The sequence below is a fragment of the Tachypleus tridentatus genome, chromosome 7 (genome assembly GCF_004210375.1).
Source record: "Tachypleus tridentatus isolate NWPU-2018 chromosome 7, ASM421037v1, whole genome shotgun sequence".
NCBI lineage: Eukaryota > Metazoa > Arthropoda > Merostomata > Xiphosura > Limulidae > Tachypleus > Tachypleus tridentatus.
In genome coordinates, this window is record NC_134831.1 from 111,408,832 (window position 1) to 111,533,581 (window position 124,750).

General features: G+C 32.0%; 2 protein-coding genes across 5 annotated transcripts; one reads left to right on the top strand and one right to left on the bottom strand.

Annotated features, from left to right (window-relative positions):
• Positions 1-12,421: 12,421 nt before the first annotated feature.
• Positions 12,422-93,515, bottom strand: LOC143256406 (uncharacterized). Of its 3 annotated transcripts, none has more exons than XM_076513610.1 (7): positions 92,249-93,515; positions 41,847-41,967; positions 39,575-39,726; positions 38,101-38,166; positions 24,228-24,347; positions 18,368-18,500; positions 12,422-17,623 (listed from the first exon to the last, which is right to left on the bottom strand). In XM_076513610.1, the coding sequence occupies exons 1-7, from the start codon at positions 92,402-92,404 to the stop codon at positions 14,934-14,936; spliced, it is 3,438 nt and encodes a 1,145-aa protein (XP_076369725.1). In that variant the 5' UTR covers positions 92,405-93,515; the 3' UTR covers positions 12,422-14,933. The 3 variants fall into 3 exon arrangements, with proteins under 3 accessions (XP_076369725.1, XP_076369726.1, XP_076369727.1); XM_076513611.1 differs by lacking the exon at positions 92,249-93,515 and adding an exon at positions 42,700-42,846 and having other exon boundaries at positions 14,786-17,623; XM_076513612.1 differs by lacking the exon at positions 41,847-41,967 and having other exon boundaries at positions 14,786-17,623; positions 92,249-92,378.
• Positions 93,516-96,787: 3,272 nt separating this feature from the next.
• LOC143256399 (RING1 and YY1-binding protein-like) lies at positions 96,788-117,168 on the top strand. 2 transcript variants are annotated; one of them, XM_076513597.1, is made up of 4 exons: positions 96,788-97,025; positions 109,710-109,832; positions 112,158-112,305; positions 112,720-117,168. In XM_076513597.1, the coding sequence occupies exons 1-4, from the start codon at positions 97,000-97,002 to the stop codon at positions 112,738-112,740; spliced, it is 318 nt and encodes a 105-aa protein (XP_076369712.1). In that variant the 5' UTR covers positions 96,788-96,999; the 3' UTR covers positions 112,741-117,168. The 2 variants fall into 2 exon arrangements, with proteins under 2 accessions (XP_076369712.1, XP_076369711.1); XM_076513596.1 differs by having other exon boundaries at positions 96,792-97,025; positions 109,707-109,832.
• The last annotated feature ends 7,582 nt before the right edge of the window (positions 117,169-124,750 follow it).

Consider the following 124,750-nt stretch of genomic DNA (forward strand, 5'->3'; position numbering starts at 1 on the left):
GGATCATTATTACACAGCAATGCTAGTGAAGTTAACACAAAATTTAAACCAAAAGCGATAATGAACTTTACAAGCATAAATTATAATACACTAGAATAAAAGCCATGAAAAACCACAAGAAACCATTGTTGAATAATTAATGAAAATTATAGAATTTAACAAAACAAACTTGCCCAAACCTACAAAATGTACCTACTCGTCACTTAATTCATCAGTTTCGAAGCAATTCTTTAACACCCACACTTTTAGTAAAAACTACGTAGAAAAATGAAATGTTATCCTGAAAAGAAGTGCACATGTGCTCCGAAAGGGACTTAAGTATTACTATTGAACTTTTGCACAGCATTCTTCGTAGTACAAACATTCCGACACAAATTTTCAACTATTTCAAGTGTACAAAGGATAAAAGATATTTGGTGATGATATACATTTATTGTTCTCTGTTTTAAGGCCAAGTAGGTCATATGTGTGCTCAAATACTAAAAGATTGTTTATTAAGTAATTTATTCAACACTTAAAACTTTTTAAACACTTATAACGTTAGTAACACGAGGCCTATTTGTAGTCTAATTTAAGCGTTAGGCCTAATAGATAAATGTAACGTAGGCCTTAGCGGAAAGACTACTTGGTAAATTTTATTTTGCTTTTGGCTACAACTCAATGTCACAAGATTTTTTGATGAAACTATATTGCTGTTAAATATATATGTAAAATCGGCTCGTTTGGGTCGTGAACCTGACGATGACCGAAGAAGGTCGAAACGTTGTTCACTCCTCTGCGTAAAATATTTTCTCAACCCAAACGAGCCGATTTTACATACATATTTCTCTACAAGTGGGTTTTCTCGACATCACTGATTATATTGCTGTTATATCACTGATGGTATTAAAAAATAAAGATACACAATGGAAAAGACCACAAGACGTGAAAAAATAATTAATATACAATTTTTGTCATAGACGTGTGTTTTTATTTATTTTGAACACTTTTTTCGTTATCTCAAAAACAAAGAATAAAAACAAACAAATCAACAGAATATTGACTATTCAACATAAACACCAATAATCAGGTGTCAGTTTTGTTGCTAAGCGACAGTGTGTAGTGTTGAGCATTATCAAACAAGGTGCGTTATAGTGAGTTTTTCCTGATATTTCAGAAATAGATAAACAGGATTACAGAGTTCAATGAAATAAAAACTTGTATTTATTAAAAAATTATTAAACTGTTCAATACACACGAAATGGATTTTATTTTCATTATTAATATTTGTAATTATATTGTATTCTTGTTATATCGTTATTGTAAAATATAATTCTTAATTCATATAAAATTTGAAAAAACAACAAGAGCAAAATTAGTATAAATATTTTTTTTTACCAGTTCATAGTCGAACGTCGTGAAAATGCATATGTTGGAAATGTTATTTTACTGTGGTATAGTTTCACACGCAGAAACATTTTCATCCAAATTTAGCCTTTCCTTCATCAACAGTTAGTAGGCACTTTGGAGATAAGTTAGGTTATCATACGTTTTTCTATTGTGCATGGTAATTTCAGATTACCCTGACCTTCTCTAGAGCAGCATGCACAAACAGAAAGATCCGTCAGATATTGTATTACATACAGCAGCATGCACAAACAGAAAGATCCGTCAGATATTGTATTACATACAGATCAAGATCATGTGAATAAATCTGTGTACTAAAGAAAAAAATAGACACAGGTTTGCAAACAACCATAAATTTCATTGTATTAAACACAATTAAGGTTAAGTATAAACGTTTAGACAAGTGGTTGTGTTTTGGCTGGGGAGAGGTCTGTTGGTACTCTTTAAATTTTATTTGTTTTTTTTTAAATTTTGCGCAAAACTACACGAGGGCTGTCTCCGTTAACTGTCCCTAATTTAGCAGTATAAGACTAGAGGTAAGGCAGCTACTCACCACCACCCACCCCAAACTCTTGGCCTACTCTTTTACCAACTAACAGTGTGATCGACCATTGCATTATAACGCCACCACGGCTGAAAGAGCAAGCATGGTTGGTGTGACGTGTGACGGGGATTCGAACCTGCGACCAGTGCTTTAACCATCTGGCCATACCCTTTAAACAGCGTACTAATTCTTAGTCATGCTAAATTGAAATTATATGTTTAAGAATCTCACAATCTAACAAAGAATCCATCTGCTTCCTGAACAATATCGTGTCAAGATCTTAAACGATATCGTAAAACAATTTAAACAGATATCAGTTGTGTATCTTTTTAAATGCTTACAAAACATTACATTGTATACAACTTTCTATCTTTTCAGGCACGCATACTATCCACCTTAATGAGGACCATTCTCTTGTCAACAAGAGGTGGGAAATACATTGAGACAATTTTATGTACGGTTCACCACTAGAAAGACCCCTGATACAATACAATCAAAGCACAGTTCATAGTACAGTGATCTCTTTAAAAGAAAAACAGTACACGTGAGGCCATCTTGTCAACCACGTGTATAACCAAAATGAAATGAATTTAAAATATTGTAATCAGACCTGCAATGCTGAAAGTTAGCAAGTATCTAGGTGACAAGAAAATCCTGCTTATCACGTTGTCTGACACAAACAACGACAGATGTTCTATTTAGACGTCTTTATGAAAACAAATAATAATCCATTTTAATTTCAGTGAAGCATTTTCTGAGGTATAAAACATTAAATTACAATCCTTTGGGGTATTGAGTATTATTAAAAAGTGTTTCAACATTTCCACGCCTGGAGAGATATTTTGATTAGCTAATTTATAGAAACTGAGACCCATGGACAATATCTGACAGAACATCTAATTTACATTCACAGCTCCTGACAAACACTAGAAAATATCTTATATTTCGTGATAAGCTGAATGAATCAATAAAATCAAGCTTCTGCGATTAAAAATGAAAGTGCATCCCTTTAAAATATCTAGTGCAAAGTTTATCAAACTTCGCTCAACAAACCTTATATTCACTTCTTTGACCTGACAGTATAATTAACAATTCCTAACAATAAGGCCTACGTGGAAGACATCGGTACCAAAGTGTAATAGGTAACTTTACTTGGTCTTCATAAAACGTTCTCTTTAAGTAAAAATGTTATAAATAAATTCAGTAAAATAATCATTTTTCACTTTTCTATCATCCACCAAAATACAAAACTAGTTTTCGGTTTAACAGATGTAAAGTTCGGAATCATGTTGAAACTGTAAAAATAAATTATATCTCCTTGAGAAAATGCATATTTAAAAAAATAAAAAAAATTCTGAAAAAAAAATGTAAAGTTCTGAAACGAAAGAAAACCAGTGACTGTATAAGACACATTCGTCGTCTGCACGAGCCTGATCGTAAGGACGATTGGTTCGCAATAATTTTGGTTGCGAATTCGAATCCTATCACCAAACTTATTCTCTCTGAAAGCTATTGGGTCGTTATCTTAAAACGGAAAACCTTATTATTCATTGACAAGACATACCCCAAGAGTTGGTAATGGGTGTTAATGACTAGTAAATCACTTGTAAATCGGAACAGCCAGACGAGTAACCCTCAAGTAGTTTCGCACGAAATTCAAGAAACAAAGAAATATCCATATCTCCCCAGAATAACTTTTGAAACAGATGAAAATGGAGAGAGTATGATACGGGGTTTCAATACAACGTCGATGTTGGAATGAATCAAAAGAGGTGGGTTCTGCGCACATTCAAAAGTTTTACGTTATTGTTAAATTACTTAAGTGGAGTAGTTTTAAAAAATTAGTTAACTTTCCGAATGCATTTTGTATTTTTGGGCAGCAAGCAAAGTAGCCATTGTTAACATCAAAACATAACAATAGGAAATATCATATGACGTTTGTTTACAGTTAAGCGCAAAACTACACAATGTACTCTGTCCACCACAGATATCGAAACATGATTTATAGCGTTGTAAGTCCGCAGACATACCACTGTAAGTGGTTAATATTTTATACGCGTTTTCTTAATGGCTGCAGAAGGCATTTATTTGAAAATTCGATAATTAAAACCCGATAAATGATCTTACTACTTAAATTCAATACAGTGATTTTATGAAGTGATTTGCACATTAGCTGAATGTTCGATAAATGTTTCAGAAGTAAAGATAAAAATATATTTTATATCGAACAAATATTTTAATATTTTCATCAGTAGAATAGACTACCCAGTAAATAAATATATACCAAACATTACACTGTGAAATAGATACGTCAAGTTGGATTAATATCCTAAAGTTATCACATTTACAACGTTACCAAGGAGACCAGGCGCTTCACAGTAAACGCAAAATTAAATTCACGGAATGAAGTTACAGTAATCTTTAATCAAGATTGGATGATATCCCTAGGAACCACGTTCCATAATACTAAATATTGATCTAATACTCGTGTGGATGATATCCCTAGGAACCACGTTCCATAATACTAAATATTGATCTAATACTCGTGTGGATGATATCCCTAGGAACCACGTTCCATAATACTAAATATTGATCTAATACTCGTGTGGATGATATCCCTAGGAACCACGTTCCATAATACTAAATATTGATCTAATACTCGTGTGGATGATATCCCTAGGAACCACGTTCCATAATACTAAATATTGATCTAATACTCGTGTGGATGATATCCCTAGGAACCACGTTCCATAATACTAAATATCGATCTAATACTCGTGTGGATGATATCCCTAGGAACCACGTTCCATAATACTAAATATTGATCTAATACTTGTGTGGATGATATCCCTAGGAACCACGTTCGATAATACTAAATATTGATCTAATACTCGTGTGGATGATATCCCTAGGAACCACGTTCCATAATACTAAATATTGATATAATACTCGTGTGGATGATATCCCTAGGAACCACGTTCCATAATACTAAATATTGATCTAATACTCGTGTGGATGATATCCCTAGGAACCACGTTCCATAATACTAAATATTGATCTAATACTCGTGTGGATGATATCCCTAGGAACCACGTTCCATAATACTAAATATTGATCTAATACTCGTGTGGATGATATCCCTAGGAACCACGTTCCATAATACTAAATATTGATCTAATACTTGTGTGGATGATATCCCTAGGAACCACGTTCCATAATACTAAATATTAATCTAATACTTGTGTGGATGATATCCCTAGGAACCCCGTTCCATAATACTAAATATTGATCTAATACTCGTGTGGATGATATCTCTAGGAATTACGTTCCATACTACTAAATATTGACTGAATACTTGTGTGGATGATATCTCTAGAAACCACGTTCCATAATACTAAATATTGATCTAATACTCGTGTGGGTGATATCCCTAGGAACCACGTTCCATAATACTAAATATTGATCTAATACTTGTGTGGATGATATCCCTAGGAACCACGTTCGATAATACTAAATATTGATCTAATACTTGTGTGGATGATATCCCTAGGAACCACGTTCCATAATACTAAATATTGATATAATACTCGTGTGGATGATATCCCTATGAACCACGTTCCATAATACCAAATATTGATCTAATACTCGTGTGGATGATATCCTTAGAAACCACGTTCCATAATACTAAATATTGATCTAATATTTGTGTGGATGATATCTCTAGGAACCACGTTCCATAATACTAAATATTGATCTAATACTCGTGTGGATTATATCCCTAGGAACCACGTTCCATAATACTAAATACAGCCTGGTTTTCAGAAATTGATGGTTGAAATGTAACTCATACACTGCTGGCCAAAATCTTAAAGCCAATGAACGTAATAAATATGCATTTTGCGTTGTTAGACTCAACCACTTACTTGAGTAGAGCCTCGAAAGATAAAAATAAAAAAAAGGGAAAATAAAAATAAAAACTTCTTTAGCATTTAATAGTGAAAACGTGAACACTATGAAATTAACCTAAATACTAGCTGGTCAAAAGTTTAAGACCATACTGAAACGAAGAGTTAATCAGTAAACACATAACAAAATTTAGTCATTTGTGTTCAAGCGTTAGCGTTATCAACATCTCCCACTGACATCTCCTGTGTTACATTTGGTAAAAACATGGCAAAGGCTAAAAAGTTGACAAAGTGTTAACGTGGCAGAATTGTCGAGCTGCAAAAGCAAGGTCTCTCTCAATTTGTTTATAATTTCGCGCAAAGCTACTCGAGGGCTATCTGTGCTAGCCGTCCCTAATTTAGCAGTGTAAGACTAGAAGGAAGGCAGTTAGTCACCACCATCAACTGCCAACTCTTAGGTTGCTCTTTTACCAACAAATAGTGGGATTAACCGCACATCATAACGCCCCTACAGCTGTAAGGGCGAGCATGTTTTATGCGATGGGGATGCGAACCCGCGACCCTCAGTTTACGAGTAGCACGCCTTAACCCACCTGGCCATACCGGGCTGTCTCTCTCAACGTCCCATCGTTGGTGAGATTGGGCGTAGTAAAACTGCTGTTGCAAATTTCTTAAAAGACCCTGAGGGATACGGAACGAAAATTTCAAGTGGTTGGCCCAAGTAAATTTCGCCGGCGTTGAGCAGGAGGATTCGACGCTTGTCCGGCAAGACACCAGCCGATCGTCGAACCATATTAAGGCCATTCCGGATGCAGAATGCAGTTCAAGAACAATAAGACGGCATCTACGAGAGAAAGGCTTTAAAATCCGTAAACGTCTTCAAAGGCCACGCCTCCTTCCACACCACGAAACAGCTCGGTTAAACTTTGCTGAGAGGCACCAAACATGGGACGTATAAAAGTGGACGAAGGTTTTGTTCTCCGATTAGAAAAAATTTAACCTGGATGGTACAGATGGCTTCCAACGTTACTGGCACGGTAAGGATATTCCACCGGATACATTTTCTACACGACACAGTGGAGGAGGTTCGATCATGATCTGGGGTGCTTTTTCCTTCCATGGAACAATGAAGCTTTAGGTTATACAGGAGCGTCAAACAGCAGCTTGCGACATTGGCATGTTGGAGAGAGCATCCTTTGTAACTAACATCCTCGCTTGTGGAAATGACTGGATCTTTCAGCAGAACAACGCTACAATCCACAATGCCCGCAGGACAAAGGACCTTATCATGGCGAATAACACGATTCTTTTGGACCATCCAGCGTGTTTGCCCGAACTGAGCCCCATTGAAAATGTTTGGGGGTGGATGGCAAGGGAAGTTTATAGCAATGGACGTCAATTCTAAAAACGTACATGATCTTGGTGAAGCCATCTTCACAACTTGGAATAACATTCCAGCCAGCCTTCTGCAAACGCTTATATCGACCATGCCAAAGCGAATGTTTGCAGTTATTCGCAATGACGGCCGTGCAACTCACTACTGAGATCTCTTGTTGGGCATTTCCTACCCTGATTAGGACTTCGTTTTGGTACGATCTTAAACTTTTGACCAACTAGTATTTAGGCTAATTTCGCAGTGTTCACATTTTCTCTATTAAATGCTAAAAAGTTTTTTATTTTTATTTTATCTTTTCTTATTTTCATCTTTCGAAGCTCTACTCAAATAAGTGGTTGAGTCTAACAACGTAAAATGCATATTTTTTCTTTATGTTCATTGGCCTTAAGATTTTGGCCAACAGTGCATATATAACTGGCTGATGTTTTAAAATAATTGTACACTAATTTATGTGTGTAGGTAATTAACATAACCTTATTACTTTAAAGTATTTTTAAGTATTATTACTTAAGAACTTCATAAACGACTGAATAAAAAAAGAAATTAGCGGATAAATCATGTCAGAAATAAAAAACTGTTCACAGGATAAAAGTTTTGTTAATTTTATGTTATAGGTTCAGCAGTGTTATTATTTTAAAATTTCATTGTTGAGTCGTGTATCTTTCACACGACTGAGTTCTTCATTCATTTTTATAGTATAAACATGAACAGTGTTAAAGTCTGCAAGTCTGTGTTGTATGTTGCTTTAATTTTTGGTTTTTAGTTAAACTTTCAGTAAATCTTTTAAAAGTTTGAGGAAGTTAATAATAAGTGTCATGACTAAATCTTATGAATGTAATATAATCTTTCTTTAACACTAATTAACACAAACTCCAGCCAGATATAACTTAGCGAATTAATTACAGGTATACTTTCACAACGTCCCACAATGTGTTTTGTTTCAACAGTAAATAAAACTCAACTCTAAAATAACAAATACTTTTATTTCTTACTTTTGAAGTTCATATGTCATAGTGTCTTGTAGCCTACAGAGTGCATAATTCTTCTCGTGAATCACGGGATGCGCACGTTTTACTGACGTCACTACGTTACAAATTGCAACGTTAAGCGTCTCTTATGTTACGTTTTTTTATTGTTTTTTTTTTGTCTACTGATTGACAACACCGAACTGTACATGGTGTAAGTGGTTAAAACTGGAAAATTACTGTTTTGTGTTTAGCCCTAATACAAGCTCCTAACATAGCCCTAGAACCTAAATATTTTCAAGACTTGTTTTGTGAACGTGTAAGAGATTTTGTCGCATTTAATTAAAATTTCATCACACTTATCTACGTTTGAATCTCAGTTTTTCACACAGCGATTTTTCTAAATATGCATCTTCCTTTCAGATAAACATTAACTTTGCCATCAGAGAGAATATATACTTAGGCCTACTGACCATACATGAAGCAGTGTTCCGTGAACTGTGTAACAGTTGAAAACTAATTTTTTACCAAGAAATACTTACACTTAAAGGTAAAGAGATTTATCAAACTTATTGCCTACATGGCATCAATTTAAATATAGCGAAAAATTGACCAATGGACACGATTACAAAACTTTTATACAACTTAAAGATAATTAAATAGCAAATCAAAGCTAAAACTGTACTAGTTCAGAAAGTAGTTGAATATATGTTACTGTATAGCAGCAAAGTCGTATCGATATTTGATGGCGCTCTGTGCGACATATAAACTCAACGTACCCAATCAAAGCGCATTAAATCTTATCCTAAATATTTACGAAATGTTATTTAAATAATTATATTAAAAAACAAATTCGTGCATACCTTCAGTTTATCGTTGACCATAGTTTGAGTTGTGAATATAACTAACCGTTAAATTCTTTGTGCACAAGCTGGCGTTACCCATGCGTGACGTCTGATCACTCGATTGTTTGCAAACACCACATTCAACACGTAGTACGAACCTTCGCCTAAACGCAACTCTGCCTAGCAGGTATTAATTCCCCATACTAATCAGTCCGTACCCCTCGGTTTGAAGCCCTGAACCAATGCATCTCTCTCTCTACCCGCTTCTTCTTGGTGGGTATGTTTATTTTCTAAATACCCAGGAAGGTCAGGTGCACAAGACCTCTTCCTCCTAACCAAGGTACACGTTTGACTTGTTTTGAATTTCGTGCAAATGTTACGCAACAAAGAAATTTAACCTTAAAAAAGAACAAAAATAACTTTGTAAATAATTAGATTCTACTTAAAGAAATGTTACACTTTTGAATAACAATATAAGTCTTAAGAATACGTTTGATTAAACATCTTATAACAAACCGTCGTTTAACAATAAATTAACTTGCCTTAAAACCACCAATGTTTACTAGAAATATTTATGTGAAGTGTTATTATTTTTGAATTTCGAGCAAAGCTACACGATGGCTGTCTGCGCTAGCCGTCCCTAATTTAGTTGTGTAAGACTAGAGGTAAGGCAGCAGTCATCACTCATTGCCAACTCTTTTACCAACGAACAGTGGAATTGACCCCATAACATTATACCAAACCCCTCGGCTGAAAGAGCGAGCATGTTTGGAGTGACGGGGAATCGAACCTGCGGGCATATTTGAAGTGAGAAAGATTTATCGCTACAACAATGACTCAAACCGAAAGCTGACTTGGCAAGGGTAAAGCTCCATCTACATTCCGTTTATTTTGAACGCACTAGATATTCTTGTAATAAAAGACCACACTATCAAAAGCACTGCATACACTATTAATATGCGGCATACTTTACTATGGACCTAAACTGTATATAGCAACACCCTGTATCACTGTTTTTGTTCAGAAGTATCATGTATTTCATACGGCTACAAGTTACAACACAAAATACCAAACATATGTTACATGCACTGTTAAACTCTCATATTTTAATCGATTATTACACAAATACCATAAATGTTACCTAACTACTTATATCTCTTACACACGCCAGAATGTTAACGACTTGTACTGCAACTATTCAGGTTCGAAATTACAAGGAATACGCGTCTTGCATGACATTACCTTTTGTTACTTAATTATTCGGTAACAAAAAAATGTTAATACTAAGAATGAAAGTATAAGTTATGGTTAGGGTTAATGTTAAAACCAAATAAGGATTCTCAAAGTAAAAAAGAATTTAATATCACAACGATCATTATATAGTTTTTACATCAAACACAAAAGGCCTAACGTTATGAGCAACACCAGTAACTGGGTGAGTTCTCGAAACCGTAAACAGTTGGTTCCGGAAGGCTTAACGTTACTAACGATGTCAAGTAACTATACAAGTTCTCGGAACATTGTGAGCAATCGTTTTTGGAAAGCCTAACATTACCAACATAGACAACTGCATAAGTTCTTGAAAACATCCGACTGAGAGAATTCCTTATTTTGTACTTTGTGACTGAGAAAAAATTCTTTATTACGTATTGTGTACCTGACATATTAAGTACTGTGAGATTGACAAAATTCATTATTGTGTACCAAGTGACTGAGAGAATTCCTTAATTTATTCTTTGTGACTTAAACACATTACATACCTCCCTAAATATAATTTTGGATTTAGACTTCAGTCTTTAATACACCAACCATCTGTAAAACATATTAGGTGGGTCTAATTTTATAGTTTACTATTTTTGTATTGAAGTGTTACTCAGAACGAAATTTCGGACTAAGAAAACCTTCATGTTTCTTATCACAGATCTATTTCATCATTACTTAAACTATAGTTTATAACGTCTCTGCTAGAAATATACTGATACCAAATAAAACACATTACAAACTAATATGCAGTTCTTTACTAATTATCAGTCATTCATTTATTTACCGATTAACAAGGTTTAACAATTACCAGTCATGTATTTCTTTACCAATTAACAAGGTTTAACAATTACCAGTCATGTATTTCTTTACCAATTAACAAGGTTTAACAATTACCAGTCATGCATTTCTTTACCAATTAACAAGGTTTAACAATTACCAGTCATGTATTTCTTTACCAATTAACAAGGTTTAACAATTACCAGTCATGTATTTCTTTACCAATTAACAAGGTTTAACAATTACCAGTCATGCATATCTTTACCAATTAACAAGGTTTAACAATTACCAGTCATGCATTTCTTTACCAATTAACAAGGTTTAACAATTACCAGTCATGCATTTCTTTACCAATTAACAAGGTTTAACAATTACCAGTCATGTATTTCTTTACCAATTAACAAGGTTTAACAATTACCAGTCACGCATTTCTTTACCAATTAACAAGGTTTAACAATTACCAGTCATGCATTTCTTTACCAATTAACAAGGTTTAACAATTACCAGTCATGCATTTCTTTACCAATTAACAAGGTTTAACAATTACCAGTCATGCATTTCTTTACCAATTAACAAGGTTTAACAATTACCAGTCATGTATTTCTTTACCAATTAACAAGGTTTAACAATTACCAGTCATGTATTTCTTTATCAATTAACAAGGTTTAACAATTACCAGTCATGTATTTCTTTACCAATTAACAAGGTTTAACAATTACCAGTCATGTATTTCTTTACCGATTAACAAGGTTTAACAATTACCAGTCATGTATTTCTTTACCGATTAACAAGGTTTAACAATTAACAGTCATGTATTTCTTTACCGATTAACGAGGTTTAACAATTACCAGTCATGTATTTCTTTACCGATTAACGAGGTTTAACAATTATCAGTCATGTATTTCTTTACCGATTAACGAGGTTTAACAATTATCAGTCATGTATTTCTTTACCGATTAACGAGGTTTAACAATTATCAGTCATGTATTTCTTTACCGATTAACCAGGTTTAACAATTACCAGTCATGTATTTCTTTACCAATTAACAAGGTTTAACAATTACCAGTCATGCATTTCTTTACCAATTAACAAGGTTTAACAATTACCAGTCATGTATTTCTTTACCGATTAACAAGGTTTAACAATTATCAGTCATGTATTTCTTTACCGATTAACAAGATGGTTTTTTAACACTTATTAATATGCATGTCTTAACTGATTAGCAAATGTTCCATTATTAATATATTGTACATTTTTGTTTATATTTTACGAACCTGATATATTATCAAAGCACAAGAGAATATGTATGTTATACATTTATAAAATCAATAATACTGATGTTTCTCAAGCACATTACATTTTATTTGTTTATCTGAAAAACAACAACAGCATTTTAATAAACATTAATCCAGAAAATTAAAAAATAAACAATATACTGAAACAAGAAAACAAAACTATTAATACAGCAAACATCAAGGCTGCAGAGCTGGGTTGTGGCAAATTTTAAATAATTCTGTTAATTACTTAGGTAAAATGAGTATTGGAAAATCAAAGCTTATATTCAATACCCACCAAATGCAACATATAAACCACTCTTCTGTTCACTCTTATTAACATGCACCTGAAGTTCTTCAGAAAACTGTTTCCAATATTAACATGTTATCCAACTGTTGAGCAATATATATTCACATGCACAGCAGAAAAATTGTAAGGACAGTTATGGTTCACAATGTTAACATTGACAACTACAATAAATTGTCTCTTTTTTTTTTAAATAGCATAATAACTATTTCTTCTTTTTATCCACACTCTGTAAGCCTCACTGATATATTGAATCAAGAATACCTTTTATCATTAGTCAGAGACTCACACATTGAAAATGCACACTGCAGAAGCTCATGAGGTCTGTCTAAATCACTCATCAAAGAAGAAACAGTTTGTTCCTGTGTATTGTTCATGCTGGCAACCAGTTCATCAAACAATACTGTTCTAGAACCACTTCTGTCATCAGGTAGTCTTATGTTAGGCCTAACGCAAAGAAATGCTTTAGCTTCAGGTAGTAATTGTGGGAGAGCTTGATGCCGAAAATATGCTTGTTTAGAGAAGCAACCATTATGACTTGAAAATAGCTCACTAGTGTTAACCAAAGACCTGGAACATGGCATGTCAAATTCCTCTGTTAAGGACTTGTCATGGTAAGGCTGAGATTCTTTAGTTACACTGTCATTGTTTGGATAGAACTGTTTTCCTGAATTACCTTGAGATATAACAGGCTCAAATGTATTTGTTTCTGAAGAAGACGACCAAAGTCCATTTCTTTCTGACCTGTCAATCCCATCCATTATATCACTCCTATCACAGCTTTTATCTAGACTTATCCTATCTTTCTTGTGGACACCATTTTCCCTAAATTTCTTATGATATATCCTTTCACTAACTGATCCCTTTCTTGTATAATTCAAAATACCTTCATGTTTAAGCACATGGCTTTCTTCAGTAAGAACTCCATCTAAACTATCTGGAGTTAGTGTACCATCTGAATTAGCTTCATTTTCTGAAATATTTGAAGTTTTTCTTTTGCTATCTACTCTCATGTTGGTTAGTTTGTCTGCTAGGTGTTTGGGGGATACACCACAGTCAGTCCAAAGATTTGATTGCATGAGGTTAGTTTCCATGCAGTAGTCCGTGCAACATGCATTGGGTTTTGGTGTAGGATTAATAATAAGCTCCTTACCTCTTTGGAAGATATTAGGGCTGGAAGAACCTGTTTCCTGGTTACTATCCCCTTTCATGCTAACAAAAGGAGAGGTTTTGACTCTACCGTCAGAGGGTGTTGCCCTGGTCCAACCATCTGAGGATTTTGCCTTTCTGCTGTCTTCCACTTCCACTGTAATATGCTTTATGCTTTTTGAAGCATTTTGAGTGGTTTCAGGTGCATCAGAAAATGTATCACTACGCATTTGTTGTGTTGAATACTGTTCTTCAGCATCCTGCTGTTGCCATATGCTCCCCAATGGCTCTGTATGTTTTCCTTGGTATGAAGAAACCAATGTGTGATCTTTTGGATTGCTTCGATTAAAAGAAAATCTCATACGAAAGACTGGGCGTCCTTGACCCCTTGCTGCTGGAATTGCTGTTTCTATTTGTTCTGCATCCTGCTTATTGAATTTAGTCTCATGAGGATCACTGCTCAAACACTTAGTATAACGTATCTTTGCTGAAGACCTCTGTTGAGAATTTCCCATTGGAGGTCTCCTACTATCAGTTACATATTCTGACTTGAATGTTCCCAGATCCATTTTATTTTGACTCTTCTGTTCGTTGTTGATCTTCATCTCAGAAACGGTTTTGAACAATGACCTTGAAGCTCTTCCACTTGTGTTACATGACACCAAATCTAAATCTTGTATACTCTCAGATCTCTTATCATGTCCTAGACTCACTCCATCACATAACTCATCAGGGTCAACAACTTTGTCACTTTTAGAGCGATTGTATCTAATGAAACCTCTGGGACGTATAGTTCCATAAATAGATGTATTATCTGAAGCTGAGCTGAGTGATCGCGTGTATGTTTTATCATTATTGGATGCCTTACACACAGGACTTCTTACATTATCAGACATGTTCAACCACTGTTCAACTCTTTTTCTTTCACTTTCAGGCATCCCTTCTTCTTGAGGAGAATCACTTCCAATCTTCTGTGTAATATTTTGGCCAGTAGTAGATGATGTAGGCTTAAATGAAGTCTTTGATTTTGGCAAGTTCTTTGTAAAAGATTTTATGTACTGTTGATATGTTCGGGGCCTAACAGTTCCGTATAAAGATACTCTATTTAATCCAAAGTCATCCTCAGGTATTCTGGAGGACTTCCGAGACTTCAGATTCACATTCATTACTACTTTCCACACCACTGTCTCTATGGTAAATGCTTTCAGTAGCAGAAAAGTAACCATTCTTTAAGTTCCAGGTCTCATACCCAGGTCTTGAAGATGTAGATTCACTACCATTTACAGGTGGCTCATGTTTTGTTGGTTCAAAATCAAATTTCAAAACAGTTTCTCTTGAAGACTGGGGTCTCTCTTGACTGAGAGACCTTATCATAGATGAAAAATGTCTTTGTGGTTGACTGAAATTATCCCTGTCCCACAAACCTTGAGAGGTATGACCCAAACTATGAGTTACAGAAGTAAAATAAGAAGGACTTCTGTCAGATCTGACAGAGTTACCCATATACTGATTAACAGAGTGGAGAAGTTGCCAAAGTCTCCGAGATCCACACATAAAAGGGTTAGAATCATCAAAATGGACATCAAAGTCATCTTCCAAATCTGAAAATTCCCAGTCTGTGGAATTTTCACTTCTTAATTCATTATTAATGAATTCATTGAGTCTCTTTTCTCTCTTTTCGTTCATTTGTTGAAATGAGCCTCTTCTAGTTTCTCTGTTTGAGAATGAATCTTTGGTTGTTTTACCTAAAGTGTTTTTCATCTTCATAAACTTTGAAATGGCATTTTCTCCAGTCCAACTGTCAAATACATCATTTGATTCTGAAGAACTTTCACTATTTGATTTTCGAGCATCGGTATCTTCTCTAAGCTGTAAATGCTCTATTCTGTCAAAATCATTTTCATCTGAACTTGGTTTCTTGGTGATCCTTGTTTTTTCCTCCACTTTGGTCCAAGACCCATCTTCTCCAGCAGTTGTATATACTTTGCCTGTCTCTGTTATGCAAGTACCATCTTTATTAAATGTAAACTTTCTGTAACTGCGTTTTATGGGTGCCAGACCTCCAGAATTCCTCCTTACAGACGATTGTTCTGGACAATTGGTTAAAGTGGATTGGTCATCTTCACAAACCGCTTCTGGAGAAAGTTTTCTTATAGTTGCTTCAACTGCTTTTCTCCAGTTACTGATTTCCTTCTCAGTACTTGGAGATAGTTGACCATGATTAGGATGGTTCTTTGTAACCTTTATCAAATGATGTTCGTTTGCAGGATCTAAAGGCTGTGATTCCTCCGAAACAAAGTTATTTCCTTCATTAGAAGTTAATGCTATTGACCAAGGGCTCTGAGAAGAACATTTTATTTGGGATTTCTTATTAGATCCTTCTTTTATATTTAGTTTCATGTCAGCATTACTTTGAGGTGACTTTTCAGAGTTTTCTCTTGAGTAAGGTTTAGGTGTTTTGAAAAAAGAGTTACTTTTTCTAACTTCTGAGCTTTCAACACTTCCTGGTGTTGAGGGTGTAGATGGTTCACTCACAACTTCCAAAGATCCCTGCTGAGAAAGCTTTTTTTCAGTAAGTTTGGCTTTTGCTATATTTTTTTTCAGGATTCCACGAGCAGCTATCTTTTTTGTTTCATTCATTTTTTCTGCAGTCAATTCTGAATTACTCATATCATTCTTATCTTCTGTTACTTCATCAATTGTCTGAACATTATAAACTTTAGTTTCTTCCTGCTTATTCTTCATGGCTACTATGGGCTCAGGGTTTACAGTTAATTCAAACTGTAACTTGCCAGTATTTGTAACTCCTGAAGACTTTCCACCAGCTAAACTGATTTCTTTTCCTGTTTGGTTTTCCAATGTCTTTGCCTTTAGGACTTTCTGAGTTGGAGAAAATGCAGATGGTGTGGCTTCTGGCTTTACAAAAGTTTTAGGAACAGTAATTTTACCTGGTTTTCTTTGCAGTTTAGTTCCTTCAAAATCTTTAGATTGGTAGAAAGATTTTAAAAGTGTTTCTTTGTTCTTTTCTGTGGCTAATTCATTTTCAGAAACGTCATGTAAGTCTTGCTTTTTATTATATATTTCACTGTCATTGTCTGCAGGTTCTAACGTACTTTCCTTTTTTGATACTTCAGGTTTTTTGCCATTTCCCTTGGACTTCTGATCACATTGACTATTTAAATTTTTTTCATACGATCTTTGTTCAGTGCATGGACTTCTTTGTTCACAAGTAACCAAAGTATTTCTCTCTTTACTTGTTTTCTGCATGACATCATCATTCCCAGTCGATTTTTTTTCCACTGAAAACGTACTTTGTTCTTTGGTTTCAGGTGACCCTACTTCGTGAACAGTTTGGCCAACAGAGTCAGATTTGCGTGGTTTTTTAGCCTGGTGGGCAAGACTTGAAATCCTCACAAGACTGCTATCAAAAGATCTTTCAGCAGGACGTTTGGTACTTTCAGAGTCCAACGTCGAAGATGGGAGAAGTTCACCATTAGCAACAGCATTGTCTGTCGTTTCTTCATCAACGTCTTTTCCAACTTGATGTTCAGATAGTGATGGCTCCTTCTTTGTTCCGGTGGATGTTGGTAACGGCTGCTCTTCCATCTCGGCACACACTGGTGGAGGAGACACAGGTACTAAAGCAAGTAAAATATCAATGTGCACTGGTGTAAGATTAGCCATATCTTCTGATACTTGAAGCAATGAAAGATCGTAGCCGAAGTTAACCCAGGCATCAGTGCAAATATCGAATATGGTTGCTCGTTTTGCTGGGTCAACAGTGAGCAGACGATGAATAAGTGGTGAGGCCTCTGTAAACAAAGATAACAACTGTTTAGTAAACTAACCACTTGTTGTTTTCTTTTTTTTACATCAAACAGCAGTAAAACTACCTGATACAATGCAATAAAATCACCTATTTATGGAATACTTAAGAAACTGTAATAACAAACATATTTTATCATAAACCACTTCAATGAAATAGTTTCTATATCAATTATACTTACTACTTTATTTATTGAGATTAGCATTTTCTTTGAAAAGCAATAACAAATACTTCTTCCCATTCTTACCACATCTTTTACTAACATATCTCAAGTATGTTTTTCTGAAAGATCTCTCAACCCACTGATGGTACCACAACAATTCTGGTGAGTTCTGACTTTCCTGCTATTTTGTTCTGTGATTAGCACTTGCTATTAAATGTCTTATAGAATATTAAGTTGCTTGGATAGCTTGCCTGTGGTCAGTTTGTTTCTTTGATGGAATGAAATAATCACAAACTTAAATATTAGTTGAATTATTAATGGATTCACCTGACTGATTCCACATACTTTACAACCAGTTGGGTTTATAGTTGTCATTTTTTGCACAATAAGTTTCACTATTAGTGGAATTCACTTTCTGGCTCCTACTTGTTTCATAGTCAATTGAATTGTAAAAGGATTTTAGTAGCTAGATTACAATGGTATTAAAGACTAAGCTATGTTGAAAGAGTAGACATGACATGATAACGTGGTAAACATCAGTCACGTATTACCTTTACCATAACATACCTGACTTTCTCTTGGGTTCAAAATAATCACCTTCTGAAATGTGTCTGACTAGGCGTTTAAAGTTGCTGCCATCAAACGGCATAGCTCCGTACACAAGTGTGTACAGAAGAACTCCCATACTCCAACAGTCGACCTTGAGGAAAGAAGCAAAAACCAATAACACAAATTGTATGTACATTTGTGTTCTCTGCTGATGAAAACATCACATAAATTACAAAATTAAAGTGATTAAAAAACTTAATAGTTCGTGTTAAAAACACACATAATTCCTAAATAGTTCGTGTTAAAAACACACATAATTCCTAAGTAGTTCGTGTTAAAAACACACATAATTCCTAAATAGTTCTTGTTAAAAACACACATAATTCCTAAGTAGTTCTTGTTAAAAACACACATAATTCCTAAGTAGTTCTTGTTAAAAACACACACAATTCCTAAGTAGTTCTTGTTAAAAACACACACAATTCCTAAGTAGTTCATGTTAAAACACACACAATTCCTAAGTAGTTCATGTTAAAAACACACACAATTCCTAAGTAGTTCATGTTAAAAACACACACAATTCCTAAGTAGTTCATGTTAAAAACACACATAATTCCTAAGTAGTTCATGTTAAAAACACACATAATTCCTAAAGAGTTTGTGTTAAAAACACACATAATTCCTAAATACTACAAAAATGATTTTCGTTTCAAGATATTAGTTGAATCCATTATTTCAAAACATACATACATGAACTTGTATCTTTAAAATAACTCAGTACATATTTCTATATCTAGTGAAATCCCATGTTAACTTCTAGCTTTATATCAACTCAGTATATATACTCTTCAAAACAAGAAAGGCAAAAGGGATATTTTTTTTATTTTAAAGAGAAATATATGTAATAACGTTACAAGCTCAGAGTATGTGATGTTACACGTGTTGAGGCACTGATTGTCAGACCAAAATGACAATAAAAGTTGTGCACTTTGAAAACGGAGGTAAACATCGGATTTTTCGCCAAAACGCATGCGTATCCAATAAATTTGTTTGAGAGATCTGCATGTTCTGCAAGTGCAACATGTGCAAAATCCCTATAAAAGTGACGGGTTCTCCATTTCCATAGCTCAGTGTTAAGCCACCGACACGCAATACAGTTACGCCAAGACTGACTGAAGCACAACGCAACAATGCCATTGGTCGATTGGAAGATGGCGAATCTCGATCAGATGTTGCCAGAGCTCTGAATGTCCACTCAAGCACCATCACAAGGCTATGGAATCGTCACCAACAACATGGATCAACTTGTGACCGTCCACGATCTGGCAGACCTCGTGTGACCACGCCCACACAGGATCACTACATCCGGTTACGTCACCCTCGGGATAGGACCACCACTGCGACGTCTACTGTCTCAACAGACCTTTTGCACATTCGAGGGAATCTTACGGCTCAACGATACGTTGACGAGATTCTAAGACCCTATGTGCAACCCATCATGATGAACGTCAACGATGTTTTTCAACATGACAACGCCCGTCCTCACACATCCCAACTCACCACTGTCTTCTTGAGACACCACAACATCAATTCTTCCCTGGCCCTCCAGATCACCAGATTTAAGCCCCATCAAACATCTTTGGGACGAGTTGGACCGACGTCTGCGACGGCGACAACCTCAACCACAGACTCTACCTCAGCTTGCAACAGCTTTGCAGGTTGAGTGGACAGCCATTCCACAGGATGTGATTTGTCATCTCATCGCTTCCATGGGCAGGAGATGCCAAACAGTTATTGATGCTCACAGGGGGCATACTTGTTATTGACGTTGAGTGACGTTAAACTTCAACTAGTGAGCGTGGACTTCGCCTTTGCAGACTTTGGATGTTCAGCAGTGAATGTGCAAAGTTTCACACAGAACTACCCGAAATAAACTTGTTAACAATTTGTCTCATGTTTTGCCTTTTGCGTTTCTTTTTTTGAAGAGTATATTTCATTATCTATTGATATCTCATATTAACTTCTACCTATCTATTATATCAAAGTGAAAATCTTACGTATTGTCCTACAGTATTTGTACTTGTAAAAAGTTTGGTTTTATATTGTGAGGCGAATGTTATTTCTTTAAGTTAAACCACATGCATTCTGTCTCTCTACACTGCCTCAAGTACATTTCTCTACTTTTCTCTATCATATCTAATGTCAGTAAACTTTCACTGCTTTATCTGTATTTTATTATCTAACCAAGTACAAACTATATTGGTAAACAGATGCATTCCTGATTTTAAAAACCTGACACCAAGCTAATTCTCATTTTCAGTTGGCAGTAAGGAAGACTAAGGCTCCTGTTTCTACCTGGCCATATTCCTTATTTTAACATATTTTAGCAGCATTTTTGTATGTTTATTCTGCTAATCTCTTTCGTTTTACAGAATTTCAGTAAAGTTTATGTCTCTGTGTTTATCTTAGCCAATTTTCTAACTTTACAATATGCTGCTCAGTGCTCCAGATAAGGGGCTTGTTGCCATAATTCTACACTCAAAACCAGCTATTCAAAGCCTGGAAAGATTCTGAAAAGTTGTTTTACCGTTGAGGAAAGATGAATACGGCTGTTGCGACTTTAATGATGGCATAGTAATTAATTGGTGCACTCTGGTAGGTTTATGTAGTTCATACAGTACAGCCACAAATTATATATGTAAAAAACGGTTGGTGTGGGTAGAGAAAGCACTGTGTAGCAGAATGAACCTTTTTCGGTCATCGTCAGGTTTACAAAGAGGTAACTGACCGATAGCTGACCACATGTTAGAAGGTGGTTGTGTAATTGAGTGTAGGAATGTAGATGGCGTGCTTAAATGTTGGATTATGTTTATTAATATAGGTATAAAGATGTTCCTTTGTATTGGTTTATTTTGGGCTTGAGTTGTTGTATATGTAAGTCTTGTTTAATTTTACATTTGTTTATGTTTGTTTATTTATTTAGTATTTGGGTGTTTTCTATTTATGTTGTGTTTATTTGATTTGCAGTGTTCGAAAACGTGTAAAGGTGACTTTTTATGTTCTTTGAATCTGGTTTACATTTTTCTACTTGTTTCTCCAATATAGAAGTTGTGGCAGTTATCACATTGTATTTTATAAATAATGTTGGTGTGGTGTTTGTCAGTGTAGTTTTTACATAGTATAGACCTGTTTTGTGCCTGATTTTTTGAATAAATTTGGTATTAACTGGAATGAAGGTCAAAATGTTGTTCGCTCCACTACAAAATGCTTTCTCTACCCATACCAGGTGTGTTTAAGTATATAATTTTCTTTACAAGTGGGTATTCTCACCAACATGGAGTACAGCCACAAAAATAAACATAAGAAGTTTCTATCAGTACATTTGTAGATGATTCAGTTGTATGTAAAATAAAATAAACATTATGTAATGTCATTACCTGTGTGTATTATGACTACATCTGGTAATTTAATGTCGTTACCTGTATCTATTATGACTACATCTGGTGGTTTAATGTCATTACCTGTATCTATTAGGACTACATCTGGTGGTTTAATGTCATTACCTGTATCTATTACGACTACATCTGGTGGTTTAATGTCGTTACCTGTGTCTATTACGACCACATCTGGTGGTTTAATGTCGTTACCTGGGTCTATTACGACCACATCTGGTGGTTTAATGTCGTTACCTGTGTCTATTACGACCACATCTGGTGGTTTAATGTCGATACCTGTGTCTATTACGACCACATCTGGTGGTTTAATGTCGTTACCTGTGTCTATTACGACCACATCTGGTGGTTTAATGTCGATACCTGTGTCTATTACGACCACATCTGGTGGTTTAATGTCGTTACCTGTGTCTATTACGACCACATCTGGTGGTTTAATGTCGATACCTGTGTCTATTACGACTACATCTGGTGGTTTAATGTCGTTACCTGTGTCTATTACGACTACATCTGGTGGTTTAATGTCGTTACCTGTGTTTATTGTGACAACACCTGGTGGTTTATCATCACCATCCGTGTTTATTGTGACTAACCCAGCAGTTTATCATCACCATCCGTGTTTATTGTGACTAATCCGGTGGTTTATCATCACCATCCGTGTTTATTGTGACTACACCTGGTGGCTTATCATCACCATCCGTGTTTATTGTGACTAGACCTGTTGGTTTATCATCATCATCATCTGTATTTATTATGACAATATATGGTGATTTAATGTCATCATCTGTGTTTATTATGACAATATATGGTGATTTAATGTCATCATCTGTGTTTATTATGACAATATATGGTGATTTAATGTCATCACCTGTGTTCATTATGACAATATATGGTGATTTAATGTCATCATCTGTGTTTATTATGACTACATCTTGTAATTTTATGTCATTATCTGTTTATTATGCCTACATCTGGTGATTTAATTTGTTAAATTAATCCTGTGCCAAATTTATCTTTCCAAATGGTAAAATAAATCATAGTTAGTCAAATTACTTTTTACCACAAAATAGTACTGCTGCATTTTGTAAAAAAATCAAAATTACATCTAATGACAGAGTTCTGGGAGTGATCACTCCTTAAAGACATAAAATACCTGCAACAGGCCATTTCTAACTTCAATTTTTGTGTGTACGGAATTTCTTTCTAAATTGTTTTAATGAATAAATTTGTACATGACCTCAGGCATGTTTCTGTTTCTATTGTTTCTACATCACTAGACACTTCATTACAATCCCATTTATACACACATAAATATTATGTGATTGCTTGAGTCAGGTAAATGCAGAGATATAATCATGTCACTGACAATATTTAAAAACCAGCATTTCACTGATAACTGAAAGTACATAAAATAAGTACTATGTAGCAGGATAATAACATACAATTTCCTTAACTAATTATTCAAAGATGTCTGTTAAGAGACATTACAAAGAAGGGGATATATATGCCAATAAAAGTATGTGACAGGTTACAGAAGAATAAAATTACTGAACAAGTTTATAAGACAGACCATGTCCTAAATCACCAATTCCTGTAACAGCAATCAAAATATGAAAGTCTTCAATCATACAATGAAAAAGATATAAAAAGAAATGTCTTTTGATGTCTGATATCCAGAAACAAACAGAAAAGTATGACTTTTAGTGTCACTTTGAGAGTGTTGCTAAAACAGTTACAATTTGCTGGAAGTGGTGTGATGGTGTGGAAAATATTCTCAAGGTAATAATTAACATCCAAAACATACTTGACGCTTTTGCCAATGAAATCCATCTTAGAATGCTGTGCTTCCATCAAATAATGCAAGTCTACCACATTAGTATTGGTTTAAAAACCATGGCTATATTGTTTACAATCAGAATATTCACTGAGCATCTTTGGAATCAAGTGAAATATCATATTTATCATTCTAATCCTGTGATCAATTATGGACCTTACTCTAGATAACAACAGCTTGTTGAATTTGTGCAACATAAGTCATGACTGTCTTTACAAGAAAGGGCTTAACATTTTGAGGGGGTTCTGATAAAGTTTCTGATCAATGTACTTTATAATGAATTAACTGAGTTTTTATATCCATGTTATTTAAAATTACTTTCTATCCTTATTTTACCTAAAGTATATACATTTCTATCTCTGTTATCCTAAGTCACTATGGACATATACATTATCTGAATTACACATCCATTTGGTTGTATTTCAAGTCATGATTTACACAACCTCATGTATATCTCAATTTGTTGTTATCTCTAGCATGTTTCTTCCTTTCTGAATACTCAGAAACATTTACAATTCTTATGTTAAATCAACTGTTACCTTCACAACATTTACTGCACATTTCTCCAAGTAACTTTCTAGCATCAATTTACCTCAGGTCCATAGTATGGTATGCCTTTCACGATTTCTGGAGAAGCATATAAGGGACTGCCACAAAACGTGTTGAGAAGATGTTGGTCATTATACACATTGGATAAGCCAAAATCTGCAATCTAGAAAGTAAATAAAGTCTATAATCAATTTAATAGTATTATTATAAGAAATAATATTTTACCCCTAAAATAGAAATACCACATTTAAAATACACAGGTTACTTCTTCATTTCTACTGACCAACTCCAGCTCACTTTATCTTATTATTTTAAAGCTTCTATAGAAATAGATTGTAACAAAGCTGACAAACACCAGTGAAATACTAAAGTTGTGGAAGAGTTGTATTTACAAAAGCTACTTTGAAGTAATCCCTCTCACTCAAACTGACTGTACAATTAATCAAGGATATCATTTTATAGTTTTCATTATAGTACCACTCCTGACCTACATGGTCTGTATCAAGTTTTCTAAACCACACACTGTTGATGATAGATTATCCAAGTGATACTGTTTGTGTCAAATGATGTAGTTCATATAAGTTTTCTATACAATCGTAGCAGTGTTTGCAAGTTGTCAAGTTTTACTTATCACACTTACTTCAAGTAGTTAAAATTCATACTAATATAGTTCCTGCTCTTGACCTAAGGTCTCATCTGAAAGATATGCTTCAACACTTAACTCTTAAGGCTAACAAATAAACCATTAATCATCCAAGAACCTTTCACTTCCACACGTGAAGTGAAAGAATTTTGGTAATTCCAAGTTAATTACTGTAAGTCAGTCAGTTTGTAACAGCTTAAATATAAAGGTATTAGCATTTTAATGATATATGTGTCGACATAATATTATTTAAACAATATAACTATAGATATCACACATATCATTTAAACAATATAACTATAGATATCACACATATCATTTAAACAATATAACTATAGATATCACACATATCATTTAAACAATATAACTATAGATATCACACATATTATTTAAACAATATAACTATAGATATCACACATATCATTTAAACAATATAACTATAGATATCACACATATCATTTAAACAATATAACTATAGATATCCCACATCATTTAAACAATATAACTATAGATATCACACATATCATTTAAACAATATAACTATAGATATCACACATTATTTAAACAATATAACTATAGATATCACACATATCATTTAAACAATATAACTATAGATATCACACATCATTTAAACAATATAACTATAGATATCACACATATCATTTAAACAATATAACTATAGATATCACACATATTATTTAAACAATATAACTATAGATATCACACATATCATTTAAACAATATAACTACAGATATCACACATATAATTTAAACAATATAACTATAGATATCACACATTATTTAAACAATATAACTATAGATATCACACATATTATTTAAACAATATAACTATAGATATCACACATCATTTAAACAATATAACTATAGATATCACACATATCATTTAAACAATATAACTATAGATATCACACATATTATTTAAACAATATAACTATAGATATCACACATCATTTAAACAATATAACTATAGATATCACACATATCATTTAAACAATATAACTATAGATATCACACATATTATTTAAACAATATAACTATAGATATCACACATCATTTAAACAATATAACTATAGATATCACACATATCATTTAAACAATATAACTATAGATATCACACATATCATTTAAACAATATAACTATAGATATCACACATATCATTTAAACAATATAACTACAGATATCACACATATCATTTAAACAATATAACTATAGATATCACACATTATTTAAACAATATAACTATAGATATCACACATATCATTTAAACAATATAACTATAGATATCACACATATCATTTAAACAATATAACTACAGATATCACACATATCATTTAAACAATATAACTATAGATATCACACATTATTTAAACAATATAACTATAGATATCACACATATCATTTAAACAATATAACTATAGATATCACACATATCATTTAAACAATATAACTACAGATATCACACATATCATTTAAACAATATAACTATAGATATCACACATTATTTAAACAATATAACTATAGATATCACACATATCATTTAAACAATATAACTATAGATATCACACACATCATTTAAACAATATAACTATAGATATCACACATATCATTTAAACAATATAACTACAGATATCACACATATCATTTAAACAATATAACTATAGATATCACACATATCATTTAAACAATATAACTACAGATATCACACATATTATTTAAACAATATAACTATAGATATCACACATATCATTTAAACAATATAACTATAGATATCACACATATTATTTAAACAATATAACTATAGATATCACACATATCATTTAAAGAACATGTGGTGTTTATGAAGGATAAAGCAACAATTAAACAACAAGCAGTGTTTATGTAGGTTAAAACACCAATTAGACAACAAGCAGTGTTTATGTAGGTTAAAACACCAATTAGACAACAAGCAGTGTTTATGTAGGTTAAAACACCAATTAGACAACAAGCAGTGTTTATGTAGGTTAAAACACCAATTAGACAACAAGCAGTGTTTATGGAGGTTAAAACACCAATTAGACAACAAGCAGTGTTTATGGAGGTTAAAGTACCAATTAGACAACAAGCAGTGTTTATGGAGGTTAAAGTACCAATTAGACAACAAGCAGTGTTTATGGAGGTTAAAACACCAATTAGACAACAAGCAGTGTTTTGGTAGGTTAAAGCACCAATTAGACAACAAGCAGTGTTTATGGAGGTTAAAGCACCAATTAGACAACAAGCAGTGTTTATGGAGGTTAAAGCACCAATTAGACAACAAGCAGTGTTTATGGAGGTTAAAGCACCAATTAGACAACAAGCAGTGTTTATGGAGGTTAAAGCACCAATTAGACAACAAGCAGTGTTAATGTAGGTTAAAGCACCAATTAAAAAACAAGCAGTGTTAATGTAGGTTAAAGCACCAATTAAACAACAAGCAGTGTTAATGTAGGTTAAAGCACCAATTAGACAAGAAGCAGTGTTTTGGTAGGTTAAAGCACCAATTAGACAACAATCAGTGTTTATGGAGGTTAAAACACCAATTAGACAACAAGCAGTGTTAATGTAGGTTAAAGCACCAATGAGACAACAAGCAGTGTTTTTGTATGGTTAATATTTAATTAAGTGAAAAGTACTTCTTTAAAAAAATACTTTGATGTTAGCAGGCTGTGATACATATTATATAATCAACAAGACTTAACATACAGAAGGAATATGAACATAAAATGTTGAGTGAATCATTAGTACTATACCTTCACAAGACTTAACATACTACAGATATACAAACATAAAATGTTGAGTTAATCATTAGTACTGTACCTTCACAAGACTTAACATACTACAGATATACATACATAAAATGTTGAGTTAATCATTAGTACTGTACCTTCACAAGACTTAACATACTACAGATATACATACATAAAATGTTGAGTTAATCATTAGTACTGTACCTTCACAAGACTTAACATACTACAGATATACAAACATAAAATGTTGAGTTAATTATTAGTATTATACCTTCACAAGACTTAACATACTACAGATAAACAAACATAAAATGTTGAGTTAATCATTAGTACTATATCCTCACAAGACTTAAAACATACTACAGATATACAAACATAAAATGTTGAGTTAATCATTAGTACTATACCCTCATAAGACTTAAAACATACTACAGATATACAAACATAAAATGTTGAGTTAATCATTAGTACTATACCTTCATAAGACTTAACATACTACAGATATACAAACATAAAATGTTGAGTTAATTATTAGTACTATACCTTCACAAGACTTACCATAATACAGATATACAAACATAAAATGTTGAGTTAATTATTAGTATTATACCTTCACAAGACTTAACATACTACAGATATACAAACATAAAATGTTGAGTTAATCATTAGTACTATACCTTTACAAGACTTAACATAAAATGTTGAGTTAATCATTGGTACTATACCCTCACAAGACTTAACATACTACAGATATACAAACATAAAATGTTGAGTTAATCATTAGTAATATACCTTCACAAGACTTACCATACTACAGATATACAAACATAAAATGTTGAGTTAATTATTAGTATTATACCTTCACAAGACTTAACATACTACAGATAAACAAACATAAAATGTTGAGTTAATCATTAGTACTATATCCTCACAAGACTTAAAACATACTACAGATATACAGACATAAAATGTTGAGTTAATCATTAGTACTATACCCTCATAAGACTTAAAACATACTACAGATATACAAACATAAAATGTTGAGTTAATCATTAGTACTATACCTTCATAAGACTTAACATACTACAGATATACAAACATAAAATGTTGAGTTAATCATTAGTACTATACCTTCACAAGACTTAACATACTACAAATACACAAACATAAAATGTTGAGTTAATTATTAGTATTATACCTTCACAAGACTTAACATACTACAGATATACAAACATAAAATGTTGACTTAATCATTAGTACTATACCCTCACAAGACTTAACATACTACAGATATACAAACATAAAATGTTGAGTTAATCATTAGTAATATACCTTCACAAGACTTACCATACTACAGATATACAAACATAAAATGTTGAGTTAATTATTAGTATTATACCTTCACAAGACTTAACATACTACAGATAAACAAACATAAAATGTTGAGTTAATCATTAGTACTATATCCTCACAAGACTTAAAACATACTACAGATATACAGACATAAAATGTTGAGTTAATCATTAGTACTATACCCTCATAAGACTTAAAACATACTACAGATATACAAACATAAAATGTTGAGTTAATCATTAGTACTATACCTTCATAAGACTTAACATACTACAGATATACAAACATAAAATGTTGAGTTAATCATTAGTACTATACCTTCACAAGACTTAACATACTACAAATACACAAACATAAAATGTTGAGTTAATTATTAGTATTATACCTTCACAAGACTTAACATACTACAGATATACAAACATAAAATGTTGACTTAATCATTAGTACTATACCCTCACAAGACTTAACATACTACAGATATACAAACATAAAATGTTGAGTTAATTATTAGTATTATACCTTCACAAGACTTAACATACTACAGATATACAAACATAAAATGTTGAGTTAATCATTAGTACTATACCTTCACAAGACTTACCATAATACAGATATACAAACATAAAATGTTGAGTTAATTATTAGTATTATACCTTCACAAGACTTAACATACTACAGATATACAAACATAAAATGTTGAGTTAATCATTAGTACTATACCTTTACAAGACTTAACATAAAATGTTGAGTTAATCATTAATACTATACCCTCACAAGACTTAACATACTACAGATATACAAACATAAAATGTTGAGTTAATTATTAGTATTATACCTTCACAAGACTTAACATACTACAGATAAACAAACATAAAATGTTGAGTTAATCATTAGTACTATATCCTCACAAGACTTAAAACATACTACAGATATACAAACATAAAATGTTGAGTTAATCATTAGTACTATACCCTCATAAGACTTAAAACATACTACAGATATACAAACATAAAATGTTGAGTTAATCATTAGTACTATACCTTCATAAGACTTAACATACTACAGATATACAAATATAAAATGTTGAGTTAATCATTAGTACTATACCTTTACAAGACTTAACATAAAATGTTGAGTTAATCATTAATACTATACCCTCACAAGACTTAACATACTACAGATATACAAACATAAAATGTTGAGTTAATCATTAGTACTATACCTTCACAAGACTTACCATAATACAGATATACAAACATAAAATGTTGAGTTAATTATTAGTATTATACCTTCACAAGACTTAACATACTACAGATATACAAACATAAAATGTTGAGTTAATTATTAGTATTATACCTTCACAAGACTTAACATACTACAGATAAACAAACATAAAATGTTGAGTTAATCATTAGTACTATATCCTCACAAGACTTAAAACATACTACAGATATACAAACATAAAATGTTGAGTTAATCATTAGTACTATACCCTCATAAGACTTAAAACATACTACAGATATACAAACATAAAATGTTGAGTTAATCATTAGTACTATACCTTCATAAGACTTAACATACTACAGATATACAAACATAAAATGTTGAGTTAATTATTAGTACTATACCTTCACAAGACTTACCATAATACAGATATACAAACATAAAATGTTGAGTTAATTATTAGTATTATACCTTCACAAGACTTAACATACTACAGATATACAAACATAAAATGTTGAGTTAATCATTAGTACTATACCTTTACAAGACTTAACATAAAATGTTGAGTTAATCATTGGTACTATACCCTCACAAGACTTAACATACTACAGATATACAAACATAAAATGTTGAGTTAATCATTAGTAATATACCTTCACAAGACTTACCATAATACAGATATACAAACATAAAATGTTGAGTTAATTATTAGTATTATACCTTCACAAGACTTAACATACTACAGATATACAAACATAAAATGTTGAGTTAATTATTAGTATTATACCTTCACAAGACTTAACATACTACAGATAAACAAACATAAAATGTTGAGTTAATCATTAGTACTATATCCTCACAAGACTTAAAACATACTACAGATATACAGACATAAAATGTTGAGTTAATCATTAGTACTATACCCTCATAAGACTTAAAACATACTACAGATATACAAACATAAAATGTTGAGTTAATCATTAGTACTATACCTTCATAAGACTTAACATACTACAGATATACAAACATAAAATGTTGAGTTAATCATTAGTACTATACCTTCACAAGACTTAACATACTACAAATACACAAACATAAAATGTTGAGTTAATTATTAGTATTATACCTTCACAAGACTTAACATACTACAGATATACAAACATAAAATGTTGAGTTAATCATTAGTACTATACCCTCACAAGACTTAACATACTACAGATATACAAACATAAAATGTTGAGTTAATTATTAGTATTATACCTTCACAAGACTTAACATACTACAGATATACAAACATAAAATGTTGAGTTAATCATTAGTACTATACCTTCACAAGACTTACCATAATACAGATATACAAACATAAAATGTTGAGTTAATTATTAGTATTATACCTTCACAAGACTTAACATACTACAGATATACAAACATAAAATGTTGAGTTAATCATTAGTACTATACCTTTACAAGACTTAACATAAAATGTTGAGTTAATCATTAATACTATACCCTCACAAGACTTAACATACTACAGATATACAAACATAAAATGTTGAGTTAATTATTAGTATTATACCTTCACAAGACTTAACATACTACAGATAAACAAACATAAAATGTTGAGTTAATCATTAGTACTATATCCTCACAAGACTTAAAACATACTACAGATATACAAACATAAAATGTTGAGTTAATCATTAGTACTATACCCTCATAAGACTTAAAACATACTACAGATATACAAACATAAAATGTTGAGTTAATCATTAGTACTATACCTTCATAAGACTTAACATACTACAGATATACAAACATAAAATGTTGAGTTAATTATTAGTACTATACCTTCACAAGACTTACCATAATACAGATATACAAACATAAAATGTTGAGTTAATTATTAGTATTATACCTTCACAAGACTTAACATACTACAGATATACAAACATAAAATGTTGAGTTAATCATTAGTACTATACCTTCACAAGACTTACCATAATACAGATATACAAACATAAAATGTTGAGTTAATTATTAGTATTATACCTTCACAAGACTTAACATACTACAGATATACAAACATAAAATGTTGAGTTAATTATTAGTATTATACCTTCACAAGACTTAACATACTACAGATAAACAAACATAAAATGTTGAGTTAATCATTAGTACTATATCCTCACAAGACTTAAAACATACTACAGATATACAAACATAAAATGTTGAGTTAATCATTAGTACTATACCCTCATAAGACTTAAAACATACTACAGATATACAAACATAAAATGTTGAGTTAATCATTAGTACTATACCTTCATAAGACTTAACATACTACAGATATACAAACATAAAATGTTGAGTTAATCATTAGTACTATACCTTCACAAGACTTAACATACTACAAATACACAAACATAAAATGTTGAGTTAATTATTAGTATTATACCTTCACAAGACTTAACATACTACAGATATACAAACATAAAATGTTGAGTTAATCATTAGTACTATACCCTCACAAGACTTAACATACTACAGATATACAAACATAAAATGTTGAGTTAATCATTAGTACTATACCTTCACAAGACTTACCATAATACAGATATACAAACATAAAATGTTGAGTTAATTATTAGTATTATACCTTCACAAGACTTAACATACTACAGATATACAAACATAAAATGTTGAGTTAATTATTAGTATTATACCTTCACAAGACTTAACATACTACAGATATACAAACATAAAATGTTGAGTTAATCATTAGTACTATACCTTCACAAGACTTACCATAATACAGATATACAAACATAAAATGTTGAGTTAATTATTAGTATTATACCTTCACAAGACTTAACATACTACAGATATACAAACATAAAATGTTGAGTTAATCATTAGTACTATACCCTCACAAGACTTAACATACTACAGATATACAAACATAAAATGTTGAGTTAATCATTAGTACTATACCTTCACAAGACTTACCATAATACAGATATACAAACATAAAATGTTGAGTTAATTATTAGTATTATACCTTCACAAGACTTAACATACTACAGATATACAAACATAAAATGTTGAGTTAATCATTAGTACTATACCTTCACAAGACTTACCATAATACAGATATACAAACATAAAATGTTGAGTTAATTATTAGTATTATACCTTCACAAGACTTAACATACTACAGATATACAAACATAAAATGTTGAGTTAATTATTAGTATTATACCTTCACAAGACTTAACATACTACAGATATACAAACATAAAATGTTGAGTTAATCATTAGTACTATACCTTTACAAGACTTAACATAAAATGTTGAGTTAATCATTAATACTATACCCTCACAAGACTTAACATACTACAGATATACAAACATAAAATGTTGAGTTAATTATTAGTATTATACCTTCACAAGACTTAACATACTACAGATAAACAAACATAAAATGTTGAGTTAATCATTAGTACTATATCCTCACAAGACTTAAAACATACTACAGATATACAAACATAAAATGTTGAGTTAATCATTAGTACTATACCCTCATAAGACTTAAAACATACTACAGATATACAAACATAAAATGTTGAGTTAATCATTAGTACTATACCTTCATAAGACTTAACATACTACAGATATACAAACATAAAATGTTGAGTTAATTATTAGTACTATACCTTCACAAGACTTACCATAATACAGATATACAAACATAAAATGTTGAGTTAATCATTAGTACTATACCTTCATAAGACTTAACATACTACAGATATACAAACATAAAATGTTGAGTTAATCATTAGTACTATACCTTCACAAGACTTACCATAATACAGATATACAAACATAAAATGTTGAGTTAATTATTAGTATTATACCTTCACAAGACTTAACATACTACAGATATACAAACATAAAATGTTGAGTTAATTATTAGTATTATACCTTCACAAGACTTAACATACTACAGATAAACAAACATAAAATGTTGAGTTAATCATTAGTACTATATCCTCACAAGACTTAAAACATACTACAGATATACAAACATAAAATGTTGAGTTAATCATTAGTACTATACCTTCATAAGACTTAACATACTACAGATATACAAACATAAAATGTTGAGTTAATTATTAGTACTATACCTTCACAAGACTTACCATAATACAGATATACAAACATAAAATGTTGAGTTAATTATTAGTATTATACCTTCACAAGACTTAACATACTACAGATATACAAACATAAAATGTTGAGTTAATCATTAGTACTATACCTTTACAAGACTTAACATAAAATGTTGAGTTAATCATTGGTACTATACCCTCACAAGACTTAACATACTACAGATATACAAACATAAAATGTTGAGTTAATCATTAGTAATATACCTTCACAAGACTTACCATAATACAGATATACAAACATAAAATGTTGAGTTAATTATTAGTATTATACCTTCACAAGACTTAACATACTACAGATATACAAACATAAAATGTTGAGTTAATTATTAGTATTATACCTTCACAAGACTTAACATACTACAGATAAACAAACATAAAATGTTGAGTTAATCATTAGTACTATATCCTCACAAGACTTAAAACATACTACAGATATACAGACATAAAATGTTGAGTTAATCATTAGTACTATACCCTCATAAGACTTAAAACATACTACAGATATACAAACATAAAATGTTGAGTTAATCATTAGTACTATACCTTCATAAGACTTAACATACTACAGATATACAAACATAAAATGTTGAGTTAATCATTAGTACTATACCTTCACAAGACTTAACATACTACAAATACACAAACATAAAATGTTGAGTTAATTATTAGTATTATACCTTCACAAGACTTAACATACTACAGATATACAAACATAAAATGTTGAGTTAATCATTAGTACTATACCCTCACAAGACTTAACATACTACAGATATACAAACATAAAATGTTGAGTTAATTATTAGTATTATACCTTCACAAGACTTAACATACTACAGATATACAAACATAAAATGTTGAGTTAATCATTAGTACTATACCTTCACAAGACTTACCATAATACAGATATACAAACATAAAATGTTGAGTTAATTATTAGTATTATACCTTCACAAGACTTAACATACTACAGATATACAAACATAAAATGTTGAGTTAATCATTAGTACTATACTTTTACAAGACTTAACATAAAATGTTGAGTTAATCATTAATACTATACCCTCACAAGACTTAACATACTACAGATATACAAACATAAAATGTTGAGTTAATTATTAGTATTATACCTTCACAAGACTTAACATACTACAGATAAACAAACATAAAATGTTGAGTTAATCATTAGTACTATATCCTCACAAGACTTAAAACATACTACAGATATACAAACATAAAATGTTGAGTTAATCATTAGTACTATACCCTCATAAGACTTAAAACATACTACAGATATACAAACATAAAATGTTGAGTTAATCATTAGTACTATACCTTCATAAGACTTAACATACTACAGATATACAAACATAAAATGTTGAGTTAATTATTAGTACTATACCTTCACAAGACTTACCATAATACAGATATACAAACATAAAATGTTGAGTTAATTATTAGTATTATACCTTCACAAGACTTAACATACTACAGATATACAAACATAAAATGTTGAGTTAATTATTAGTATTATACCTTCACAAGACTTAACATACTACAGATATACAAACATAAAATGTTGAGTTAATCATTAGTACTATACCTTCACAAGACTTACCATAATACAGATATACAAACATAAAATGTTGAGTTAATTATTAGTATTATACCTTCACAAGACTTAACATACTACAGATATACAAACATAAAATGTTGAGTTAATTATTAGTATTATACCTTCACAAGACTTAACATACTACAGATAAACAAACATAAAATGTTGAGTTAATCATTAGTACTATATCCTCACAAGACTTAAAACATACTACAGATATACAAACATAAAATGTTGAGTTAATCATTAGTACTATACCCTCATAAGACTTAAAACATACTACAGATATACAAACATAAAATGTTGAGTTAATCATTAGTACTATACCTTCATAAGACTTAACATACTACAGATATACAAACATAAAATGTTGAGTTAATCATTAGTACTATACCTTCACAAGACTTAACATACTACAAATACACAAACATAAAATGTTGAGTTAATTATTAGTATTATACCTTCACAAGACTTAACATACTACAGATATACAAACATAAAATGTTGAGTTAATCATTAGTACTATACCCTCACAAGACTTAACATACTACAGATATACAAACATAAAATGTTGAGTTAATCATTAGTACTATACCTTCACAAGACTTACCATAATACAGATATACAAACATAAAATGTTGAGTTAATTATTAGTATTATACCTTCACAAGACTTAACATACTACAGATATACAAACATAAAATGTTGAGTTAATTATTAGTATTATACCTTCACAAGACTTAACATACTACAGATATACAAACATAAAATGTTGAGTTAATCATTAGTACTATACCTTCACAAGACTTACCATAATACAGATATACAAACATAAAATGTTGAGTTAATTATTAGTATTATACCTTCACAAGACTTAACATACTACAGATATACAAACATAAAATGTTGAGTTAATCATTAGTACTATACCCTCACAAGACTTAACATACTACAGATATACAAACATAAAATGTTGAGTTAATCATTAGTACTATACCTTCACAAGACTTACCATAATACAGATATACAAACATAAAATGTTGAGTTAATTATTAGTATTATACCTTCACAAGACTTAACATACTACAGATATACAAACATAAAATGTTGAGTTAATCATTAGTACTATACCTTCACAAGACTTACCATAATACAGATATACAAACATAAAATGTTGAGTTAATTATTAGTATTATACCTTCACAAGACTTAACATACTACAGATATACAAACATAAAATGTTGAGTTAATTATTAGTATTATACCTTCACAAGACTTAACATACTACAGATATACAAACATAAAATGTTGAGTTAATCATTAGTACTATAACTTCACAAGACTTAACATACTACAGATATACAAACATAAAATGTTGAGTTAATTATTAGTATTATACCTTCACAAGACTTAACATACTACAGATATACAAACATAAAATGTTGAGTTAATCATTAGTACTATATCCTCACAAGACTTAACATACTACAGATATACAAACATAAAATGTTGAGTTAATCATTAGTACTATACCTTCACAAGACTTACCATAATACAGATATACAAACATAAAATGTTGAGTTAATCATTAGTACTATACCTTCACAAGACTTACCATAATACAGATATACAAACATAAAATGTTGAGTTAATCATTAGTACTATAACTTCACAAGACTTAACATACTACAGATATACAAACATAAAATGTTGAGTTAATCATTAGTACTATACCTTCACAAGACTTAACATACTACAGATATACATACATAAAATGTTGAGTTAATCATTAGTACTGTACCTTCACAAGACTTAACATACTACAGATATACATACATAAAATGTTGAGTTAATCATTAGTACTGTACCTTCACAAGACTTAACATACTACAGATATACATACATAAAATGTTGAGTTAATCATTAGTACTGTACCTTCACAAGACTTAACATACTACAGATATACATACATAAAATGTTGAGTTAATCATTAGTACTGTACCTTCACAAGACTTAACATACTACAGATATACAAACATAAAATGTATTTTAATCATTAGTACTATACCTTAGTATTTTCTTTTTCATCTAGTAAAATGTTTTCCAGCTTTAAATCTCTGTGACAGATCTTACTCTGAAATCAAGGGAAAAAAGAATTGTTAGAAAAATTATTATTGCATCAACAGTGTTTATGACCAATAAGAGACTGTGTGGTTCTTCTAATGAAATAATTATTAGTACATTGAAATATCTAACTAAAATGGTTCCATCAAATACATGAACTCCATCTTTATGCATCAGGCTACTGGCTAATACTTTTTAAAAGTACAGAGGGTTGTTTACTTCATATTAAAAACAACTTCGAATATCCAAATTCACAAGTCCTGTGACAACCACAGCCAACATAAAATTAAGTTTGAATAGTAGATACAATATCTACATTTTAACATTGTTCAACTTTTCACAAGTAGTGTGATTTAACTGAATACTGGTTTCTTCTGAAGAGGTATGCAACTTCCTTTTGTGTACAAAGTATTCATATATAGAATTTGTAAAAATGCTTTCAGGTATGCGGATTCAGATATATCAAGATGTGGATATCCCTTGTATTTAAATGTATAGAAAGCTAAAGGATTATGGATCATTTTGGGGTTTGGGACTACTTAGAGACTTGCAACAAGTTGCACCCTAGCAACAGTAAGAAAAGTGTGGTATCTTGTAACTGGTAAGTATTTAGAAACACAAAGGTCAGTGATAAAAGTCATTCATAAACAACAGTAAACACCATAATCAAGAATGATCTCTGTCTGGAAAAGTAGCACAAACCATATGTATACATAACTTACATAAAATATTTGCTTAAGCATTGCATACCTCAAGTCGATGAAAAATGAAATGAATATTCATTCTCTTCCATATAAAACATACAAGTCAAGTCAGTTCTATGGATTTCTATTAGTTAGACAGTTGAAACAGACATTATTCATGATGATTATAAAAGCATTTGAAGTAAAAATGTGGTGTTCTAAAGACGACTGGTATGGGTATAAAAACTTTAATTTAAAATAAAGTACAGAACAATGCTTCGACTTTCTTAGGTTATCTTCAGGTTCAGAATGAGAGTTTAAAACTGACCGTTGCTGGACACAAGTCTTAGGGACAAGAGTGTAAATGGGTATGAGATTGTAGGGGGCGTTGCAGGTTATTAATTAGTGTAGGTGTAAAGATGTTCCTTTATAGTGGTTTAATTTTAGTTTTAATTGTTGTATAAGCAGGGCTTTTTTGATTTTGCATTATTTAGATTTATTTGCCTACTTACTATATGGGTGTTTTCTGTCGTTATGTTGTGTGGATTTAATTTATAGTATTCAAAAACATGCAAAGGTGTTTCTCTGTGTTATGAGAATCTGGTTTCTATATTTCTGATTGTTTCTCCATAGGATTAAATACATCCTAGAATTTAAAAAATTTGATAAACCAATCTACTGTAGAACCTAAAGGATGAAATTACATGAATAGATTTAGTCAAATTTTAAACTTACCTTATGACAATAATATACAGCTGTAGCAACTTGACGAAACAAACGCCGAGCGTCATTGTCAGAGAGAACTTTCTTCTCACTGAGATAATCATACAGTTCTCCACCACTAGCATACTGCATCACCAATACTATTTTCTCTTTATTTTCAAACACTGGAGTGAAGAATAATAAAGCAAAAGGTAGTGAAGAAACTTATTTTATCAACAGTGAATATAAACAAGTATGTGGAAATTAAACTACCTGATATGACATGAAAAAAAACCTTGGAAAGTTAATAAATGTATAGTAAACATGTGTGATAGTTTTGTTTCAAATTATTTTAATGTTTTCACAGATAAGCCTGAGATTGTGGAGATGTAATTTAATTACAATATTTGGATATAATCACAACTACTACAATAGCAGTGATATTAATGTTCATGTTTGTTTCTGGTTAATTCTACCAATAAAACACATCAGTTAGCTATCTTAGATGGAATAACATCCTCATCTCAGTATATCAAATTTATCAGCTACAAAAAACAGACTTCAGACTTTTCAGTTTTATTTTTTTTGTTTGACATATGCTGGTTATATAAGTGTAAAGGAAGTGGACATGATAATTATCACACAAGTAAACCATGAAGGGTATTAACAGAACAATGTATCACCATGGACTGTCTCTCATCTCTTAATTGACTCAACAAACTTCCCTTGTTAAGTGTAAAGGAAGTGGACATGATAATTATCACACAAGTAAACCATGAAGGGTATTAACAGAACAATGTATCAGCATGGACTGTCTCTCATCTCTTAATTGACTCAACAAACTTCCCTTGTTTTTATTTATGTGATTATATAAATAACACTGAAGTTTTGAGCAACTTGCAGACAAAATGGATGACCTCCCTGGTTAACCTTAGTACTAAAAGTTACATTTAACAAACCATTTATGTGAATTGATGAAGACAAGTGTTATTTAATTCAAAACTGACTGCAACCAAGTTATTATTTTGTTTTACGCAAGTTCATAATACTTTAACCCCTGAAAGACCCCACAGCTGTAAAGCTACACACACACACACACACTATTATCATAACTTTAAAGCGTAAGTCTTCATACAACTTTTAGTAAATTGTCTATTTTACAAACCTGAATAAAACCTAATCAATCCATTTTTACATCTACTGTTTTACTGCACAGCTCTTTACAATAACAAAACAGTGACATCAAAAACCAATATTTCTTCTCATTAAACAATATTTAATGTAATTTTAATTACACAGAAGAAGGAAGCCAATTCCTAATTGACTGTTGCATGGCCAAACTTTCTCACCAGTACTTACTGGCTAAGAAAGGTAATTTAAGTTGTACTCTAATTATAAGTTGGTGTGGAATATAAAACAGACTTATGATTGCTGATGTATTATAAACAGGTTTGTGTAAAGATGAGATATAGCTTCATAACTCTGTAAGAAAGTTGATTAATTTTAATGTTTTTTATAACTGCTTGTGAAGATATTAAATTCATTATCCCAAAATAAAGCTGTCTCGCACTTGTTTAAATGTTCAGTACCAAGCTCTGTGACACAATACTGTATTTTGTTATATGTGAGACACACTTCTCTATTTTCTTTAAGTGGTTAAATGTTTCTACTAACTAGTATTGTAGTTAAATATTTCATGCTATAAATTAATGCAACTCTGTGTCTAATAATTTTCATTCAACATTCCTTGTATTGGGAAAATTCCATTTAAAGCTTGGAAATGTTGAGAATTTGGAATAAGAAATGTATAATATTATTTTCTTACAGATTTCTGTCTAGTTTCTACTAATCCAATGCTACAACACCACCCTTTCAATCCCATACTGAAGTACTCTCAACATCAAGCTCTTTCAATTCTATACTAACCTGTTTCCCAACGCCGTAACCTCTCATTTCTGTACTAGCCTGTTTCCCAACGTCGTACCCTCTCATTTCTGTACTAGCCTGTTTCCCAACACCGTACCCTCTCATTTCTGTACTAGCCTGTTTCCCAACACCGTACCCTCTCATTTCTGTACTAGCCTGTTTTCCAACGCCGTACCCTCTCGTTGCTGTACTAACCTGTTTCCCAACACCGTACCCTCTCGTTGCTGTACTAACCTGTTTCCCAACACCGTACCCTCTCGTTGCTGTACTAACCTGTTTCCCAACACCGTACCCTCTTGTTGCTGTACTAACCTGTTTCCCAACACCATACCCTCTCCATAACATATTAGACTACTCTTAATGCAACACCTAATCATACCTTCATATATATGAATTATATGAGGATGCTGTACTGATGACATTATTTGGATTTCTCGTCGGATCCGAACTAAGTCCTGCTCATTTTCTATTTTGGACTTCTTTATGGTTTTAATGGCCACCTATAGAATGACAAAACAATTAAAATTGACCAGAATCTTATGATGTATACTTTTTACATTAAATCACACAAGTTAATGTTTTAAACTATTACTCCAGTTCACAACAAAGATTTATATAATGTGGCACCAAACCTTAAAATATGAAAATTCCTTCCACCTCACCATGGATCTCATGAGGTCCAGAGGGGCATTTCTTAAGATAAAATGCCTTCCTTCTTCCAATTTATATCAGAAGCTTTAAATGTGCACTTTCTTTTTAAGTTGATTAATATTTCTTGATATCAGTTAGGACTTCTATTTTAACATCATGTGGACAGTAGCAGCTTCAAGTAGCTAGTTCTCACAAACGTCAACTTTAGTTACGGCAAGAGAGAAAAACACATACACTCAACATTCAGAAAATGCAGATAGTGTTATAGATTAATTTTTGTTTTGTGTAAAAAAAGAAAGAAAACAGATCACCAAAACCAAAGTTTTGAATAACAGCAGAAGTCACTTTAACTAACCCGATCATTCCATTAATGATGTTACTATCATTGGCATTGAAACAGAACTAGAGCAGATAGAGAAACAAAAGAAGCTTATTGGATTGCTAATCTAAACAGTGTTCAACCTTTTGGAATTAATCTAATCCCTGGCATCAGTGGTCTCTGTTCAATGGTTTCATTTCTGTCAGAAAAATAATTTTTTATACTTTGCTTATTTTTTCATGTAATATGAAAACTACATTACCTAAACCTTATTATTTGTTCAGTACACCATATATTTTTCAATCAGTCTCCAGGTGTCACCCTTATTTTACTTGATATTGCTTTATATATACACATATTTAGCCATTTCTAAAGTAAAATATGCCTCACACATTTTCACATACATTCTTGCCATCAGTTACACTGTACTGGAAATGAGATATTTACAACAGTACATAGAGAAATATACATTTCCTGGAAAACCTGATAACATTCATGATATGACTAAACCACCTTTATATATATATCACTCATTTGATTATTACATTATTTTCAATGTGCCCCAGCAGAAAGGTCCACCTTTCAACAAAGCTCAGGTTTTTATTTATTTCTAACAAAAATATTCAGTATTATAAGATGAACATAAAATGAAAGCCAACATAAATTATACCAATATAATACAGTAAGAGTTCTCCTGAGAAACAAATGTAGGAAACAGGAAAGGTTTACTATTACTAGACATACTGTCACACAGTTTGATCAATATAGTTGAATCATAACTTAGAAAAAACTTGTACACCCAACACCTACTCTATACTAAGAAATAAAAAAATAGTAAGAAAGTTCTTAACAAAGATTAGGTTGGCATGTGACTCTTTAAAGAATGTGTCATGTTTTGTTTTTCTATAAGGAAATGGGGTGGAATTTTTCTTGACTAGTAAACGTTGAGTTGAAAATTCTGTGTTAGAGCCCTATTCAGGGCTGAAATCATAGGATTTTGATCTGGCAGATTACTGAAGGTTCTTTGTTTTCATTTCCTGATAAACCAAACTTACCTTACAATGTGGGCACTGATATGTGGTTACACGTATTTATAAGGTCGCTAGATAACATGTACTGAAAACTCAGATTTTCAATGAAGATATGTCATCACAATCTGCACTGGGAGTTAATAGCTGAGAATTTAGCCTTATAGGTCAGGTGTTTGGTGAATAAACATCATATGAATCTGCTACAAGTTATTGACTCTATCCTGGAAACACGACATTGTGACAATCAGAAGTAATATATCTATTTGGTAACTGTGATGATACTCCATCATTCTCATAATGCCAGTATTAACAATGTATAAAATGTTAAAACACCCACCATGACAATGCTTTCCACTTAGTAATGTTATACTGATGTGAATGAAATCAGAATTCCAAATAGATAACTTTTATTTATTGTTACAAAGGTAACAAATGTGTAATACTGAAATAAAAATATTGTAGCAAATAAATTCATAGCATTTTCAAAAATAAAAAATAACACATAATAAGCTACAATGTATGTATGTAATACATAAAACATTATATACTGTATTACATATTTAAAACATAATCAGTAAAACACAATAAGCTACACTGTACATACAAAACATATAACATATAAGCTATACTGTATACAGAAAATGTAATATGTAACACAGTTAAACTATAATTTGTATACAAAACATACAGGATGTAAGACAATAAGTACAATGGTGTGAAAATATACGTTATACATAACATTGTAAGCTACAATGTAGATGTGAAATGTAACACATAACACATTAAAAGACACATTGTAGATGTGAAACATAATACATAAACCACACTAAGCTACATGCTATATAAAACTAGTAATAAATTACACAATATTTCATAATATACTGGCTCTAATAGTACAAACACTCAAAGATCAGAATTATTACAGTTTTTCAGTGTATAAGGTACATACAACTTAGTGATTGTACCCACAACTTGATGAGTGTACCAGGTACTTGCAAGGTACAGAATTATTACAGTTTTTCAGTGTATCAGGTACATACAACTTAGTGATTGTACCCACAACTTGATGAGTGTACCAGGTACTCGCAACTTGACAAGTGTACCAGCTACCTATCACTTAGCATAGGTTAACTCTGGGATAATGTCCACAACATCTATTCAAAAATGAGTTACTAATTTCTGTTATTTCTGTATATTTGATTCCAGTCAAATGGTTTCTAAACATTTAACAAATGCTTTTCAATCCAATAAAAAAAGAGATTTTTCACTATGAATTCATTTGTCCAACATCTACTAAGTCAACAACCTAAATTCATCATTCTTCTTAAATCTGACCAATAAATAAACCAATAGAGTTCAAATACAGTTACACATAATCTTACAAAATGGGCAACATGCACGAGAATGGTGTGTGAAAAGGTTACTATATACAATGTCTGAAAGTGTTACATTTCATTCCGAAAAGTTTGCTCCTAAGGTAGTTTAAGGTTTATATAAGATTTTTTTTAATATGTTAAATCTAAGTATTCTATATTTTTAGTTACAAATATTTATCATGAAATCTGGTACCAGGTGAACAAAGCTATTTTACCACCATAAAGTATGCTTACTAGTTCACTAGCATAACTAACATGAGAAGTCAACAATACAGGATGACTTACTGTCATTTAAACTGGCTAACTGATGTTACATGTGACTTACTGTCATTTAAACTGGCTTAGCTGATGTTACATGTGACTTACTGTCAGTTAAATTGGCTTAGCTGATCTTACTAGTAGTTCACTCAGTCTGTCATTTCTTAAAATCTTCAATTTGTTTATTTGTAAGTATGTACAAAACTACATAATCTGCCCACCATGAGCAATGAAACAAAGTTTCTAGCATTGTAAGTCAACAGACACACTGCTGTGCCATTGGGGGGCTATTTGTAATGAGATATGTGTTGTTTTTTCTACAAAACTTATCAAAGTAATCTATTAAGATATTAGGAGTAACATGTTTCCTACAAAAACTCATCAACAAAAAGTACAGAACAATTCTTAAACATAAATAATAATAAGTTTCCCCATCATAAGCAAGGTTTTCCAGGTTTAAGGGAAGTCGCTTAAATTACTGACTGGAAAGAACATCTTCAAAAAGTTAAAGAACAATTCTTCATATGGCAAACCTGACTCTTGACCCATGCCATATAACCAAAGTCTTTCATTGTTTCCCACCACATAACAGACATGCACCCGAGAGTTCATAGCTCATCACCACCAGTTGAATGACCTAACTTCTCACAAAACATGTAGTAAAAAACTACAGATGGTCATGAATGACAATTATAGGTGACTTCACATACTAGAGCCACAGTAAGAACAGAACACAACTTTACAATGTCAGAAGTGATGTGTATTTCATAGCATTTTCCAATGTATGTTTAGACATAACTTCCTTTATGAAAAAAAATGTCACTTGCTTTAGCCTAACTTGTGCTTATAAAGCCATAATTATCATCATAACACACATTCAGAAGTACAACGATGAACAAAAACCTTTCACTCTACTTCTGCATTGTATATCTTCTCTTATTAAATTTTTAAGTTAACTTTACTCAAAAACTTGTGTTAATTACATAGTGAAAAAAGCAAAATTAGCTCTAGTTTTATTATGTCTAAATTTCTATTATATATCAAATACACACTAACAATGTCACAGTGATCTAAGAGTACATTAATTTTCCCATTATACAAACACACACACACATATAGATTTACAAACACACAATGCATATTTGCATAACTTTAATGTATTTGTCCAGTAAAAGTAATTACATATTTTACACTTAAAATACATATACATGCTTAACAAACACTGTCTACTTTGCTCATACCTACTATATCTGTCAGGGAACAAAAATGTACATCATCACACATTTATCATTTCATATCTGTTCATTATATTTTGCCACATTTCTTGATAAATAACACCAAACTTTACAGTGATACAGGCTGATATAAGAGAGGTTGTGAAGGGGTTGGGGGTTAGACCTCACATCTTCTGTATAAATAAATGTCAGTCTGTGTGTGTTGGTATATATCTTTTTCTTATACATTACCATATATTTCTAAATCAACCAGCACCAAACTTGACACAGTGATACAGGATAGCATGAGGAAGGTCATGAAGGGGTGGGGTCCCCCCATCTTCTGTACAAATAAATGTTAGTGTGTATTTGTATTGGTATATCTCTTACTTATACACTTCCGTATTTCTAAATCAACCAGCACTAAACTTGATACAGTGATACAGGATAAAATGAGAAGGGTCATGGGGGGGATTAGATCCCCATTTAATTTTATATAGGATAGAATTTTTCATTTCAGTATTGTACCTCTATGCCTTTTTATTGCACTTTTAACATTTATTTTGTTGAGATAAAAATAAGAGGTACAATTTCCTATCCTTTGTTTCAAACAAGTTTTTATTTCACATACATAGATCTCGATGGATTCAAACAATGCAGAAATGTATCACTAGCTCTACAGTTCACTTTATCCACAATACATGAACCAAAATTTCACTAAACTGATGCTATGAATTAAATGAACAGCACTTTTACAGTAGCATTACGAGAAGACGTTCCTACATCTTTATACAAGTTGAGGTACACTACCTCTATTGACTTATACTATACCTTCACTCTCTAACTTTGCTGCAGTCAAGACCTGAAATTCTGGTAGAAATTTAACATGTTTGTTCACAAACCACTTTAACCTTAAAGGTGTGAAAACTTAAAACCAAAAAAATAAACTATGTAACAAATGAAGAAAACTGTGGTGTAATCACAGCAGTAAATCCTGTAATGTAGTGTAACCAAGTGACGTAGGCTACAGTGTGGTGTAACCAAGTGACGTAGGCTACAGTGTGGTGTAACCAAGTGACGTAGGCTACAGTGTGGTGTAACCAAGTGACGTAGGCTACAGTGTGGTGTAACCAAGTGACGTAGGCTACAGTGTGGCGTAACCAAGTGACGTAGGCTACAGTGTGGCGTAACCAAGTGGACGTAGGCTACAGTGTGGCGTAACCAAGTGACATAGGCTACAGTGTGGCGTAACCAAGTGACATAGGCTACAGTGTGGCGTAACCAAGGGACGTAGGCTACAGTGTGGCGTAACCAAGGGACGTAGGCTACAGTGTGGCGTAACCAAGGGACGTAGGCTACAGTGTGGTGTAACCAAGGGACGTAGGCTACAGTGTGGTGTAACCAAGTGATGTAGGCTACAGTGTGGTGTAACCAAGTGATGTAGGCTACAGTGTGGTGTAACCAAGTGATGTAGGCTACAGTGTGGTGTAACATCTGTTTTGAGCTATTTTCATTAAAACTGAGTCACCTCTTTTATACCAGTGATGGAAGACACATGGTTTAACAATACACAGTTGTTAAACTATCTGACACTACATCTAGCAGGTTGTTGGTGGAGGATGTATGGTTTAACAATGAACAGTTATTAAACTATCTGACACATCTCCAGTACTACATCTAGCAGGTTGTTGGTGGAGGACATACAGTTTAATAATAAACAGTTGTTAAACTATCTGATACTACATCTAGCAGGTTGTTGGTGGAGGACACACGGTTCTTAGCAGACAAATGTAAAGGTGTAATTAGTAATTAATGAGCAGATCATTACACCTAGAATGTAACAACGATTTACTGCTAAACTGTATAATTACTAATTATACTGTTACATTTGTCTGCTAAGAACTGTGTGTGTGTTCTTTACTTGTTTGAATTATTCTATGTGGTGAAATGCTTCTTTTATTCTTATTGTGTATGTATGGTTCATATTCCATTATTTTACTTATGTAACCTTTCCTGAACGATTAATCACATAGATAGTTCAGTTGATAATTCAAACAAGTAAAAAACAAGGTTTCAGCCATTGCTAGCACAGACACACACACAGACTTTTGTCATATATTGTTAAATGTGGATGGGACTTGTAGAGGATTCCCAGGCATAAGAATAAACAATGTGATTACCAGTACTGTTGCCAAATGAACTTTCTAGAATCTTGCCTAAAAGTTAATAACTTGACATGCAAAGAGACAGTAAAAAATACTATTTGTTTGCTACAGTCAGTATACTGTAAGCCTTGGAAGCTATAATTGTGATAAACATTTATTAGTTGGAAAACTATGGAATTAGACCAGGAATGTTTATAGATTTAGAACAGTATGAACTATTCCACTTCAGTGAATTAATTTCAGGTGTTAATATATCGATGAAAACATTAAATATCTTTGTTGGTAAAAAGTCAGCTTGTAAGCAGTGTGAGGCCAGCCAAGAAATGACAGCACTGGTTTAAGAAAGGTATAACAATATCAACTCAGAATTAATTTACTCCTTGTGGACCTCAATTGTCAATAAAATATTAAGTTCTAGACCAGATAAAAGACTCAGTATAGTTTGTAAGTTAATAAATCTGTTGTATATAAAACAATATTTGTAACAGCTGTTATTATAAATTGTATTGTTGTTTGCACATTAAAACATACTTGTGCTAAGAAAGAAATTGTGTGTACCAATCTTGTTGGCAAATATCATAAATATGACACATTGAAATTTAAATAACTTCCAAGTTGACATTTCCAGCAAAATGAAATTGTAATACGTAACGTAACATAACAAATCAGAGATTAATTATAATAGGTAACAATTAGCAGCTCCATGTATCATACACTTCTACCAGTTTTACCAGTAAAAGGAATGGTGTATATGCTACCTGACAAATATTTTAAAGTACTTGAAAACCAAATACATGATTTTCCTGAACAGACAGATCCTTGCTCTTCCTAATTAACTAAATGGTTTTAAAAATATAGTCTTTCCCAAAATTTAAGAAAAGTCTCATGTGACTCTTTCTACCATCAAGAAGTATGACAGAACAAAACACCTTTAGTAGCACCCTCACCTTACTTTCTGTCATAAAAATTGTGCCTTAAGCGTTGAAATGATGACAGAATTTTTATGCTTACCCAAAAGTTATCTGTCAATTTTCAGTTGCAGTAATTGTTTTATTGCTGGTTATTACATTACTATACAAGATACAAATTAAAAATGTTTACATAACATGGAAAGTAAAATATCTCTTAAAAGAATCCGATATATTTAACGTTTAAATACCCTCAGTATTGAACAATCACACCTCTCCAACTATACAGCTTTCCTTGTAAAATGAGGACATGGCAGTCATTACATTTATGATAGAACTTCTTCATCAATGTTTGTTGTATATTTTTAAAGAGCAGACATAATGTGTGAGAAAATAATTTGAGTAATTCAAGGGTTAGAGTGATGAACAGTATTGAAAAGTCCTTCTCTACACCATTCGTTGCTACGAAACCTTTGAATACATAATGAGACATATGTCACGTTAGAAATCTTACTTTTCTGAAACTAGTAAGTAATACAGCTTTTATTTTTATAAAAGTTTTATTTTTAGTTTCTCCTTCAAAAGACCTTGCTTTTCCAGTATTTATTAAATTCAGTTCATTTACGCCAGGTGCCGTCTCACTAACATACAGGACGACGATTTAGCCTGGTGAACGGCATTTTAAAAGAACCTGTATGGAACAACAATAAAACTACAACCAAGGCCAAGATACTGAAAGAAATAGATACGCAATGTATATTAGTCTACGAAAATCCCAACGTCGTGTCCTAAAGGCAAATAGACACATCTATAACATGCAGCAAGTGTATATTCTTCTAAGAAAATCCTCATGTCGTGTCTTATGCATAAAGATTATTTATTGACTAGAGTTTACTACAAAGAATACAGAGTATTGCCAGGAAGTATCGTTAAATTGTCAGTAACAAAAGATTGAACAATACCCAACTACGTCATTACAGGTTTTACAGATTTCATGATAACTAGAAACCCAGTTCAAGTAAAAATGTTATTCTCAAGAATAACACTTTAATTTTCTTAAATATGGGGAATCCCGTGTCACCAGTTCTAGCCAACATTTTCATGACACAGACTGAATCTCAAGCGGTCAATTCAGCCTTACACCCACCACTATACTGGTACAGGTATGTTGATGGTACAATTGCTGGAGTTATATCTACAGAACACACACTTAGTTTATCAACCACGCTAACTCTATACAACCCAACATTAAGTTCACATGTGAACACGAGAAAACTAAACAAATAGTTTTCCTCAACCTCATAATCACAAGAACCGATACACAATTGAAAACAGAAATCCACAGAAAAATCGCTCATACTGGACTATACATTTCCAGGGATTCAGCACGTGAGACAAAACAAAAACCCAAAATATTATGAAACCAAATAAACACAACTATAAAACTATGTTCACCTGATAAAATAAACAAAATAAAAAAATACTTCATCAACATTAACAAATTTCCTTCAAAAACCGTTGAAAAAATTATACGCAAACACCTACAACAATAAATCCCAATATACAACAAACTTCCAAAACCTAACACTGATGCATATAATATATTCCCAATATCAGCAAAAAATAACCAATATTTGGAAAATCTTATACCAAAACACAACATTCCAGTACACACCAAATTGATTCAAAAACCAGGTACAAAACTAAAGTCCATACTATGTTAAAACCACACTGACAAACACAACACCAACATTATTTATAAAATACAACAACTGTCACTTCTTCTATATTGGAGAAACAAGCAGAAAAACGGAAACCAGATTCAAAGAACACAAAAAAACATCTTCAAACATTTTTGAACACTGCAAATCAAATAAACACAATATAACCATAGAAAATATCCAGATACTAAGTAAGGAAACAAATATAAACAAACTCAAAATCAAAGAAGCACTACTTATACAACTTAAACCAATATATAAAGGTACACCTTTATACATACTCTGACAACCTATCATCTAACTGCTACGCCCCCTACAATCCCGTACCCGTTTACACTCTCTTCCCTAAGACGCGCACGATAACAGTCAGTTGCAAGTTCTCTGTTTACTAGTTGATCTGAGAAAGTCGAAATGTTGTTCAGTACTTTATTTTGATTAAGTTCTAATACCCTTACCAGCTGTCTTTGTAATACAGGTTTTAGAGCTGTTAATATCACACACCAGATTTTATATTCATGTCTGGAATCAAATTTTTGGTGTAATTGTACTCGAAACGTGTTTTACTTTCACCAAAACGTAACTAAATTGAAAGAACAACACCGATATACTAAAAACTATAGGTACAGTCAGGAAGATAACACGGGGCTATTTCAGAACGTGTGGACATGTTTATATCTGTTGGCGTTTTATATTTAAATTATTCGGTTTAAAAAAATATACAAAATCCAACACACTTAATGTTAAAAGAAACGTTTTATTTCTTGAATTACAAGTTCTACAGTTTTATATCTGAATAAGAGATTAACCATCACAATGTGATAGGCCTAAATTTACAAAGAACACTTATTAGATTTTAAAAATCCTCAAAGTGTAGGAGACTTATAATTTAGGCACATTCACGTGTATATAATTACTTGACTAATTTATGCCGAAGAACGAAAATAATTCTTCAAACATTTCTGTACTTTAAAAAAAACAACTGAAACTCAATTGAATATAAACTATATTTATTAGGCAAACTGGATTACCTAGACTAGGTCACCCGAAATGTTATTAGTTTGAAATATCTATTATTACAATTTCGTTTGATAAATAATTATATAAATGCACACCAGACGACAATGCCGAGAAGGGAGGTTCAGACAGGTGTGCTTTAGTCGACTGCAGGGCGAACATTGTCTTATTAAAAACCCACTCGTTGCTTCGAAACACCCCTATAAAAGGTGTTTATAGTGAACTGCCTTTTGTTTTTTTAAGTTTATGAATTCAGTGGGTGATTTCTATAAATATATACGTAATATTCACATCTTCTGCGACATTATTATTACCGTAAAAATAAATATTTCTAACGTATTTGAATTTGAATGTTTTCATACTGTGAAATATTAAAAACTCGTTTATTTAAACTATTATTTTCGATACACACCACGTCATACCGAGCTGTTTAGATACAGCAAAACAGAAGATAGTGAACCCAATTTAAGTTGTATGCGCACTTACTTCAGCTCTTATACAATGTTAAGAACTATATCCGTTTTTTGGTGCATCTAATGTGACAGTTACGGTAATCTAGGGAAATATTTCTTGCTGGCGTGTACTATAACAAGTTAATTATATTAAAACATCTTAGGACTTCGAGTTGACGTGTTTACTGATAGACTGCCGTCTAGTTTCGGAACTCTCAGTTAGCGATGCTTATTTGGAATGTTTATTTTTTTCCAATTATGTACGCAAGCGTGACCTCCATTACTAACAGATGCTTACTAACGACGTAACCTACTTCCATCATGACGACCAAAAAAACAAGAGGATGAAACCCAAAAAGCATATTAAAACTCATACTGAAGGTTCAGTTACGAGTCTGAAAGGAACATTGTTCATTGGCTTTTTACATGTTTCAGGTGGTACTGATATTATTATGAAACTATAATTGACCTGACAAGCATTAAGCCATCAGTGCATAGTGAAATAACATACATACCGTGAAGCATAGAATATTAGGCTTAGCCAGTTTTTTTTTTTTTTATCTAATCAGTGTATAAGTTAACAGGCAAAAAACTGGTTCCGATGCGTATATAATTTAAACTGCACGTCTAATTAAAAGCGACCTATAGTACACGACATATTGTCACTTACAAACATTCCACGAAATTAACAGTCTGTTAAAAGTACGACATAATTTTAACACGCTTTCTGATGTTAAATAATTACAATTTATTTCTTGAGTGTGATTCACCATAACAGTGGTTGTTCGTGAAAACTGATAATAAATAACATCTGCTTATGCTTGTCGTATTCACAAAACTCGTGTTCTGAGCGAAAGATCACTGTAGCATTGAATATGGTAGACGTATGTGGTTGTTGTAATGCATATCGTCTTTGCTTTCTCTCACAGGTACTTCTAATTTAAAATGGACAAACAACAGCATCTTGTTACTTATAGTGAAGTAAGGGGTAACATAACCTTGACTATTAATATACAGTTCACACTTTCCAAACGAACAGAAAGATATTTAACCGATGGCGCTTTAACTATTAAAATATTATCTTGGTTTAACCAGGCTTACTTTTAGAGCAGTCACACATCTATAATTCTTACATTGTTTATTTTTATAGATTTATTTGTGTTCTCCTTATTCAACTTGAACAAACATGTAAAATAAAACAATTTCATAAAACCGTTCGTGTAAGGTATCATACACGTAAGGTATCTATCATACACGTAAGGTATCTATCATACAAGTAAGGTATCATAACGTAAGGTATCTATCATACATATAAGGTATCATACATTCTTTAAGTGTAAAATACCAATGTTGTATTGCTTATTCTGAATCCATTTTCCTTTCAGTCTGCAGTGTAAACAAATCTTAGCTATACTGAAAACCATTACGAGTTATTAAAACGAAACGTTTTCACTTTAAATACATTGTTTCAAAATTTGATATTTTCGAAATGGTTTTTAACTCGTAACTTCATGTCTGTTGAGCTACATACTTCACAGAAATATTAACTGTTGGTGTATCTGTTGAGTGTGCAGGGTGGCCCGTAAGTCCCAACCCATCCATGTTATTATGTTATATTCAATTGCGCATGTATTATAAAGTTGTTTCTTTTTTTTTCAGAGAAATATGGCCAATGTAAGCCCATTTACACTTGAAGAGCGTATTGTGACAAGTACGTGGGTACATGAGCACAAGAATACTGGTGACACCACACAGATACACTGGATACATAAGATATATGGATGGGTAGGGACTTACGGGCCACCCTGTATAATTGATAAGAGGTTTGTTTGTTTTTTAATAAACGGCCATTAACGGGCCACTGTAGCATATGTCCTACTTAGAACATATTTATTGTAAAGTGCTGTCATTTAACCTTGGATTAACCTTCACATTTCCTTAGTTCAGACTAATTCTGCACATCCCATCAAAGTCTGGAACCATTTTCAGTAGCATTCAGTCATGTCTCTAGAAGTTATGAGAAATATATGACACTTATTTTGTATTTATATATTATATAATATGCAAATTAGCCACAATGGTAATGTTATACACTGTACAAGAATATGTTTTGTATCTATTTAAATATATTTTTATACAAAAAAACACAGTATGAAGATTTTTTTCTGATAAAAAGGTCAAATATAGATAACAATACGTAAACGGTATATGGTGCCTTATCTCTGAATGATACATTAGCTCAGTCGGTAACATATCACCTGATTATGTGACGTGTAACGACTTACATGTTAGAAAAACACCTTCAAGAAGTCTTGATAGAAATGAATTAAAAAACCCTATAATCGAAGTGCTTTCGAAAGTTGAGCTTTAAAAAGCACTTGAGTTACAGTGTTTTTATTTCATTGTTTTATTTACTTACATGCAGTATTGAACACAAACGTTAACAACCAGACCACAGAATGAACAAAGTGGTATTAACATGTTGATCGCATATGTTGTTTCTTGTTCCATTAGAGTCAGCATACCTTTTACTTCAATTATTTTTAACTAACAGTATATTCCGGGAGTATATTCGATGTCACAGTGTATAGTTTTCATCTTCAAATATTGTGCATCGTTGACTGTGACCCAAGTTTTAGTAAATTCCGAGGCTGATGTGCCCGGTAAGTCTCAGTCGCTCGTGTTGATAAAATTACTTCTGTTTCTCAGTGGACACTAGTGGTTTCACATCACTATTACTACGTTAACACTTCTCTTTCTCTGCAATTGGATGGAACACTTGTCGATGTGAATCAAGTAAAACTAAAGCCTTCCAAAAGTTGATATCACTTATAGATTTCTGTTCCATCCCATTTCTTTTGTCTGTGTATTCTAATAAATAAGGGAACTATCATAAAACCTTTATGGCAATCAACTCGTGTGTGGAAACACTAGTCAGTATGTAACACGTGACATAATGTAAATCCCATGTCACGTGAGTGATACGTGACCATGTAGACCTAATTCACTGATTAGTGATATTCAATGAATATATAAATGTACGTATACAGTATGAGTACAGATACGTGTGGTTCGTCTGTTTGTTGTTAAGCGCAAAGTGTTATCTCTGCTGTGCGCACAACAGATATTGAAACCTGGTTTTTAGCGTTGTAACCCTTATGATTTACCGCTAAGCCACCAGGGGAGTTACTTGGTTTGAAGGCTTATGACATAACATCAGATGTAATTGACTTCTGTCTCGTTTATGTTATATTTAGTCACATGGGGATTGTGTCAGTTTGGGTAGTGAAGATAATGAAAAATCATTTAACAAAGCCGTAACTCCTGTAAATAAATGAGATTACACATACGGCTGATGTTATGTTAAAGATGAAGTCAATATTAACGCACATTTTTCTATCTAACAGAAGTAGAAAAGTTTCAAACTAGAACTTTCCCTAAATGTTTATAACAGCTTACCAAACACTGTTGAAATTAAACAAATCAACACTAAAGGGGTTTTCAATTTCAATACCTGGCTCAAACATTTCCTTTCCTTCTAACACCCTAGTATTTCACGCCATGGAGTACTGCTTCACGCTATTGTTTTAGTTACAATTAATTTAAGCCTTAACGTATACGCTGGGACAGTGAACAAAAAAGGAAACTAGTCGACCATTGACTCCACTAGACGTTATATACTTTGTATAATATTCGAGTTAAAATCGGTTTGTTTTTATTAGTTTTCAACAGATCACATGCTGAGGGCATTTACAGCTGCATCTTTCTACGGTGACGAAGAAGTAAACACATTCACTTTCATCGTCTTCAAACTCGATGCTATAATACATACATTCCAATACGATTCCCAAACAACGTGAAATTTGTACACAGCTTTGAACATTTTGCCCCCCACACCATGCCTTGCTGACTCCAAATCCTTCCCCCAGTGACTACAAGCAATTACGCCTATAATCAGTCACCAATTTCGGTGTTTGTCACTCGTCAGAAAACATTTATCGATGTACATTCTGGATCATTCCGATTTTTAGGTTGAGCCAACAACGAATAAAAAGTTCACTGATAAAAATAGACTCACGCCCTAACCCCTACTCTGTGCTACATCATAAACATTTTGTGTTACATTTTGAAGCCATTTGGCAGTTTCACAGAAGTCTCGAGTATCTTACTTATTGTCAGTTAATATACACCACACATAACTGATTCCTACAATCTTTAAGTTGTTTGTTATTTGTCAGTTAATATACTCCACACATAACTGATTCCTACAATCTTTAAGTTGTTTGTTATTTGTCAGTTAATATACTCCACACATAACTGATTCCTACAATCTTTAAGTTGTTTGTTATTTGTCAGTTAATATACTCCACACATAACTGATTCCTACAATCTTTAAGTTGTGAGTTTATTTGTCAGTTAATATACTCCACACATAATTGATTCCTACAATCTTTAAGTTGTTTGTTATTTGTCAGTTAATATACTCCACACATAACTAATTCCTACAATCTTTAAGTTGTTTGTTATTTGTCAGTTAATATACTCCACACATAACTAATTCCTACAATCTTTAAGTTGTTTGTTATTTGTCAGTTAATATACTCCACACATAACTGATTCCTACAATCTTTAAGTTGTGAGTTTGTTATTTGTCAGTTAATATACTCCACACATAATTGATTCCTACAATCTTTAAGTTGTTTGTTATTTGTCAGTTAATATACTCCACACATAACTAATTCCTACAATCTTTAAGTTTGTTATTTGTCAGTTAATATACTCCACACATAACTGATTCCTACAATCTTTAAGTTGTTTGTTATTTGTCAGTTAATATACTCCACACATAACTGATTCCTACAATCTTTAAGTTGTTTGTTATTTGTCAGTTAATATACTCCACACATAACTGATTCCTACAATCTTTAAGTTGTTTGTTATTTGTCAGTTAATATACTCCACACATAATTGATTCCTACAATCTTTAAGTTGTTTGTTATTTGTCAGTTAATATACTCCACACATAACTAATTCCTACAATCTTTAAGTTGTTTGTTATTTGTCAGTTAATATACTCCACACATAACTAATTCCTACAATCTTTAAGTTGTTTGTTATTTGTCAGTTAATATACTCCACACATAACTGATTCCTACAATCTTTAAGTTGTGAGTTTGTTATTTGTCAGTTAATATACTCCACACATAACTAATTCCTACAATCTTTAAGTTGTTTGTTATTTGTCAGTTAATATACACCACACATAACTGATTCCTACAATCTTTAAGTTGTTTGTTATTTGTCAGTTAATATACTCCACACATAACTGATTCCTACAAGCTTTAAGTTGTGAGTTTATTTGTCAGTTAATATACTCCACACATAACTGATTCCTACAATCTTTAAGTTGTGAGTTTGTTATTTGTCAGTTAATATACTCCACACACAACTGATTCCAACAAAACATTCTCCACCAGTACAAACAAGTAATCTATCAAATTATTAATAATCCAACTTATTGATAAACTGCAACAAAACAATCACAAACCTTCGTGTAATGTTCTGATAATGTTTAACTGAAGGTTTAAATTAAAATCAATGTCATATAAGTAAAACAAAAAAATGAACATATCTCTTTACCATACTTCATTAGATTACCTACTTTACCATACTTCATTAGATTACCTACTTTACCATACTTCATTAGATTACCTACTTTACCATACTTCATTAGATTACCTACTTTACCATACTTCATTACATAACCTACTTTACCATACTTCATTACATAACCTACTTTACCATACTTCATTAGATTACCTACTTTACCATACTTCATTACATTACCTACTTTACCATACTTTGTTACATTACCTACTTTACCATACTTCATTACATTACCTACTTTACCATACTTCATTACATTACCTACTTTACCATACTTCATTACATTACCTACTTTACCATACTTCATTAGATTACCTACTTTACCATACTTCATTAGATTACCTACTTTACCATACTTCATTAGATTACCTACTTTACCATACTTCATTAGATTACCTACTTTACCATACTTCATTAAATTACCTACTTTACCATACTTCATTAAATTACCTACTTTAGCAGCGACATGCAAAATCATAACTTAATTACTTTTAGGTGTCATTAGTGCAAGACAATCTGAACTTGACCATTTTTATGGGTTTGGTTGCAGGAAGTACAAACAGAGTTCAAGTTGTTTTTAGCACAAAACTATACACTGGGTAATCTGCACTGTGTCCACCAAAGGAACTGAACCCTAAGTTTCACTTTATAAGATCCACAGCGAGTTATCCGATTCACAGCATCCTGATAGACAAACAGCAGTTTTTATTTCCCTTCCTTCCCAATAAAATAATTTAAGTTGCTTCAGTTCTTACATAATAACTTCATTAGGTTGTTTGAGAAAAACTTAAAAAATCTATGACTTTACTGCCTGGAGTGTTTACACTTAGAGAAATTAGTACTAGTTCAAAATAGATGGTGACTAAAGTACCTGATGAGTCAATAAACAAACCATGGACAAAAAAACCATTCAGAGCATTTGGGGCATAAAACTGCTTGGTTTAACATTTCAAGTCACTGTAAACTATACATTCCAACTAGCTTTCCAGTCTCACTGACAATCATACATGTTGAACGATTCTCAACAAATTTGTTCATTGACAGGACACTTTGAACTGTTAGAATTTACTCCTTGTTCATACAGTGTGATGAACTAGTAAAGTGACTACAAGTTATTCAAAACATTCAGTCAATACCAGACAAAGTTTGTTAACAAGGTCCTACAGTCCACACTTCCATCCCAGTGAAACTGTAACTTATAATTACAATATTACATAAGATCTTACAGTCCACACTTCCATCCTAGTGAAACTGTAACTTATAATCAGTGTTACATAAGATCTTACAGTCCACACTTCCATCCTAGTAAAACTGTAACTTATAATCAGTGTTACATAAGATCTTACAGTCCACACTTCCATCCTAGTAAAACTGTAACTTATAATCAGTGTTACATAAGATCTTACAGTACACACTTCCATCCTAGTGAAACTGTAACTTTTAATTATCATGTACCACAAGATATTTTTCACACTTACAGTCTCAAATAACAGTGATTTCAAGTATTGATACCAATTAGGCATGAAACACTGACTAAAAGAATAAACTTTAAAGAAAAAAAACAAGTTATTTTGATATATTTGCTGCAGCTTTAGATGGACCATAATATCAGTTGTTCTGTTTCTTCAGTATCACTTCTATTGTGTTGTAATTTCAACAATACCACATTTAAGATAAGGCTAAAGTGATGAGAGTATGGTGCATATTATTATGAATAATTAAGCTTCATAAAATCTTATGATTTAGTTTTTGGTTCAATGTTTCACTTTTACACATTCACCTCTATGGAAAGTTATGAAATACTCTTTTATCAATGATTAACAGTTTTTTTTTTTATAATTAATGATTTATTTTTCTTGTTAATGTTAATTCAATTGCCAACTGGCTGCTTGTTTATTTACACAATTTATTAACTTGTCTTTAAAACAAATGTCGAACCTTAGTCAGACGTTTGTCGACCTGGCCATCTACCTCACATTCTGCATGGAATCTATTAGTGTTAAAGCAACTAGTTTCAAGCTCAATTAACATCAGGCATTATTAAGGTACTGATGCTGGAAGACATTAACTTTAAGCAGGCCCGGCATAGCCAGGTGGTTAACGCACTCAACTTGTAATCCAAGGTTCATGGTTTCAAATCCCCATTACACCAAACATGCTCACCCTTTTAGCAATTGGGGTGTTATGATCATATCAATCCCACTATTTGTTGGTGAAAGAGCAGCCTAAGAGTTGCCAGTGAGTGGTGACAACTAGCTGCCTTCCATCTAGTCTTACATTGCTAAATTAGGTATGGCTAGTGCAGATAGCCCTTGAGTAGCTTTGTGCAAAATTCAACACAAAACTTTAAGCATGGGGTACTTCCCTAGAAATCTGTTTCATTTTAAAAAACCATGATGAGCATAGTGGATGACTATTGTTCTATATGCCTGAAGGTTTGTATGTGAAAACGTTTTATACACTTTACAGGGTGATACACATTCATTACTCATTAAGAGGGCTGTGTAATTAAACATTATTAAAACTTGTTATTGTGTGACTTCAAGTTCTGGGTTGGAGTCTCTATAACACCATATTCCACCAACACTGCCACAACCTTTATATGTAAACAGTAAGTTTGAATTAACTCCAAAAATCTATACTATCAACTTTATACCTTCAAGTTAGTATGTCATGTATCACACAAAACATTTAAAGGCCAGTTGGAAAACAACATTTACAGAGCATTAACTATTTCAGAATTGTAAATCACATAGATAACTAACTTATATTGTATATTTTAGTGTTCCATTACACATATTGTTGTATCCTACATTACACTGTTCTATTACACGTTATATTGTTTTATTCTACATTTCAGTGTTATTATATATTGTTGTACTGTACATTACTCTGTTCTACTACATATATTCTTGTACTGATGCTTCAGTGTTCTATTATACATTGTTGTATCCTACATTACACTGTTCTGTTACATATTGTATTGTTGTAACCTGCATTACACTGTTCTGTTACATATTGTATTGTTGTTACCTGCATTACACTGTTCTGTTACATATTGTATTGTTTTATCCTACATTACTCTGTTCTGTTACATATTGTGTTGTTGTAACCTGCATTACACTGTTCTTTCACATATTGTATTGTTGTAACCTACATTACACTGTTCTGTTACATATTGTGTTGTTGTAACCTGCATTACACTGTTCTGTTACATATTGTGTTGTTGTAACCTGCATTACACTGTTCTGTTACATATTGTATTGGTGTATCCTAGATTACACTGTTCTGTTACATATTGTATTGGTGTATCCTGCTTTACACTGTTCTGTTACATATTGTATTGGTGTATCCTGAATTACACTGTTCTGTTACATATTGTATTGGTGTATCCTAGATTACACTGTTCTGTTACATATTGTATTGGTGTATCCTAGATTACACTGTTCTGTTACATATTATTTTGGTGTATCCTGAATTACACTGTTCTGTTACACATTGTATTGGTGTATCCTAGATTATACTGTTCTGTTACATATTGTGTTGTTGTATCCTAGATTACACTGTTCTGTTACATATTATATTGTTGTATCCTAGATTACACTGTTCTGTTACATATTATATTGGTGTATCCTAGATTACACTGTTCTGTTACATATTATATTGTTGTATCCTAGATTACACTGTTCTGTTACATATTATATGGGTGTATCCTAGATTACACTGTTCTGTTACATATTATATATATTGTATCCTAGATTACACTGTTCTGTTACATATTATATATATTGTATCCTAGATTACACTGTTCTGTTACATATTATAATGTTGTATCCTAGATTACACTGTTCTGTTACATATTACAGTTGTATCCTAGATTACACTGTTCTGTTACATATATTGTTGTATCCTAGATTACACTGTTCTGTTACATATTGTGTTGTTGTATCCTAGATTACACTGTTCTGTTACATATTGTGTTGTTGTATCCTAGATTACACTGTTCTGTTACATATTATATTGTTGTATCCTAGATTACACTGTTGTGTTACATATTACATTGTTGTATCCTAGATTACACTGTTCTGTTACATATTACATTGTTGTATCCTAGATTACACTGTTCTGTTACATATTACATTGTTGTATCCTAGATTAGACTGTTCTGTTACATATATTGTTGTATCCTAGATTACACTGTTCTGTTACATAGCGTATTGTTGTATCCTAGATTACACTGTTCTGTTACATATTATATTGGTGTATCCTGAATTACACTGTTCTGTTACATATTGTATTGGTGTATCCTAGATTACACTGTTCTGTTACATATTGTATTGGTGTATCCTAGATTACACTGTTCTGTTACATATTGTATTGGTGTATCCTAGATTACACTGTTCTGTTACATATTGTATTGGTGTATCCTAGATTACACTGTTCTGTTACATATTATATTGTTGTATCCTAGATTACACTGTTCTGTTACATATTGTATTGGTGTATCCTAGTTTACACCGTTCTGTTACATATTATATTGTTGTATCCTAGATTACACTGTTCTGTTACATATTATATTGTATCCTGCATTACACTGTTCTGTTACATATTGTATTGGTGTTACCTGCATTACACTGTTCTGTTACATATTGTATTGGTGTATCCTAGATTACACTGTTCTGTTACATATTATATTGTTGTATCCTAGATTACACTGCTCTGTTACATATTATATTGTTGTATCCTAGATTACACTGTTCTGTTACATATTGTATTGGTGTATCCTAGATTACACTGTTCTGTTACATATTGTGTTGTTGTAACCTGCATTACACTGTTCTGTTACATATTATATTGGTGTATCCTAGATTACACTGTTCTGTTACATATTGTATTGGTGTATCCTATATTACACTGTTCTGTTACATATTGTATTGTTGTTACCTCCATTACACTGTTCTGTTACATATTGTATTGTTGTATCCTACATTACTCTGTTCTGTTATATATTGTATTGTTGTAACCTGCATTACACTGTTCTGTTACATATTGTATTGTTGTTACCTGCATTACACTGTTCTGTTACATATTGTATTGTTGTTACCTGCATTACACTGTTCTGTTACATATTGTATTGTTGTATCCTACATTACACTGTTCTTTCACATATTGTATTGTTGTAACCTGTATTACACTGTTCTGTTACATATTGTGTTGTTGTAACCTGCATTACACTGTTCTGTTACATATTGTGTTGTTGTAACCTGCATTACACTGTTCTGTTACATATTGTGTTGTTGTAACCTGCATTACACTGTTCTGTTACATATTGTATTGTTGTAACCTGCATTACACTGTTCTGTTACATATTGTGTTGTTGTATCCTAGATTACACTGTTCTGTTACATATTATATTGTTGTATCCTAGATTACACTCTTTTGTTACATATTATATTGTTGTATCCTAGATTACACTGTTCTGTTACATATTATAGTTGTATCCTAGATTACACTGTTCTGTTACATATTATAGTTGTATCCTAGATTACACTGTTCTGTTACATATTATATTGTTGTATCCTAGATTACACTGTTCTGTTACATATTACATTGTTGTATCCTAGATTACACTGTTCTGTTACATATTACATTGTTCTATCCTAGATTAGACTGTTCTGTTACATATATTGTTGTATCCTAGATTACACTGTTCTGTTACATATTGTGTTGTTGTATCCTAGTTTACACTGTTCTGTTACATAGTGTATTGTTGTATCCTAGATTACACTGTTCTGTTACATATTATATTGGTGTATCCTGAATTACACTGTTCTGTTACATATTGTATTGGTGTATCCTAGATTACACTGTTCTGTTACATATTGTATTGGTGTATCCTAGATTACACTGTTCTGTTACATATTGTATTGGTGTATCCTAGATTACACTGTTCTGTTACATATTGTATTGGTGTATCCTAGATTACACTGTTCTGTTACATATTGTATTGGTGTATCCTAGATTACACTGTTCTGTTACATATTATATTGTTGTATCCTAGATTACACTGTTCTGTTACATATTGTATTGGTGTATCCTAGTTTACACCGTTCTGTTACATATTATATTGTTGTATCCTAGATTACACTGTTCTGTTACATATTATATTGTATCCTGCATTACACTGTTCTGTTACATATTGTATTGGTGTATCCTGAATTACACTGTTCTGTTACATATTGTATTGGTGTATCCTAGATTACACTGTTCTGTTACATATTATATTGTTGTATCCTAGATTACACTGTTCTGTTACATATTATATTGTTGTATCCTAGATTACACTGTTCTGTTACATATTGTATTGGTGTATCCTAGATTACACTGTTCTGTTACATATTGTATTGGTGTATCCTAGATTACACTGTTCTGTTACATATTGTATTGGTGTATCCTATATTACACTGTTCTGTTACATATTGTATTGGTGTATCCTATATTACACTGTTCTCTTACATATTGTATTGGTGTATCCTATATTACACTGTTCTCTTACATATTGTATTGTTGTTACCTCCATTACACTGTTCTGTTACATATTGTATTGTTGTATCCTACATTACTCTGTTCTGTTACATATTGTATTGTTGTAACCTGCATTACTCTGTTCTGTTACATATTGTATTGTTGTAACCTGCATTACACTGTTCTGTTACATATTGTATTGTTGTTACCTGCATTACACTGTTCTGTTACATATTATATTGTTGTATCCTAGATTACACTGTTCTGTTACATATTGTATTGGTGTATCCTAGTTTACACCGTTCTGTTACATATTATATTGTTGTATCCTAGATTACACTGTTCTGTTACATATTATATTGTATCCTGCATTACACTGTTCTGTTACATATTGTATTGGTGTATCCTGAATTACACTGTTCTGTTACATACTGTATTGGTGTATCCTAGATTACACTGTTCTGTTACATATTATATTGTTGTATCCTAGATTACACTGCTCTGTTACATATTATATTGTTGTATCCTAGATTACACTGTTCTGTTACATATTGTATTGGTGTATCCTAGATTACACTGTTCTGTTACATATTGTATTGGTGTATCCTAGATTACACTGTTCTGTTACATATTATATTGGTGTATCCTAGATTACACTGTTCTGTTACATATTGTATTGGTGTATCCTATATTACACTGTTCTCTTACATATTGTATTGTTGTTACCTCCATTACACTGTTCTGTTACATATTGTATTGTTGTATCCTACATTACTCTGTTCTGTTACATATTGTATTGTTGTAACCTGCATTACTCTGTTCTGTTACATATTGTATTGTTGTAACCTGCATTACACTGTTCTGTTACATATTGTATTGTTGTTACCTGCATTACACTGTTCTGTTACATATTGTATTGTTGTATCCTACATTACACTGTTCTTTCACATATTGTATTGTTGTAACCTGTATTACACTGTTCTGTTACATATTGTGTTGTTGTAACCTGCATTACACTGTTCTGTTACATATTGTGTTGTTGTAACCTGCATTACACTGTTCTGTTACATATTGTGTTGTTGTAACCTGCATTACACTGTTCTGTTACATATTGTATTGTTGTATCCTAGATTACACTGTTCTGTTACATATTGTGTTGTTGTATCCTAGATTACACTCTTTTGTTACATATTATATTGTTGTATCCTAGATTACACTGTTCTGTTACATATTATAGTTGTATCCTAGATTACACTGTTCTGTTACATATTATAGTTGTATCCTAGATTACACTGTTCTGTTACATATATTGTTGTATCCTAGATTACACTGTTCTGTTACATATATTGTTGTATCCTAGATTACACTGTTCTGTTACATATTGTGTTGTTGTATCCTAGATTACACTGTTCTGTTACATATTGTGTTGTTGTATCCTAGATTACACTGTTCTGTTACATATTGTGTTGTTGTATCCTAGATTACACTGTTCTGTTACATATTATATTGTTGTATCCTAGATTACACTGTTCTGTTACATATATTGTTGTATCCTAGATTACACTGTTCTGTTACATATTGTGTTGTTGTATCCTAGATTACACTGTTCTGTTAATATATTATAGTTGTATCCTAGATTACACTGTTCTGTTACATATTATATTGTTGTATCCTAGATTACACTGTTCTGTTACATATTACATTGTTGTATCCTAGATTACACTGTTCTGTTACATATTACATTGTTGTATCCTAGATTACACTGTTCTGTTACACATTATATTGTTGTATCCTAGATTACACTGTTCTGTTACACATTATATTGTTGTATCCTAGATTACACTGTTCTGTTACACATTATATTGTTGTATCCTAGATTACACTGTTCTGTTACACATTATATTGTTGTATCCTAGATTACACTGTTCTGTTACATATATTGTTGTATCCTAGATTACACTGTTCTGTTACATATTGTGTTGTTGTATCCTAGGTTACACTGTTCTGTTACATATTGTGTTGTTGTATCCTAGATTACACTGTTCTGTTACATATTGTGTTGTTGTATCCTAGATTACACTGTTCTGTTACATATTATATTGTTGTATCCTATATTACACTGTTCTGTTACATATTATATTGTTGTATCCTAGATTACACTGTTCTGTTACATATATTGTTGTATCCTAGATTACACTGTTCTGTTACATATTGTGTTGTTGTATCCTAGATTACACTGTTCTGTTACATATTATATTGTTGTATCCTAGATTACACTGTTCTGTTACATATTATATTGTATCCTGCATTACACTGTTCTGTTACATATTGTATTGTTGTTACCTGCATTACACTGTTCTGTTACATACTGTATTGTTGTATCCTACATTACTCTGTTCTGTTACATATTGTATTGTTGTAACCTGCATTACACTGTTCTGTTACATATTGTATTGTTGTATCCTACATTACTCTGTTCTGTTACATATTGTGTTGTTGTAACCTGCATTACACTGTTCTTTCACATATTGTATTGTTGTAACCTGTATTACACTGTTCTGTTACATATTGTGTTGTTGTAACCTGCATTACACTGTTCTGTTACATATTGTGTAGTTGTAACCTGCATTACACTGTTCTGTTACATATTGTATTGTTGTAACCTGCATTACACTGTTCTGTTACATATTGTATTGGTGTATCCTAGATTACACTGTTCTGTTACATATTGTGTTGTTGTAACCTGCATTACACTGTTCTGTTACATATTGTGTAGTTGTAACCTGCATTACACTGTTCTGTTACATATTGTATTGTTGTAACCTGCATTACACTGTTCTGTTACATATTGTATTGGTGTATCCTAGATTACACTGTTCTGTTACATATTGTGTTGTTGTATCCTAGATTACACTGTTCTGTTACATATTATATAGTTGTATCCTAGATTACACTGTTTTGTTACATATTATATTGTGTATCCTAGATTACACTGTTCTGTTACATATTATAGTTGTATCCTAGATTACACTGTTCTTTTACATATTGTGTTGTTGTATCCTAGATTACACTGTTCTGTTACATATTCTATTGTTGTATCCTAGATTACACTGTTCTGTTACATATATTGTTGTATCCTAGATTACACTGTTCTGTTACATATTGTGTTGTTGTATCCTAGATTACACTGTTCTGTTACATATTGTGTTGTTGTATCCTAGATTACACTGTTCTGTTACATATTATATTGTTGTATCCTAGATTACACTGTTCTGTTAATATATTATAGTTGTATCCTAGATTACACTGTTCTGTTACATATTGTGTTGTTGTATCCTAGATTACACTGTTCTGTTACATATTACATTGTTGTATCCTAGATTACACTGTTCTGTTACATATTATATTGTTGTATCCTAGATTACACTGTTCTGTTACATATTATATTGTTGTATCCTAGATTACACTGTTCTGTTACATATTATATTGTTGTATCCTAGATTACACTGTTCTGTTACATATTACATTGTTGTATCCTAGATTACACTGTTCTGTTACATATTATATTGTTGTATCCTAGATTACACTGTTCTGTTACACATTACATTGTTGTATCCTAGATTACACTGTTCTGTTACACATTATATTGTTGTATCCTAGATTACACTGTTCTGTTACACATTATATTGTTGTATCCTAGATTACACTGTTCTGTTACATATATTGTTGTATCCTAGATTACACTGTTCTGTTACATATTGTGTTGTTGTATCCTAGGTTACACTGTTCTGTTACATATTGTATTGGTGTATCCTAGATTACACTGTTCTGTTACATATTATATTGGTGTATCCTAGATTACACTGTTCTGTTATATATTATATTGGTGTATCCTAGATTACACTGTTCTGTTACATATTATATTGGTATATCCTAGATTACACTGTTCTGTTACATATTATATTGATGTATCCTAGATTACACTGTTCTGTTACATATTATATTGGTGTATCCTAGATTACGCTGTTCTGTTACATATTATATTGGTGTATCCTAGATTACGCTGTTCTGTTACATATTATATTGGTGTATCCTAGATTACACTGCTCTGTTACATATTGTATTGTTGTATCCTAGATTACACTGTTCTGTTACATATTGTATTGGTGTATCCTAGATTACACTGTTCTGTTACATATTGTATTGGTGTATCCTAGATTACACTGTTCTGTTACATATTATATTGTTGTATCCTAGATTACACTGTTCTGTTACATATTGTATTGGTGTATCCTAGATTACACTGTTCTGTTACATATTGTATTGGTGTATCCTAGATTACACTGTTCTGTTACATATTGTATTGGTGTATCCTAGATTACACTGTTCTGTTACATATTGTATTGGTGTATCCTAGTTTACACCGTTCTGTTACATATTATATTGTTGTATCCTAGATTACACTGTTCTGTTACATATTATATTGTATCCTGCATTACACTGTTCTGTTACATATTGTATTGGTGTATCCTGAATTACACTGTTCTGTTACATATTGTATTGGTGTATCCTAGATTACACTGTTCTGTTACATATTATATTGTTGTATCCTAGATTACACTGCTCTGTTACATATTATATTGTTGTATCCTAGATTACACTGTTCTGTTACATATTGTATTGGTGTATCCTAGATTACACTGTTCTGTTACATATTGTATTGGTGTATCCTAGATTACACTGTTCTGTTACATATTATATTGGTGTATCCTAGATTACACTGTTCTGTTACATATTGTATTGGTGTATCCTGAATTACACTGTTCTGTTACATATTGTATTGTTGTTACCTCCATTACACTGTTCTGTTACATATTGTATTGTTGTATCCTACATTACACTGTTCTGTTACATATTGTATTGTTGTAACCTGCATTACACTGTTCTGTTACATATTGTATTGTTGTAACCTGCATTACACTGTTCTGTTACATATTGTATTGTTGTTACCTGCATTACACTGTTCTGTTACATATTGTATTGTTGTATCCTACATTACACTGTTCTTTCACATATTGTATTGTTGTAACCTGTATTACACTGTTCTGTTACATATTGTGTTGTTGTAACCTGCATTACACTGTTCTGTTACATATTGTGTTGTTGTAACCTGCATTACACTGTTCTGTTACATATTGTGTTGTTGTAACCTGCATTACACTGTTCTGTTACATATTGTATTGTTGTATCCTAGATTACACTGTTCTGTTACATATTGTGTTGTTGTATCCTAGATTACACTCTTTTGTTACATATTATATTGTTGTATCCTAGATTACACTGTTCTGTTACATATTATAGTTGTATCCTAGATTACACTGTTCTGTTACATATTATAGTTGTATCCTAGATTACACTGTTCTGTTACATATATTGTTGTATCCTAGATTACACTGTTCTGTTACATATATTGTTGTATCCTAGATTACACTGTTCTGTTACATATTGTGTTGTTGTATCCTAGATTACACTGTTCTGTTACATATTGTGTTGTTGTATCCTAGATTACACTGTTCTGTTACATATTGTGTTGTTGTATCCTAGATTACACTGTTCTGTTACATATTATATTGTTGTATCCTAGATTACACTGTTCTGTTACATATATTGTTGTATCCTAGATTACACTGTTCTGTTACATATTGTGTTGTTGTATCCTAGATTACACTGTTCTGTTAATATATTATAGTTGTATCCTAGATTACACTGTTCTGTTAATATATTATAGTTGTATCCTAGATTACACTGTTCTGTTACATATTATATTGTTGTATCCTAGATTACACTGTTCTGTTACATATTACATTGTTGTATCCTAGATTACACTGTTCTGTTACATATTACATTGTTGTATCCTAGATTACACTGTTCTGTTACACATTATATTGTTGTATCCTAGATTACACTGTTCTGTTACACATTATATTGTTGTATCCTAGATTACACTGTTCTGTTACATATTATATTGTTGTATCCTAGATTACACTGTTCTGTTACATATTATATTGTTGTATCCTAGATTACACTGTTCTGTTACATATATTGTTGTATCCTAGATTACACTGTTCTGTTACATATTGTGTTGTTGTATCCTAGATTACACTGTTCTGTTACATATTGTGTTGTTGTATCCTAGATTACACTGTTCTGTTACATATTGTGTTGTTGTATCCTAGATTACACTGTTCTGTTACATATTATATTGTTGTATCCTAGATTACACTGTTCTGTTACATATTATATTGTTGTATCCTAGATTACACTGTTCTGTTACATATATTGTTGTATCCTAGATTACACTGTTCTGTTACATATTGTGTTGTTGTATCCTAGATTACACTGTTCTGTTACATATTATATTGTTGTATCCTAGATTACACTGTTCTGTTACATATTATATTGTATCCTGCATTACACTGTTCTGTTACATATTGTATTGTTGTTACCTGCATTACACTGTTCTGTTACATACTGTATTGTTGTATCCTACATTACACTGTTCTGTTACATATTGTATTGTTGTAACCTGCATTACACTGTTCTGTTACATATTGTATTGTTGTATCCTACATTACACTGTTCTGTTACATATTGTGTTGTTGTAACCTGCATTACACTGTTCTTTCACATATTGTATTGTTGTAACCTGTATTACACTGTTCTGTTACATATTGTGTTGTTGTAACCTGCATTACACTGTTCTGTTACATATTGTGTTGTTGTAACCTGCATTACACTGTTCTGTTACATATTGTATTGTTGTAACCTGCATTACACTGTTCTGTTACATATTGTATTGGTGTATCCTAGATTACACTGTTCTGTTACATATTGTGTTGTTGTAACCTGCATTACACTGTTCTGTTACATATTGTGTAGTTGTAACCTGCATTACACTGTTCTGTTACATATTGTATTGTTGTAACCTAGATTACACTGTTCTGTTACATATTGTATTGGTGTATCCTAGATTACACTGTTCTGTTACATATTGTGTTGTTGTATCCTAGATTACACTGTTCTGTTACATATTATATAGTTGTATCCTAGATTACACTGTTCTGTTACATATTATATTGTGTATCCTAGATTACACTGTTCTGTTACATATTATAGTTGTATCCTAGATTACACTGTTCTTTTACATATTGTGTTGTTGTATCCTAGATTACACTGTTCTGTTACATATTCTATTGTTGTATCCTAGATTACACTGTTCTGTTACATATATTGTTGTATCCTAGATTACACTGTTCTGTTACATATTGTGTTGTTGTATCCTAGATTACACTGTTCTGTTACATATTGTGTTGTTGTATCCTAGATTACACTGTTCTGTTACATATTATATTGTTGTATCCTAGATTACACTGTTCTGTTAATATATTATAGTTGTATCCTAGATTACACTGTTCTGTTACATATTGTGTTGTTGTATCCTAGATTACACTGTTCTGTTACATATTACATTGTTGTATCCTAGATTACACTGTTCTGTTACATATTATATTGTTGTATCCTAGATTACACTGTTCTGTTACATATTACATTGTTGTATCCTAGATTACACTGTTCTGTTACATATTATATTGTTGTATCCTAGATTACACTGTTCTGTTACACATTACATTGTTGTATCCTAGATTACACTGTTCTGTTACATATTATATTGTTGTATCCTAGATTACACTGTTCTGTTACACATTACATTGTTGTATCCTAGATTACACTGTTCTGTTACACATTATATTGTTGTATCCTAGATTACACTGTTCTGTTACACATTATATTGTTGTATCCTAGATTACACTGTTCTGTTACATATATTGTTGTATCCTAGATTACACTGTTCTGTTACATATTGTGTTGTTGTATCCTAGGTTACACTGTTCTGTTACATATTGTGTTGTTGTATCCTAGATTACACTGTTCTGTTACATATTGTGTTGTTGTATCCTAGATTACACTGTTCTGTTACATATTATATTGTTGTATCCTATATTACACTGTTCTGTTACATATTATATTGTTGTATCCTAGATTACTGTTCTGTTACATATTATAGTTGTATCCTAGATTACACTGTTCTGTTACATATATTGTTGTATCCTAGATTACACTGTTCTGTTACATATTGTGTTGTTGTATCCTAGATTACACTGTTCTGTTACATATTATATTGTTGTATCCTAGATTACACTGTTCTGTTACATATTATATTGTATCCTGCATTACACTGTTCTGTTACATATTGTATTGATGTATCCTGAATTACACTGTTCTGTTACATATTGTATTGTTGTTACCTGCATTACACTGTTCTGTTACATACTGTATTGTTGTATCCTACATTACACTGTTCTGTTACATATTGTATTGTTGTATCCTGATTACACTGTTCTGTTACATATTGTATTGTTGTATCCTAGATTACACTGTTCTGTTACATATTGTGTTGTTGTAACCTGCATTACACTGTTCTGTTCACATATTGTATTGTTGTAACCTGTATTACACTGTTCTGTTACATATTGTGTTGTTGTAACCTGCATTACACTGTTCTTTCACATATTGTATTGTTGTAACCTGTATTACACTGTTCTGTTACATATTGTATTGTTGTAACCTGCATTACACTGTTCTGTTACATATTGTATTGGTGTATCCTAGATTACACTGTTCTGTTACATATTGTATTGGTGTATCCTAGATTACACTGTTCTGTTACATATTATATTGGTGTATCCTAGATTACACTGTTCTGTTACATATTATATTGGTGTATCCTAGATTACACTGTTCTGTTACATATTATATTGGTGTATCCTAGATTACACTGTTCTGTTACATATTATATTGATGTATCCTAGATTACCCTGTTCTGTTACATATTATATTGGTGTATCCTAGATTACACTGTTCTGTTACATATTATATTGGTGTATCCTAGATTACACTGTTCTGTTACATATTATATTGGTGTATCCTAGATTACACTGCTCTGTTACATATTGTATTGTTGTATCCTAGATTACACTGTTCTGTTACATATTGTATTGGTGTATCCTAGATTACACTGTTCTGTTACATATTGTATTGGTGTATCCTAGATTACACTGTTCTGTTACATATTATATTGTTGTATCCTAGATTACACTGTTCTGTTACATATTGTATTGGTGTATCCTAGATTACACTGTTCTGTTACATATTGTATTGGTGTATCCTAGATTACACTGTTCTGTTACATATTGTATTGGTGTATCCTAGATTACACTGTTCTGTTACATATTGTATTGGTGTATCCTAGATTACACTGTTCTGTTACATATTATATTGGTGTATCCTAGATTACACTGTTCTGTTACATATTATATTGGTGTATCCTAGATTACACTGTTCTGTTACATATTATATTGGTGTATCCTAGATTACACTGTTCTGTTACATATTGTATTGGTGTATCCTAGATTACACTGTTCTGTTACATATTGTATTGGTGTATCCTAGATTACACTGTTCTGTTACATATTGTATTGGTGTATCCTAGATTACACTGTTCTGTTTATATTGGTGTATCCTAGATTACACTGTTCTGTTACATATTATATTGGTGTATCCTAGATTACACTGTTCTGTTACATATTATATTGGTGTATCCTAGATTACACTGTTCTGTTACATATTATATTGGTGTATCCTAGATTACACTGTTCTGTTACATATTATATTGGTGTATCCTAGATTACATTACACTAGATTACACTGTTCTGTTACATATTATATTGGTGTATCCTAGATTACACTGTTCTGTTACATATTATATTGGTGTATCCTAGATTACACTGTTCTGTTACATATTATATTGGTGTATCCTAGATTACACTGTTCTGTTACATATTATATTGGTGTATCCTAGATTACACTGTTCTGTTACATATTATATTGGTGTATCCTAGATTACACTGTTCTGTTACATATCCTAGATTACACTGTTCTATATTGGTGTATCCTAGATTACACTGTTCTGTTACATATTAGATTATTGGTGTATCCTAGATTACACTGTTCTGTTACATATTATATTGGTGTATCCTAGATTACACTGTTCTGTTACATATTATATTGGTGTATCCTAGATTACACTGTTCTGTTACATATTGTATTGGTGTATCCTAGATTACACTGTTCTGTTACATATTGTATTGGTGTATCCTAGATTACACTGTTCTGTTACATATTATATTAGGTGTATCCTAGATTACATTGGTGTTCTGTTACATACATATATTGGTGTATCCTAGATTACACTGTTCTGTTACATATTATATTTGTGTATCCTAGATTACACTGTTCTGTTACATATTGTATTGGTGTATCTTAGATTACACTGTTCTGTTACATATTATATTGGTGTATCCTAGATTACAGTGTTCTGTTACATATTATATTGGTGTATCCTAGATTACAGTGTTCTGTTACATATTATATTGGTGTATCCTAGATTACACTGTCGGTGTCAAGTTATGCAGCACATTTTGTTTTTATTTCTGGTGTAAACTACATTATCAATCAGCAGACTCTTCCACACTCCAGATTTTCTGAAGTGTTATGACAACAAGGACTCAATTTGGAATTACTGTATTAAAGATTCCAGCTTCTAAGATACGATGTTCCATTGTTTATAAATTGTTTTAAAATATATCATGTTAATTACAATTAACTTACCATTTATGGGACTTCAAAATTTTCTGGTTAGTAAACAGTGTCTGCGTGTGTGCCTTTTTTTATAGCAAAGCCACATTGGGCTATCTGCTGAATCCACCGAGGGTAATCGAACATCTGATTTTATAAACAGTAAGCTGAGCTACACAAGCGAGCTACTAAGTCTGTTTAGAAACGTACACGTGACGGTTCTGTACTTTAATCATAACATCTATATTATAAGCTGACCGACACCATCGCTGCTTTTGTTTAAACACTTCTTTTAAAGCCTGTTTTAATGTAATGTTCGTGTAACTACAGACCCCTTGAGCAGTGCAGCTATTAAATGTGTGGTTTGTTTAACAGATATTTAGAGAGCTGAAAACGTAGCCTCAATATTATTACGGATTATACGGACAACAAAATGTACAGCGTGCACAGACACTTTATGGATGGATATAGATCTTGATACATATTTATATAAGGTTACTGTTGATCACCTATATATCGTTATTATTTAGTTCAACTGATAACCAGGTTTGTAAGTCGCGTTATTGTAGCCCAAGGTCACTTAGTCCCCATCAGGCCACTGTAAATTTGTATGTTATAAAGTTATACGGAAACTGGACAAACAGGGTTTACTTGGATGGGGGGAGAGAGAAACTAGTTCGGCATACTGAAAAACTTAAACTCATTACAGATGATCGTGTCGTATAATATTCTAATTCGGCTTATTCGAAAGGTGGCGTCATTGTTGACGTTGGGTATTCTGTTATGACATGTCAGACGCTAACAGCGCATGATACGTTAACGTCACAGGTTTTGTTATGACTTAGCGGGTTAAGCATGTATTCGAATTGCAAACAATTTATATATATATTGTACATAAATTACTTCTTAATGTTAGCAGTGAAATCATCTACCGTCTTGATGTTCTGCGTGCTACCAATGGAGCTCGCGTGGAGTTTACTGAATTACTGACTGGACTGCGGAAGTTTACTGAATCACTTACTGACTGAACTGTGGAAGTTTACTGAATCACTTACTGACTGAACCGTGGAAGTTTACTGAATTACTTACTGACTGAACTGTGGAAGTTTACTGAATTACTTACTGACTGAACTGTGGAATTTTACTGAATTAGTGACTGAACTGTGGAGGTTTACTGAATAACTTACTGACTGGACTGTGGAAGTTTACTGAATTACTTACTGACTGAACCGTGGAAGTTTACTGAATTACTTACTGACTGAACTGTGGAAGTTTACTGAATTACTTACTGACTGAACTGTGGAATTTTACTGAATTAGTGACTGAACTGTGGAGGTTTACTGAATTACTTACTGACTGGACTGTGGAAGTTTACTGAATTACTTACTGACTGAACTGTGGAATTTTACTGAATTACTGACTGGACTGTGGAGGTTTACTGAATTACTTACTGACTGGACTGTGGAAGTTTACTGAATTACTGACTGGACTGTGAAGTTTACTGAATTACTTACTGAACTGTGAAGTTTACTGAATTAAAACAAAAGTTTCTTGAGTTGTGTTATTAACTGTCACAAACCGTTTTAAGGCAGCTCATATAATAGAGAACTTATAAAGGCTCATAATGGGGTGAACAATTTATTGATACCCTGTGTGTGTGTGTGTGTGTGTGTGTGTGTGTATATACAGGGTGTTCGGAAAGTCACTGTGCAGGTTTGTATGTTAATAAATATATAAGTGCACAGTGACTTTCCGAACACCCTGTATATATACACACACATAACCATATTAGTACTTTAATTAGTACTTATCGCTTTAATTAGGTTGGTTGAAGACCAGTGTGAACTGTAAGGGACTTCCAATGACATTAAAAATATTTACTAGTTTTGATAGATATACACACGAGTTATCCCATCAAACACGAAAAAAACTCCATAATATTTTGACTAGAAATAAAGGTTTAAATCATAAATCCAATGAATGTGTTTATAATTTTAGTCCCAAACATGTTTCTCTCTCTCTCTCTATACACACACACCTCTGTTTCTTACGTCATACTATAACAATACAGTACACACACACACCTCTGTTTGTTACGTCATACTATAACAATAAATACAGTACACACACACACTCTGTTTGTTACGTCATACTATAACAATAAATACAGTACACACACACACTTGTTTGTTACGTCACACTATAACAATAAATACAGTACACACACACATCTGTTTGTTACGTCATACTATAACAATAAATACAGTACACACACACACTCACCTCTGTTACGTCACACTATAACAATAAATACAGTACAATACAGTACACACACCTCTGTTTGTTACGTCATACTATAACAATAAATACAGTACATACACACATACACCTCTGTTTGTTACGTCATACTATAACAATAAATACAGTACACACACACACTCCTGTTTGTTACGTCATACTATAACAAGAAATACAGTACACACACACCTCTGTTTGTTTCGTCACACTATAACAATAAATACAGTACACACACACCTCTGTTTGTTTCGTCACACTATAACAATAAATACAGTACACACACAACTCTGTTTGTTTCGTCACACTATAACAATAAATACAGTACACACACACACCTCTGTTTGTTACGTCATACTATAACAATACAGTACGCACACACACACACCTGTTTGTTACGTCACACTATAACAATAAATACAGTACGCACACACACACACCTGTTTGTTACGTCACACTATAACAATAAATACAGTACGCACGCACACACCTCTGTTTGTTACGTCACACTATAACAATAAATACAGTACACACACACCTCTGTTTGTTACGTCATACTATAACAATAAATACAGTACACACACACACCTCTGTTTGTTACGTCATACTGTAACAATAAATACAGTACACACACACAAACCTGTTTGTTACGTCATACTATAACAATAAATACAGTACACACACACACCTCTGTTTGTTACGTCATATTATAACAATAAATACAGTACACACGCACCTGTTTGTGACGTCGTATTATAACAATAAATACAGTACACACACACACACGCCTCTGTTTGTTACGTCACACTATAACAATAAATACAGTACACACACACACCTGTTTGTTACGTCACACTATAACAATAAATACAGTACACACACACCTCTGTTTGTTTCGTCACACTATAACAATAAATACAGTACACACACACCTCTGTTTGTTTCGTCACACTATAACAATAAATACAGTACACACACACCTCTGTTTGTTACGTCATACTATAACAATACAGTGCGCACACACACACCTGTTTGTTACGTCACACTATAACAATAAATACAGTACGCACGCACACACCTGTTTGTTACGTCACACTATAACAATAAATACAGTACACACACACCTCTGTTTGTTACGTCATACTATAACAATAAATACAGTACACACACACCTCTGTTTGTTTCGTCACACTATAACAATAAATACAGTACAATACAGTACACACACCTCTGTTTGTTACGTCATACTATAATAATAAATACAGTACACACACACACACCTCTGTTTGTTACGTCATATTATAACAATAAATACAGTACACACACACCTGTTTGTTACGTCGTATTATAACAATAAATACAGTACACACACACACACGCCTCTGTTTGTTACGTCACACTATAACAATAAATACAGTACACACACACACCTCTGTTTGTTACGTCACACTATAACAATAAATACAGTACACACACACACCTCTGTTTGTTACGTCATACTATAACAATAAATACAGTACACACACACCTGTTTGTTACGTCACACTATAACAATAAATACAGTACACACACACACCTGTTTGTTACGTCATACTATAACAATACAGTACACACACACACACTCCTGTTTGTTACGTCATACTATAACAATAAATACAGTACACACACCTCTGTTTGTTACGTCATACTTTAACCATCCCATACATTCGATAAAGTAGTAATAAATTTAGAAGACCAGCTTGGAAAAAGGAATGTTAGACACACAATATGACAAACAAATCAAACCAGGGCACAAGATACGAGGTGTCCTCGACCACCCATCCACATCTGCTTATGTTTGTATGCTGGTGCGTCAAGGACTGCTGCTGCAAATTAATTACTTTAACGGGTGTCCTGACTCGCACCTATTTCTAGTTTTTATTTTGTTTTAGGTAATGAGAGACAGTCCATCTTTAAAGATCTACATGTCCTGACTCGCACATTAGTATGTGATATATATTGTTTGTACGTATAACCTATGATTTTATGATATACTGTTTGTGCTCGTGTTTGAAGTAATTTACGAAACACTTCTACACAAACATGACTGACAAACTAAAACTGAAACCTAATCCCCTTGGTTTTCAAAATGTGAAATCAGACCCGTTGATTCCTTCTTTTCTTTTTATTGAGGCCACTGAACCTAGCTCTTTATACAGAAATATTTCCTGTCAATAAATCATCTAATGTTTCAACAGGTGACTGTTTTCCACGCTTCTAGTTTGTATCAATGGTTTCATGGCAAACTTGGACAGAATAACTATCACAACAAACCACATTCATCCAGTAGGGGCAACATGATGACACAACACACACATCATAACACACACATCAAGTGTGTAATCCCTCTTCCACACTTCGGATAATCGTCGAACATTGATGGCTTCCGGGAGTTTCAAACAAACTGTTATTGTATAACAGCTAGACTCGAAGTTGAAACATAGGTACTGATAGAGATATAAAAGTAATACTAAAAATGGAGCGAGGGCCTTCCTATTAAACTATTTTGAGCTGTAACACCCGATTTGTTCGTCCGACCTTCTCGCTAAGTTGAGGCATTAAAATGATAAAACTATCAACTCGAACAATTCTTACAATTCAGCAAGACGTCTTCTAATGGTTTCAGACAGTTCCTCACAACTTGCGACACAGACAGACAGACAGATTTTGGAGGTTCACTGATTATTCTAGTTTCGGGAAATCACAACACACCTTCCTTCAATTCCCTACAACAATTATATTCAATAAGCACATAATCTGCTGCATATGAATGCCAGTTTTAAACAGGTTTTCGTGGCAATAACAGAAACCATTAGCAGTAAGTATCTCAGTGACGTGGAACGTTACAACTTAAGATCTATGTCATGGCTATACATTAAAAAAGTGCAATTCCTATATACTGTACAGCTTGAAATATGATTAGTTTGGTTTTTGAATTTCGCGCAAAGTTACACGAGGGCTATCTACGCTAGTCGTCCCTAATTTAGCAATGTAAGACTACAGGAAAGGCAGTTAGTCATCACCACCTACCGCTAACTCTTGAGCTACTCTTTTACCAATAGATAGTGTGATTGACCTAACAGTATAACGTCCCCAAGGCTGAAAGGGCGAGCATGTTTAGTGAGACGGAGATTCGAACCCGCAACCCCCAGATTACGAGTCGAGCACCCTAACTACCTGGCCGTTTTTAAAATTATTTCGTCTCATCCTTCACCTCCACGTGCGATATTTAATAAGGCTTAGTAAATTGCGCCAAGAAGCATACGGTAAATATAAAAAAAAAACATAGGTAGTATATGGAAGGAGAAATTCCATCAAGCCTGGAATTCTTTACCATACTAATGGAATGATTGCATAATACATTTAACATATTCCAGAAGAGTCCATATAAGGATTAAAACTCCATACCGTACTACCAGTATTACAAGTAACATCAACAATGTCCGAGAAAAAGCCTCATCAGAAGTGGAACTCCCGACTGTACTACCAGTGTTAAAAGTAACATTAATAATGTCCAACAAAAGTGCACATCAGGAGTGGAACTCCCGACTGTACTACCAGTGTTAAGAGAAACATTAATATTGTCCAATAAAAGTCCTCATCAGGAGTGGAACTCCCGACTGTACTACCAGTGTTAAAAGTAACATTAATATTGTCCAACAAAAGTGCACATCAGAAGTGGAACTCCCAACTGTACTACCAGTGTTAAAAGTAACATTAATATTGTCCAAGAAAAGTCCACATCAGGAGTAGAACTTCTTATTGCAGTATAACCTGTTGAAAATATATCGATTCCTTTAACGTTAAAAAAACTGGAATATAAGACCAAAATAACATCAAACATGTATAAACAAAGTTTTCATACAGAGATTCATCCGAAAGGACTATTTATGCCACTCTATTGTAGCTGAAAACATAATTTATGTAGATATTAGCGAGAAATAATGACCTAATTCAAGGCAAACACCACATGCTTAGACGCCTTCTCTCTTATGACTTGATACTTCTAATACTAGAAGAAATACAACGACAAGCCTTGAGGCCTTCTCTTATGACTTGATGCTTCTAATACTAGAAGAAATACAACGACAAGCCTTGAGGCCTTCTCTTATGACTTGATGCTTCTGATACTGGAAGAAATACAACGACAAGCTTTGAGGCCTTCTCTCTTATGACTTGATACTTCTAATACTGGAAGACATAGAATCACAAGCCTTGAGGCCTTCTCTCTCATGATTTGGTACTTCTAATACTAGAAGACAGAATCACAAGCCTGAAGGCCTTCTCTATTATGATTTTATACTTCTAATACTAGAAGACATAGAATCACAAGCCTGAAGGCCTTGTCTCTCGTGATTTGATACTTCTAATACTAGAAGACATAGAATCACAAGCCTTGAGGCCTTCTTTCTCATGATTTGATACTTCTAATACTAGAAGACATAGAATCACAAGCCTGAAGGCCTTCTCTCTCATGATGTGATACTTCTAATACTAGAAGACATAGAATCACAAGCCTTGAGGCCTTGTCTCTCATGATTTGGTATTTCTAACACCAGAAGACATAGAATCACATGCCTGTAGGCCTTCTCTCTCATGATTTGGTACTTCTAATACTAGAAGACATAGAATCACAAGCCGGAAGGCCTTGTCTCTTATGATTTGGTACTTCTAATACTAGAAGAAATACAACCACAAGCCTTGAGACCTTCTCTCTCATGATTTGGTACTCTAATACTAGAAGACAGAACTATAAAGACGACTTGTCATGGAAACCATAAAAATGGAGAATGCTCATTTTAAGCATATATACATATATTAGTAGCTTTTTAATTTAAGGGTAATTTGTTTTGATTTAAAATTCCTGTATTTTTAAAATGTTTATATAAAGTTTTTTTATGAAACGAAGAAAACCCAATAACTAGTTTCGTAGATGCAAAACGGTGATTGAGTTTATACGAACTAAATGTTTCACTTCAGACAAGTCAGTAAACTACACTTGTTGAACCCTGGCTTTCTGAACCTGTATTGTAAACACATTTTCTATATGTGATGACATATTGGGTATGTTTTCTATACATCTCTTTTATTTCCTTTCCTTATTACGTTCTGGAATGTAAATTATCCCAATTAACTTTCGAAACCTTTGGATATAAACCAACTCTGTTGTGCATTAGAAGTGATAAAACTGTTCGAGCAATAGTGCTGGAGAGCAGACAAATATTAGGTTTGAATCTCAAACACAATATGATGTTATTTCTTCCACAAGCTATGTTCCCGTTTAATACGGTGATTAACACTTTAGATATAACACCCTGGTTGGAAAAGTCGCAATGTATTTTTTGTATATGATACTACAACATTCGTCTTAATTTGTTTAGGATGGGTAGCAACTAGGCTATCTGCGTCTATTTGTTTAGGTCACTCGATAATGTGATAACTTTCATAGTGGTCGTACTTTGTTTATAACCCTTGGGCCCGACAATTCTTTTCAATTGGCTTTCTCGTGCATATGACGACAACGAATATTACGCTTGAATAACATCGGGGACGCGGCTTTCTGTAATCCGAGACCTGGGACGATTTAGGTTGAACTTCAACTATTATCGACGAATTACATAACGGATAGCTAGCGTTACAACGAATTCTCGTGAATCATGTTTTTACATGGACATTCTAAATAACATAAATATCTTTATCTCTACATGAAAACCCCAAGTTTTGAACAGGTACGAGCTGTTGCAGATTTACGTTTCGTGTCATGGACTCATGGTTTAATTCTTGGATTTTTATTTCGAGGTAAAATTGTTTGTATTTTCTAAGCCGTTTTCCCATTTAATCAGGCCTAGGTTACCAAGCGTCATACTAACATTACGAACACTAATAGTGTATTTATTTGGAAGTTATGTTACTATTACTGTTTAATTTTCTGAACCACGTAGTCCAATTTATTTGATTTGTTAATTAACCGTCTGGCGCTCCGATCAAACGAAACCGCACGCTTCCTTTCAGTCAACAGTGTCACGGTTTTCCCAACAGAATCAAGACTGACTCTTACCGTGGCAGACATTGTCGAAAGTACCGACCCAGCTTGAAAACGGGCGGTTTCCTTTATAAAAAAAATACATATTTGTCCTGAAATGTTTTTTTCTCTCTCTCATAATTGTAGTGCTCTAGAAATTCTTTATTTACAATACAATATATAAACCGTAGAAAATAAAAACGCTCACGCGCAATAATTTTGTAAGTAAAAAACATACATAACATTTAGTTCAGAACACCTCTTACAGCTACGACCTCCGTATCATATTGCATCTGCACGAACACAACACGCATAACTTATCTATACCAAAATACTAAAGGTGTCACGACACCACTGTATCGATACATGGTCCAATACGTTTTATGTATCTTCAAGAAACGTGGCAAGCTTTCAGTAAACATTTTGTACAGAAAAAACAAAATCAGTCCTTCTAATATGTACAGTGTACAGTTTTAAATAAGACAACGTAATAAACTAAAGACAAGACTGTCAAACTCTGTAACAAAACGTTGGTAAAACGTATGGACTAGAACATATGCACCCCTACAAGTATATATATGACATAAAAATATGATTTTTGTTTTCTGATGGCACATATTCCTCTTAGCGAACACCCATAACATTATTTGTACCAGAATCGAGTAATACACAGTGTCTCAGAAGTGCGGACCCATAGGGGAAAATTTAGAGTTTATTTACAACTCAAACTATTTACCACTGACAGCCATACATATATCGATTCTTCGTATATCATTCCATCAATATATCTTTCCTAAACTATGCACAACTGACATTAAAAATGTTTGTTGTCCATTTTCCCTATGGGTCCACACTTCTGGGACACCCTGTACAATAAAAAAGTCCACTATTAATCCGTGCTAAATAATATACTTCGAGTCCATATTTACACATATAAAGACTGTATTTATACATAGTACTATAAAGACTGCATTTAAACATAGTACCATAAAAACTGTATTTATACATAGTACCATAAAGACTGCATTTAAACATAGTAGCAGACTAAGCCTTATTAACATTATTTCATACAGCCATCTTATTTTGATTTTTTTCCGCAGTTTCTTCTTTCAAACTACAGTTCTATTGTAACATTTCTTTGTATATTATTATAAAAGTTCGACCTTAAAAACCACCGTTTCATGTTATCATTGACGTATGTATTTGAAAGATTTACAGTCAAGTCAGTTGTAATGAGTAAAACTGTCCAAGGCTGCTGGCTAGTCGTTTACATACCATAATAGTTTACGTAAGTCGGTGATTACTCGTATTCGATTGGTTACTTTCAGTAAACGCTTGAACTCTAAGATCAATAAGGCACGTGGGACAGACTTCACGCGCAGCAAGTTGTCAAATGGCTTTTATATAAACAACTTTTTGTGTGTAAAACCACAACAATTTAGTAACAAAAAAATTAACACACTGGGCAAAAAGTGTGAAAAGAATAATCTAACTGTATCATGAAGAATGTTAAGCCTTACTGACAAATTACACTAATTTAGTGTACAGTAGATATAAGTTGCCGGTACAGCAATGATTGCCTCTCCATGTGTTTCGGTGGAAAGTCTACAGGCATACGATGCTAAACTTCGAGTTTCGATACCTGTAATTGGTAGAGCATGGACAGCTCATTGTGTATTACTGTGATTAACACTAAACAAACCAAACCAGTTTTGTGTGGGCATTCATTAGGTTTGTTTGAGCCTAAACACGAGGTGGCGCTAGTGAAATTACAGCAAGAAAGACGGTGAAATAATTACAACGTTTAACATATGTAAAGAAGTAGCAAAGGTAAAACATACCATCTGATGACCTCACCAATCATATTCTGACCTTCACTGTCGCCTTCGGTGTCTACTGGCTCTCGGGTCAAATTTTAATGGCCACGATTCCATCAGGGGTGATAAATGTTCTTGTGTTTGGCAAACACTTACTGGAACCAAGACCCCAGGGTTTACACACATCTAACATGATCTGGATTATCATACTATGAGAATCACACGTGTTTTGAGAGAAATGATCTCAAAGGTTTATGTTACAACAGCAGTTACAAAAATGATAAAGAATGGCTGGTTAACTAAAGACGGTAATCCGCGAGAAAAAAACCCAGCTTCAAACACACTATCACGTGATCAGAAATTAGGGTACAATTTCACACAAATATTTACAATTAAGGAAGTAATACTAATGAACCTTATCTACATGTTTTCTGGTGACTGATTCACCATGATGGCACTCTTACAGCTGAGCCACATCCAGCCCAATTATACAAGACAAGAGTTAGCTATAATATCAACAAAGATAGTGCATGTACCTTTCCAAAATAAAGTTTCAAGGACTATATGTATACAACAACTGGAACAGACCAAGCCAAAGTAAAGGGCATTTGTGTTAAACCAAGACTAAATCAAAACCCATCAGGGACAATGTACCATAAAAACTTACGTAATAATATATCACTACAAACTCGTGACAATGTACCGTGTAACAGATTTACTGTTGTACATTTATCTTAGTACATACGCTTGTTTCTGTATAGTTTTCTTTTTTCGATGTGACGTATGTTCTCTATTGTGTATTGAGCAAGTCCCACCTTTTTTCCAAATGTTCAGAACGTTCTTGAAAGTGAGAATCAACAATAATTGTTTAAGAAACCACTCTAGAATATTGTTGAAAATCGCGTGATTCCTATGAAAAGCGACTAGCAGAGAGACAGAAGATTAATATTATATTGGACAGCTACAGTCAGTAGGCTACAGGCCTAGGAAACTATAATTGTGATTAACGTCTATTAATCTGAAGACTAAGGAACTGGAACAGAAACACTTACAGATTTCGAACATTACCAACCGTTTAACTTCAGTGAATTACTTCTGGCGTTATTGTTTCTACAACAACATTAAATATCTCTCCTGGTACGGAGCGAACTTTTAACCGGTGTGAAGCTAGCCAGGAAAGGCGTCGTTAGCTTAAGGAGATGTAACAGTATCAATTTATAATTAAGTTGTCTTCGTGAACTTACATCATCGACAAAATATTCAGTTTAACACAAGTTATAACACTTAATACTGTCCGTAAATTTGTAAAACTATTGTATATAAACCATCATTTGTAATAACTATTAGTAATAACCGTTATTATAAATTATATTACTTTTATGTTCATACATTCAAATACTTTTGTGTTAAAAAAGGAAACTGTGTATATACATGTTGTTGGCAAATAACATAAATTTAATATTTAATTAACTACTAAACTCAAATTTACGGTTACATGGAATAGTAATACGTAACGTACATAACGTAATAAATCGAGAATTCGTCCGAAATGATAGTTCGTAACAACCACTACAAACGCACGTGACTATGTACCAATAAAAACTTCTGTGACAATGTACCATCAGTCCCCCTCTGGTACAGCGGTAAGTCTACGGATTTACAACGCTATAATCAGGGGTTCGATTCCCCTCGGTGGACTCAACAGATAGCACGATGTGGCTTTGCTCTAAGAAAACACACACACATGTACCACCAGAAACTTAAGTGACAATGTACCAATAAAATTTGTGTGAGAATGTACCATAAAATATTAGGTCACAAAGGTACCTCTACATACTTAAATTACAATGTACTATAAAAACGCATGTCACAAAGGTACCACTACAACCTTCAGTAAAATATATTTTCACTCCTCTGCCACGTACAAATAACCGTATAGATTCTAGTTATTAATTTTTAAGATTCTGCTGTGTGTGCACGCACACACACACATATGTAAAAGGTACAGTTTGTTAGAGTAGTTAATGATATAACTGAACGACTGGCACGAAGCTTTAAGGGCTGTATTTAATATTTAATAAAACTCCAAGTTATTTGTTATACAGTATATAGACAAGGAACAACGCGGGTTGTTTTAACGGGTTTAAATATGAAGTCCGTGTTATTTGTTATACGAGGGCTGTTCAAAAAATACGCGGACTGACGTCATAAAACAAAATGTACTTTATTTAGAAGTTACAGGTCTGGGATTCCTTCAAAGTACTCTCCTCCCCAACGCACACACTTATCCCAACGGTGTTTCCACTTGTTGAAACAGTCCTGGTACGCTTCTTTTGTAATGTCCTCCAGCTCCTTCGTCGCATTTGCCTTAATCTCGGGAATCGTCTCAAATCTTCTTCCTTTCAAGGGTCTTTTGAGTTTGGGGAACAAGAAAAATCGCAAGGAGCAAGGTCAGGTGAGTAGGGGTGGGGGGGTGGGAAAGAACAGTGATCGAGTGTTTGGCCAATAACTCACGAGTTCTGAGGCACAAATTTCGCAGCAACGCGGTGCATCTTCAATTTTTCGGTCAAAATCTCGTAACAAGATCCAACTGATATCCTACACTCTTCAGCAAGCTCCCTGACAGTCAGACGTCGATTTGCCCGCACCAGGGTGTTGATTTTGTCGACGTGTGGGTCGTCAGTTGACGTGGAAGGACGTCCAGGACGCTCATCATCTTCAATGGACTGTCGACCATCCTCAAAACGTTCATGCCACTTGAAACATGCCGTACGCTTCATAGCAACATCACCGTAAGCCGTGTTAAGCATAGCAAAAGTTTCAGTCGCATATTTTCCAAGTTTAACAGATAATTTCACAGCAAGTCGTTGCTCCTTCAGGTCATTCATTCTGAAATCCGCCAAACGAAAAAATCGCACTTCTTTTAAAACCACGTAGCTAATACACAAATGAAGATATCTGCAATCGGGAAATGGCGTCGTAATCAGCTGATCTGTGCAAACCTAGCGACACCAAGCGGATTCCACTGGAACCAACTGGAGCCGCGCAATTCAAACAGTCCGCGTATTTTTTGAACAGACCTCGTATACTATACACACACACACACATAAGTATCTTCTGATCTGTTGTTAATCCCATAGTTACACTACGACTGATCTGTACTTTGTCTAATGCAGGTATCGCAAGTCAATTTATAGCACTATAAGCCCTCGGGCTTACCGCAAACTCACTCGGAACATAGGAGGAACATGGAAGGAAGAACATAGAATTTAAAGCAAGCGGCATGTTTTAGTGAGGGTTTCGTAACTGTTATAACCCTCTATACCCTTGTTGGTTTTGGTAATAGATAAATATTTGCTAATCTCGATAATACTTGGACAATAGTTATGACGTATGATTTCACTGTTAATAACGAACCAGTTATCTCTATTATTTCAGTTAGTGTTGTAATCAGTATCAACACATACGTTCCGGTAAAGCAGTGGGTAATGACGTCACTTTAGTTGATACCAGTCCATTATCTCAAGGTATTCAATAATAGTAATCTTCCAAACATATACACGAGTCGGGTACAGAACCATTACGGCAGAAACAACATAACAACCAATGAACAGAAAAATACATGCCCGATCACAAACAGTTTTGTAGTGTTAATTTTATCCGACATGGATAGTTTCCATGGATAGTTACAACTGAATGGCCTACCCATTGTCTTAGTTCACTTAACACATGAGAATGGTCATCAAACACACAAAATTCTACAAAAAAAAATGTAATGGTGAAAATAAATGGACAAGACTGTTCAAGTTAACCAATTAGTGAGACCATGTTGGACTTCACTGGGAGTGTTGTTGGGAACAATGTAACAAAGTCCCAAGTTACATTCCCATTAATAGTAAAGATGAACAGAAGTTTTAAATCAATCAGTACATTTGATTAAGTGAGCCATAAATAAAAACTGGCACATGGAGTATTGTATCTATTTGTATACAGTACTGTGGAAAAGTGTTAGGGCATAGTAAAAAATTAAATTTCAGGATATTTTCAAAGGACAATGGAAGATAAATCACAGGTGAAACATCAAAACTTTACTAATCTTCATAGTTAATAAAACAGAAACTCGGTGGAAGTGTTTGGGTTCAGCAAACAGTTAATATTTCGTGTCTTTTACTTTAATAACTTTAGACAGTCTTTCAGGCATTGTTGAAACTTATTTAATCAAGTGTCCTTTAGAATTTTACTCCAAATGTCTAACACACTCCCATAAAGTTTCTTCAGAAGTAACTTTTGATTTCTCATTTGATCCATTAAATCCCAGATCTGTTCAAATGGGTTGATATCAGAGTTCTGTGGGACCATTGTATAATTTGAATGATTCTAGCAGCATCTTTCTTAGCTAAGTAACTTCATAGATTAGATGAGTGTTTAGAGTCATTATGTTATTTGTAGGAAAAGCATCTACCAATGATACACAAGTTGCTGGGTATACTATGACATCTGTATCTGATGGTAGTTGAACTGGTCCATTATTCCATCTATTTTGCAAATATCTCCTGTTGCCTCAGAATAAAAAGATCCCCAAACCATCACACTGTCTCCCCCATGATTCATGGTAGGTGCTATGCACTGAGGTAAGTATCTTTCACCTTTCTTTTGTAGAATCTACAACCTACCCTTTAAACCAAACATTTCAAACTTGAACTCACCAACAGTCCAGTTTTGTACTTTTTACTAAATTTGTCTTTTGACAATATTTGTAGACAGAAGTAAAGGTATTTTTAACTATTACACATGAAATATTCCGTTCTTGTTGAGTCTTCTTAATATTGGACACTTTTCTGTCATTTGGTAGATGCTAGTTTATCTCCTGCTTCAGATCCGTGACAGTATTTCTTCTGTCCTGAAGGTTGTATAAACATAGATATTTAACATCAGTATAACTGAGTTTAGGTGTTCTACCTCTTCCTTTATTATTTTCAGATTTACCTGTCACATTCTCACGATCTGGGTTGTACTTGACAGTTTGGGGAACATTTCAAGTTTACAGTAATTTGTCCAACCAGCATCACATAAAGCCTTTAATGTGAACTCTCTGCTCTACCAACAATTCTTTACACTTTCTCAGCTGTGTCATGATAACAAAACTTAATATATAATGTTACACATTGTATTTATTAAGGTTTAGTTGTGAGGTACTATTAAACTGATTTCTTCTATTATATACAACTACCACATGCTAACTTCTTTCCATACAGCTAAGACACTGCATAATGGTTGTTTCAAACCCTAGATTTAATCAGTATGTTTATTCAAACAGAACCCTTACAACATACCCTAGGTACAAGTATATGGTAATTCTAAACAATAAGTATTTTAACTCTGGCTTATTCAGTTATCAACAAGAACCAGTAAAGAATTATCATAGTGTTAACATTCTGTAATGTTATAGAAGGTTTAACTACATAAAATGGAAAGAATGACATAATACTATCTTGTTCTAATGGTTTTACACAGTACTGTGTGCGACAGGAAAAAACAAACATACAAGAAGTTGCTACAGGAGGGCTGTCACGTATGTTTATATAGAATTACAAACATTTGTTCAAAAATAAAACAGTACAGTTCTTGTTTTCCACATATTAACTTGTAAAGATATATTTCACAACCTATAACTTGTAATATTTACAACATTGTATGACTAAAAGACAATATTTGACATACATATATTGTCATTCCTAAGTTAAAGGATACAAAGGTGTTGGAAGGCAAGTGAAACATACATGGTAAGTACTGATTACCTTACAACTGTTTTCACTTTATCCTGGACAGGATGGTAACACCTACATAACTTTAATGCTGACACCATTAACCATTAGATATTCACCAAATTATCATCTTAACCATCTCTCTCCAGTGTATATTCAAGTTTTAATTCAGTGACTTTTGGGAACATAAACAGTAAAAATCATATCACAGCTGACAAAATATGACATTGAATTTGATCAAGAGACACAGTTTTCTCCTGCATTTGTAACAATCAAGTTATTCAAACAGAATAAATAAACTGAATCATCTGGTTTAAAACAAATTAATGTCTTGTTTTTCTATTTAAACAGCTGAAGTGGGATAAAAAATAACTTACTTTTCACTTTCCTAAATACGTATTACACATGCACACACAGACAAAAAACAGATTTCACAATGTATTGTTTTAATAACCAAAATATGTTGCAACAATAATTTAAAATAAGAACTTATACAATTATTTAAAAAATGGATTATCACTCATTTTTATTTAAACACAATTATTCTTAAATGTTACATTTCAAACCCACCAAGACTGCATATGCATTTTTAATCAAATTTACCACATAACAATAATCCATTTTAGAGTTTCAAGTTACTATCAATTCTTGTAATTCATCTTTCTTCTTGAAAGAAATTTCTTACCTATTCTACATATGTAACATGCTTGATCTCACTAAAGTTTGAAACTTATTTCTAAACAGGTTGACATCTTACAATACTATTTTCATCACATTTCAAGCCTACCTCTTGTGAAGTCTCTCTGTTCACAGCTAACTGAACTTTCCCATAAGTTCCCTGTCCCAGCCTTTTAATAACTTGAAATCGCTGCTTTAGTCGAAGCTTTTTCTCTTCTTTTGTAGGAGCTTTGTCCATTTGTGAAATAACTTTTTGCACAACCATTTTAATGCTATTATGTTTCTTGAAGATTTTGTATTAAATTAAGACTAGAATACAGAACACAGGATAAACTTGCTATCAGTGACAATGTACCACTACAAACTTTAACAAATTTTCTATTCTATAACAGTACAAGTCACGTAAAAATAAGCCTCTGTTGTCCTGTTTTATTAACTCTTAAGTTTCCCAAGTTCTATGACTCACTATAGTAAGGCTAAGCACCATTACGAATCAGCCTTTATTTTGTACTCCAATTTTGACTGGAATGGAATACAGCTTGTAGGCCTAAATTATGTACGTTAATTTGCAGAGTCATATTACACTACTAGTATTCCTGGAAAAGGGAAGAATATTCTCTTGATTGTTAAAACTAAAATATTCAATGAAATAAATGCTTAGGACTGGAAGAGCTTGGAAGTAGGACTAACGTTGTTATACTGCGATGGTCGTACTAACTTGTAACTACGGCGTTACATTTTAATTCCTGTTCCAGAGAATTGATAACTGTTGCTGTCTAGGTTATTGTTGTTTTTTAACACATTTGTGTTACACTCTCACACTGTTTCGACACTATGGGTTTAACTTGAGAATTCAGCAAAACGAGACCTAACACTATGCATGTTCAAGCTTGTCTATTTATATAACAAAACAGATCTGCAATATATTGATAGGCAAATATAAAAGAAATTCTAACAATATAACTCTGTTCATAGACAGCATCTAACATACTTCATTTCACGAAGTCAGTCGCAAGTAGACTGTAACTTGTAGTACGTAATACGCCTAATCCTCTATCTATTTAGCCTTTCCTTTGTTTAACTATAGGGCCATTGGAAAAACAGCAATGCACCAAAGTCTAAACAGTTGAATACAACTTAGAATTAAACTTCGAAAGGGGTTGATGCAGCACTGGCTGAAGTATTCAGATTTTAGAACTCATGTATCTCTTGTTCCTTTCTTGAATATCTCCTCAGGAACTCTTTGCATGGTGTTCATCATTCAGGTCAACGAAAACTACAAATAAGTCGTCTGGAATAAACTATATATAGAAAGAGAAACTGATCAAGTCACTATACCATCTACCATTCCTTACTGTCACTCATCATGTGTTTCCGTCCGTTTTCCCAGCCTAATGAAATCATTCAAGCAAACAAGAAAAGGTGAACTTTTTTAAAACGGAAAATAATATATATTATATTATAATAATTATATAATCCTTATTATCCTCTGCAATGTATACAAATGGATTTAAAAATATTTATGCAATAACTTTCTCTGTTCATGTTATTTCAATCCATTTATAATTCTTCAAGCCCGTTATTATGTCTATGAAATCCACTTTATATTTGATGATTTTAGTATGTGTTTATGAGAAACGAGAGTGTCGTCGTATCATCGAGTTGTATGAATCAAGCAAGATATTTCTGGGTTGTTAAAAATAACAAAAAAACAGTAACTTTAGTAGAGCAATAACCGCCAGTTAGGTAACTTGTGAATTATTTTTCTGCAAATCACGTTTTTAAAAAAGCAGTACCAAATTAATTCTCAAAACAGTTCTTTCATAACTGCGCAAACAACGTTAAGTTTGACTCCTTAAATAAAATGTCCACCCATCACTAGTCACATGGAATTCTGTTGCATTATTTACATTTCAATTTAATTGTAAGCATTTGTTGTTTTCCTATTTTTAAACTGTAAATTAAGGATCAAATCATCCAAATAAATAATATTTATTCTCTATCATTGTTACACTTCAATAGTTCTCATGTTATTTCTTGCAACAAACTCTAACTAAAAAAATAAAATAAATCACAGCCTATTTATTATGTTCATGGTATCTTAACTTTGCGATTAAAAAAGCCAACTGTAAATGGAGGATAACCTATGCATATTTTCACGTTTCTTATTGTGTTATTTGTAGTAGTGTTTACGGCCCAGCATGGGTAAGTAGTGAAGGCACTCAACTCGTAATCTGAGTGTCGCGGGTTCGAATCCCTGCCATACCAAAGATGCTCCCCCTTTCAACCTATGGGGGGCGTTGTAATGGTACGATCAATCTCACTATTCGATGGTAAATGAGTATCTCAAGAGTTGGCCGTGAGTGGTGATAACTAGCTACCTTTCATCTAGTTTTACAATGCTAAATTAGGGATGGGTAGCGCAGATAGCTCTCGTGTAGCTTTGCGCGAAATTCCCAGCAAACCAAAAACTGGTGTTTATTTTAATTTGAGTAATAGCAATGAATGCGTGGTGTCATCTGGTGGAAAATACTATTATTACAAGTTACAGTTACAGAAGTGATTTAGTGTATTTATGTTGTTTGTGATGTGGATTCAATGGCGTACAATCCAAACAAAACTTTAATATTTTTATTTTGTCATTTATTGCAAACTGTATGGCTTCGTTGTTGTTGTTCTAGATTATATAACTGCTTTCAATGTTATAATTTTAGTTTTGAGCCTGAGGTAGCTTTCAAGTTTGGTAATACGTTCATGCTACATCATTCAAAGTTTAAAGAATTTATCGTTTTCAGAGGGTAAAATGAACCAGTATACTTGTACTTAAATATGATTTTACATTTACAACACGGTATAATGCTATAAAATAATGATATTATAAATTTATGTTCTATGCTGACTTTTTGGTGTTGTTAAATCCAAAGCTATGTAAAGAGCTATCTGTAATTTGCCCACCGTGGTTAAGAAAACTGATTCACAAAATCAAATGTCTGTCGTTTCGGTTTTTGTAATTCCATTCGTAGTTTCTATCTTTCTGGATAATATTTTACTTTTTAAATTTTAGGCTTTACAGAGCAACAAGTAAAAACAGTCTATACTGTTATCACCTCTTTAACAAATTTGCTAATTTTTTAAAGTTCTATTGATTAATAACACATATACTTAGTGTATCTTTATTACGCATAATTTTCTAAGTAGTCACTATTCTAACTGTAATAGCTTATAACCGAAAAAGTAGTTTTAAAGTACAAAACATATCTTCTCACACTGATGACAATCATGTATTTCATGTTGGAATTGGCTCAGTTATTCTAGTAAAATCTTGACCGAAAATTATAGCTTCATCCAAAAGAAAAGGAGAACACGGATGTGTCATAATATTTAAAATAATATTTTACTGGGGCGTCAGGGAGAGGAGGATAAAACTGAATAATTAATTTTGATTATCGAGTCTGTAATCCGGGATCGGTCTCATCAGTAATCTTTGGAATCAATAGATAAAATCATCGTAAAAGACTACCATCTTCAACTGTGAGGGATTGTCAATCGTTAAATTTAGTCAGTTTCAGTCACCTAATTTGTAAAACTGTTTTTTTCTGTTCAAATATTGTTTAAAAGAGTTTCCTAAATAATTTTTGATCCAGTTAAAAATGTGTATGGTCATTACCTATGAATATTTTCATTAAGTTTTACCTCTCTCTCTAGTGGTCGGAGTTACCTAATAATTAGCGTAACGGGCTGCGAATTCTAGTGTTTGTAATTCACTTACTATTGTCTTGAAATTTCATTCTGCACTAGTGGGCTGTTGGTGTGTTATAAGAGTAACGATAAGTTGCACTATATCGTTAGAGTAATTCACGACTTGGCACCGGATGCTGCTTACTAACTGCCTTCCTTCAAGTCTATCAGTTTAAAATCAGGGAGGGATATCTCAGCACAACTACCCCAAGCAGTCTTTATCTCAAAAGAGCTAAAAAGTTGCTTATGAAACTTTAAACCTTCATTATTGTTTGTTTTAACGATTTAATAAATGACAAAAGAAAAAAATTTAAACACCGTTTGTTAGAATTTTTATTCATTAGTGATAAGTAGCGGCTTGTTTCAAAATAAAAATAAGAAATACACTCAAAGCCCGCATATCTAGTGATATGAGTAATAAGCATTACCAAATAGCATAACCTTTTTATTTGTTAATTTTGTTTAATTTATATTAAAAAATTCAGATGTATATATTTATTTCACTCTATATTCCAACCTTTAGTCAACAAATTTAGTAAATGCGTACGGTATCGAACCCCAAAATTTAGTTTTATAAGTTCTTAAACATATCCCTGGCGCCCCGCTAGTACAGCGGTATGTCTCCGGATTTACAACGCTAAAATCAGGGGTTCGATTCCCCTCGGTGGGCTGAGCAGATAGCCCTTTGTGGCTTTGCTATAAGAAAAACACACACACATATCCCTGACTCATTGTTGAACAGAAAAATTGTTACTTAATTGTATCTCCATAAATTATGTTTCGTATCATTGTTACGATATCTAACTAGTAATTACAGCTAGTAAGATTTTAGACTTATATTCTAAAATAGATTTTATATTGTGAAATTAAAAATGTCTAAATTATTTTCACAATAAGTTGAAGTTTTGCACGTTTAATCGCAGACTTATGGTGGTTTACCCTAGTGAGAGTCAAAGGTAGTTTCCGCCATTTGCTGATTGGAGAGGCGTTTTAACAAACTTTCGTTATCGATTTACAAATTTTAGATTATTATTATATTTAATTTTTTAATTATAGTTCTGTGAACTAAGTATTTTTCGCTTTGTTTACTTTTGTGTGTTTCAGTGTGATAACAATATCAAAATGGACTCGAAGAAAAGCCCAAATAGGTAATGCTATTTTCATTAGTAGTACTAATATTTATCAGTGAAATTAATTCAGTAAATGCAAAATTAAATGCCATTAATTATAAAAGTAATACAAAATGTTAAACGTTATTTAATAAATTAAGATTTAAAACAGTAAAATCCTTTGTATAGTTTAAGGTTACTGTTTCAGAAATTCGAATCGGTAATACTAAGATTGTTATAAACATAAAGAATATGTAAGTGCAGTCAAAGTAACATTTATAATTTTAAATTACGAGATGTTACCTCATAATCAAAAACTTAATATTTTTGTTTAAATAACTTGGTAGTATCCGTTGAGGTTTTCTTCTGAGAACGGCAGTTTTAAGACATTTACTGTGAATAAAGAAACAACTAAAGAGCATTTTTTTTCTCTATTTGTCTATAGTCTACAGATTTTAATTATTTAGATTATTATAGTTTTTGCTAACAAGTGAAATTTCTGAACTAATTATTAATAAATGGACACAGTTGGGTGTGTTCATGGTTAAACGTAAGTTTACACTGGTTTAATTATGCACATTTATTGTTACTTTGTATTTTTTTTATACTTATGAGTAAATCATTACATGTTAAAGTTGGTAGTTAGGTATTAATATACAGACTATACTTATGAAATATATGGAAACTGTTTTTCACATTTGTGGCCACATCAGTTAGTTAAATGTTCTTAAGTAAAACTTGTAAATGATTTTTACTTTTAGTTGGAAAGGCATTACGACAGACATTAATAACAACTAGCATTTTCTAACTAGACTTTAATAGGTGATGCACGAGTTGAAAAATATATTAAAAAAGTAAGAAGATACCTATAAGTTTGATGATTTAACCAGTCATGTAAGCCGAATTGTAACAACATCCATTGTTACATGAGATTACTGATGTATTCAGTAATATTCCCCTTAGATTTTCCCTGTAGAGGACTTAGACTGGATTTGTGACTATAAGAAGTTGTTTGAATGAAGTTAATAATTGAGAGTGAAAATAGATAAGACTTGTGGAGATAGTTAGTAGTATTTACTATACTATACTATATTTACTATAATAGATAAGTCTTGTGGAGTTAGTAGTATTTATTATACTATACTATATTTACTATAATAGATAAGTCTTGTGGAGTTAGTTAGTAGTATTTACTATACTATACTATATTTACTATAATAGATAAGTCTTGTGGAGTTAGTTAGTAGTATTTATTATACTATACTATATTTACTATAACAGATAAGTCTTGTGGAGTAAGTTGGTAGTATTTACTATACTATACTATACTATATTTACTATAATAGATAAGACTTGTAGAGTTAGTTAGTAGTATTTACTATAATAGATAAGACTTGTTGAGTTAGTAGTATTTACTATACTATACTATATTTATTATAATAGATAAGACTTGTGGAGTTAGTTAGTAGTATTTACTATACTATACTATATTTACTATAATAGATAAGTCTTGTGGAGTTAGTTAGTAGTATTTATTATACTATACTATATTTACTATAACAGATAAGTCTTGTGGAGTAAGTTGGTAGTATTTACTATACTATACTATATTTACTATAATAGATAAGACTTGTAGAGTTAGTTAGTAGTATTTACTATAATAGATAAGACTTGTTGAGTTAGTAGTATTTACTATACTATACTATATTTATTATAATAGATAAGACTTGTGGAGTTAGTTAGTAGTATTTACTATACTATACTATATTTACTATAATAGATAAGACTTGTGGAGTTAGTTAGTAGTATTTACTATACTATACTATATTTCCTATAATAGATAAGTCTTGTGGAGTTAGTTAGTAGTATTTACTATACTATACTATATTTCCTATAATAGATAAGTCTTGTGGAGTTAGTTAGTAGTATTTACTATACTATACTATATTTACTACAATAGATAAGACTTGTTGAGTTAGTTAGTAGTATTTACTATACTATATTTACTATAATAGATAAGACTTGTTGAGTTAGTAGTATTTACTATACTATACTATATTTACTATAATAGATAAGACTTGTGGAGTTAGTTAGTAGTATTTACTATACTATACTATATTTATATAATAGATAAGACTTGTGGAGTTAGTTAGTAGTATTTACTATACTAACTATATTTACTACAATAGATAAGACTTGTGGAGTTAGTAGTATTTACTATACTATACTATATTTTCTACAATAGATAAGACTTATGGAGTTAGTAGTATTTACTATACTATACTATATTTACAATAATAAATAAGACTTGTGGAGATAGTTAGTAGTATTTACTGTACTATACTATATTTACTACAATAGATAAGACTTGTGGAGTTAGTAGTATTTACTATACTATACTATATTTACTATAATAGATAAGACTTGTTGAGTTAGTTAGTAGTATTTACTATACTATACTATATTTACTACAATAGATAAGACTTGTGGAGTTAGTAGTATTTACTATACTCTACTATATTTATTATAATAGATAAGACTTGTTGCGTTAGTTAGTAGTATTTACTATACTATACTATATTTACTACAATAGATAAGACTTGTGGAGTTAGTAGTATTTACTATACTATACTATATTTACTATAATAGATAAGACTTGTGGAGTTAGTTAGTAGTATTTACTATACTATACTATATTTACTACAATAGATAAGACTTGTGGAGTTAGTAGTATTTACTATACTCTACTATATTTACTATAATAGATAAGACTTGTTGAGTTAGTTAGTAGTATTTACTATACTATACTATGTTTACTATAATAGATAAGACTTGTTGAGTTAGTTAGTAGTATTTACTGTACTATACTATATTTACTATAATAGATAAGACTTGTGGAGTTAGTTAGTAGTATTTACTATACAATACTATATTTCCTATAATAGATAAGTCTTGTGGAGTTAGTTAGTAGTATTTACTATACTATACTATATTTACTACAATAGATAAGACTTGTTGAGTTAGTTAGTAGTATTTACTATACTATATTTACTATAATAGATAAGACTTGTTGAGTTAGTAGTATTTACTATACTATACTATACTATATTTACTATAATAGATAAGACTTGTTGAGTTAGTAGTATTTACTATACTATACTATATTTATTATAATAGATAAGACTTGTGGAGTTAGTTAGTAGTATTTACTATACTATACTATATTTACTATAATAGATAAGACTTGTGGAGTTAGTTAGTAGTATTTACTATACTATACTATATTTATATAATAGATAAGACTTGTGGAGTTAGTTAGTAGTATTTACTATACTATACTATATTTACTATAATAGATAAGTCTTGTGGAGTTAGTTGGTAGTATTTACTATACTATACTATATTTACTACGATAGATAAGACTTGTTGAGTTAGTTAGTAGTATTTACTATACTATATTTACTATAATAGATAAGACTTCTTGAGTTAGTAGTATTTACTATACTATACTATATTTACTATAATAGATAAGACTTGTTGAGTTAGTTAGTAGTATTTACTATACTATACTATATTTACTACAATAGATAAGACTTGTGGAGATAGTTAGTAGTATTTACTATACTATTATATATTTACTACAATAGATAAGACTTGTGGAGATAGTTAGTAGTATTTACTATACTATACTATATTTACTACAATAGATAAGACTTGTGGAGTTAGTTGGTAGTATTTACTATACTATACTATATTTACTATAATAAATAAGACTTGTGGAGAAAGTTAGTAGTATTTACTGTACTATACTATATTTACTACAATAGATAAGACTTGTGGAGTTAGTTGTATTTACTATACTATACTATATTTTCTACAATAGATAAGACTTGTGGAGTTAGTAGTATTTACTATACTATACTATATTTACTATAATAAATAAGACTTGTGGAGATAGTTAGTAGTATTTACTGTACTATACTATATTTACTACAATAGATAAGACTTGTGGAGTTAGTAGTATTTACTATACTATACTATACTTACTATAATAGATAAGACTTGTTGAGTTATTAGTAGTATTTACTATACTATACTATATTTACTACAATAGATAAGACTTGTGGAGTTAGTAGTAGTTACCATACTATACTATATTTACTACAATAGATAAGACTTGTGGAGTTAGTAGTATTTACTATACTATACTATATTTACTATAATAAATAAGACTTGTGGAGATAGTTAGTAGTATTTACTATACTATACTATACTATACTATATTTACTACAATAGATAAGACGTGTTGAGTTAGTTTGTAGTATTTACTATACTATACTATATTTACTACAATAGATAAGACTTGTGGAGTTAGTTAGTAGTATTTACTGTACTATACTATATTTACTACAATAGATAAGACTTGTGGAGTTAGTAGTATTTACTATACTATACTATATTTACTACAATAGATAAGACGTGTTGAGTTAGTTTGTAGTATTTACTATACTATACTATATTTACTACAATAGATAAGACTTGTGGAGTTAGTAGTATTTACTATACTATACTATATTTACTACAATAGATAAGACTTGTGGAGTTAGTAGTATTTACTATACTATACTATATTTACTATAATAGATAAGACTTGTGGAGTTAGTAGTATTTACTATACTATACTATATTTACTACAATAGATAAGACTTGTGGAGTTAGTAGTATTTACTATACTATACTATATTTACTACAATAGATAAGACGTGTTGAGTTAGTTTGTAGTATTTACTATACTATACTATATTTACTACAATAGATAAGACGTGTTGAGTTAGTTTGTAGTATTTACTATACTATACTATATTTACTACAATAGATAAGACTTGTGGAGTTAGTAGTATTTACTATACTATACTATATTTACTACAATAGATAAGACTTGTGGAGTTAGTAGTATTTACTATACTATACTATATTTACTATAATAGATAAGACTTGTGGAGTTAGTAGTATTTACTATACTATACTATATTTACTACAATAGATAAGACTTGTGGAGTTAGTAGTATTTACTATACTATACTATATTTACTACAATAGATAAGACTTGTGGAGTTAGTAGTATTTACTATACTATACTATATTTACTATAATAGATAAGACTTCTGGAGATAGTTAGTAGTATTTACTATACTATACTATATTTACTACAATAGATAAGACTTGTGGAGTTAGTAGTATTTACAATACTATACTATGTTTACTATAATAGATAAGACTTGTGGAGTTAGTAGTATTTACTATACTATACTATATTTACTATAATAGATAAGACTTGTGGAGTTAGTAGTATTTACTATACTATACTATATTTACTATAATATATAAGACTTGAGTTAGTAGTATTTTCTATACTATACTATATTTACTATAATATATAAGACTTTAGTTAGTAGTATTTACTATACTATACTATATTTACTGTAATAGATAAGTCTTGTGGAGTTAGTATTTACTATAATGGATAAGTCTTGTGGAGTTAGTAGTATTTACTATACTCTACTATATTTATTATAACAGATAAGTCTTGTGGAGTTAGTAGTATTTACTATACTATACTACATTAGATAAGACTTGTGGGGTTATTTAGTAGTATTTACTATACTATACTACATTAGATAAGACTTGTGGGGTTAGTTAGTAGTATTTACTATACTATACTATATTTACTATAATAGATAAGTCTTGTTGAGTTAGTTAGTAGTATTTATTATACTATACTATATTTACTATAATAGATAAGACTTGTGGAGTTAGTTAGTAGTATTTACTATACTATACTATATTTATTACAACAGATAAGACTTGTGGAGATAGTTAGTAGTATTTACTATACTATCCTATATTTACTATAATAGATAAGACTTGTGGAGATAGTTAGTAGTATTTACTATACTATACTATATTTACTATAATAGATAAGACTTGTGGAGTTAGTAGTATTTACTATACTATACTATATTTACTATAATAGATAAGTCTTGTTGAGTTAGTAGTATTTACTATACTATACTATATTTACTCTAATAGATAAGACTTGTGGAGTTAGTAGTATTTACTATACTATACTATATTTACTATAATAGATAAGACTTGTTGAGTTAGTTAGTAGTATTTACTATACTATACTATATTTACTACAATAGATAAGACTTGTGGAGTTAGTAGTATTTACTATACTATACTATATTTACTATAATAGATCAGACTTGTGGGGTTAGTTAGTAGTATTTATTTTACTTTTCTGTATTTACTATAATAGATGAGTCTTGTGGAGTTAGTAGTATTTACTATACTATACTATGTTTACTATAATAGATAAGACTTGTTGAGTTAGTTAGTAGTATTTACTATACTATACTATATTTATTACAATAGATAAGATTCGTGGAGTTAGTAGTATTTACTATATTATACTATATTTACTATAATAGATCAGACTTGTGGGGTTAGTTAGTAGTATTTATTTTACTTTTCTATATTTACTATAATAGATGAGTCTTGTGGAGTTAGAAGTATTTACTATACTATACTATATTTATTATCATAGATAAGACTTGTTGGGTTAGTTAGTAGTATTTACTATACTGTATTTGCTATAATAGATAAGACTTGTGGGGTTAGTAGTACCTACTATACTGTACTATATTTACTATAATAGATAAGACTTGTGGGGTTAGTAGTACCTACTATACTATACTATATTTACTATAATAGATAAGACTTGTGGACTTAGTTAGTAGTATTTACTCTATAGTTTTTAAATATTTTGAACATTGTTTAAGAATAATTAGATCAGATAGTCTTACTTTAGTGAAGGGAAGTAGTTGATAAAGTCTTGTTTATATGATGAAGTGTTGTCAGACAGCCTTGGCTTTACAAAAATAATAAATCTTTGTTTTAATATACCTAAGGTTGTATATCTGAGTGAGTTTAATGGTCTATTTGATGTACTTGAATTTTCAGAAGGCTTTTAATAAGGTACTAGAAACAACGACTGAAGGTAAATGTGTGAGAGTGCTAGACAAGTGAAATGAAAAGAACGGTTTGATGGGAAGGAAGAGGTTATTAGTGTTGTTCATTCTAACAGGACGAAAGGTAAAAGTGATATGTTGGATGGATGTGTTATTTACATCAATAGATAGATGTATAGTTGAGTTGTATCTGTAAGAAGGAAGATGTTATTAGTGTTGTTCATTCTAACAGGACTAAAGGTAAAAGTGATATGTTGGATGGATGTGTTATTTACATCAATATATAGATGTATAGTTGAAAGGTTTGATGGATGGAAGATGTTATTAGTGTTGTTCATTCTAACAGGACTAAAGGTAAAAGTGATATGTTGGATGGATGTGTTATTTACATCAATAGATAGATGTATAGTTGAGTTGTATCTGTAAGAAGGAAGATGTTATTAGTGTTGTTCATTCTAACAGGACTAAAGGTAAAAGTGATATGTTGGATGGATGTGTTATTTACATCAATATATAGATGTATAGTTGAAAGGTTTGATGGATGGAAGATGTTATTAGTGTTGTTCATTCTAACAGGACTAAAGGTAAAAGTGATATGTTGGATGGATGTGTTATTTACATCAATATATAGATGTATAGTTGAAAGGTTTGATGGATGGAAGATGTTATTAGTGTTGTTCATTCTAACAGGACTAAAGGTAAAAGTGATATGTTGGATGGATGTGTTATTTACATCAATAGATAGATGTATAGTTGAGTTGTATCTGTAAGAAGGAAGACCTTACAGAAGGATTTTCAGTAATTGTAAAGTAATGCATTTGGTTTATCATGAGTTGGATCACAGGAAACCAACTTAGTAGTGTGACTGAAGAAAGGTAAGCTACTAAAGTAGTATTGTGTTGGTAAATCTTGTAGAATTATAGACAGTTTACAATTCACTGTTTACAGTAGTTAGAGCTAACTGTGTACAGTCTTAGTTCTTGTTGGAAAGGATGCATGGGGGGTGAACTATAATGATTCCAGGAATAGAAGGGTTATCTTACAGGGTTAAGTTAAAATTATTAACATATTTTCTTTTGAGGACAGAAGGGTGAAAGGTTATCTTGTTGAAGTCTATAAGACTGTTAGTAAGTGATAAGGCAAGTTTCTGATTAATTTGTGCTATGTTTTGAATACAATGAGAGAGCACAACTTTAAGGTTTGGAAAATGGAGGCTACATTTCAGTTAAGACAGTTCTATGTTTCTAATATGTATTGACACTACTTCAGCAGTAGTGGAAACCAACATTTTATTGTATGGAAATTTCACCAAGAAATCAGTAATTTTATTCAAACTAAAGACTGGGTTTAAATTCCTACTTCTCTGAAGGATAGGTTTGTAAGGAAAGTTTTGCCATGTTGTCTGTAGGTTAAGTTGGTTGAGCAAATGAGTGATGGATACTTCTCAGGGTAAGTTTAATTCTATTGATTTGTTCAAGCTGAATGAAAGGAGGGTAAAAATGATTAATAGAACTATTCAAAATTATCACAGGTTGTAAGTTTCCTACACAAACATTTTATAATGTTGAATAGTGACAGTAGTATACTGGAAGGCCTTAAATTGAACGTTTGGAAACATTGGACTTGTTTCCTTTAACAGTTTAGTTTTTCAACTGTGTGTAGAATAGGAGAAAGTCAGCAACTTTATAGGAGTTTAAGGAACTTTTGGATGATCATGGTTGGATTTAATGATTGGTTTTCTGCTTATTGAGGAAGAATACGTATTAGAATGTCTTTAACCCTATCCACATGGGTCAAAGGTTGTGTCATCGAGTTTGTCAACTTACATTAAAAATCTTATTGAATGAATATTTTTTGAATTTATGTAAATAAATTTGATGTCAAACTGTAAAGAATAGATGTTTTATTATTGTATGTTTATTTATTAATTAATTTAAAAATAAATATTAAAAAACACCTAAGCATTGATGTTTGTGTGTTGTGACATGTTGGATGCTGTACTGATTCAGATTAGATGTTTGTGATTCTGAAATACTAAGCTTATACTCAAATCACCAATAATGACAAGCTAGAATATAAAATAAGAACCTCAGATCCTTTCTATTTTGTGAGATATTGTTAATACACTAAATCAAACATAGTGGATCCATTCACTTCACTTTTGGAAGTGTTTCTTTCTGTACACTTACTTTTCTCTGTGATACGTGAATAATAACCTAAAGAACTTGTATGTAAATAGTTATAATGTGTATATCATGTGTAATAACCTAAAGAACTTATCTGTAAATAGTAATAATGTGTATACTATACGTAATAACCTAAAGAACTTGTATGTAAATAGTTATAATGTGTATATCATGTGTAATAACCTAAAGAACTTATCTGTAAATAGTAATAATGTGTATACTATACGTAATAACCTAAAGAACTTGTATGTAAATAGTTATAATGTGTATATCATGTGTAATAACCTTAAGAACTTGCATGTAAATAGTTGTAATATGTATATCGTGTGTAATAACCTTAAGAACTTGTATGTAAATAGTTGTAATATGTATATCGTGTGTAATAACCTTAAGAACTTGTATGTAAATAGTTGTAATATGTATATCGTGTGTAATAACCTTAAGAACTTGTATGTAAATAGTTGTAATATGTATATCGTGTGTAATAACCTTAAGAACTTGCATGTAAATAGTAATATATATATTATGTATGATAATTGAAATGTGTGTTTTATAAAACATTAGTCTGCTAAAACAACCAAGACAGGTCACTTTGTAAAGGTGAATTTTATATTCTTGGATACAGTACCATGAGTCATGTCATTTTGACTTCTGTATCAAGTATGGTTGAAAGGTCAATATAATAAAAATATAATTTTATAAGATTTAAGTTATTTGGTCTAAACATTGTTTTTACAATTTGTAGTCATTCTGGAATGCGAAACACACAATTTATAAGTATTTCATAATTCTCTTATAGTAGTTCCAAGATCTATCCAATTGACCAAACCTATACACAGATTTGTTAATGAAAATAACAAATAAAATGTTTTTTTGGATTAAGAAATGTTTGATAACTATCTGGATGTTAAAGATTTTGTTTGTGAAATTTGAAAATATTCTAATGTATAAAATTATGTTTAATCTGAAATTAAAATTACTTTACATTTTGTGTATCCAACACATGAAATGAAAACAAAAGTCATGCGAAACCATCTCTTAACAAGCGTTAAGGTTTGATAGGAAAACATATTTTGCATATAAAATGTTTAATGTTTACAGATAATGTGCAAAATTTTGTGAACATACAAAGCTAAAACATGAGAAACTATAACAAATATAAAATTAATACAAGGACTGTCTCTGATACTGAACCCTTTCTGAAAGAGTTGATGGACTGTTTCATGATTAACAGATTATATTATCACCAAAGTGTAATTGCTAATTCAGTTTGTATTATATGGAAATAAATACAAATCTCTAAATATTTTAATGTTGTGTGAAGGCTTGTGTAATCATTTGTCACCTTCAGGAAAGTCCCTAAAAGGACAGTAACAACCAGAATCTAACCCTGATTCTTCTTGTTGAAATTCCTGTGAATTATTCATTTAACTGGTGTCTTCTACACTGCAACAAACAATTTGAATGTGTCAAGTTGTACAAGCACGTTTTATCAGATATCTAATTAAAGGGTACCATGGTAAGTATGTAGATTGTTAAATGTAGATAAACCCAAGTGTTGTGCTGTACTGTTAGTTGTGTGTATGGCTCTGTTTCCAGTTATTTCTAATGTGTCTTTAGGATATTGTTTTTTTTTCTTTTGATAATTTTTACTGGCCACTGGGGTATTCTTTGTTGCCACTGATAGAGTTGCTATAGTATTGTCTTCATGTTTTGTGTTTTCTGATATAGTAATATTATAAAGGTTTACATTTAATGGATTTTTCAGCTACTAACTTTATTTTTATCCAGAATTCTTGTAGACTGTAAGTAGTGTTTTCTGTTATTTGCCCTGTGTTTAAAGTTGTTTTTTTAAATTTAGTCTTTGTTCTGCTAATGGCTGCTTGCTTAAGTTTATTAAGGTGTGTCTAAGTGTTAAGATATTTCTGTTTTGTGTTTAAGCTTGTATGGTACTTGAATAGCTGTACATAGCTTGATAGATTACATAATGTCTGTTATGTGTGGCTGGTCTTAGTTTGTGTTTATGTTGTAGTATGTTTTTATTAATTTATATGATAACACTTTAGCAGACTAAACATGCCATAAAACTAGTTATTAATTAGTGTGTTGTTATAGAAGAAATATTTACTTATCAGTAGTTTGATTTGGATTGTATAGGTTACTGACCACACAACAATGGAGACCAGTTACCATAACACTATTGTAAGGAGACAAGTTACCATAACACTATTGTAAGGAGACCAGTTACCATAACACTATTGTAAGGAGACAAGTTACCATAACACTATTGTAAGGAGACCAGTTACCATAACACTATTGTAAGGAGACCAGTTACCATAACACCATTGTAAGGAGACCAGTTACCATAACACTATTGTAAGGAGACCAGTTACCATAACACTATTGTAAGGAGACCAGTTACCATAACACTATTGTAAGGAGACCAGTTACCATAACACTATTGTAAGGAGACCAGTTACCATAACACTATTGTAAGGAGACCAGTTACCATAACACTATTGTAAGGACTCCTCTTTCACTCCTAGAAAACACCAGTTTACCTGGATAAGCATTTCAACTGAACTAAGAAGATTTGTTCTTTCTACATCTTAAACTTCTCTGACCATTCAGGCTCATTCTATTAAATTTGTTAACTCTGTTTGCATATCAACACAGTATATTTAATGTCAGTTATCAGCTCTTCAATTTACCCTACATTACTGATTTAACAACAGTTTGTGGTACACATTAGTTACAGTAAATAGAGATATTGACAAAGCTGTACATGTGTATTTCATACGTTCTAAAGGTTCTATAAATGGAATGTGCAAACAGTATAATAGAACAAATATACATACTTTTCAATTGAACGTCACCACATATCTGACTTCTTGAGTCGAGCTGATATTGGTGATTCAGAGATGTATCTTGTTGAAGGTAATTCAGAGATGTATCTTGTTGAAGGTAATTCAGAGATGTATTTTGTTGAAGGTAATTCAGAGATGTATCTTGTTGAAGGTAATTCAGAGAAGTATCTTGTTGAAGGTAATTCAGAGATGTATCTTGTTGAAGGTAATTTAGAGATGTATCTTGTTGAAGGTAATTTAGAGATGTATCTTGTTGAAGGTAATTCAGAGATGTATCTTGTTGAAATATAAAGTTTTATTTCTTGTGTGCAACAGACTTTTACATTTAATTAAAAACATATTTTATACAGATATATCTATAACTGTGGAATTATAATCAGTATTCCTTTTTCAGTATGGGTTTTGTCCAAATGGATGATTCCTCCAGTGGCACAGCAGTATGTCTGCAGATCTCAAAAAACTAGGTTTCTATATCTATGGTGCTTAATTCTAAGTAAATAAATCAAATGGATTGACCCCATCTGTATTTTGTTAAACCATACATTCTGTCTATGAAATGCTTTTAAATTTTGTTAGCAGTTTATTTTGGATGTGAGTTTGGTTTTTCAGATAATTGGTATTTTCTTTGTACAGAAGATCTAGAAGACAGTCTAAACCAGGTGAAGAGAACTACTGGGACTGCAGCGTCTGTACCTATCGTAACTCAGCCGAAGCCTTCAAGTGTTTGATGTGTGATGTGAGGAAAGGAACGTCTACTCGGTGCGTGCACACAGTTAATGAAGTGTGTTCTTTACCTCTTTCATTTGTGTACACAGTTAATGAAGTGTGTTCTTTACCTCTTTCATTATGCTGGTCCTTATACATTAAATACTGGTAAAAATGCTCTTGTATTTTGAGTATTTAGATATAAAGTTGTATTAGGTCTATGTTTTGTGAATTTTTCTACAAGTATCACACTTGTGTTTTGTGTACTTGAAGCTTGTGAAGTTAAAACATCTGAATCCATGGATTTCAGTAAACTTCTCACGTTCTTCAACATTCATGTCTTATCATGAAAAGCTTGACTTGTGCAGTTTGACTGTCACTCTTAGTGAGTTGGGAGTACTTTTTTTAAAACATAGTTTGAACAGTTAATTATAAGGAGGCACAATTAATACTTGGATATTTTGTGATCGTGAAAGCTCATTTTTGGAAACTTATTGTTAGAAACTTGGAATTTTACTGAATATAATTAAACATTATAAATCTGTAGTAATGTAAACACTGAATATAATTAAACATTATAAAACTGTAGTAATGTAAACACTGAATATAATTAAAAATTATAAATCTGTAGTAATGTAAACACTGAATATAATTAAACATTATAAATCTGTAGTAATGTAAACACTGAATATAATTAAAAATTATAAATCTGTAGTAATGTAAACACTGAATATAATTAAACATAAATCTGTAGTAATGTAAACACTGAATATAATTAAACATTATAAATCTGTAGTAATGTAAACACTGAATATAATTAAACATTATAAATCTGTAGTAATGTAAACACTGAATATAATTAAACATTATAAATCTGTAGTAATGTAAACACTGAATATGATTAAACATTATAAATCTGTAGTAATGTAAACACTGAATATAATTAAACATTATAAATCTGTAGTAATGTAAACACTGAATATAATTAAAAATTATAAATCTGTAGTAATGTAAACACTGAATATAATTAAACATTATAAATCTGTAGTAATGTAAACACTGAATATAATTAAACATTATAAATCTGTAGTAATGTAAACACTGAATATAATTAAACATTATAAATCTGTAGTAATGTAAACACTGAATATAATAAAACATTATAAATCTGTAGTAATGTAAACACTGAATATAATAAAACATTATAAATCTGTAGTAATGTAAACACTGAATATAATTAAACATTATAAATCTGTAGTAATGTAAACACTGAATATAATTAAACATTATAAATCTGTAGTAATGTAAACACTGAATATAATTAAACATTATAAATCTGTAGTAATGTAAACACTGAATACATTGTGTTCTATGTACTTTTTACCAAAAGTTTGTACCTAAACAAAATTTGTAAAATCTGAGATGTTTTAACAAACAGATAATGGTCAATGAACTCGTAATTTTATGAGAAAATAAATTTGGATTTATCTTTGATTTCTTCAAAGGTTGATTGCATAACATTATTAAAGAATTTTTAAGCACATTGTTATTAAAGTTTTATTTTAGTTATTGAACAAATATTTCTTTCAATTAAATTTTGTGGAAAATATATAAATATTCTCCTTGTCTCTGTGTGTGTGTGGGGTGTAACATAATATATAAATATTCTCCTTGTCTCTGTGTGTGTGTGGGGTGTAACATAATATATAAATATTCTCCTTGTCTCTGTGCGTGTGTGGGGTGTAACATAATATTTGGATATTAGTTGAAACAGCGTTTAAATGTAATTAAGCCTAGAAGCAGATCTTAGAAATGAATAACTTTCTTTTTTGGTAATTTATGTTCAAACGTAATTCAAGGCCATGTTTGAAATTAATTCTGTTACTGCTAGGTATGTTTTGTTTATGACTACAAAGTGATTTACTATTCTTATGGAAGAAATATGTTTATGATTACGAGTAATATTTGTGTTTGTAATATAGGATTATTCTTGTTGTCATATTTTAAAAATAATGAAAACAGAATTTTTGTAAAGTTTGGCCCATAAATTGCAATTGAATGCGATAACATTACATTCTTTATATCAAGGGTATTTATGACAGCTTAAATTGCAAGTGAAGTTACCAGACAAGAAGTGTATTAAACAGTAGAACTTAAGAAAGTGTAGCAGTGAGTTGTACAAATAGAACTTTGTGTAATATTTATAAGAGATGTAGAGTCAGTGAAGGAGTTCTGTCTTAAAATTTTGATTTATATAAGAAAACCTTGTATGTTTTTGTATTGTTGTAGAAACTATGAAGTGATTGTTGTGAGCTGTTATAAAATAATCATTTGAGGCTGTGATTTACTTTATGTCAAGTGAACACTGCTTTTTAATAGGAAACCAAGACTTAATCCTCAACTTGTATCCCAACAAGTCGTCCACCACTACCCTACACCACAGACTAAACAAAAGATTTCTTCTAAGCTAGAGAAAAAAATTTCAAATAATTCTTCTGCTGAGACTCTACCAAAAAAAACGACACAGGCAAGTATTTTGTACTGTTTGTAAGTCAGCCTAGTAAGTGGTGTTTTAGTATGTGGAATGTAAGTTGACTCTGAACTGTTCCATACACTTTAATCCAGCAAAATAAATTCTGTTGTATTGTGGAGCTCTCTGTATGTCCACACTTGATGGGACATACATAAAATAATTTTATTTTTATGTATAATAGTGTGATGTGTTTAACTGAATAACATTCAAAATAAACTTTTCTAAGACTTGTTAACACATGTTTTATTTTAAGATGCTGGTTAAATCATTTCTACTTGTTCTAATGATGATAAATGCACACACTAGATCTAAAATAAGCTCATTATGAAAAAGAGCTTACATCTCGATCAAGTATATAACTATTAAAATGTGTAACGATCCAACTGTAATAAAATTGTTATTTATTAGGCCACGACTGAAAAATGTTGATCGTAGTAGCGGTCAACAAAAAGCGGTCACCGTCAACAATGTCACTGTTATTATCACAGAATTTCAACCAAAATCGTCAGATCGTAACGGAAGGTTGTCCAGCGGCAATACTTCGGATAGCGGCAGTATATCAGATTCCACTAATCACAGTGATGTTAAAATTGGAAGTCTACATTCAGATAGATGAGGGTGTGGATAGCTAGTAACGATACACTTTTGTTTATAGTTAGGAAAGTTTTGTATTGTAATAAGTAAGTCATTAAATTAGTTTTCTTTTCGTATTCAGCTCAAGCACTTTAATGTGCAGAACTTTCCATGTTGAATTTAGTGTTTATGGAAGAAGAGCTGAAATGATGTTTGATATGTAACAAGTTTCATTCTGCATTGCTGTTATGTATTAATTTTTAATGTTTGTGGAGATGTTCTGTACGGACACGATAAGAACACGTAAAACTGTTTTCAGATGGATTTATTATTTCTTAGGTAGCTTATTGATTTCATTGTATCTCTTCATCATTTTAAAACATTTAGCATAATCTGATTCTGAATATTTTGTTTATTGTGTTCCTCAATATTCCTTATGTTTTAGTTAGATAAAAAACCCTTCTTTATATCTCTACCATCCAAAGGATGTTCTTGTTACACTGCACTAAATATTGTACTTTTATGTACACTGTAACCCTTGTACTTTTGTGTACACTGTAACCCTTTGTACTTTTATGTACACTGTAACCCTTTATTTTCTTATCACACTGGACTCTTTTTCTCTTGAGGAAGGAAATAATAACATAGTTTTATTCACTTGGTGTTTCCATGTGTTTGTTATCAATCTCCCTTAAAACTGTAAATCATGTTATTTTAATGTTCATGTTGTTCTTCCATGTTAACAGTGTTATGAACGTAACACTCATTATTTCTTATTCCTTGCCATCTTTATCACTGCCATTAAAAAATAGAAACTTTTAATTAGGGTTTTTTAAAGAACAAAGAAAGAGAGAAAGGAAACATTAAAAGGAAGTTTACAGCTCTTACTGTATTAGGTTTAATTTTACATACTTCAAGTAATTTGATGTTAAATATCCCAGTGTTTTTTGTTTAATCTGTGTTATTACTGGGCACTTTTAATGTGGTCGTACTAGTAGGAATAATTTTCATTTGTTTACCTGTCCTAAGGATAAGCATTACTGCTTGGTATTCTGTGAAACTTTCTGTCCTAAGGATAAGCATTACTGCTTGGTATTCTGTGAAACTTTCTGTCCTAAGGATAAGCATTACTGCTTGGTATTCTGTGAAACTTTCTGTCCTAAGGATAAGCATTACTGCTTGGTATTCTGTGAAACTTTCTGTCCTAAGGATAAGCATTACTGCTTGGTATTCTGTGAAACTTTCTGTCCTAAGGATAAGCATTACTGCTTGGTATTCTGTGAAACTTTCTGTCCTAAGGATAAGCATTACTGCTTGGTATTCTGTGAAACTTTCTGTCCTAAGGATAAGCATTACTGCTTGGTATTCTGTGAAACTTTCTGTCCTAAGGATAAGCATTACTGCTTGGTATTCTGTGAAACTTTCTGTTCTAAGGATAAGCATTACTGCTTGGTATTCTGTGAAACTTTCTGTCCTAAGGATAAGCATTACTGCTTGGTATTCTGTGAAACTTTCTGTCCTAAGGATAAGCATTACTGCTTGGTATTCTGTGAAACTTTCTGTCCTAAGGATAAGCATTACTGCTTGGTATTCTGTGAAACTTTCTGTCCTAAGGATAAGCATTACTGCTTGGTATTCTGTGAAACTTTCTGTCCTAAGGATAAGCATTACTGCTTGGTATTCTGTGAAACTTCTGTACTAAGGATAAGCATTACTGCTTGGTATTCTGTGAAACTTCTGTCCTAAGGATAAGCATTACTGCTTGGTATTCTGTGAAACTTCTGTCCTAAGGATAAGCATTACTGCTTGGTATTCTGTGAAACTTTCTGTCCTGAGGATAAGCATTACTGCTTGGTATTCTGTGAAACTTTCTGTCCTGAGGATAAGCATTACTGCTTGGTATTCTGTGAAACTTCTGTACTAAGGATAAGCATTACTGCTTGGTATTCTGTGAAACTTCTGTCCTAAGGATAAGCATTACTGCTTGGTATTCTGTGAAACTTTCTGTCCTAAGGATAAGCATTACTGCTTGGTATTCTGTGAAACTTTCTGTCCTAAGGATAAGCATTACTGCTTGGTATTCTGTGAAACTTTCTGTTCTAAGGATAAGCATTACTGCTTGGTATTCTGTGAAACTTCTGTACTAGCCTGGCAATATGTTGATGTACTTAAAGTTAAATAATTAAAAAATAATCTTCAATGTATAGAAAGGTTTGAACATGTTTTTGTTTAAACAAGAATGTAAAATAATGGGTGAAAACCATGTTTTAACCATAATGGAAAGTTAGTACTGCCAGTCCACATTTTTAGCTCAATTGAGTTTTTTGTTTTAATTATGTTCAGCTGATAGTGTATCAAGCTTAGATACTTGTTAATAGAGTTTTATATAGGTAAATCTTTATATGAATTTCTACTAAAGTTAGTGTAAGTTTATCTTTTCAAACTGTACTTTTAAGTGGTTAAATGTTTGTCACTTTATTTCTGGTACAAGTATTTATAATTTGACTAAAATGTAACCATTATCAAAATTGAGATATTGTTTTGAAATTACAAAAATAAAATTATTTTAAAAATAATGATTGAAAAATAAATTGTCTTGTATGGCTCTGAAATCAGTGAGTTATTTCAGTTTTTACCTTAAGGTACGGGTGAATATAGTCTGGTGGTTACAGTGCTAGACCGTAGAGCTTAAGGGTGAATGGTTTGCATTTTATTTACTCAAACAAATTGTACTCCACATTTTATGACTACATTGTATTACATGAATAATGGTCGAGACCCACTATTTGATGTAAAAGTTGACAGTACTGTCTAGTCTGTCTCTAATTAAGGCCGGTTAGAGCATGTGACCATTGAGCAGCTTCATGTGAGATGTAACAAACAAACCTTTTAAGTAACAAAAATGTTTGTTCTATTATTTTAAGAAACAGTTAGAAATATTAAAATACAGTACTTCAAATTCTCTTCTGAACATTCAGTTTAGGCTCATCTTTACTTTTACCCATTGTTCATTTTTTTCTTTAAGTGTCTTGGATATTACTGATGTACAACTCGGTTTCTTCAGTTCCTATTCACGAATACACCAATGTGTATTTCTATCTGGTGTGTGGCTAGTGTTTGTTACTTTGAATATTTGGAACAGTTATCTAGAAAAAACAAGGCTCATAGTAAATATTTTTTCAAGGGGCTTAAAGCAGGAAAATAATGAAACCACTTACAGCAGTGAACCAAAGTGTCTATGTTGCCTGACGACCATTCATTACGAGGATTTATTATTTACCATATTCTTGTTTACCTTAATAAAAACATATTGTTTATTGTGTGTCATTGTTATAATTCTCTTGAGGAACTTTTATCGGATATATAAAAAATTTTAATCTTCAGTATTTAAACTAGTGATAGGTCCTAGTGCAGCCTGTACCAGTAAAATGTATATAGTGTTGTTAATGTACTTGTTCACAATAACATTAGCTTATACTGTGTATATAGAAAACCATTTTTTTGCTGAACTTATAATTTCTATTTGTTGTCAAAAATATGTATACTATATCCTATACATCTTTCCTGTTTGTTAGGAGAGTGAATTGTTGTCATGGTAAGTCAACTGTGAAACTTTTTATCTATTTCTGTTTGTTAGTAACAGTTGTGTTTATAATCAGGGTTTTTCTTACAGGGTGATGAACTGTATTGTATATATAAACATGGACTAGTATATCTCACTCATGTTGTTTTACATGTATGATACAGTTTTAAACTTTCCTTTGTACCCCACAGATATAAAACTTTGTTAAGAGCAGCAGTTGCTGTTAAATTTCATTAGACAGCCATGAAACACTAATGGTATGTGTTACCGATGTTTGCATATACCATTCAAAACTTATTCAAAACTGAAAATTAATATGGTTTCAACTAACATATTCTGTTCCTTGACTGTTAACATTATTCTAGTTTTAAATTAGTGCAAAGCTACAGCCTTTAACCTCTGACTAGTAGTAATAATTTTAAAGGTAATTCTAACCTGTACTAGAAATATCCCAACTAATAAGGTTAGTTTTCTAACATCTTGCTTACTTTCAGTTGTTGAGAGTAAAGACTGACTTTAATATTTCATAACCACTCAGAAAGTGGTTTTATGAACAATTCTAATTTGAGACAGTTACATGTATCTATATATCCATACGTACAATGTTGACTCTTCATATTCAATGGCTTATTATTAGCAGTTTTGTATGTGTGCACTGTTGTGTTCTTTCCATGGAAAATAAAAATATATATGTTGTGAAAGTTTCAGTGTGATTATGTGAGCAAACAAAACATGTACTGTATGTTGTATCTGTACAACTCATCTAGAGTGGAAAACTTGTTCAGGTGATGTAACAAAACATGTACTGTATGTTGTATCTGTACAATTCATCTAGAGTGGAAAACTTGTTCAGGTGATGTAACAAAACATGTACTGTATGTTGTATCTGTACAATTCATCTAGAGTGGAAAACTTGTTCAGGTGATGTAACAAAACATGTAATGTATGTTGTATCTGTACAATTCATCTAGAGTGGAAAACTTGTTCAGGTGACATAAAGTAACAAAACATGTACTGTATGTTGTATCTGTACAACTCATCTAGAGTGGAAAACTTGTTCAGGTGACATAAAGTAACAAAACATGTACTGTATGTTGTATCTGTACAACTCATCTAGAGTGGAAAACTTGTTCAGGTGATGTAACAAAACATGTACTGTATGTTGTATCTGTACAATTCATCTAGAGTGGAAAACTTGTTCAGGTGATGTAACAAAACATGTACTGTATGTTGTATCTGTACAACTCATCTAGAGTGGAAAACTTGTTCAGGTGACATAAAGTAACAAAACATGTACTGTATGTTGTATCTGTACAACTCATCTAGAGTGGAAAACTTGTTCAGGTGATGTAACAAAACATGTACTGTATGTTGTATCTGTACAATTCATCTAGAGTGGAAAACTTGTTCAGGTGATGTAACAAAACATGTACTGTATGTTGTATCTGTACAACTCATCTAGAGTGGAAAACTTGTTCAGGTGATGTAACAAAACATGTACTGTATGTTGTATCTGTACAACTCATATAGAGTGGAAAACTTGTTCAGGTGATGTAACAAAACATGTACTGTATGTTGTATCTGTACAACTCATCTAGAGTGGAAAACTTGTTCAGGTGATGTAACAAAACATGTAATGTATGTTGTATCTGTACAATTCATCTAGAGTGGAAAACTTGTTCAGGTGACATAAAGTAACAAAACATGTACTGTATGTTGTATCTGTACAACTCATCTAGAGTGGAAAACTTGTTCAGGTGACATAAAGTAACAAAACATGTACTGTATGTTGTATCTGTACAACTCATCTAGAGTGGAAAACTTGTTCAGGTGATGTAACAAAACATGTACTGTATGTTGTATCTGTACAATTCATCTAGAGTGGAAAACTTGTTCAGGTGATGTAACAAAACATGTACTGTATGTTGTATCTGTACAACTCATCTAGAGTGGAAAACTTGTTCAGGTGACATAAAGTAACAAAACATGTACTGTATGTTGTATCTGTACAACTCATCTAGAGTGGAAAACTTGTTCAGGTGACATAAAGTAACAAAACATGTACTGTATGTTGTATCTGTACAACTCATCTAGAGTGAAAAACTTGTTCAGGTGACATAAAGTAACAAAACATGTACTGTATGTTGTATCTGTACAACTCATCTAGAGTGGAAAACTTGTTCAGGTGATGTAACAAAACATGTACTGTATGTTGTATCTGTACAACTCATCTAGAGTGGAAAACTTGTTCAGGTGATGTAACAAAACATGTACTGTATGTTGTATCTGTACAACTCATCTAGAGTGGAAAACTTGTTCAGGTGACATAAAGTAACAAAACATGTACTGTATGTTGTATCTGTACAACTCATCTAGAGTGGAAAACTTGTTCAGGTGACATAAAGTAACAAAACATGTACTGTATGTTGTATCTGTACAATTCATCTAGAGTGGAAAACTTGTTCAGGTGACATAAAGTAACAAAACATGTACTGTATGTTGTATCTGTACAACTCATCTGGAGTGGAAAACTTGTTCAGGTGATGTAAGAAAACATGTACTGTATGTTGTATCTGTACAACTTATCTAGAGTGGAAAACTTGTTCAGGTGACATAAAGTAACAAAACATGTACTGTATGTTGTATCTGTACAATTCCTCTAGAGTGGAAAACTTGTTGAGGTGACATAAAGTAGCATAACATGGACCATATCTTGTATCTCAGGTTACATTAAATAAACTACTATAATTTACCTTGTTTTATAAGTAAGTTACAAATAGATTTGAAAGTTGCATTAGCCACATGGATTCAACCATACAATCACTCGTACCATCCGAGATAAATTATAACTAGCTATGCTGCACGTTAAAGAGAGTTGGTTATAAATGTGTCTATAAACAAATGATAATACAGATAAACTTATTCCAGTATGTGACAAGATGGAAAGTTACAAATTTCTTTCTATCCCACAAGCCACCATCAGGTCCCATTAAAATGGAATGGAAAAAAATCTATAAAAAGAGAATCATAGAGAAGATGCGTCACGTAACGTACAGAAGTCAAAACTTAGTTTTATTTAAATAGTTCGTGAAAACTTTAAATTTTGAATGTAACTATAAAAGGGGTGGCACGTACACTTTGACCCTTAAACCCCACCACACGTGTACAGTGGAGCGCCATTAACCCGCGGACCAGTAAACCGCGAAATCGCTTAAGCCGCTGAAACAAGTCTTGTCCCAAAATTTTTGATGTATTAAATCTACTACCTGGCTTTTTAAAGTTTCTCACACTCTCCTTGTCTTTATAACTTCAAGGGGATATTTAAAAAGGACTTGCTTTAATTTGGGAAATAAATAAAATATATTACAATAGAAATCGACCGTTAATCTACATTGTCAGCTTTATGGAGGCCACCATTGTTACCGAATCACACCTCTTCATACATTAAAGTTAATCCGCGGTAAATCCGTGAAAAAAGTGATCAATAATTAAAGTATTATTTTTAATTCGATAATCCGATATTTTTATGGAATTGTGTAAATATTGGCCACGGACCCAATAGAAATTACATCAGTTTCTGAATTAATAGTGACCATATCATATTGACATGGCGGCCCGCATGTAACACGGGAAGACGAAATTTTATAGGGATAAGCGAACCAACGCAATGCATTGATCGTTTGTGTTAAAACGGCACTTGTCAATTGTATCTGAATAGTCTATACATTAATATTATAATGATCACGCAATGGCCCGGATGAGGCTCCTCGGCGGAGCTGTTGGCGACTTCGGCTTTTCAGTCACAAAGGTTTAAGCCGCGGTTAAACAGGTTGACCCCCCAAATACCGCGGCTAAACGGCGCTCCACTGTAGTTAGCTGGTCTGTCATAATTACTATCAGTCTGGATCGAAACATGTTAGGTGAATGATGTCCCACATCTGCTTGATTCAGTAATTAGGGCTGTAGTGCATTTTTAACAACACAAATGACTCCATCACGTTATATTTACATATTTATGAGCACTTTTGTTCACAACATTGAAACAAGAGTATGATAATGATATTACATCGGGGCTTGATGTGAGTCGTGAGCTGAATTACGAATTAAAATGTGGTTTTTGTAATATTAAATTACCGGTGGTAATGGATCAAAAATTTAAATAAGGGAAGGAAGCAAGACCAAAATGCTTTGTTGTAAATTAATGTAATGAAGTAGAATGCTACGCAATGCAAAAATATCATTATAATAAATATGGCTCCTAGGTTTGTTTTCTTTTTATAGCATATCAACATTGGGCTATTTGTTGTGGTCACCAAATATGCTCGTTTTTTCAGCCGTGGGGGTGGTATAATGTGACAGTCAATCCTACTGTTCGTTGGTAAAAGAATAGCCCAAGAGTTGGCGATGGGTGGTGATGACTAGCTGCCTTCCCTCTAGTCTTACACTGCTAAATTAGGGACGGCTAGCGCTGATAGCCCTCGTGTAGCTTTGCGCGAAATTCGAAGAAAAAAAGATTCACCAGGAGAAAGGCCAGTAGGCGTAGTAATAAAATATTGTCTTTATGTTACTGCTATAAGCAATATTTTTAATGACGAAATATGTTTGTTTACAGTAGGGAAATACGGATTGTAATAATAATAATACTTACTTGGAAAGTTTAATATGATAGTCCTAAAACACCAAAGAATTACCTAAACATTTTTACATTTTCCCGTAAATTCTAGAATAAAATTATGATTATATGGCTGAGTGAAGTATTAAGAATATAGAGTTATTTTTAGAATGAATCAGTGTGACGTATTTAGATGTAAGATATCTTGCTCACTGAGTTACTTCATGCAAATCAGTTTATTGTTATGTAAGTGTAATGCAATTGGCATCATTTGTAAACGGCGTAAAAGTTATCAAAGTATAGAAGCTTGTAAAAATGTTAAGGAAAAATAAACTAATTTATTATCGTTTTCGAAGGCTGGTCTTTTAATAAAATAGTTTATAAGAATCCGTCAACGAGGAAGCAACATTATCAACACTGTTTCTGACTGAATCACACATATCAAGTGACATACGAGTCAGGCCTATTGTATTTTAAACACTGTCATATGACGTACGAGTCAGGCCTATTGTATTTTAAACACTGTCATATGACATACGAGTCAGGCCTATTGTATTTTAAACACTGTCATATGACATACGAGTCAGGCCTATTGTATTTTAAACACCCTGTCATATGACATACGAGTCAGGCCTATTGTATTTTAAACACCTTGTCATATGACATACGAGTCAAGCCTATTGTATTTTAAACACTATCATGTGACATACGAGTCAGGCCTATTGTATTTTAAACACTGTCATATGACATACGAGTCAGGCCTATTGTATTTTAAACACCATGTCATATGACATACGAGTCAATCCTATTGTATTTTAAACACTGTCATGTGACATACGAGTCAGGCCTATTGTATTTTAAACACTGTCATATGACATACGAGTCAGGCCTATTGTATTTTAAACACCCTGTCATATGACATACGAGTCAATCCTATTGTATTTTAAACACTGTCATGTGACATACGAGTCAGGCCTATTGTATTTTAAACACTGTGTTTTTGACTTCCGTTCCTCAGAGTTTCTTTTCTATAAAATTTGTGTTTGCTGAATTTCGCATAAATATACGCGAGAGCTGTCCGTGCTAGTAATCACTATTTCTAAAGAGAGTAGGCAACACCACCCACTGTCATCTCTTTACCAACTAGAGTAGGCAACACCACCCACTGTCAACTTTTTACCAAACAACTACAAGTTAGATTAATCAAAACTTTATAACACTAAGATGTGTGAAAGAGCGGGCGTGCTTGGTGACAATGGACTGAACCAGTGACCCGCAAATTATGAATGAACTGCCTTATCTAAGAGGTCATGCTAAACTCGCTAGTTATGTACTTCGAGCGAAACTAAAAATCAACCTGGCATTTACTTAATTTCTATTTACAAAGATTAGAATGCACTGTTTCGTTAGTTGAGTCAGTGCAAAAAAATCCTGATTTATTTCCTAGCATAGCAGGGGCACCGTCGGTACACACAGAACCAATAATTTGGATATCTAAATCATATTTCGCAAAAACGTCCTTCACACACTGGATGACATCTTTCCCTTTTGTGGTTGTTTTCAGATCTTCACAGAACAGGAAATCTTCCATTATGGCACTACCGTGGGCATACATCACTGGTGCGATGAGTTGACTGCAGGTTGCAACATCAGTTTTTTCGTCCAATTGGAGAGAGATTTTCAAGGGACTAGCTCTGATATCTGCGATAACATGGTCCAAAATATCCGAACTCAAATCACCAATTCGGTTTTGAATAATATTATTTGATAACAACACTAATTTAAGCTTGTTTGAGGCTTCTTTTCCCAGAACAATTGTTACCATTTCTAATGCACACGGTTTTAACACCTCTTCTGCAATTTTATGGGGCTTCTTTGATTTGGCTACTTTATACGCCACGTGGTATGAAGCCATCAGCGTGGTTTGTCAGCAGATATAAAACCTAATTTTAGAAGGGTTGGTCGAGAATCAAAGTAGGCCCTTCTACCTTTCAACGATTCAACATCATGGCCTGCAACAGCTGCTCCACCATACCGGTTGTTGAAGTGTTCCTGCATCTTAGATGGCTTTAAATTTGCGTTTGAAAGGACAGCGTCACAAAGCATGCACTGGGGTTTTAGCACATCCTCAGTTGTTCCGATGCAAGTGAAACCAAACTTCACATAATCATTCCATTTCCTTTTCTTTGACATAATGAAGTTTTTTGCACTAACACAGAATCAACAATGCACTGACTACTATAGCATCACGTATGGATTTATATACTCTGCGAAACTTTCTAGACCATTCTCGAATATATGTCACATGACATCATCAATTAATTCTAGACACTTCTGGAAGTTTCTTGATCCACGATCACGTGAATACATAAGATAAATAAATAATAGACACTAGACGGCGTTCACGAATGTAACCTAATTAGTTGTGCCGAGTACTTAGGTCACGTTTACGTTTCGTGTGTTGTTTGTTCACAGTTGCGGCACGGCATGGCCAAGCGTGTTAAGGCGTGCGACTCGTAATCTGAGGGTCGCGGGTTCGCATCTCGGTCGCGCCAAACATGCTCGCCCTTTCAGCCGAGGGGGCGTTATAATGTGACAGTCAATCCCACTATTCTTTGGTAAAAGAGTAGCCCAAGAGTTGGCGGTGGGTGGTGATGACTAGCTGCCTTCCCTCTAGTCTTACACTGCTAAATTAGGGACGGCTAGCACAGATAACCCTCGAGTAGCTTTGTGCGAAATTAAAAAACAAACAAACAATTGTTTACAGTTGTACATAAAGTTTTGGTCTGCGCTGGTGACGGTAGAAACGATAGTTTATCGTAACAAGGTAAAAAGCTACGTCTGTAACAAGAAAATAAGAAATAAAAATCGAACGTAATTTTTGAACATATAGGACAGTACCCTTAATATAAACACAACAAAACTTAAATGTTATCTTGCACCGCCAAGGGGTGCGAGCACCCCTGGTTGGGAACCACTGCTATAAGAAATCACACAATCATTAACTAGCACCTTGGCAAAAACTTAAAAATACCTTGCTTACGCGCAAATAGATTTAAAGTTATTTGGTTTTCGACAGCAAAAATTACTTGATATTTATAATAAAGTATCTAATATAAAGTTAATTAATACTCACAAATATGAATTATTTTTATTGTAAAAGTCTTTAACAGCGCTTGTTTACACGACTAGAATTAGTAAATTCTTCAGCCGTTTTGTTTCGGCAACTCAAATAACTCAGCGCCCTCTATAACACAGTGATGTACGGAATATAATTACTAGATCATTCGCGTTATTTGTATTCTCAAGACGGCTGGTATGGGTATTAAAATTTTAATTAAAAAAGCACAGAAGAACGTTTCGACCTTCTCATTTCATCTCCAAGTTAACCTGAAGATAATTTATGAAGGTCGGAACGTTGTTCTGTAGTTTATTTTAATTAAAATTTTAATATCCATACCAGCCGTCTTGAGAATACATTTTTACTTCAAGTGAGTTTCTCGTCATCACACATTCGGTTTATTACCATCGCTGTTAATTTTAGATTAAGAGAATTAATGGACCTAGAAATTATGAAAAAGAATGATGTTAACTGCTTTTCTATTCTACACGTGCCTCTTAATTTATCCATTAGGTCTTACAAAAAGAGGCGTGTACAAAGAGCTTTTCAG

Excerpts from the sequence above, each read along its gene's own strand:
- LOC143256406 (XM_076513610.1), bottom strand. The coding sequence starts at position 92,404 with ATGGTTGTGCAAAAAGTTATTTCACAAATGGACAAAGCTCCTACAAAA. Across the intron at positions 38,167-39,574 it reads CTGTATATTATTGTCATAAG|AGTAAGATCTGTCACAGAGA; the intron begins GTAAGTTTAAAA and ends CCTTGATTTCAG. Across the intron at positions 17,624-18,367 it reads TGAACCCAAGAGAAAGTCAG|AGGCCTCACCACTTATTCAT; the intron begins GTATGTTATGGT and ends CTTTGTTTACAG.
- LOC143256399 (XM_076513596.1), top strand. The coding sequence starts at position 97,000 with ATGGACTCGAAGAAAAGCCCAAATAG. Across the intron at positions 97,026-109,706 it reads TCGAAGAAAAGCCCAAATAG|AAGATCTAGAAGACAGTCTA; the intron begins GTAATGCTATTT and ends TTCTTTGTACAG. Across the intron at positions 112,306-112,719 it reads TACCAAAAAAAACGACACAG|GCCACGACTGAAAAATGTTG; the intron begins GCAAGTATTTTG and ends GTTATTTATTAG.